This window comes from Gorilla gorilla, chromosome 4, assembly GCF_029281585.2.
Source record: "Gorilla gorilla gorilla isolate KB3781 chromosome 4, NHGRI_mGorGor1-v2.1_pri, whole genome shotgun sequence".
NCBI lineage: Eukaryota > Metazoa > Chordata > Mammalia > Primates > Hominidae > Gorilla > Gorilla gorilla.
The window spans coordinates 47,157,894-47,298,518 of record NC_073228.2 but is presented as its reverse complement, the minus strand read 5'-3'; the positions used below and the strand labels follow the sequence as shown (position 1 = coordinate 47,298,518).

The window sequence follows — 140,625 nt, the reverse complement described above, 5'->3', positions numbered from 1 at the left end:
GAGCCCAGATTCAGCTCTGCCTCCCTAAAGAAATTCTGGAAGCCTCTCTACAGGCAGGAAGCCAGGAAGGAAAAGCGCAGTGCTCAGGGTGGCCCCTGGTTCTGAAGTCATAGGAGATACAAGCTTCTCTCTTTTGTTCCCATCCATTGTCTGGTCCTGCCATTTTTTTCTCTGCTTATTTAAATGTCCTGGTCCACCTCTGAGCTGGCTTTCCCCTACACTTGACCTTTTATATTCTCCCTTGTGGTATCTCCTCACCTTGCAGACCAAGGTTCACCATCTTCTCCCCCTGCATCAGGTTGGTCTGCACCAGCGTAGGCCCTACTGAAGCACTCCCTCCCAGCCAACACATTTGGGGACCAAAGTCATCAGCTGGGCTCCCAGCCCACCTTTAACACAGTATTCGTTGGGGTGTGTGATTGTATGTTATGAATGTTCCCCCTGCATAGGCCATGAGGTCTTGGAGGGCAAGTGGACTGAACTCCTACAAAGCCTCAAATCTGGCTCCTAGTAGGGGCTCAAAACTAACAAGCGGGATGGCTAGTGAGATCAAATGAGTCTCTTGGGCAATTTGGAAGAAGTCATAAAGGACATGGGAGAGGGGGCTACGGGCCCCACTATTTCTCCTGGTTTTCTTTTCTTTTCGTTTTTATCTTTTCTTTTCTTTTTGAGACAGAGTCTCACTCTGTTGCCCAGGCTAGAGTACAGTGGCAAGATCTCACCTCATTGCAACCTCTGCCTCCTGGGTTCAAGTTATTCTCTTGCCTCAGCCTCCCGACTAACTGGGATTACAGGCATGCACCATCACGCCCAGCTAATGTTTGTATTTTTTTTTTTTTTTTTTTTTGAGACGGAGTCTCGCTCTGTCACCCAGGCTGTAGTGCAGTGGCGCGATCTCAGCTCACTGCAAGCTCCACCTCCCGGGTTCACGCCATTCTCCCGCCTTAGCCTCCCAAGTAGCTGGGACTACAGGTGCCCGCCACCACGCCCGGCTAATTTTTTGTATTTTTAGTGGAGATGGGGTTTCACCATGTTAGCCAGGATGGTCTTGATCTCCTGACCTCGTGATCCGCCCACAGCCTCCCAAAGTGCTGGGATTACAGGCGTGAGCCACCGTGCCTGGCCTAATGTTTGTATTTTTAATAGAGACGGTGTTTCGCTGTGTTGGCCAGGATGGTCTCAAACCCCTGACCTCAGTTGATCCATCTGCCTCAGCCTCCCAAAGTGCTGGGATTACAGACGTGAGCCACCAGGCCCAGCCTCTCCTGGTTTTCTTTTGAGGGGGCTGGTCTGAATAACTATTAAAGTGCTAGGCCTTTGAAACCCCTAGTTAAAGCCACCTCCTTTTTTCCTACTAGCCTGTGGTCCCATCTCCGGTGAGCACCCCTTCGTCAGACTCTGTCAACACCCTGCCCCTGCTGGAGGGAAAAGGAGCTTTTGAGATGGTTTTACCTCCCAGTGACTGAAGCAAGTTCCCCATTCTAAGCACATAGCATCTCCGGGGCCTCTTCTTGCCTCATCTCTGGGGACCTGCTGGGACTGCCTGAGGTGGTGCAGGGTCTAGGGCCAACCTGTGGCCCAATGGCTGCCTCCCTATCTAGGCAAGCTGCCAATCCCCTGAAACCTCAGCTCTGTGTCAGCCCAAACTTCTTTGGGAAAGGAAGACATTCCATTGATGAAGGTGACATTGCTGCATCTCTTATTGGTGATTAATAGGGGGAATCATGGGGCTGTCTGCAGAATGAGCCTTTGCTGGATACTGGGGCCTCCCATCTGGTCAGGAACCAAGGACAAAGAGGAGAGACACGGGGATGTCTGATAGACACACATGGGAAAGAGAGACATACAAGGAATAGAGAAGAGTGGGGTTAGATCCGGGGAGGAGAGGCCAGAAACCCAGGGAGAGATGGAAAAGGCAGACACAGGAGAGAGATGGACAAGAAACAGCAAAATAGAAGAAAGAGGCAGGGGAGAGGCAGAAACCAGAGAAAAGGTGTTGGCGGGGCAGCAGCCAGGCAGAGGAAAGAGAAGGGCTGGCTTATAAGCACCTGGCAGGCTATCTGCTCACTTTCCCTGCCTGCCCTTGTCTCTGCCCCTAAGACTTGCAGACCCGCAGGCTGGCAGAGCCTCAGGGCAGTGCTGCTGTGGGAAGGGTTCCAACAAGGTCTTGTATCTTAATCGTGAGAGATTCCTTCTCAACTTCCACTAGCTCAGTTTTAGTTCTGACCAGTGGTCCCCTTCTTCGAAGAGAATGCTCAGCCTGACCACACCCCCAGGTCACAGGCCACCACGAGTGAGAGCACTGGGAAGGGAGGTGGTATCAAGAGAGCTGGCTAAAATTGTCACCCCAGGGCGGGGCTGGGTGGAGGTTGGTCCTGGGGTCGGCATTCCAAGGAGAGCTACACGCACATGCGAGTCCCGGTACCAGAGTCCCCGACACACTCAGTGCTTTCCAGCTGCAGCGTCTGAGATGGGGACGGAGAATGGAGAGGACCCCACACACTCCAGAGTCAGGAGGGGCTGGAGCTGGGAGACCAAGAGGAGGGGGAGTTTCCATCTCTTCCACCCCCCCCACCCCCCACCCCCTCCCCGCCTCAGGAGGAAAAACTCCCCCGGCCCCCAGACTGCCTTCTTTTTGGGGAAGCTCTGCTACAGTGGGAAACAGCTCCCCAACTCCCGGATTTTGCAAAGGGTGTCAGATTCGCCCAGTGGTCCCTTCTCGAGGGCAGGGGAGGCACTGCAGCCAGGGCTGTAAGCACCGGGCTCCCTTTGCCTTTGTGCCCCAAACATTTCCTGCAGCCAGCCTTCTCCGCTCGCGCCCATGGCCACGCGCCTAGGCGCCCGCGGGCGCGGATGCTGCTTCTCCCTGTTCCATACGCCAGAGCCTATCCTTGCCCTCCCCTTATCGCCCGCTGGTGTCGGCCCGAATCCACTTCCCAAGGGGCAAGCCCCCAAGGGCAAGTCCGTGCACCTGGGAGCCCTGCGCTCTGACTAGTTGGGTTCATTTCCCGCATTTCCAGTAGCGTTCCAGACGGTGCCCAGCAGCGTCTGTCTTGGAGCGGGAACCCAGGAACTGAGGATCGGAGATGTCCGCTGGCTCCGACCATCCCCACACGTGATGACCAAGCGGGGCCGCTGTGGGGTGGGATCTCCACCTGCGTCCGCCTGGCGCCCCCGCCAACTCCGATCAGGTACCCATTTGCCCCGGGCTCCCTGGGTGCCCTGGGCCCAGCCCAGCCCCATGCCCCCGCCTGGCCCACCTGGCCATTCTTGCAGAGGTCTGCCCACATACTGGTGCCGTCGCCGCCGCGCATGAGGACATGGTAGGTGAAAAAGTAGGTGCCGGGAATGTTGCACGTAAACTTGCCGCTGGCCGCGTCGTAGTTGTTGCCTAGGTTGGTGACCACGTCGTCAAACTTGAGTACCTCGTAACCCTCGTGGGGGTTCTTGAGGCCGGCGTAGAAGGCCACGCGCGGCACCGTGGTGTAGGTGGCAGTGCTGATGGCGCCGCTGCCCCCCGCGCCCGGCAGCCCCGGAGGGCCCGGCTTGCCTGGCTCACCCTTCTCCCCCGGCGGCCCCACAGGGCCGGGAGGACCCGGGTCCCCGGGAGGCCCCGGAGGGCCGGGCTTGCCGGTGCGGCCCGGCTTCCCCTGGGGGCCCTGCACCAGCGTGGAAGGCGGGGGCGCGCCGCTCTGCTCGCTCAGGGCGTCGCCGCCGTCGGTCCGCGCGCCGGCGCCGGGGCCCCGCGCGGGGTAGGGGTCGCACACCATGCGGCAGGTGCCCAGCATCTCATAGTGGCCGTCCGGGCCGCCCGAGCTCACCAGCACGGGGATGAGCACCACGAGCACCAGCAGCATCACCACACCCGCGGCGGCCGCTAGCAGCGTCTTTCGGCCCGCGCGGAGCCTGGGGAGCGCCGGGCCGCCCGGCCGCGCCGTCGGGGCAATGGTGCCGGCGGGCGGGGGGCGCGGGCTAGGCGCCCGCGCTCAAGGACGGTCCGGCGGGGCTGCGGGCATGGGGCCGGGCCCGGGGCGCCGCGCTGCGCTGGCTGCGCTGCGGAGCCCAGCCGCCGGCTCCTGCCTCGCGCCTCCCTCCTGCTGCGCTGCCGGACTGAGCGCCGCGGCCGCCGCCTCCCGCCTCCCGCCTCCCGCCTGCAGCTTCCCGCCTGACTCCTCCCGCCTCCTCGCGCCGGGGCCACCGCCCCCTCGGCCGGGCCCCGCCCCACCAGCTCCGCGCGGCCCTGGGCTCACTAGGGGTGGGGCTGCGGGCGGGGCCGGCGCCTAATTGGGCCGCGGGCGCCTCGATGTGGGCGGGGCATAAGGGGGCGGGGCCGCGGAGACCCCGGGCGGGAGCAGGGAGAGGAAAGACGAGACTGAGTACGCGGAGACCGAGATTCGGAAATGGGGTGGGGGCCGGGGTCCGAGAGACCCGAGAGGCGCTCCAAGGGAAGGGGAGAGTAGGGACCAAAATGCGAAAGGGAGAGAGGGCCACAGGGAGAGCTAGAGAGCTCCGAGGGGATCGGGAGAGGAGAGGCTTCGAGGGTCGGTCACCAGGAAAACAGAGGGACTGGGGTCGCGACGGGCCAAGACCCGCAGGGGGCGGAAGCGAGGGGATAGCGCCCAGGTCTGCAGGGGACAAAGAGCGATTGAGGGGAGGACGGAGCGGGGAGCTGGAAGGTAGGATGAGAAAGGGGGTTATGAAGCGAAGAAGAGGATACGGAGGGGACCATTTGGCACTCAGGCCTCGCAGACCACCCGTCTGGGAGATCCAGAGATCGGATGAATGCCTGTCCGGGGGCCCAGCGGAGCCAGACGGCAGCCGCCTCCTCCTTTCCGGCTCTGACTGTTCCGGGACCCGTCTCCCCCGAGGTGGGGCAGGAGCTTCCAACCCCTCCTCGCCTCTGCCCCTTCCTCACCAAACTGTGGCCAGGCTGCTTTTTCCTGGGCCCTTTTCTTCCATCTCCCTCTGCTCAATCCCTTTATCTCTGCCTCTAGACCAGGGAGAAAAGGGGATCCTAAAAAGGTGGGCACCCCCACGTTATTTCTCCATGCAGACAGATGCAAATACGTCCCTGAGGGGTAACCCCCTTTCCCAGCCTCCAGGATGAGGGGTGGATCTCATCCAGCCCCTCAGCTCCTCCTCCCTCACTCCCCAGACTCCTCCGCCGCCCCCTAACTCTACTCCCCATCAGGCTGTGGGAGGCTCTCTTCTTCCTCAAGTGCAGCAAAGTGTTTAGGTTGCATAAACCGAAACGTGTCTGCTTCCATCAAAATATTTGTCACATTATCTGAGGCCCAGGTCGGGCTGCTCCACCGCTCCTCCTTCGCCCTCCTTTATCCGGCCCACCGGGGAGGATTCAGCCATTCGGAGGCGACTGGCCGGCTGCTAAAGAATGACATCCCAGCCTCTCCTCTCCCGAGAGGTCCCCCCCGCCGGCTCACACTCTCCCTGTTGACCCTTCACCATGGGCAAAATGATTCCCTGGCCTTCCCTACCCAAGGTTGAGGTCGCTCACCTCATCCGGGGCTGGGAGTAGAAGGACACAGGGACATCCAACGAGGGGGCTGTGAAAGAGGACCCTCCAAGCACTAATGGCTGAGGTCAGGTTGGAGTGACCCCACCACCACCAAGGAGGGAGCTAAAAAATTTTCTATAAGTAGCATTTATTCAGGGTTTACTCTGTGCTAGGCCCTGTATTGAATGTTTTACATACATGATCACCCTTGATCTTCACATCAGTCCAAAGAAGTAAAGTCCAAGATTATTTTAATTTTACAGATGGAGAACTGAGGCTCTGGGAAGTTAAGAGATTTGCTTAAAGTCACACAACTAATAAGTGGGAGAGCCGGGACTCAAACTCGTAGCCTGGCTCCAGGCTCTTCCAACCTCAGCGCGATAGAGTCTCTAGGTACCGTTTACTGCCCAAAGCCCAGGGGTAGGGGGCTCAGGGCAGCCAGACCTCCCTAGGCTCAGGAAGAGTAGTCTTCAGCGCTTGGCTGTCAGGCAATCCGGCTCCCCGGTTCCCCACGGCGGTCTCCTCGGTGTGCCCCACCAAGAGCGACAGGGCTGGTGACCCGAGGGGCGCGTGCGCGGTCGTCAGCCTGGGATTTGCACGGACCCCCTTCTCCCTAGTACGCTCGCACGGGGGCCCCTCCTCTGCTACGCCGCTGGGGCTCGCCCGCCACCCACAGCCCTCGCAGAGCCCTCCGGGCACACCGCGGCTGGCCGCCCTTGGCCAAGGATGGGGCGGGAGCGCCCACCCACCCCCGCGCCGGCCGGGGCATCCAAGAGGCGCGCTCGCAGCCACACGGCGCCCCGCCTCCCGCTCCGAAAAAGCTCCTGCTCCCCTGGCGCGGTGTGGCGTCTCCGTCAGCCCAGCCGGATTCTCCCCGCTTCGCTGGAGTGGAAAATAACGGCTTCAAACTTTGCAGAGAGGAGCTGGTGCCAGCACTTTAATTAACAGCCATCTTGGCTTGTGAGCTGGGGCCACCGCCTTGGCGCCTCCCCTGGGCTCGCCAAGCCCCGCCCTGGCTCCGCCCAGGCCCCCAAAGAAGCACCCCTTAACCACCTACCCGACCCTCCACCCCCATCCCCTGCTCTCAGCGCCCCTCTTTCCGGGAGATGAGGGCTTGGCTGATTGGGGAGCGAGTGCTGCCTTGAGGGGCATCTCCCAGCTTAACACCTGAAGACAGTCACAACCCCCCCATCCGCCATACTGCCCCCCAACATTGTTTAAAGCTGGACTGTTGAAGATTCTGAAATTAAAGACCTGAGTGCCAGCCGGGCGCGGTGGCTCACGTCTGTAATCCCAGCACTTTGGGAGGTTGAGGCCCGAGGATCGCTTGAGCTCAGGAGTTCCGAACAAGCCTGGGCAGCATAGGGAGATCCTGGCGTGGTGGCTTTTACCTGTAGTCCCAGCTACTCAGGAGGCTGAGGCGGCAGGATCGGTTGAGCCTGGGAGGTCGAGGCTGCAATAAGCTGAGATCGCGCCACTGCACTCCAGCCTGGGCGACAGAGCAAGACTCTGTCTCATTAAGAACAAAAACTAAAACGGCTTGCGTGCCAATCCTACCCGGCGATTTTAGGTAAATAGCCTACCCAGCAGCCCCTGGCATCCTTTGGTAAAAGGGTGGTTGTGAGGATTAAATGATGTATTATGTATGTAAAGTCCTGGGCTCAGTATCTGACCCTTATTACGCACCTCGTAAGTGGTAGCTAATATCACTATTTCACCTCAAGGCCAAGAAAGCCCTCTCAGGAGACCCCCGGGCCTTGGGTCTACTTGGTCCTGCCAGCTTCCTACCAATTGCTGTCCTTGACACTAGGAGAGGGGGACAATGGACCTAGGCTCCCAGGTTCAGAGATGGAACTGGATGAGTGAGGGAAGAACCCTGAAGTTCCGGCTTCTAGGCCTCTTCTTCAACCACCTGCTAAGAACAAGGACTCAGGTTTTCTTTTTTTCTTTCTTTCCTTTTTTTTTTTTGAGACTGAGTTTCGCCCTTGTTGCCCAAGCTGGAGTGCAACGGTGCGATCTCGGCTCACCCCAACTCCGCCTCCCAGGTTCCAGCCATTCTTCTGCCTCAGCCTCCCGAAGAGCTGGGATTACAGGCACGTGCCACCATGCCCAGCTAATTTTTGTATTTTTAGTACAGACATGGTTTCACCATGTTGGCCAGGCTGGTCTCAAACTCCTGAACTCAGGTGATCTGCCTGCCTGGGCTTCCTGCTGGGATTACAGGCTTGAGCCAGCTTGCCCAGCCCGGGCCAGGACTCAGGTTTTCAGAAGCGAAAAGGGAGGGAGGGTTTCAAGGTAAGGAGGGCGGCTGCACTCTCTGTAGCTGGGATGCTGTCAGTGGGGGGCTGAAGGTCTAACTTTGCTTCCCGAACTTCTATGAGTGTGAGGGGTCACTCCCACAGCCCCCATCTGGAATGACCCTACCACAGGAACTCCTACAGGAGGGGGTGGTGCCGACAGCCCCGGTCATTCCAGGCATTGAGATAGATTGTGGAGGGTACAGGGAAGAGCGTAGGTAAGGCTTTTTACCCAGGCATGACTGGCGCTGACTTTAGGAACTGGGTGACTGTTCTGTGGTATTTTGGGGTTCTTTGAATGAATGTGAGTGGGTGTGAATGTGTAAGCGGCTGTTGATGTTGCTGTGTGTCTGGGTTTGGGAGTGAGGAAGGGGGGTGCTGTGCCCTGACTCATCAGCTGCTGGATCTGCATTGAGTTGTTTTTACATTTACTGAAAACAGCTAGCTAGGTCCTGCCTGGGTGAAAACACCTAGCTAGGCGGTGATGGTGTGTCCCAAGATGAGTAGGACCGGAAGGCTGAGCGGTGCCCCTGAGGAGTTCACTGTTTGGTGGCGGACACGCGCAGAAAGATAGGATACTTTGCCACAATAATTACCGTAGCTAACAGTTTTTGAGCACTTACAAAGTGCAAGATCCTGTTCTTTTTTTTTTTAGATGGAGTCTCTCTCTGTCGCCCAGGCTGGAGTGCAGTGGTGCGATCTCGGCTGACCGCAAGCTCTGCCTCCTGGGTTCACGCCATTCTCCTGCCTCGGCCTCCGGAGTAGCTGGGACTACAGGTGCCTGCCACTATGCCTGGGTAAGTTTTTTGTATTTTTAGTGGAAACGGGGTTTCACTATGTTAGCCAGGATGGTCTCGATCTCCTGACCTTGTGATCCACCCCCAATAGGCCTTCCAAAGTGCTAAGATTACAGGCATGAGCCACCGCGCCTGGCCAAGATCCTGTTCTTAAGCACTTTTATGGATTATCTCATTTACACTTAACCTATTATCATGGATTTAAAACTATTACATGGCTTATGTCACATACTAGTATTAACCTCATGAGGTAGGTACTATCATTTTCCCCATTTTATGGCTGAGGAATCTAAGGCTTGGGTAGAAATTTGTAGGAGGTGTTACGAAGTCCAAATGACGCATAGATGAAGAATGTCCTGCCCAGGCTGGACACAGTGGCTCACTCCTACAATCCTAGCACTTTGGGATGCCAAAAGGTGGGAGGATGGCTTGAGTCCAGGAGTTTGAGACCAGCCTGGGCAACATAGTGAGACCCCTATCTCTACAAAAAGTAAAAAATTAGTCAGGCCTGTAGTCTCTGCAACTTGGGAGGCTGAGGTGCGAGGATCGCTTGAGTTCAGGAGATTGAGACTGCAGTGAGCCATGTTTGTGCCACTGTACTTCAGCCTGGGCAACAGAGCGAGACCCTGTCTCAAAAATAAAAAATTAAAAATAATCCCCTGCTGGGTGCAGTGGCTCACGCCTATAGTCCCAGCACTTTGGGAGGCTGAGGAGGGTGGATCACTTGAGGCCAGGAGTTCAAGACCAGCCTGGCCAACATGATGAAACCCCATCTCTGCTAAAAATACAAAAATTAGCCGGGTGTGGTGACATGCACCTGTAGTCCCAGCTACTTGGGAGGCTGAGGCAGGAAAATCACTTGAACCCAGGAGGCGGAGGTTGCAGTGAGCTGAGATCGTGCCACTGCACTTCAGCCTGGGTGATAGAGCGAGACTCCATTTCAATAATAATAATAATAATAATAATAATAATAATAATAATAATGCCCTGCCCAGAGGAGTCCAAGAAGACTTTACAGAGGAGGTGTCATTTTTTTCCATTTATCCATCCATCCATTCATCCATCCTCCATCCATTCTATAAACCATATTAGCTGACTGCCCACCATATCTTTTGTTATCACGGAACACAAAGATGAGCAAAAAAGACTTCTGTTTGGCGGGTAAGGTTGGGGAAAAAAAGAGAAAAGGCTCCCGACCTCATGTAGTTTACCATGTATTGCTGAAACCTGGACAATTAAACAAGCAACTGCTATCTAGCCTGACAAGGTCACTTAGAATGTGGAGTACTTTGGGAACACTCGGCAGTGTCACTTAAATTCATCTGGGGGCAGGGAATAATGGGAAACTTTCTAAAGGAGATGATATTTAAGGTAAGCCCTGAAAGGAGTCATCAAGGTGAAGAATATGGCCACTGGAGGTGGAGGAGGGAGAGAAAGAAAAGGATTACGGGTAGAGAGAACAGCATGTGCTAAGGACCATGCTTGCAGAGCCTCGTGGGCTGTGACTAGGAGTTTATAATTTGTCCTAAGGGTAATTAGAGATTACTGGAGGGCCTGGGCATGGTGGTTCATGCCTATAATCACCAGCGCTTTGGGAGGCCGTGATGGGTGGATCACCTGAGGTCAGGAGTTCGAGACTAGCCTGGCCAACATGGTGAAACCCCGTCTCTACTAAAAATAAAAAAAAATTAACCAGGTGTGGTCGTGGGCGCCTATAATCCCAGCTACTTGGGAGGCTGAGGCAGGAGAATCGCTTGAACTCAGGAGGCGGAGGTTGGATTGAGCCAAGATGGCACCACTGCACTCCAGCCTGGACAACAGAGCGAGACTGTCTCCACAAAAAAAAAAAAAAAAAAAAAATTACTGGAGGGTGTTAAGTGAATGAGTAATATAATCAGATTTTTCAGATTAGAATGAGCACTCTGGCTACTGTGAGGACAAAGGATTAAAATAGAGTAAGAGTGCTGGTAGGGAGACTTAGTACCAGGCAGTTGCAGTGGTTCAGGTGACAGCTGATGATGGCCTGACTTGGGAAGGTAGGAGGTGGAATTGGCTGACTTATTGACAGATTAGTTGGGGATGGGGATGGGGTAGGGGGCAAGAGACTTCCAGGCTTCTGGAAGGATCTTGAGATGTTTATTGAATGAAGGATGGATGGATGCTATTGCTGTTGCCTGGGTACTGATATGTGCCAGGTGCTTCACATACTCTATTTCATTTACCCCTCACCAAAAGTCTAAGGAATATGCATGATCTCCACATTGGAGATAAGGATGCTGAGACTTAGAGAGGTTCAGTGACTGGCCCAGGATTATACAGCTGGTAAGAGGGAGAGCAGGATTGGAACTCAGGTCTGTTTGACCCCAGGTGGGGGCTCTTTACACTCCCACTCTACCTAGCCCAGCAGGCACACACCTGGTGGGGAAGACAAGGAAAGGTACTTTAGGGTCAAGACCCAGGAGTATAAAAGGCATATTTTTGTTTTCTGGTTGAAGCCACCAGTCTACAGCCCTGGCTAGGGCAGGATGAGGAGCTGGGCACCAGGAGGCAGAGACCATCTCTCAAGGCCCAGTGAGGATACCAGTTTGCCATGTGTGTTTGGGGATGTCTCCTCACGCCCATCCATTTCTTTCTCTGGGCTGGGTAATTTTCTGGCTCTGAGAGGCTGTATTTCTTACATTAAAGACAGCCCAACACTGGCATCCATTTATATATTTTTTTAGATGGAGTCTTGCTCTGTTGCCAGGCTGGAGCACAGTGGCACAATCTTGGCTCACTGCAACCTCTGCCTCCTGGGTTCAAGTGATTCCCCTGCCTCAGTCTCCCAAGTAGCTGGGACTGCAGGTGCGGGCCACCATGCCTGGCTAATTTTTTGTATTTTAGTAAAGATGGGGTTTCACCATGTTGGCCAGGATGGTCTCGGTCTCCTGACCTTGTGATCCACCCGCCTTGGCCTCCCAAAGTGCTGGGATTACAGGCATGAGCAACCATGCCCAGCCCATTTTAAACCCCAAGACGACTTTTGAATTCAGACATTTCCAGATCCTTCTTGTGAAAACCCTCCATAATTTCAGCATCCTTTTGGAGAGGGGGACTTTGGCCAGAAAGTATGGGAGAATGGAAGTTGAGTTGCAATTTGGGGTGGGGGTTAGGGTATGCCTCAGTGGGCTGAACTAGGCTGTGTCTCAGAACTCCTGAGTCCGGATCAGGCCTCAGAGGTTGATGAGGGGAGTTTGTTCAGGGGCCTCTCTTCCCAGCTCCATCTCCTGAGGAGGAGAGAGTGGGATTCAGCTGGCAGAGCCCAAGTACCCAGGTCACAGGCAGATTTTCTTATGCCTCTCTCACCAGAGAACCCTGAGCCTTGTGTCTGGGGGTTCCAGGGACCTGCCCGGTCCTGGGGGTCCTCCCTACCCATTCTGATCGGCAGCTGCCTGCTGCCCATTCCAAATTCAGTTCCAGGGACACAGCTCCGAAAAGGCCCCACGGGAGGGAGGGAGAGACCTAAGGGGAGGGGCCATCTCCCCTCAGCCCAGCCTGCGGCTCCCAGCTGCATGTATAAGTGATGAGGCTCCACAGCCCCAACAGGAACCAATATAATGGTGGGTGCGCCGGGTCAGCTGGAGAGACAGATAGCAGGACGCAGGAGTGACAGGCGGTGCAATTATGCTGAGCCTCCTGCAAAGGCGGCAGAGAAGGCCCCGCCTGGCCAGCATGGCCCGCAGCCTCCCCACTCCCTCCCACAGGCCTTCCAGCCCCACCAGCCCCCAGCCCCACTCCAAGGTAAGATGCAAGGAGGCAGAGGATCCAGGGCTAGTTGGGAGCAGCTGGTCTTCCTGATTTCTGGGTCTGAGGAGGGGGGTATCAGGGAGAAAGCCTCCTACTCCCCAGAAAGCTTCCTCTTTGGAAGCCCTGTCCCTTCTAGGGAAAATGTCCCTTCTTCTTCCCACCTCAGGAGATCATAGGACTTAAGGTCTGGAGAGGTCTTAGAGACCCCACCTTTGACAGACAGGGAAACTGAGGCCCTGAGACGGAAATAGCTTGCCTAAGGTCATAGAGCCAATCTGAGGCGGAGCCAAACGGGAATCCCAGGGACTTTTTCCAGGATGGATGAGAGACCCCAGGGTGAGGGGAGGAGGGCCAATTGCTGGCCTCTGTGCTTTGGGGAGCAGGGGGGTTCCTCACAGAGCCTCTGAGGGTGGACATGGAGGGTGAGGCTCAGGGAGGTGTAACAGCTGGGTGTGTGGTTGGAACTATGGCTGCAGCGGTATCCTTGCAGGGCCCCAATCAGCCAGGGTTGGGGGTGGCCCAGCCCCCTTCCATGTTCAGAGAGGGGTCTTTGAGTACCTTATCTCCATACATTTGAGGACAGGGTCAGAGAGGGGGTCTCTGGTGTGGCAGAGCCAGAAGAGCTGAGCAGTAGGTGCTTAGTAAATGTTCATCAAACTGAACCCCTACACAGGGCCGGCTTCATAGATGTGCCACCTGTTGGTGGCAAGGGCCCCGCACACAAAAGGGACCTGAACTTGGTTTAATGCTCTGCTATCACCACCTTGAGATTCTTAACGATTTTTGAACAACAGACTCATATTTTCAGTTCCCACCGGGTCCCACAAGTTATGTAGCTGGTCCTGCCCCTGAAACAGAGATGTGGTTTGTTCTTTGGAAGGGCTCCCCTGCCTCATCCCTGCCCCAACCTCATCCCAAGATGCCCCAAGCAGAAGGGGACACAGAGCTAGGAAAAGCTGATGTTTGCTGAGCTTCTTGGAGGTCTCCCCGAGTCAGGGCTGACCAAGCATGTGTCGGGGCGGGAGAACTTGGCTGCTTTGTCCTGGCAGCCTTGCTCCCATGCACAGGCCTGCACCTTGCCTGTCTGTCCATCTGTGTACCCCTATCCCTGACCCTGGCCAGGGCGGGGATGGAGGGCTGCTGGGCCACAGGGCTCCTGGTCCCAGGGGGGATTCCCTGTTGTTTGGGGAGACTTGGCCCCTCTGCTCACTCCTACCCCTGCCCCCACTAGGATGGGAGGGGTTGGTGGAGGGGGTGGTGGAGGGGGTGGTGGAGGAGGTGGGAGGCTTAATTAGCAGCCGGAGCCAGGCAGCAGGCAGGGGAGGTGGGGGGGGGCGCAGATCGGGCTGACTTTTCCCACTATAGATCTGCTCTCTGGGAGAGGCACTAGCTGGCTGGCTTAGGCTCTGGCTTGGCTATTTTAGGAATATTCTTAACCCTTCCCATGCCACTGCCATCATCAGACTTCTCTTCCAGAGCACAGAACATCAGGCTGTCCTCTCTCCCTGTTCCCTCCTCCCCAGTCCCTGCTGTTCCTCCCTGGCAGCTGAGAAGGTCGGAGTTTTCTCAGTGGTGGGGCCAGTTGACTTTTGCCAAGGAAAACTCGCAGCCCCTGAGCCCCCTTCTTTGTTCCACCCTGAGCCTTCTCCCTCTCCACTTCATCACAGCTCTGGACTCAGAAAAGTGGCAGACTGAGCATAGCCTCAGCTCTTCTTCTCATTTTATAAAATTGGGAGGGTTAGACTCCCCCACCCAGGGGAAAACAGCTGACCTGGATCCCAAGAGTAAGATAGGAAGCACAGTCCTGGCTTCCAGCCTCTGGCAGAGCAGCAGCCCCTGTCTGCCTGACTTTGATGCCCACTAGGGGTGAGTTTCCAGGGGGTGTCCCACACAGCAGCCAGAGCCCCTCAGTGTCATGAGATTCCCTTTGCCTGATTTATCTCCCACTCTAGGTCCTTCCCAGGGTCTCACTTCTTGGGAAAACCTAGGCTAGGATATAGGCACCGCTTGGGCAATGCGAAGGGGAGTCCCACTGGGAACCAGGAGGGCTCAACATTGATAAATCTGAAATTCCAGCCAAGACGGGAAAGAGATCTCGGCTCTCACTGTCAGGAGTTCCTGCATCCGAGATGGGCTAGACTGAGCTGGGAGGCCCAGGACATCTGGGTGCTGTGGTGCCATCCCTCAGACACATGACTTCTGGGACTAGAAGTTGGAGTTTGCCACAAAGTGCTATTGGGAAAGCTTGCTTTGGAAATTGAGGCATATGGCTGATGATGCCACATAAATGCCCAAGGGCCTGGGGTGTGCCTGGCACTGTGCTGGGCACTGGGGATAGAGGATTGATAATCAAGAATCATTCTCTGCCTGAGAAAGGAAGCTCTCAGGGGCTGGTTCTCCAGGTGTCTGACCACCAGCCTGGGCCAAGTATTGACGGGCTCAGGGGAGTGAGTCCTCCCTACAGGTGCCACATAACTCTCCCTCCTCCAGATTGTCACAACCAGCCCAGCTCCAGAAGTGACAGGGCTGGCTGGGGGTAGGGGTGAGGCCAGAAAAAATGCTTTAGTTCCTATCGGGGGCTACAGAAGGGGCTCTTGTGATGGGGGTCACTGAGCTGCAGGTCTTCCAGCTTCCAATCTAGAAAGAGCCTGATGGATTGATCGTGGGTCCAGGGAAAGATTTTGAGTTCAAAGAGGTAATACCCTCCAGGGACTCCAGGAGAATTTTCTGTGTCATGTAAAAAGTAAGAAGAGGCTGAGTGTGGTGGCTCAGCCCTGTAATCCCAGTCCTTTGGGAGGCAGAGGCAGGAGGATTGCTTGAAGCCAGGAGTCGAGATCACAGGCTGGGCAACATGGCAAGACCTTGTCTCTACAGAAAAAAAAAAAAAAAGACAAGAAGATCCCTCTCTTTGCCCCTAATTGAGAGACATGACTAGAAGGCAGGAGGTTGGCTGTCAAGTGGGGAGTGCTTATCAGGTAGGGGTGGGGCAGGTTTCCCATGTTATCTCGGAAGGTATTTCTGGCTCTACAGTTCCTGATGAAGACATACTCGAGCACTTTAGGCCAACCATTGGTAAAACTAGGAGCAGAACTCAGGAGTCCTGGATGCCTGCCTCTCCAGTCTCCAGTGCAGTCCCACCTCTCCTCCCCGCTGCTCCTCGATCGCTAGCTCCCTCCCCGCCAGTTTCCAGGCTGGGAGCCCCAGCTGGCGGAGGATGTCTTGCTCCTCAGCAGCTGGGATTTGTAAATATTTATAGGAACATGGAACAGCTCAGTGGCTGACAGGCCCAGGGAGCGGGCAGGGCCCTGCCCGGAGCTCAGCAGCTTCACTCCCCCTTCCCACACCCTGGCCTGATTTGAGGGAGCCCAGGATGACAAAGAGGGGGTGATCAAGGAGGGTATGGGGCCGGCAGCCTCTATATCCAGGAACACGAGCTTGAAGGATGCGTTTGTCCATCTGCCCTGGGCTCCACTTTCACACCCAGTCACTCACATCCTTCCACCCTCACCACAGCTCACCTGCGTGCTCATGTAGCCAAGGCCACACTGACCCCCCACCCTCACTCTTTCAACACTTCACTGTCACACTCACACATGTACACACATGCTCTCCAACTCCCACGTCCACGTTGATACTCACTCTCATAGGCTCACACTTTTGCACACTCACCACCTCATGCTCACAGACCCACTGGGGGCCCAGATCCCAGCCACTCCCCATAGGTCTTAACACAGGTCCTGGGAGGGCAAGTCCTGTTTCCTATCTGAGGTGGGGTATGAGTGCGTGCGTGCGTGTGTGTGTGTGTGTGTGTGTGTGTGTGTGTGTATGCATGCTTGTAGGGAGCAGGAGGGAACAGGTCCTGAAGTCAGGAAGTGAGGAAGAGGGAGGAGAGAGGGAGAGAGGCATGGACCAAGGGCCATTCAGAGCTGATAGAAGCCTGGTGTGGAAGCAAGGCAGAGACAAGGGCAAGGCAAAGAAATAGAGACTGACAAGGGTCGAGCCAGAGGGGGAAGGGGGTGGGGACCGAGGCCCCCCCACCCAGATGAGAAGCTGTCACATTGCTCCTCCGGTGGCCATGAGACCAGCACCACCCCCAGCTGGAGCCTTTCCCCTCTGGATCTTGTCACTGTGGCTTTGCTGCTTGGGCAGCCAGGAGTGGTGACAAGCAGGGAAGACAGTCCCCAGGGCAGCTGGCCATGCCACTCCAGCCTGGCTGCCAGCTCACCCATCACTGCCCATCTCATCACCCACAGGGGCCCAGATGAAACCAGGGATAGGCCTGGCTGCCCTTGCCTCCCGGTGTCACAGTAGAGAGCAGGGGAGCCACTGGCCCCCTCCCCAAAAGGTGGGCAGTGTTAACCACACCTTGCCCAGGTCCCTGGACCTTGAAGCTGGACTTGGGGAGAATGGGCCAACTCTCTGCTCCCAGGCACCCAGGACCTGCTAGACAGGGAAGGAACTTGTGAATGAGACAGGGTGCTTGAGGAGGGGGTTGGGGAATGAAGCCACTATGAAGAACCCAGTGTGTTTTGGGCATAAACTTTATTTCGTCTGCTTTACCATGCACAAGAATGATGACCCCACATCCCATGCCCCTGGGTGCTGTGTTAAATAATCGTCCTTCTCGCCTCGGGTCTGTCTCACGGTATTAGTTCCGGGGCATCAATCAGCCAGTTTGTGCTCTGCAATCTGAGAACAATCATTTCTATAAAATCAGTAAGGCAAAAAAGGAATCATAATACAAAGCAGGGAAAGTTGCACTGACTGCTGTTTTCCTGTTTTTTTAATCAGCGGTGCAGCTTTCCGTCCAGGTTTTGACGTCCTGATTGATTCATGCTTTCACGGGTTCATTCATGTATTTACTCAACAACCATTGCTCATCCGAGTGCCAGGTCCTGAGCCGCGTCCTGGGAGCCAGTGAGAAAGCCAGACAAGGTTCTTGCTTACATAGTGTTTAGAGTTGATCAAAACCAAACAAACGCACAACAAAATGTGATTCCCCCAAGGGGCCAGAGAGCAGTGTCAGAGTGCCCAGCCTGGGGACCCAGACATTGGGCTCTTCCAGTGGAACACTTGGAAATCACCCAGAATTCTTCTCTCGTTCCAGGATCAACATCTTCCCATCCCTCTCCTGCCTTGGCAGTTTGGCTTTTCCTAACAATCAGGCCATCTGGTAATGGGGGGATGTACGAATGTGAAACTGAATCTCAGCTTGGACACTCGCTGGCCAGGTGACCTTAGGCAAATTGCTTCATCTCTGAGTCACAGTTTATTTACTTTTCTGTGAAATGCAGTAAGTAATACCCATCACCAGGGTACCATTGACTTTTTAAGTATATACGTCACCAAAGAAGGTGCCTGGTACACAGTAGGGCCTCGACCAGTGCTAGTACCTTTCCCTGCCCCTTTGCCAGTGATATATGCTGCATCTCTCCTCACAGGCAAGGAAAGGAAGCTTAGTGGGTATGGGGAGTGCAGGAGGACCCAGCATTCCATGTGCCATTAATCTATGTTTTATGCTGTCTTCCCAGGCATCTGATTCTGTTCTGCTCTATGGGAAGCCTCTTATTTAAGGGGAAGAGGGTGAAGAGGCCTGGCTTTGCCACCTGAACCACCTGAACACTCCAGAGAAACAGCCCCTTTCTTCACTGTTTCTTCTTTCTCTGGCTTTCAAGTTTATAAAAGCATATTGTGGGTCTGGTGGTTATGGAATGGTGGTGGTAACAGTGGTGTGATGGAAGTGGTGGTGGTGGTAATGATATTGGTGGTGGTGATGGAGGAGGTGGTGGTGGTGATGGAGGAGGTGGTGGTGGTGGTAGTGATGGAGGTGCTATTGGTAATGATGGTATTGGTGGTGATGATGCAGGTGACGGTGGAGGTAGATAATAGAGGTGGTAATTGTGGTGGTGGTGGTAGAGATGGTGGTAGCGATGGAGGTGATGGAGGTAGTAGAGCTGGTGGTAGTGATGGAGGTGATGGAGGTGGTGGTGATGGTGGTGGTGATGGAGGTAGTAGAGCTGGTGGTAGTGATGGAGGTGATGGAGATGGTTGTGGTGGTGGTGGTGATAGTGATGGAGGTGATGTTGGTAATGATGGTATTGGTGGTGATGATGGAGGTGATGGTGGAGGTAGATAATGGAGGTGGTAATTGTGATGGTGGTGGCGATGGAGGTGGTAGTGGTGGTGATGATAATGATGGTAGCCATGGAGGTGATGGTGGTGGTAGAGATGGTGGAGGTGGTGATGGTGTTGGGAGTTTATCTCAAAATCCCATGCTCAGATTTTAAGAGCTAGAAGAGGGCTCCATTTCAGTGAATCTCTGAGGGCCAGCTATGTGCCAGGCCCATGGTGCTCACCTCCTTTTCACAGCAATGCCCTGAGTTTACTATCTCCTTTTGCAGATAAGGACACTAAGACCAAATATCAAATGAACTGGTCAGAGGCATGGAGAGGTTTTTTTCTGTTTTTTTTTGTTTGTTTTTTTTTTTTTTTGAGAGAGAGAGTCTTACTCTGTCACCCAGGCTGGAATACAATGGAACGATCTCAGCTCAGCTCACTGCAACCTCCACCTTCTGGGTTCAAGTGATTCTCCTGCCTCAGCCTCCAGAGTAGCTTGGATTACAGGTGCCTGCCACCATGCCTGGCTAATTTTTGTATTTTTAGTAGAGACGAGGTTTCACCATGTTGGCCAGGGTGGTCCCGAACTCCTGACTTCAAGTGATCCACCCACCTCGGCCTCCCAAAATGCTGGGATTACAGATGTGAGCCACCTCGCCTGGCCTATGGAGATGTATTTAAAACCTGGGTCCTTTAACTTCTAGTCCACCTTTCTTCTCTGTGCCATCATGATGCCACCCACATTTCACGGTAGGGGAAATGGAGATCCAGAGAGGTCAGGTAATTTGCCTAAGGTCATGCAGCAGTTAGAAGCAGAGCCTGGCCATTTCATCTGCACTCCTAGGTCTCAGCAGCCTTCTCATCACCAAGGGCTGGGGGTCTCACTGAGAAGGTTAGAAGGACCACCAGCGCATTGCAGAGGCTCACAGCCATGACAGAGGCCCAGAGCCAGACCTCCTCAGGTTCCTGGGGCAGGCTCTCAATCTGCTGTCCTTCTGCCCCTGCACACTGTCAACTCCAATCTCCCCTCCAGCCTCAGAGTGAGAGTGACAGACAGGCCAGCCCTGGCCAGCCCATTAAACCTGACACCTCCTCTCCCAGATTTGGCTGTGGGCCTCCCTTAGCCTGAGCACCATGCTGCGGCAGCTCTGACTGGCACTGAGGTGGGGTGGCGGGGCTGGCATTCCTCTACTATCTCCTCCCCATCTGAGCTCTGAGGTGGTGAGCTTGGGGATCCAGTCATCTTGCTCTCCTTGTCCTTTACCAGTCTCAGACCTTAGTTTCCTGCCAAAAAAAAAAAAAAAAAAAAGAGTAGCTCTACCTTAACCCACTAGCAGTTAGTGAAAAAGGGAAGAGAGAGTAAGAATTGTGCCCAGGCTCTGTATTGTCCACAGGCCCCCTCCCCGAAGAAACCTTCTGGGACTCATCCCACCCCGTTCCACTCCCTCTGAATCCTCTGCACCATTTCTCCTATCTCAAAGCTATGTGTCTGGCTCTAATCTGAGTCATGATGATGATGGTGGTGGTGGTGGTGGTGGTGGTGGTATTGGCAGTGGCAATGGAGGTGGTGGTATTGGTTGTGGCGATGGGGGTGGTCGTATTGGTTGTGGCGATGGGGGTGGTCGTATTGGTTGTGGCGGTGGTGGTGGTATTGGTTGTGGTGGTGGTGGTGGTGGTATTGGTTGTGGTGGTGGTGGTGGTGGTATTGGTTGTGGCGATGGAGGTGGTGGTATTGGTTGTGGCGGTGGAGGTGGTGGTACTGGTTGTGGTGGTGGTGGTGGTAATGGCTGTGGCAACGGAGGTGGTATTGGTTGTGGCAATGGAGGTGGTGGTATTGGTTGTGGTGATGGAGGTGGTGGTATTGGTTGTGGTGATGGTGGTGGTGGTGGTAGTGGTGATAGTAGTAATGGTAGAGGTGGTAGTGGTACTGATACAGAAGGAAAGTGCTGGGAAGGGAAGAGCATGGTCCCTTTAAATGATACGGAGGCGGGTAAGGAAAGTGCTGGGTAGAGGAGGGCATGGTTCCTGACTAGGGCTCCACCCCCATGGATCTAGGTGAGGATAGGCATTCCTGTCCAAATGTTGCATTTCCCAAGACCACCCTGGCCTGCCATGCCCCATCCTCTGCCTATAAAATCCCCGAAATTCTAGCAGGCACCCACAAATGGCTGGACATCAAGAGGAGCATGTCAGAGGAGGAGCACGCGGGCGGCTGGATGTTGAGAGGAATGTACCGATAGTCCCTGGCATGATGGCAGGCCATCGACCAGCTGAACTAGCAGAGTTTGGCTGAGGCAGAATTTGGCTGGGAAGTCAGAGGAAAGTGGCACAACCGCGGGGGAAAACCATCCCCCTTCTGGCTCCCCCATCTGCTGAGGGCTACTTCCACTCAATAAAACCTTGCACTCATTCTCCAAACCCATGCATGATCTGATTCTTCTGGTACACCAAGGCAAGAACCCCAGGATACAGAAAGCCCTCTGTCCTTGTGACAAGGTAGAGGGTCTAATTGAGCTGGTTAACACAAGTTGTCTATAGACGGCAAAACTAAAAGAGCACATGGTAACACATGCCCACTAGGGCTTCAGGAACTGTAAGCATTCACCCCTAGACACTGCCATGGGGTCTAAGCCCATCTGTATGTTCCCCTAGAGGTTTGAGTAGCGGTGCGGGGCACTGCCAATCCCCCTGTCACTCCTTGTGAGGGAGACAAGGGAACTTTTCTTGTTTCAGTACTCTGGGATGGTCAGAGTTGGATAGGAACTCCTGGATGGAGGGGAGGTTGACTGGTTACTACCTTCCTCTATGTCTCCCCACCAACTCCTTTTTTTTTTTTTTTTTTTAGAGACAGGGTCTCGCTCTGTCACCCAGGCTGGAGTGCAGTGGCATGATGATAGCTCACTGTAGCCTTGAACTCTTGGGCTCAGGTGATCAATCCACCTCAACATCCCAAGTAGCTAGGACTGTAGGCACACACCACCATGCCTAGCTAATGTTTTAAGTTTTTGTAGAGATGGGGTCTTGCTGGTTACTCAGGCTGGTATCAAACTCCTGGGCTCAAGCGATCTTCCCACCTCAGCCTCCCAAATTGCTGGGATTACAGGTGTAAGTTACCATGCCTGTCTCCTGCCCCCAACTCTTTAATAAAAGATATTTATTGAGCATCACCCATAAAATAGGTACATGCTAAGCACCTTCCATGTAATAAATCATTTAATCCTTCCAACAATCATGAGGTAGGTACTAATATTTTAGAGATGAGATAGCAGAATCACGGAGAGGTTGAATAATGTGCCCAAGGTCATACAGCTCACAAAATAGCAGAGCCTTGGCCAGGCACTGTGGCTCACACCTGTAATCCCAGCACTTTGGGAGGCTGAGGTGGGAAGATTGCTTGAGCCCGGGAGTTTGAGATCAGCCTGGCCAACATAGCAAGAACACATCTCTATTTTAAAAAATTAAAAATTGGCCGGGCACGGTGGCTCAGCCTGTAATCCCAGCACTTTGGGAGGCTGAGATGGGTGGATCACGAGGTCCTGGCCAACATGGTGAAACCCCGTGTCTACTAAAAATACAAAAATTAACTAGGTGTGGTGGCACGCGCCTATAATCCCAGCTACTCGGGAGGCTAAGGCAGGAGAATCGCTTGAATCTGGGAGGCAGAGATTGCAGTGAGCCAAGATCGCGCCGCTGCACTCCAGCCTGGTGACAGAGCAAGACTCCGTCTCAAAAAAAAAAAAAAAAAAAAAAAAAAAATTAGGAGAGCCTAGACTCAGCCACAGCCCCACATCAGAGTCTCAGCTCCACCCCTGCTCTCTCTTCCTGTCTCCTGAGCAGAGCTCTCTCCATGGGGCAGAGCTGGTGGGTAAGTTGAGCTGGAGACTTCTAGGGGCTCCACTGTCTTGGGGTTTCCAGGGCTTGGCAGAGCCATTCTATCTTCCTGCCTCCACACAGGCCTCCATCCCTTAGGAGCTCTGACAGGGGAGGTGGGATGGTGGATTGAGGGGGATGTTAGGCTCCTAGTGGCGCTGGTAGCAGTGGGGCGGGGCTCTGTCTGGCCCGGTGGGGCAGCTCACTCCACCTCCTGGCTGGGGCTCCCGCCCTTGGGAGCTCCATCCTGCCGGCCTCTCTCCCTCCCAGGATCTCATTATATCCCTAAGAGAAACTGACAGCCTCAATATCTTACTTTGCAAATATAGTTTATTCCTTCAATAAAGCCGCCTGCGCAGGGGAATGTTTAAGACTCGCTCTCCCCCGAGAGCCTCATTTGAATTTCTAAAGTCTTCAGTCGGCTTCTCCAATGGGGCAGCTGGGTGAGGAGAACGCAGCAGCCGCTTAGAGGGGATTCATTTCCTGTCTGGGTCTCCGCCGCCGCCGCCGCGGTAGATGGGGGAGCTGAACTGACGGAAAGGACTGCTGGCTGCCTGGATGCTGGGAGGCAGAGGACAGGGAGGCCCTGGCCTGCGTCTGTCCTCTGGTTGGGTGGGGCGGGAGGGGGTGCATGCCTGGCTCATGCTCACGTGGGTGAATCTGTGCATTCACTCGGGGGCCTCCAGCCTCCATCCTTGTAGCCCAGGTTCTTCCTCGAGGGCCCAGCTCAGGGGCCCCTCCAAGGGACCTCTCAGCCCGGGAGCTACTCTGTGGGATCCCCCTGCCTAGGGACCCCTCCGCTGGGTCTCTACGCCCAGGGGCCCCCAAACAGTATCTCTCAGAGGCCCAGGCCACCGATCCCTGGGGATGGGGCCTCCTCCCTGGCTGGACCCCCTCACTCCAGGGCAGCCCCCATCCCAGGCCCCCGTGGGAGTCTCTAATTAAAGGGCCGGCACGCCCCTTGGGGACTCATTAGGCCCGCTGTGCAGAGAACATTTAATCATTGCTCAGAGCATCGATTGGAAAATCAATTTCTTTGTCTTCTCCGCACGCGGCGCTGGAGAAGTGGGGGAAGCGCTGACCTCCTTCTGCTGCCATGTAAAGTGCTGCACATTTAATCAGAGAACAGAAATCAATTAGCCACTTACGAGGCTGGCTTTAGTTACCGAGTCGGCAGGGCCTGCGCTGCAGTTTGACGCTGACAGAAGCGAATCTCAACGCGCTGGGCTGGTCAGCGCCGGCCCGTCCCCACAGCTGTCCAGGGCCCTCGGCTTCTCTTTCCCACGCACTGGCACCTGCCATCTAGAAAGGCCCCCTAGACCCGCCCCACAGAACCCCTGGGAAGGCTCCCAACCCCCCAGCCTCCCTCACTAACCTCCTTTCCTGTGCTCAGTTCTGCCAACCCTGAGAAGCCACCTGGAGACTCAGATGCAAATCTCAGCTGTGCTGCAGAACGCGGAGACGGGTGCCTGTAGTCCCAGCACTTTAGGAGGCCAAGCCTGGCGGATTGCTTGAGGTTAGGAGTTCGAGACCAGCCTTGCCAACATGGTGAAACCCCGTCTCTACAAAAAATAAATACAAAAATTAGCCGAGTGTGGTGATGCACACGTGTAATCTCAGCGACTCGGGAAGCTGAGGCACGAGAATCGCTTGAACACAGGAAGTGAGGTTGCAGTGAGCCGGGATCGCGCCATTGCATTCCAGCCTGGGCAACAGAGCAAGACTCTGTCTCAAAAAAAAAAAAAAATTATATGGACATGGTGTTGCACACTTGTAGTCCCAGATACTGGGGGAAGAGGGATTGCTGAGCCCAGGAGGTCCAGACTGCAGTGAGCCATCATTGAGCCACTGCACTCCAGTCTAGGCAGCAAAGCAAAACCCTGTCTCAAAAATTAATTAAATTACACAAAATAAACACAGACCTCAACTTTGCTTCCTACTGGCTTCCATGATATCAGTGAAGTTTTGAACTGGACTCTCAAGCACAGTTTGCTCATCAAATGGGAATAGTAATAGTTACCTACCTTACCAGTGTGTTCTGGAAATTCAATGTGATCATCTTCATGAAGCTACTACCAAATCGAGCTCAACTGAAGAGAACTTTGAACTCACATCAGTGGGACCGTGCCCTTGCCACCCCACAGTCAGCCAGGGCAGATGAGGGGACAGTGTGTGGGAGTGGGAAGGGGGACCTCTGGCCACTGCTCTCCTTCAGGACAAGGACAGGTGGGCCCAGTGTCCCCCTTTGCCCACTCTCATTTCCCCACTGCCTCTTGGGGGTTGGGCCGGAAGCCCCTTTGCACCTACTCTCCACCTCCTATTTGTGCACCCCCTATAGCCACGCATGCTGGCTGCTCCCTCACCTGTGACTGTGCACCCCCCCCCCCCCAGGCTTTCCAGTGATGTCTCACGCACCCAGAGTTACATACACCCAATTACACAGAGTTGGACGCGGTCTGCACGGCCCATTGCACACAGTTTCGCAGTTTCTCCCACAGTCACAGTCCCAGCTTCCTGGTGCTCATACGCAGCTTCACACACAAGCACCCTCACCCAGTGCCACCCGCATGGGCTCACCCGTGGGCCCCCACCCCACAGAGTCGCACATTGGTGGCACACACGCACGCACACACACACGCACTCACACTGGTTCCGTAATAATATTAGACATGCCATTTCTTTTGCATGACAGTTCCAGTGGAGATGCTCAGAGCTGTCACTTGGATGAAAAATAATGCATAATCCTCATCTTCCTTCCTTCCCTTCCTTTTCTTTCTTCCCTGTTTAATGAGCTCCTAAAAATATTCCTTGCCGTCTCGCCGAGGCTGTGGGCTAAGTATGAGTCGGGCCTTCCCCCCCAACTGTCACCATCCTCGTTGCCTCCCTCAGCACCCTGAGTGGGATGGGGGGTGAAGCGGTACAGTGAGTCCTGGTGGTTGGCCCAGTGGAGGTCAGGCCAAGGGGCTCTCACCCAGGCCTCCCGAAGATCTCAGAGTCCCACTTGTCCCCTCTCTTGGCTAGCCCACTTGAGCAGGGGATGAGAGAAACAGAGAGACATGGGGGAAGAAAGATAGGCAGGAACCTCCTTTCGGTACCTGACCACTCTAAGCTACCCCCTCTGCAGCGCCTGAGCAACTGCACAAGACCAAACTTACCTATCACCCCTTCTACCCCAAGAAGAAAAGGTCCCTCTCCACCCCCTTGCACACCTGGTTCATCCTCCCTCCCAGAACTCAAAGTGAAGGGGAATGGGAGAGACAGTCAGAGCCCCCTCTGACCCCCAGCTTCTCCCAGCACCTTATCTTGGCTCTGTTGGGAAAACTGCAATGCTCAGTTTCCTCCAGTTCATCCTTTAAGCCCCAGATCAAAGTCAACTCCTCCCTGAAGCCTTCCTGATTCACACAGAAGGAGATATTTGTTCACTGCAGATATCAACACACTTTAATAATAATAAATTTACCAGCCAGGCACGGTGGCTCATGCCTGTAATCCCAGAACTTTGGGAGGCCAAGAAGGGCGGATCACCTGAGGTCAGGAGGTCAAGACCAGCCTGGCCAACATGGTGAAACCCCGTCTCTATGAAAAATACAAAAGTAGCCAGGAGTGGTGGTGCACCCCTGTAGTCCCAGCTACTCGGGAGGGGGAGGTGGAGGTGGAGGCAGGAAAGTCGCTTGAACCCCAGAGGCAGAGGTTGCGGTGAGCCAAGATAGTGCCAGTGCACTCCAGCCTGGGCGACAGAGCAAGACTCCATCTCAAAATAAATAAATACATAAATAAATAAATTTCCCGAGGAAAGCTATTGTGTGTGGTAGCTGGTGGGAACTCCTGTGTGTCGTTTCCTTATTTCCGTGAGTCACTCTCACCGGATCTGAGTTCCTCCCAGCTGGGGACCTCACTAGGCCACCCAGCTCTGGCTAAGTGAGAGCTCATATTCCCCGAGCGGTTGGAGGGACAGATGGATGGATTCATGGATAGATGGATGGGAGATGGTGTAGGGGGAGGAGTTCAGGGTCCCGAGTCAGGGGCCTGAATGTTCACCCAGTTCCCGCCAACATTCACTGAGACTTGGGAAAGGCAAAGCTCTCTCTAGGCCTTGGTTTCTCCATCTGTAAAATGAGAGAGCTGGGTCAGGTGGTGTCTGAGAGCTCGGAGGTCTCTTGCAGCTCAGGTAATCTTCATTCTGTGATTCTCTACAGTGTCAAGCAGAGTAAGCCTTTCTAATGCTTTTCACATCCCACCTTACTGGGTGCAAGGGGCTGGGTGGTATGACGAACAGGACAAGGAGCTCTCTGCACAGCTATCTGGAGCTGTGTTTTCCCAGCCTGTCCTCTGTCTCCCACTTCTTCCATTTTTTTGTTCTAGTCTCCTTAATTCCACTTTTATGACTTCCTTTCATTCTGTTCCTTTTCTTGCTTTTTCTGGGCCCGCATCCTACCCATTAGTAGCTCATAGTGAGCAGCCCCCTCCACCTCCTTTCCTCTGCCTCCCTCCCCCAGCTCCACCTGCTTCAGAAGCCCCCTCCCTGTGGCCTCCCCATCTCATCCCAGCAGCTCCAGTCCCGAAAGGTTAAGCTAATAGCAACTCCTTCCCCATCAGCTGCTCTTGTTTGCTCTACATAATTGCAGGAGAGGGGGGCTGAGATGGGAGGGCCCTCTCAGTGGTTACGAGGTATAGGGATGGGGCTGTGCAGCCTTGTCCCTGGGAAGCGGGGCTGGGGGAAGGTGGTACTTACAGAAATGCAGTGGTAGGCTGTGTGGGAGCTGATCCAATGGGACAAGAATTGGGCAGAAGGCCAGCTGCAGCATAGATGCCTAGAGAAGGGGGAGTGGAGTCCAGAGAGGGGCTACAAAGGAGGAAAATAATCATGACAGAGGCCATAAGTGGCATTTATCAAGCACGTACTATTTGCCAGGCACTGTATCAAGCACTTTACTGGCGTTGTCTCACTGAATCTTCCCAACAGTCCCAGGAGGCAGGTTCAGCTCTTGTGAACATTATTTTTTTTTTCTTGTGCCCATTTTACAGGAAACTGAAGCTCCAGGAGGCTAAATCATTGTCTGAAGTCACGTGTTGCTAAATGGCAGAGCCTCAAGCAGAGACTGCTGTCAATCACTCCTGCTCAGAGACGGTCAGGGCTTGCAGGGACCTGGGAGGCCATTGGGTCCAACCCATTCATTGTCCAGAGGGACAGAGGGAGATAGACTTGTCTAAATTCACACAGCAAGTTGTTGACACAACTACGCAGAGAATCCAGGCCTGATACAGAAGGAGTTGTTCATCTTCTGGGCCTAAGTCCCCCTGGAGACTTCCTGTGGATGGGTGCTTGGGTGAAGGGTGGTGATGTAGACAAGGCCAGCCCCAGCTGGAGAAGGCCATGGTGTGCGTGGTGTGTGCACAGTAGAGGGGAGGCCCACCTGGAGAGCTCCACCTGTCTGCCAGGGAGCAGCAGCCCTGGCCTTTTGCTGGGTTGAGTATCTCCAGTAATTTAACAGGAGCCTAGGGGAGCCCAGAGCAGCACACATGGAAGGTGGGGCAGGCTGTGTCACAGTCAGTGGGAGTGAATTTAGGTCAGCCCTGGGAAGTTGGATCAGGAAGTCAGTAGGCCTGGGTCTCAGTCCATCACAGCTGCAGACTTGGGGCTGTGCTGGCCTCCACATTCCTGCCTCTCATCTCAGGTCCTGTCTCACTGGCACATCTGCTCCAATCAGGACAGCTTACCTCTTGTTTTCCTCCAAGCAATGGACACTCTCAAGGCAGGTACTTCCTCCCACTTTAGATTTGAGGGCTTCCCAAAGCGAGGACTCTTATCACACTGGAGCTTCAAGGACAGGGATTGAGTCTCCTCCATCAGAGTGGACATTCACCTAAGGCTGAGATTGTGTCTCCCCCATCAGAGGCCCCCTCCAGCCTCTACCCCTGTGATCTAATGGTCACAGCAGCTCCAGCATTGGCTCCATCCTGAAACATCCACCCCACTCCCACCCCATCCCCATCTCACAGCAATGAGTTACCCTGTCCCTTCCCAGCTCCTGCCTGGGGACCCATGAGACTTTCCTTGCAGTGATGTGCTATCAGATGGGTTCAGCTCTGACCAAGTGGCCCCCTTCCCTCTGCCTGGACCCTTAGCAATGGTCGTCAGAGCAGCTACCCTCTGTCACTTCGTGGTGAGCATCCATAAGCCCTTGGCAGGGTATGACCCTTTCCCACCACTCACACCACCAATGGGACCCTCACAACAATATAGTGGCAGGGCTGGGGGAGAGGGGTGCCTCAAAGGCCATCTTTCTTGAGAGGGGGGATCTTCTAGGCTCTGCTGGGACACACTGCCTCTTGAAGTAGGGAAGCTCTCTCTTATGGAGAATGACCTGCTTTTGGAGAAACTATCCTCAGAGGAAGCCAAAATCCATCTCCCTGTGACTGTCCCATGGAAACCCAATGCTCCCGCTCATCTGCCTGCAACTCTGCTGCTTGCCCAGTGCTGGGTTACTCCCATATCTGCAGCTCACCGCATGCCCGGGTGCAGGCCCCCAGCTCCCACCAGCACTGCAGGGGGCAGCTGTGAAGGGCCTGGCGGATGAGCAGGCAATCTCATTTGTATTCTGAGTGGCCAGGCTGTGCCATGGCTTTCTCCAAGAGAACCCTATCCTCTCCCTCAGCTCCGTCTTTCAAAACTTCTCCAAGCAGCATCAATAATGGGAATCGATTAATCAATGAGCATCCTGGCCTCTCAGGCCCCATCCCCACTGCGGAGCTTTGCTGCATCCCTAAGTACTTCAGCTTCTTGCCCACTCCATCCCCCATGTCCCATGTAGCACTTCTAGCGACCTGGCCCTGCCTTCCAGCCTGCCAGGATCCCAGGAGACCAAGCCTCCACCTCTGCCTCCGGACAGCTTTACTTTGGCTGAGCAAGGAGGATAGCCTGGGCCTAGAGGAAGACATGAGGGCAGGGAACCTGGGGCTGAGCTCAGAGCTGCTTGAGCCCTTCAGGCCCCATTCAGAGTGGGAGAGGGGGTGTCATGCCTTAGAGATGTGGGGACTGACCCCCTTATCCCAGCCTCCAAACACTGACGACCCAAAATCAACCTCTTAACACTGCCTAGCCAAGACTGATCATCCACCAAAGTACTGACCACCCACTGACCCAACCCAGCCTCCTAACACTGATGGCCCAGGCCCAGCCAACTGTCTAATGTCTCCCCAACCATCCACTGATCAGCTTGATGGCCCAACAGTACTATGGATGCACAACCAGAACCAACTGCCTGTCATGACCACCCATCACCGAGATCGCTACAATCAACATCCAATAATGACCTTCACTACAGACCTACCCTAATGGACCACCCCAAATTACCTGTCCGTAACCACTCTCCACTGCCCATCTATCCAACAAGGATCCCCCAATCACTGATCATCATGTCACTTCCTGCTGGACCCTTGTGTGTCACCAGCAACTCTTCAGATGGCTGCTGGCTACAGCTAGATTTCCCTGGCACTGGCTGGAACTAATCTGAACTTCCTCCAGCTCCTAGGACTTGTCCAGTTGGCCAGTGGTGAAGCTGCTGGGTGTCTAGACCTGTCCCTCTCCTTCTCACCAGGCCCTGTTGACTCCTAACAGCCAGTACTGCCCAGCTGCACTAGAGTTGGGATGGGAAGAATTTTCTTCACTGCAGAGGAAGGAGGAGAGAGGGGAGGCAGAGGAGGCCCAGAAGGGCAGAGGCTGGGAGCAAGGGGAGGAGGGAACAAGGAGTTAAGAAATGGCCAGGGCAGGTCAGGCACAGTGGCTCATGCCTGTAATCCCAGCACTTTGGGAGGCCGAAGTGGGAGGATCACTTGAGGTCAGGAGTTTGAGACCAGCCTGGCCAACGTGGTAAAACCCTGTCTCTACTAAAAACACAAAAATTAGCTGGGTGTGGTGGCGTATGCCTGTAATCTCAGCTACTCAGGAGGCTGAGGCTGGAGAATTGCTTGAACCTGGGAGGTGGAGGTTGCAGTGATCTGAGATCGTGCCATTGCACTCCAGCCTGGGGGACAAGAGCAAAACTCCATCTCAAAAAGAAAGAAAGGAAGGAAGGAAGGAAGGAAGGAAGGAAGGAAGGAAGGAAGGAAGGAAGGAAGGAATGGCCAGGGCAGAAAGGAGGCTGAGAGGCGGGAAGGGGGTGCAGTTCTCAGCATGTCGGCCCTGCCTGCTGCCTCGGCCCCTCCTGACCCCTCCTGGCTGCCCTTGCTTGATGGAAAGCTCCACAGAGACTTGGAGACTCAAGCAGAGCAACAGCTCCTGATCCCCCTTCATCAGGGACTGAGGACCAGGGCCATTCATTAGACGAAGGAGCAGCTGCTCTGGGCCCAGGGACCGAGTGGCAGGAAATCACTCTGTCTCTGGAAGCTGTGGCCTGGCCCCGGCCTCCCGGGTTAGGAGGCTGTCTGTCCACCCTTGTGCTCTGTGGGGCCCACCCGGGGATCTGCATGTGCTAACTGTAATCCCTGCCTGCTGCCAACCTTGGAGCCAGGCCCAGGAGATTCCATATGCCCAAGGAGAAATCGGCTCCTGGACTGACTCTGACTTGCCATGGTCAAGTCATGTCCCTTCCCCAGGCCTCAGTTTCCCCATCATTCAATGAGGAGACTCAGTTCTTTATCTGAGGAAGGAAGCTGTCTCTGGCTGCCCTGAGGGGGGATCTCTGGGCTCTCTTCGTCCTCTCGTGGGCACCACCATAGGCCCCCTGGACTTGTCTGGAGCTGAAACAAGGCTGAGCCCAGTGGCAATGACTTCTGGATTCTGGGTCCTTTATCTGCTCTCTAGCCCCACTTTGGGAACCCAGGGAGAGTCACCGTCTGCTCGGGTGCTGGACTCACATCACCGGCTGAAGCCGGCGGGGCTCAGGAGCTGGAAGGCTGCTCAGGGCTGCTGGCTCAAGACAGAGGGCGAATGTGGGAAGCACAAAGGGCTTGGGGAGCTGAGTAAGTTGGAGATGGGGGAGATGGAAGGCAGGCCAAACGTCAAGATACCCACCCCGCTTCCACTGGCCACCTCCAGACGATACGGTGGAAACTCGTAGAGTGATGCAAGGACTGTCCTCTGTCATGAGAACGTTCTGAGTTGGTGGGAAGGAGACAAGATGTCCCAGTGGTTCCTCCCGGCTGCCGGCGTCTCTGAGGCTCGGAGTCTAATGCTGACCAGGCAGCAGCTGCCTGCTCTGCTGTTTCCTGCAGGGGTGGTGACAAGGGAGATGGATAAGATGTGGCTCCTGATGGATGGGTCCTTTCTACCCAGTGGAGGAGATGGGACTGTTGTCCAAGAAATCACAGGAGTGCAGCATTCATTGAGCCTCTACGTGTAGATACACACACACACACACACACGCTCAAAGATAGCAGGAGTGAGGTTGCTTGGTATAAACCACAGGAGTTTAAGGAAGGAAGAACTCAGGAGGCTTCAGACAGCTTGGAAGCCTTCAGCAGGAGGCAGGAGTTAGTCTGGGTCTTCAGGACTCCTGGGACACGGCTTCATGGAGAAGAGGGAAGTCATTCCAGGCAGAGGGAACAGCCCGTGCAAAGGCACAGAGAGGGGATGGTGGGAACACGGGCAACAGAACCAACTCGCAGGAGCCAAGGGAGCAGGCAGGATATGGAAGAAGCTGAGGAGGAGTGGTGGTTAGGGGACCTCTCAAATGCCCTTTTATTTTATTTTTACGTTTTATTGTTTTGAGATGGAGTCTCCCTTCGTCGCCCAGGCTAGAGTGCAGTGGCGCAATCTTGGCTCACTGCAGCCTCCGCCTCCTGGGTTCAGGAGATTCTCCTGCCTCAGCCTCCTGAGTAGCTGGGACTAAGCATGCACCACCATGCCTGGTTAATTTTACATTTCTAGTAGTGACGGGGTTTCACGATGTTAGTCAGGCTGGTCTCGAACTGCTGACCTCAAATGATCCACCTGCCTCAGCCTCCCAAAGTGCTGGGATTACATGCGTGAGTCATCGCGCCTGGCCTCAAATGCTCTTTTAAGGCATGAAGATTCTTTTCTGATCCCCACATATGAGCATATGGTATGATTGGTTGTGTATGCTTAAGGGAGAGATAGGGCAAGATGTTTGAAATATGGGCCATTTTAGAAAAGCAGGCAATTTTGGCAGTGGAACCTTTTACTTTTGCATTTTCCCAGCCCTTCCTAACTTGCAGGTCATACCAGGTGGAGCTGGGGGCCATCTTCCAGGAATGTGCATCCCCAGAGGTGGATAGAGGAGGGGTACCATTTCCACAGGACACAGCCAAGGACCTCGTACCTACGTGAGGCGCAGGGCCCTGGGTATCCTGCTTCCTGACTTTGCCTGCCTGCCCTAAACTAAGCTGCCCTTCCCACTTTAGTTCAAAACCAATCCTGTTCTTGCTGGTCCCAGGCCTCCTCTGAACAGGATGGAAATCAATGAACAATTTGCTGCTATTTGTAGATCTCATTTCCCTGCTGGTCCCCCAACCCTGGATGATCCTGACCAAGTTCAGTCCTGCCCACGCTACTCAGTCAGATGCACTGGCACTGTACCCATCCACTCGGAGCCCAGTGCTCAGTACTGGGGCTGGCCCAGGGGAGCCGCAGCCCAGAGGTCCCTGCAGGGGGCAGGGCTTATCCTTTAGCTGGGACTACAGGGTATGGATCCCTGAGAGCCTAGAGGAGATAAGGACAAAGCACAGACTCAGGAATCTGAACTGTTAAGAAAACCCTCCAAGGGATTCAAGGGAAGCTGGTGCAAGAATTGCTGGGAAATGAACAGCACTGGCTACTGTCAGCTTCCCTTCCACCTGCCAGCTGTGTGACTTTACTTACCTTCTCTGTGCCTCAGCATCCTCACCTGTGAAATGATGGCACGAAGAGCTCTGACCTCGTTGAGCCTCTGCCTGGAGGGTTAACAGAGGAAACATAGGCATAGGGCTTAACTCAAAGCCGAGCACTTAACAGGCATTCATCAATGATTGACAGCAGCAAGTGAGACCAAGGGCCAGGAGCACCAGCACACTGGCCTTCTGCCTGGCCAGCCAGCCCCTCCTGGACACCCTTAGGGTCCCTGGGTGGGTAAGCTTGGTAACCTGTCCTAGAGCAGTGTGCCCATGCTGCACTCAAGGCCCATATTAGTCCCCTGGGTGATGAGCGGGAGAGGCTCCCAGGAGGATGAGCAAGGGTAGGCTTGGCCTCGTGGAGGGAAACAAAACTTTGACTCCCTAGGAGTTCCTGATCTGCCAGTCAGGATGATGCTGTTGAGGAAGCTGTAAGGCGTCGCCTTTAGGAGGGGTCAGGGAGGTGTCCCAGCAGGAGGCTAGACACTTCCAGGGGTGGTCAGTCCCTCAGGTTAGAGGGAAAGCCATACAGAGCCTGGGGTGGTGGGGGCCAGTAAGGCAGAGGGGAGCTGGATGCTTCCTTCCCACTGGGGGTGGGTAGTCAATTCCAAAGAACCACAACCCTTTCTCTTCTTTGACATCTCTCTCTCTCTTTGTTGCCTTGCCTGTATGTATGGTAAAGCTTTCTCTTCTTCAAAGGGGCCCCAGGTGCCCAAGACTCCCTTCCCACTACCTTGAGACACACAGGGCGTAACAGTTACAAATGTGGAGTTCAGCTCAGCTTGCTTGGTTTCTTTTTTCAACTTTATTGAAGTATAATTTACATACAATAAAGTGTACACATTTTAAGTGTTCAGTTTGATGAGTTTTGACAAATGTATAGACACATATAACTACCACTACAATGAAGATATAGGGCATTTGCATCATCCCAAAAAGCTCCCCCGTGCCTCTTCCCCGTAGTTCCCCACCCTTCCCCCAGCCCCCGGCAACCACTGATCCACTTTCTGTCACTATAGATTAGATTTGTCTTTTCTGGATTTTCATATAAATGGAATTATGTAATATGTACTCTTGGTTTCTGGCTGCTTTAACTGAGCAGAATGTTGATGAGATTCATCCTTGTTTTTATGGTGGTACTTTATTCTTTTTGTTGCTCAGAAGTATCCCATTGTTTGCACATACAACAATCTGGCCACTTGCTGATGGACATTTGTCTTGTTTCCAGGGTTTCAGTTGCTGTGAATGAAGCTACCATGAGCATGTGTGTACACACAAGTCTTTCAGTAAACATATATTTTCACTTTTCTTGGTTAAACACCTGAGAGTAGGATAACCGAATCTTGTGGTTATTGTATACTTAACTTTTCAAGAAACTGACAAACTGTTTTCTGAAGTAGTTGCACCATTGTACATTTCCATTATCAGCATGTGAGAGTTCCAGTTGCTCCACAAGCTCATCAACACTTACCATGGTCAGTCTTCCAATGGCTGTGCAGTGTATGTAATTGTGGTTTTAATTTGCATTTCCCTGATAACGAATAATACTGAATTTTTTTCATGCACATATTGGCCATTCTATCCTTCTTTTGACCCTTTTACAAGGGGTTGTTTGTCTTCTTCCTATTGAATTGTAAGAGTTTGCTGGATACAAGTTCTTTGTCAGATATATGTATTGCAAATATTTTCTCCCAGGATATGGCTTGCCTTATTTTCTTAGTTATTTATATCTTGATTCTAGGCTGGGCACGGTGGCTCATGTCTGTAATCCCAGCAATTTAGGAGGCCAAAGTGGGTGGATCACCTGAGGTCAGGAGTTCGAGACCAGCCTGGCCCAACATGGTGAAACCCCGTCTCTACTAAAAATACAAAAGTTAGCTGGGCATGGTGGCGCATGCCTGTAATCCCAGCTACTCAGGAGGCTGAGGAGTAGAATTACTTGAGCCCGGGAGGTAGAGTTAGCAGTGAGCCAAGATTGCACCACTGCACTCCAGCCTGGGTAACAAGAGTGAGACTGTCTCAAAAAAAAAAAAAAAAAGAAAGAAAAAAAAAATCTTGATTCTATTAGTTCCATGTTGTGCACTCTTGAACAAGTTACTTAGTCTTTCTGACCCTTCATTTCCTTATCAATAAAATGGGTCTGAAAGTACCTAGCATATAGAAGTGTTGTGACATTTAACTCAATTAATACATGTAAAATACCTAAACCCAGAGGAGGTCCTCAACTCGTAGTGGTCATAACTGCTATTATTAGGCTGGTGCAAAAGTAATTTGCTATTAGTTTCAATGACAAAAACTGCAATAACTTTTGCACCAACCTAATATTTTCAGGCAGTTAATGGCTTCTCTTTCCCCTCTCCTGGATCTGGCCCTGATAGGTTGATATTTCTTTTCTGTCCATCTAGCTCCTGAGGATCCCATGGGCAGGCAAGGCAGGGACAGGATGGAAATAGGATGATGACTTAAGTCATCCTGTGCCCATCCTGCCCAGACACACAAATTTGGGAACCACAAGGTACTGAGCCCAGAGGCCCACCATCCTGGAGCCTCAGAGAGAAGGAAAAAGTCTCTGGGACCCCATAGCTCCTACTTGTGGACCCATGCACATTCACAATTCCTGAGTCACAAAGTCTACACAAACATATGTATGCCACCCCATCACACTCTGCCTGGCACCTGCACAAACTCAGACACTTACACGGGAAGAGAAATGCAGCCATCACTCTACTCCCCAACCCCCACTGCCACTGGTCAGGAAGAGCCAGCTTACTGGCCAGACCATGCATAATTCAGAGGTTTGGCCCAAAATAGTTCTGTCAGGCCCAGCTTCTCCAGTGGGGACTAGGGGAGGAGCAGGAGCAGCAAAGGGAGTGGGGAGAGACATCTCAACTTGGAGAAGACCCTAGAGTCTGCCTCCCGCCCTAGGTGCCTGGGCAGAGCCTGGGGGCCAGGGGAACTTCAGAGCAGCCTGAAGCACTCACTTCCCAAGTTCCCTCTCCCCCAACACATCCCCAAATCCTCCCACCCTGGGGAGACAGGGTCACCCGCAGGCAGCTGGGAGTGCCAACACCTGGCCATTCACACCTGCTGGGGCCTGGAGTCCCCACCTGTGTGTGTCAGGCTCCCCAGCACCTCCCCAGGGCCCAGGCTGAGAGGGACACTGCTGAGTTCTCAGGCATCTTTGTCCCAGGTCTCCTGTCTTCACTTCGCCAATCAATCAGTTGATAAGTCCACAAATATTTACTGAGCACACGCCTGGGCAAAGCTGGGTCCTAGGACTTCAGAGGGCACCTGGCTGTGCATGGAGAGGCTCAGAACTTGCTGAGGAGGCAGGAAATCCACAGAAAGGACAAAGACTGGGTCAGAGAGGGACAGGCCATGGAGCTAGGGATGCAGGCAGGGAAAAGCTTCCAGCTGAAAGCCTGACTTGAGCTGGGCCTCCCCAGGTGAAGGCCTGGATTCAGAGAGATGGAAAGGCAGGTGGGAGGGACAGGGTCGGCTGGATGTGGGCAGAGGGTCCGAGGCTATCTGGATGTTAGTAAGAAGATTGGCTGATGGAACTGGAGTCATGTGAGGAAGTCATGGGGCAGAACTGGCATGGCCTTCAACCTTTGGTAGTTCAACAAGGATGGGGACTGCACCATATACAACTCCCGGGGGTTTCCCAAGATTCTCCAACGTGATGTTAAGTGCTTTGCTTTGGAGTCAGCCTACTGGGATTCAAATCCCAAAATCACTATGTCATTGCCCCATGACTTTGGGCAAGTGACTTAAGGTGTGTTTCCTTATGTGTTAAATGGGGGTAATAACAGTTTGTACCAGCTGGGTGCAGTGGCTTACACCTGTAATCCCAGCACTTTGGGAGGCTGAGGTGGGTGGATCACTTGAGGTCAGAAGTTCAAGACCAGCCTGGCCAACATGGTGAAACCCTGTCTCACCAAAAATTAGCCGCTTGTGGTGGCACACGCCTGTAATCCCAGCTACTCGGGAGGCTGAGAGGCTGAGGCAAGAGAATCACTTGAACCGGGGAGGTGGAGGTTGTAGTGAGCCGAGATCGGGCCACTACACGCCAGCCTGGGTGACAAAGCTACACTCCGTCTCAAAAAAAAAAAAAAAAAAAAAAAAAAGTCTGTACCTCTTAGCCCTGTCGAAGAGATTAAATAAGAAGTGGACATATATTGGGAGGCTGAGGTGGGCAGATCACCTGAGATCAAGAGTTCGAGCCAACATGGAGAAACCCCATCTCTACTAAAAATACAAAAAAATTAGCCAGGCCTGGTGGCAGATGCCTGTAATCTCAGCTACTCAGGAGGCCAAGGCAGGAGAATTGCTTGAACCCGGGAGATGGAGGTTGCGGTGAGTTGAGATCGTGCCACTACACTCTGGCCTGGGCAAAAGAGTGAGAGGCCGTCTCAAAAAAATTAATAAATAAAAAGAAGTGCACAAATAGTGTTCGGCTTGCCTCCCACGTTCTTCCCACCTGCGTGGAGACAGACGCAGCAGCACAGAGTGTCTTCAGGACCTGGGTGGCTGACCAGGAGAGAGTCTCACTGCCCAACAGTGAAAAGATGGTGTTGGTGGGCCGGGTGCGGTGGCTCATGCCTGTAATCCCAGCACTTAGGGAAGCTGAGGCGGCGGGTGGATCATTTGAGGCCAGGAGTTTGAGACCAGCCTGGCCAACATGGCGAAACCGCTTCTCTACCTAAGAATACAAAAATTAGCTGAGTTTGGTGGCGCGCACCTGTAGTCCCAGCTACTCAGGAGGCTGAGACACAGGAATCGCTTGATCCCGTGAGGCGGAGGTTGCAGTGAGCTGAGACCACGCCACTGCCCTCCAGCCTGGGCGACAGAATGAGACTCCATCTCAAAAAAAAAAAAGAGAGAGAGAGAGATGGTGCTGGTGGACAGAAAGCAAGAGAGCCTTCTGACGGAGGAGGTCTTTGAGCTGTGATTTGAGACAAGGTGCCTGATCCAGAACTAGAGGCAATGTGAACTGGTGGGCCCAGTGATATGGGGGCCATGTAATCTGTGGAACACCACACTTTCCATGACACCCTGGGAGTCACAGGAGGGTTTTGGTTTTGCTTTCCTGTGTTTTTTCCCTGCACAGAGTCTGCATGAGGGTTGCTTTGGCTCTACGTTCTGAAAGGCTCCTTTCCTCCTCTCCAGCTCGGGCTCCATCCATCTCTTTGGGCCTCTGGCTCAGTCTCTCCATCACTCTGCCTCCACCTCTTTTGGTCTTACTAATTTTGTCTTTCCCTGAGCCCCTTTCTCCCTCTCTTCCTGGTTCCAAGCCTCTCACAGGCTCTGATTCCATCTTCCCCACCTCTCCTTTGCGCGCGCTCTCTCTCTCTCTCTGTCTCTCTCTCTCTCTCTGTCGTCTCTCCAGGGACCTTTGTAAAACTCTGCACTCTCTTCCTGGAGACTGGGGGCAGCTGGGGAGTGGGGATCGGAGTCCCTGCCTCTAGGGGGCCCATGCCCCAGGCCCAGCTCTGTTGATTAGGGCTTTTTCAGAGGACTGGAGACATCAATGACTGTTACAAGCTTCACCAATGCTGCTAATATTAGCCCAGGAAGGCAGCTCACTGATGGATTAGGAGAAATTAAGAATTCAAATTCTGTAATTCGAATTGGAGGGCTGCTGCTTGCTGACAGCTAATACTTCCCCAGAAATTAATGAGTGAAGGAGGGATGGCAGCACTGGTTTTCTTCTTTGACAATACAATTTTCCCCCGTGATCCACACCTTTGAAACCCCCATCTCCAGGCAGGCACTCGCCTGAAGGGCCGGGGTCCTGTTTGTCTCAGATCTTATTTGTGGATCCCAGAAATTCTCGGGAACTGGCCTTCTCATTCCCAGCTGAGCCCTCTGCATCTGCCTGCTGGTGCCTCAGCATGAGGCCGGCTGGCTCTGGGAGAGGCAAGGTGAAGCTGGAGAAAGGACAGGGTTAGGGCACCGGCAGAGCTTGCTTTCAGTCCCCTCCTGGCTGCGTGTGACCCTGACAAAGGTCTGAACCTGTCTGTAAAATGGAAATTATAATTTCCCGCATTAGGGGATGTTGGAGGCACAGAGGCAAGCATCTCACAGCTACCTTCCTTCCTCTCTCACCGCTTCCCTTTCTCCCTGGGCATTTCTGCTGTTTGGTCCTTCAGAATACCCACCAACCTCCTCTCAGCCAAACCACACTGAGACCTCCTTGAAACTGCCTCCTCCAGGAAGTCTGCCTGGGCTTCGTTCTATTGAGATTGACTGGCTCCTGAGTGCTCACGGCCTCATTTCTGAACCATCTCTCCTGCTGTCTCAGAGTTTTAGATGATTTCTAAGAAGAGAGTGTCCTGTCTCCCAAACCAGATTGTTATTCTCCTGGAGGTGGCACTGGCCCTGTGCCTCAAACCCAATAGGTGCTCAATACCTGGCAAATGAATTGAACCAACACCTTCTGTCCTCTTTGCGCCTGCCTCACTGTCCCTTCACCCATGCCCAGTGATGCTTGTTGATGGCGGGTGGGTGCTGGGGCTGGGGTCTGGCCAGTCTTCCCTGCAGTCCCAGTGCCCATGTCTTGGGTGGGGGGGAGGGGTGGTGGGGGAGACACATTCCTGCTGTGAGTAGTACATTCTCCAAAATGGCACCTTTAAGGCATTTTATATATATATATATATATATTCTCAGTCTGTTGCCCATGCTGGAGTGTAGTGGTGCCATCACAGCTCATTGCAGCCTTGACCTCCCAGGCTCAAGCAATTCTCCTACTTTAGCCTCCTGAGTAGCTGAGACTATAGGCATGGCTGTACCCAGCTAAATTTTTTTTTCGTTTTTTTTTTTTTTTGAGATGGAGTCTTGCTCTGTCACCTAGGATGGAGTGCAGTGGTGAGATCTCGGCTCACTGCAACCTTTGCCTCCTGGGTTCAAGCAATTCTCCTGCCTCAGCCTCCTGAGTAGCTGGGACTACAGGCACGCGCCACCACACCCGGCTAATTTTTGTATTTTTAGTAGAGACGGGGTTTCACCATATTGGCCAGGCTGGTCTCGAACTCCTGACCTCGTGATCTGCCTGCCTCGGCCTCCCAAGGTGCTGGGATCACAAGCATGAGCCACCGCGCCCAGCCACCCAGCTAAATTTTTAAATGTTTTAACTTTTTGTAGAGACTAGGTCTCCTAACACTGCCCAAGCTGGTCTCAAACTCCTGGGAACAAGTGATCCATCAGCCTCAGCCTCCCAAAGTGCTGAGATTACAGGCATGAGCCACCTAAGCGATTTTTTTAAAAAAGTGTTGACTGAGGCAGGAGGATCACTTACGCCCAGGAGTTTGAAGTTACAGTGAGCAATGACTGGGCTCCTGCACTCCAGCCTGGGTGACAGAGCAAGACCCTATCTCTAAAAAAATAAGAAATATTTAAAAAGCATTGGCTGGGCACTGTGGCTTATACTTGTAATCCCAGCATTTTGGAAGGCTAAGGTGGGAGGATCACTTGAGCTCAGGAGGTCAAGACTAGCCTGGGCAACATAGTAAGACCCCATTTCTACAAAAAATTTAAAATATTAGCCAGGCATGGTGCTGTGCACCTGTAGTTTCAGCTTCTCAGGAGGCTGAGGCAGGAGAATTGCTTGAACCCAGGAGGTAGAGGCTGCAGTGCACCCGAGCCTGGGTAACAGAGCAAGACCTCATTTCTAAACAAAATAAACAATTTTTTAAGAAGTGTTGACATGGCGTTTGTTAAGGTGTGGAGAAAAGGAGTTACAGAGAGCCCTGAGAAAGCCAGACCTCAAGACCATGAAGATGCGTCCTTCCTCCTGGCCCCTCAACCTTTCAGCACACCCCTCCCCTCTCCTCCTGCCCCAATCCCAGGCCCACTCTCGCTCCTGGCACCTGGCTGAGCTCTGGCTTGGGGTGAGGAGGGACATCCTTAGCTGCCAGGCAGATGGGCTCTACAAGGCTCAGCGCCTACAAGCCCCTGCAGAATTGGCCACCAAAGAGTTGGTGCTGGACTTCTCTAGCCTCATGGAGAGCCAGAGCACAGGGAGAACCAGTGCAAATGGCTTCCTTCGTTCCTGGGAGGGGTCTTGGGGGTCACCTAGGACCCTCTCTTTGACAGATGGGAAAACCAAAGCTCAGAAAGGTTAGCATATGTTCAAACACCAGTCATCTGTCTAGCAGGGAGAAAGGGTGATCCCAGGAGCAGATAAATCCAAATCCCTTTCAAAGGCCCTCCTGGATCCTGGAAAATCAAATGTTCTTTCCAACTCTGCTTCCTTGGGCTAGTGTTTGAGCAAAAGTCTATTCCAGGTGGGCTGGGACTGGGGGCAGAGGAGGGAAGGAAATTGGCAGGAAAGTAGTTTTCTAAGTGGCTAAAGGCTGCTTTGGGCAGGCTGCTAGGAACCTGTTCCCTCCAACCCCCTCCAACCCCCTCCACAACCCACTTGCCTGGGAAGCCTTTCCCCCCACACCCATTTTCTCTTTCCAGCTGAGGCTTACCCTCCATCTACGATGAACGTGGGGGGCCTGGGGAGAGGTAGGGGGCTGGGAAGCAGTCCTGTCTGCCTTTCGAACCTCATGGGCAGGTGGGGCTCCCCTGCCTGACATTCCTATGCTGCTCCCGCCCCCGCGTGGCTCCTCTGATGCCCAAATCACCTTTTCCCAGATCCAATTAAAACAGCGTTTGGAGCAAGGTTGAAATAATCACATAATAATTTTCTCCAGTAAAGTTACTGGCTGGAGCCCGATTTGAAAGCTGAGCTGGTAATTGAATCTGAGGGGCAGCGACAGAAGAGGAGCTGGGGGGAGTGGTGGAGACTCCTTGTGGGGCCCAGAGGCTCCCGGCTGTGATTACCCCTCCCACCGCTGGTAATAGGTGTTGCAACCCCCTCCTACTGTCCATCTCCATTTCACTCCCTCCCTCTAGTAACAGATGTCTCTTGGGGCTACAGAACTCCCAGACTTCAATAGGAGAACAGGCCCAGAGCCCATGCCATCAGACTTTCTCGGTTCACAGGCCAGACTGGGGAGGCCACATGCCCACAGTCACCCAGACAGGTCAAGCAAAGCCAGGACTCCAACCCAGGTCTCAGACTCTCCAGCCACTGTTTTTTTTTGTTTTTTTTTTTGACAGAATTTTGCTCTGTCGCCCAGGATGGAGTGCAGTGGCACAATCTCAGCTCACTGCAACCTCTGCTTCCCGGGTTCAAGCGATTCTCCTGCCTCAGCCTCCCAAGTAGTTGGAATTACAGGCGCATGCCACCACACCCAGCTAATTTTTGTATTTTTAGTAGAGACGGGGTTCCACCATGTTGACCAGGCTTGTCTCAAACTCCTGATCTCAGGTGATCCACCTGCCTCAGCCTCCCAAAGTGCTGGGATCACAGGTGTGAGCCACTGTGCCTGACCCAGCCACTGCTTTAATCTCCACTTCAGGTTTCCTGACTCCCAGGCCCTCCCCACTCTCTCCTGCTCTGCCCATCTTCCTCCACCATCTCCCAGGATTTCCTGGTCCCACCCTAACCTCTCTGCAGCGGGGAGGGGAAGTGACTACCTGCATGATCTCTGGGCCAGCGGGCTGTGCAGCAGGGGCTCCCTGCACATCAACAGCTGACTTGCCCAGACTGGGCAGCCCTGCTTGGTCCTCCACCATGTCCTTCCTCTCAGCATTTGACTGGGGGCTCAGACTATCTGCCATGTGTGGCTCATTCATTTCTTCCCTCCTCCCTTTCTTTCCTCCACTCTAAATATTCTTTATGTCCCTACTGCCTGTGAGGCCCTGAGCAGGATCCTCCCGCAATCGGGAGGTATAGACGGAGCAGCAGCTGTGCTCACAGGCCCGTGGCAGAGGTGAGCAAGTTAACACAACAAGAGGGGGCCCTCACCTGCAGCTGGGGGACGGGGCATCCTGGCTGAAGTGACCTCTAAGCTGACGTCTCAAAGCTGAAGAGAAGTGCGTGACTCAAGACAAATGCAAAGGCTGGGAAGCAGGAAACGCCCGGGTGTGATCTTGGGCAAGTTGAGGTCTCAGTTTCCTCATCTCTAGAATGAACTCCTGGCTCAGTTTGCCTCGTGAGATTCTGGGGAAGAACGAACATGGAGGTGTCTGTAAGATGGAAAATCCCACTTAACTGATGATCGCTTTTTGTTTTTTTTTTGAGACAAGATTCTACCCTTGTCAAGGCTGGAGTGCAGTGGTGTAATCACAGCTCACTGCAGCCTCGAACTCCTGGGCTCAAGCAATCCTCCTCCCTCAGCTTCCCCAGTAGCTGGGATTACAAACGTGAGCAACCTTACCTGGCTAATTTTCTTTCTTAAAATTTTGTGTAGAGACAGGGGTCTTGCTATGTTGCCTGGGCTGGTCTCAAACTACTGGCCTCAAGTGATCCTCCCACCTCAGCCTCCCAAGGTTGAGGATTAAGGCGTGATTAAGTGCTGGAATTACAGGAGTGACCCATTGTGCCCAGCCAATGATTGTTGCTAATGGAGGGCATTTGTCCCCTATCCCAGACAAGGGACAGAGTCTGGGGGCGGGGTGGGTCGGTGGTCGGGGTGGTGAGGGAGGCCGGAGGTGGGAGGAATGGGAATCGAGGACTTGCTCTGCAGAGTCCTTGTGGCTATTCGAGATTGGAAGCCAGCAGCTGGATGGAGGCGTTTTCTCACCACATGGCTGGGAGTTGTGGGGATGGAAGAAACCATAGGGTTTGGCCGGGTGCAGTGGTTCACACCTGTAATCCTAGCACTTTGGGAGGCTGAGGCAGGTGGATCACCTGAGGTCATGAGTTCGAGACCAGCCTGGCCAACATGGTGAAACCCCGTCTCTACTAAAAATAAAAACCAGCTGGGCATGGTGGTGCGTGCCTGTAATCCCAGCTACTCGGGAGGCTGAGGCAGGAGGATCGCTTGAACCTGGGAGATGGAGGTTGCAGTAAGCCAAGATTGCAGCATTGCACTCCAGCCTGGGCGACAGAGCAAAGAAACCACAGGGTTGGTGGCTGCTGGCAGGGCTAAGTCTGGTTCCTCTGGCCAGTGCCCAGCTTCCCCACGCTCACTATCCTCTGGGCCTGGGGCACGCTAAGCCCCAGGAGTCAAGGTGGGACTCTGAAGGGATCTACTCCCCTCCCTGCACCTCTCAGCCAATCAATATCTGCTCTGCCCTCCCTGACTTCAGCAGAGTTGGTGCCAGATCCTGGAACTCACTGATTGGTTGAGGGAGCAACCCCTCTGCCCACCCCTCACCATGGAGGCTCTTGGAGAGACCTAGCCATGGGCAAGCTTTGTGCCCTGCAAATGGCTCAGTGGCACCAACCACTGAGCTGCCTGCCCCTGGGCCCTCATAAGACCACGTCTGCAGCCTCAGTGGCCTTCTGGGCACGGCTGGCCTCCTGGTCAGCAGCTGTAGGGGTGAGTCACGGCTCTCATTAGAGCTTAATTAATCAATTGAGCTAATCAGACAGCTGTGATGTGCTGTGGTTGCAGATGGGGGGGAGAGGGAGAGAGTTGGAGCGTGAGGGACTGGTAAGGTGAGCTGGGGCTGGCAGGGCCTGGAGTGGCGGCAGGGCCTGGAGTGGCAACAGAGCCTGGTGGGTTGGCAAGGGAGGAGGGCGCTGGAAAGGAGGATGAATGATCCTGACAAAGGCCTGTGATGGGTTGCTCTGAAAGGTGACCTTGGCAAGGTGCCAGAGACCGAGGCTGGGGGAGGAGGAAGCAGGACCTCTCCCATCTCCAGCTTCCTCTCTCATTTTTTATCTTGTTAAGTGTGTCTCCAAAGCTTTTTGAAATCCTCCACTGAATGGGATGGGAAAAGGAGACAAAGACAAAAAAAGGTAGGTCCTCACATTCTCAGTGATCCCAGTCTGATGGGGGAGGCCAGAGGTCTACTGGCAGCACAGACAGAGACCCAGATTAAGAGATGGAGACAGAGACACAGTGTCTCTCCAGGTGAGCTGCTCAGGCTTGGACGTCTGGACTGGGTGGATGGGGAGGAGCCAGAGGGACCAGAGCCAAGGGTAGGTGGGAGTCCAGTAAGAATATTGGGAGGAGGGGAGCGCCTGAGCGGGGTTTTACAATGTGATGTGCAAAATCTTGTTTCATCTATTTTTTTCTCACATCCGACCTTGGTGTTACCTTGGGGTGGGGAGCGAGCAGGGCAGGAAGTGCAATGGTGGGAAATGGATTCCGAGAGGACTCATGGACAGCCGGGATAGCTCTGCCCTCCAGGGGCTTCCATTTCCAGAGGCTTACCGGGAGTCTGAGGCTGTGAGAGAGAAAGATCCAGGGCCTGGGACATGCAAGGGGCTACGGGAGATGGATCAGAGGAGGGCAAGCATTTCTGATGAGGCTACCTGGCAAGGATTCCTCCCAGAAGAGGTGGCATTTGAGCCAGGTCTTTCAGAATGGATGGATTTCAATCAGCAGAATTGGGTGTGGAGAGGAAGAAGGATGTTGCAGGAGGAGAAACGGCCCAGGCAAAGGCAGAGAGGCTGGACAGCCTTAGGCAGGGCCAGTTGGCACAGCAAGTTGGGCCAGAAACAAGGTTACTGTTTGTGTCAGGTGGAAAGAGCTTGATGGTGAAGGGCTCTTGGAATCCCAAACCAAGGAGTTTGAAAGGGAATTTGGTAGACACTAGGAATCACTGTAAGTCTCTAACTGGGAAGAATAGGCTGAAAGTAGCTGTACAGAGAGGATGTCTATGGAAACAGTTCTTTGTAGGATGGAACCAAGAAGGAAGAAACCTGAAACAAGAAGAAAGAAATGGCAGGTGTGGTGACTCACACCTGTCATCCCAGCACTTTGGGAGGCTGAGGCAGGCAGATCACGAGGTCAGGAGTTCAAGACCAGCCTGGCCAACATAGCAAAACCCTGTCTCTACTAAAAATACAAAAATTAGCCGTGCATGGTGGCACATGCCTGTAGTCCCAGCTACTCGGGAGGCCGAGGCAGGAGAATCGCTTGAACCTGGGAGGTGGAGGTTGTGGTGAGCCAAGATTATGCCACTGCACTCTAGCCTGGGCAACAGAGTAAGACTCTATCTCAAAAAAAAAAAAAAAAAAAAAAAAGAAGAAGAAGAAAGAAAGAAAGGCCGGGCGCGGTGGTTCATGCCTGTAATCCCAGCATTTTGGGAGGCCAAGGCAGGCGGATCACTTGAGGTTGGGAGTTCGAGACCAGCCTGACCAACATGGAGAAACCCTGTCTCTACTAAAAAATACAAAAGTAGGCAAGCATGGTGGTGCATGCCTGTAATCCCAGCTACTCAGGAGGCTGAGGCAGGAGGATCGCTTGAACCTGGGAGGGGGGAGGTTGTAGTGAGCCGAGATTGTGCCATTGCACTCCAGCCTGGGCAACAAGAGCAAAACTCCGTTTCAAAAAAAAAAGAAAGGCCAAGTGCAGTGGTTCACACCTGTCATCACAACACTTTGGGAGGCAGAGGTGGGAGAATTACTTGAGGCCAGGAGTCCAAGGTCAGCCTGGGCAACATTGAGAAGCCCCATCTGCACAAAAAAAGAAAAAAAATTAGCTCGCTGTGCTAATGCACTACATGTGCATGCACCTGTAGTCCTAGTTACTTGCGAGGCTGAGGAGGGAGGATCACTTGAGTCCAGCAGTTGTAGACTGCAGTGAGCTATGACCATGCCACTGTACTCCATTCTGGGTGACAGAGCAAGACCCTGTGTAAAAATAAATACATAAATAAGTAAAAGAAGAGGCTGGGACAGGTGGCTCACACCTATAATCCCAGCACTTTGGGAGGCCGATGCAGGCAGATCATTTGAGCCCAGGAGTTTGAGACCAGCCTGGGTAACGTGGCAAAATCTGGTCTCTACCAAAAATACAAAAAATTAGCTGGATGTGGTGTTGCGTGCCTAGGGTCCCAGCTACTTGGGAGGCTGAGGTGGAAGGATCTCTTGAGCCCAGGATGTTGAGGCTGCCATGAGCCATGTTTGTGCCACTGCACTCCAGCCTGGGTGACTGAGGGAGATCCTGTCTAAAATAAATAAATAAATAAAGTTAAATCCCAGATCTATCCCTTAGTTGCAGCCTGCAAAAGAAATAACTGAGGGGCTGGGCACCTCAAAGTGTAATCCTAGCACTTTGGGAGGCTGAGGCAGGTTGATCACCTGAGGTCAGGAGTTCAAGACCAGCCTGGCCAACATGGCAAAACCCCGTCTCTACTAAAAATACAAAAATTAGCCGGGTATGGTGGTTTGACTATAATCCAGCTTCTCCGGAGGCTGAGGCAGGAGAATCGCTTGAATTCGGGGGGCGGAGGTTGCAGTGAGCCAAGATTGTGCCACTTCACTCCAGACTGGAAAGAGTGAAACTCAAAAAAAAAAAAAGATATAACTGAGGGCTCACTGTGGCTCTCGGGACCTGGCAGGTGGGCTGGGGTCTTGGTCCTGGGGTAGCCTGGTGCTTCTCTCCACACTCCTCCCCAGGCAGGGCAATTGTGCAGCTAGGACAGGGAAGACCAGTGGGAAGTAGGGGCTGGGACCACTTGGGCACAAGATCAGCTGGCCCAGGTGTGAGATTCAGGTTTCCAGGTCCCCTTCCCTGGCTCCCAGCATCAGCAGAAAATGTCAGACTAGACCAACGAGGGCCTCCCAGCCAGCACTCGGCTGCCTTTGCATTGCCCTGAAATAGCCCTGTCCACTCCTTCCCACAAACCCTCGTGCCTAGAGCAGCTGAGAAGGAGGGCCTGGGTATCCTGGCCCCACCCCAGCGTGTCCAGCTCACCCACTGCTGGATGTGCTGTGTGGCTCTCAGAAAATCACACCCTTTCTGGGCCGCCCGTCCTACCCTCTTTCTCCAGCCTCCTACTGAAGTTGGAGGGCCCCTGCAGACTCTGGGAGCACAGCCAGCAATAGCCAACCAAGGGAGGGGTGGCCTCAAAAGGGGCTCCCTCCCTCCCTCCTCACTTTCTCTTTTCCTCGCGCACGTTCATGGCTTACAAGCATACTGTCTTTGTATAAGAAACCTTTTTACAGCCTTTAAAGCAGGGTTGATCACAGCTATTCCCATTTGAGTGATGGTGCAGCTCCAAGAGGGGCCTTACCTTAGATACTACAGCCAGAAGACTAGGCACTGACTGGGAATGAGAAGTTCCCAAGCCCAGCTGTCAGGCTCTTCCCTCCAAACCAGCTGATCTAGTTGCCAGGGGACTCTGGAAAGGAGAGCTCAGTGTCTGCCCCAGCCCGGCCCCTATCCTGGCAAAGTGGCCATTAGTCTGCCTCCCCCAGAGAGCCCCTGCTGGGGCACCATAATGCCTCAGAGGCCAGAAAGTTGCTCCCACCCCCAGCAAAAGGGGGGCTCTGCCTTGTATTTCTCAGGGGCTCACTTCACCTTCTGCCTCCAGAGGTCCCTCCTCACTATCACGGAGAGGGGGCAGGGGTCGGGGCAGAAGCTCCTATCCTGTGGGCTTCTCATTCCAGATCTGTGCTGGCCCAGTGCGGTAGCTCCCGCCACATGTGGCTTCAGGGCACCTGGAATGTGGCTAGTGCCACATGCTGAAATGATATTTTAGATATATTGGGTTAAGTTTAAAAATATTATTTGAGGCCGGGCACAGTGGCTCACACCTGTAATCTCAGCATTTTGGGAGGCCGAGGTGGGTGGATCACCTGAGGTCAGGAGTTTGAGACCAGCCTGACCAACATGAAGAAACCCCATCTCTACTAAAAATAGAAAATTAGCCAGGCGTGGTGGTGCATGCCTGTAATCCCAGCTACTCGGGAAGCTGAGGCAGGAGAATCACTTGAACCTGGGAGGCGGAGGTTCCAGTGAGCCGAAATTGCGCCGTTGCACTCCAGCCTGGGCAACAAGAGCGAAACTCCGTCAACAACAACAACAACAACAACAAAAGAACATTTAACAGTACATATATGGGCTGGGTGCAGGGGCTCATTCCTGTAATCTCAACACTTTGGGAGACTGAGGTGGGAGGATCACTTGAGGCCAGGAATTTGAAACCAGTCCGGGCAACATAGTGAGAGCCACATCTCTACAAAAAATACAAACAAATAAACAAGCAAAAAATCCCCCCAAACTAGCCAGGTGCTCAGGAGGCTAAGGTGAGAGGATTGTTTGAGCCCAGGAGGTTGAGGCTGTAATAAGCTATGATTGTGCCACTGCACTGCAGCCTGGGCCACAGAGGGAGACCTTGTCTCTTAAACAAATTAGTTTAAAAAAAATTTTTTAAGTGTATATGTGGCTTACAGTATATTTCTAGTGGGCAGGGCTCCCCAGATAGCAGTAGCCCCTCAGCCCTGTCCAGTGTTTTGTATAATCTCTTTTAAAAACTCTGAGACCAGTGGGGTGGGGGCCACCTGCCTCTATTTTACAGACAGGGAAGGTGAGACTCTATGAGGTCAGATGACTTGGTCAAGGTCATATAGCCAGGAAGGGGTGGAGGCCCAGGTTTTCCTGACTCTAGATCTGAGACAATCCAGAGAGATGTCCCTGCTTCCCCATGGGCATTGACCCACACTGGATCACTCACTACCCCCAGCCCCTCCTGCAGCCACTGCCCCCTCCCCACACTCCAGGAATCTTCCACTAGAAACAGCCCCCTGACAAATCCCATTAAGACAAATGCCTCTTGGGCCTCTGTTGAAGCCGAAGTCTGATTTGAGTTAGACTCTGGCCTACGATTCCCCGTCAAAGCTGCTGCCTTCACCCTGCAACTAAAGCCATGGCTCCTTTGTACCTGCTGCCACTCACACACATCAGGGTAGAAGAAGCAATGGCCACTGCTCCCTGGGACATGCCCATTTCTCTCCCACCCATACTCCTCCACCTGGATTCCGCCTTATCTAGCTACTCCTTGAAGATGGGCATATTCAGTGATTCTAGGGGACTGTTTCTTTAATTTCCCCCCCGTCTGTCCCTGGAACGTGATAAAAATACCCAGCATTGATCTTTTTTTCTTCCCTTTCTGCCAGGATAATGTTTACCCAGGTGTCAATCAGGAGAAGAATTTGGCTTCCTAATTTCTCTTCTCCTCCCTGGGGGCCGCACATCTCCCCGCCTCGCATGGACACTGAGCTGGAATCAAGGTTACTAATAATCCCCCAGCACACACAGACACCGAAAGCACATATATTAAAGTCACATATTGATTTATATTTTCGGGTCCCTCTGCCTTTCTGCCCAGCCTCAGCCTTTCTCTTTGCCAAGGAGAAAAAAGAATTACATAGCTATATTTTTCGCCAAGATGTTTAGTGTAAAGAGCATTGTGTCTGAAGGTAATTCCTGCTCTCCCACACTCTTTGCGGGTATTTTTAAAAAATAGTGTGGCATTGCCTATCCATACGCATTTATCTTTTTGCTGTTCGTTCTTTCAATTTTCCCTGAGGGTACCAAAGAGAGATTTAAGGTAGACTGTCAGAAGGTCTTCCTGGCTTGACAAATGGTGGGCTGCCATCTCCAAAGAGGCTGGTTGTTTCGCCAGCAGAGATAATCCTATTGCAGGTAGGGGTGGAGTGGGTAAGAGTGAGTGTAGAAGGCAGGGCAATGGATTCAGCAGCCTCTAGAGGTCACCCCAGGCTGGGTGTGGTGACTCATGCCTGTAATCCCAGCATTTTGGGAGGCCGAGGCGGGAGCATCACTTGAGGCCAGGAGTTTGAAACCAGCCTGGGCAACATGGTAAGACCCTGTCTCTAAAAAAAAAAAAAAGAAAAAAATTAGCCACGCATGGTGGTGCACATCTGTAATCCTAGCTATTCGGGAGAGTCACCTGGGCCTAGAAGTTCAAGGTTACAGTGAGCTATGATGGCTCTGCTGCACTCTCGTTTGGGCTAGAGTGAAACCCTGTCTCTAAAAAAATAAAAAAAATAATAAAAGGCCGGGCACAGTGGCTCACATCTGTAATCCCAGCATTTTGGGAGGTCGAGGCGGGCAGATCACGAGGTCAGGAGATCAAGACTATCTTGGCCAACATGGTGAAACCCTGTTTCTACTAAAATACAAAAAATTAGCCGGGCGTGGTGGCGCACACCTGTAGTCCCAGCTATTCTGGAGGCTGAGGCAGGGGAATCGCTTGAACCCAGGAGGCAGAGGTTGCAGTGAGCCGAGATCGCACCACTGCACTCCAGCCTGGTGACAGGGCAAGACTCTGCCTCAAAATAAATACATACATAAATAAATAATAATAAAAGAGATTACCCACCAGTTCAAATAGCACCTCATAATTACTGGCTGTGGTCCCATTTCACAGGTGGGAAAATCAAGGAGTGAGTTTGCTTCCCATTGGCAGGGAACTGAGGCTCTGGATTCCATATCAACCTTGCCTTTCCACCTGGATTCAGGATTTGATGGGAAAATAACTTTCCTCCAGGTGGGGCTGACTCCTGCACTGAGACCCTGGGGGTGGGACAGCTGGGGGGTAGTGCTGGCAGAGGAGGAGCCTCATTCTTTAAAAAGGGCTCTCAAAGCACTAAGCCTGAGGCTCACAGTCTTCCCCTAACCTCTCCTCCCACCCAGAGGCCCTGTCACTCTGGCAGAGCAGACATTTAAAAATGCCAGGCTAGGCATTTGACTCCAGTTCCCTCGGGGGCTCTTGGGATGGGAGCAGTGTTGAGCATGGGAAAGGAGACTCCCACACAAACTTGGCCCCATCTTCTTCATGCTGGTTGTGAGTTTCCTCCCCTCTCCCATACTTCATTTGCTCCTCACAAATGCTCTCGGGAGGTAGAGGGTGTCAGCCGCATTTTACACATGGGAAAACTGAAGTTAAGTACTTGACTAGCAACATGTAGCCAGGAGAAGGCAAAGCCTCAACTACAGCCCAGCTGTCCTGATTCCCCCCTGCCACAAGGCTGGCCTCCTGGTACTCAGCTTGGCAAGGGTCAGGAGCCCTTGGTGACCTTTTTCAGATCCCTCCAGCCTCCTTGCCTGGCTGCGGCCTTGGGATCATGGCTCTCTCACTCTCCACCCCTGGTACTGGAAAAGCGGCTTCTCTTTTGGTTGTGCCCAGATGCACTTGGGCTGGGGGTCAGGACTTTCCCTGATGGAGCTTGACCAGGGTCCTGGGGCCTGTCCAGGCCCTGCCAGAGACTCTGGGGATGCTGGCTGTCTGCTGCTTTCCCTTTGGTATTTTTCAGTGGCTTGGTTGAGTCGCCTCGAACTCACTGTCTCTCATTTCATTCTAGAGCCTATTTTAACCCCTAGCAGGGTGAGAACTAATATCTGTGGAAAGTCACTGTGTGCCAGCCCTGGGCAGGGTGCTGTCCCTCCATGCTGTTGACCCCACAAGGTGAAGGTTGAGCCCCCATGTTATGGGGGACTCCGAGGCTCAGGGAGCATAAGTAACTTCCCCAAGGTCACCCAGCGGGTAAGGGGAGTTCCTACGACGGGGCCTGGTCTTCCTGACCCCAAGTCCTTGCTTTGAGCTCGCTCCACCCATCTGCTGTCTCCGTCAGACAAGCCAGGTGGGGGCAGGGGCCAGACAGCGCAGGGCGCGGCGGGAATCAGCAACAAGGACCCTCCCGGGGAACTTTTCCCATTGAAAATCTGTTCCCTCGCGGCCACGGGTGATGTATGGCTGGAGCTGATGAAAAACGTGCAGTGGAATGGAGGAGGGCGGCGAGGGCGGCGAGGGCGGCGAGGGCGGCGCGGGCGGCCCGGGCGGGGGCAGCGTGGCGTTGAGATTCTGCGGGGCGCGGGGGGCGGAGCGGGTCCTGACACTAGCCGGGTAATTGATCTGGAGGTGCCAATTTGCAGCAACTAAATATTTGGTTTCTGCCTTTGCCCGCTCCGCGCTCTGCTCAAACAAACTTCAATTAAAAGCGAAAAGCGAGGGGTGGGGAGGCGGCTCGCCCGGGTCCCTGCGGCCCGATCGATGGCGCGGAGCCCGCGGGCTGGCGAGCGCGGCGCGCCGGGCGGGGACACGGCGGACGTGGGCCGGGCGGGCGCCCTCTTCCGGATCGCCGAGCACCGGGCGCCCGGCCCGCGGGAGGCAGCGCCCGAGGGTGGGATGGCAGAGGCGGCGCTAGGAGCCCGGGAGCCGCGGCTTTAATTCAGCTCAGCTGAGCGGAGGGGTGGCCACCGTGTGCCAAGCGGGGGTCACACACAGGGCCAACCCCAACACCTCCACCTCGGAGTGCGAGCCTGTGTACTAGGCTAGAGAACCCGGGGAAGGAGGCGTCGCGGGGCGCTGACCCTGTTCTCCCTATGCACCTCTCCAAACAAACTTTGAAGATGACCTTGTTGTTCGGTGCAATCACTCAGGTCTTTCCTGAGCGCCACTGGGTGCTGGGTGCACTGGGCTCCAAAGCCAGTCTCCTCTTCCATGTCTGTCCACCCCTTTACTCTTGGGTTGGCAAAAGAGCTGCCAGTGAATCCATCCCAGGACCCAACCTTGGAGGGGTCTGAAGGGGAGGGCTTGGAATTGGGAGAAGAGCAGTGAGATCCTGGGGGGTTGGACAGGGGTCCTGGGAGGTGGCCACAGCTTGGAGCAGAGGAGGAGATCATTGGGTCACAGTTGCCTTTTTTGGGGTTCAAGACAAACAGCAACAATAGTCATTCACTGGGTGAAGTTAGCCCACAGGGAAGTTTCTCTTCCTCAAGAATCTTCCAGTCCTTTGAGGGTAGAGGGGAAGGGCTGGGAAGAAGAGCTCACCACTGTGCGACAGGCAGAGCATCTCTGGTCAGCCGGGTAGGGCAGCCTGGGGCACAGGAACAGTTCTGGGAGAGATGTGATGGGAGGAGGTGGGGCTGGCAAAGAGGCATCCAGGTCGGCATAGAAGGCAGAGGTAGATTCAGATCCAAGGAAAGAGGAGGGGAGCCGGGGTCCTTTCATCTGAGTGAAATTTTCTTGAGGGCCAGAGGCAGGAGCTGAGGCAGAGGAGCTGGGAAGGTGAGGGAGGGGGCCCTTGGCCTTTCCCACATTTCTGTGCCCCACCTTCCGGGGTGGAAGACTTACTCCTTCACCAGATGAGGCTGCTGCTAGTTCACTCAGCTGTGGGCTGTGGCCCCTTTCCTCCCCCCTCCCTGTCAACCCCTTCCCCTGTCCTCCTAGGTACCCCTTGGCCCACAGCGGGCTGTTAGAGCACACATCTTGCTTGTGTGGACCCTAGCCTCCAGGCCCTCAGATGCCCACTCCTTGGTGCATAGGGCTCTGGGAGAGGGTGGTCCTGCTATCTCGGCTTCTATCCCTTATGACACTAAGATGCCTCGCTTTCCGGACTCTCAACCACACTCAACTCCCAGCTCTGTCTCTCTTAGCGGCTTGGGGCACCAATCTCCCCATCACACAGAAGTTGGATCCAGAGCTCCGCATGAGGCAGAGGATGAGCCTAGGGCTGGCCTGCCCCCAGGAGCCTCCTCACCCCCCACCCCTGAGGGGTGGGGGGCTGCAGCACTCCCAGCCTTCTGCCTGAAGCCCGTTCCCAGCCTGCAAGCTGGGCGCCTGCTCCCTTGAATTCCCTCCCTCCCTCTCCCTTCCTGAGCGCTGAGCTGTGGAGCAGAATGATTTCCTGTAATTGGCCAGCAATCCGGCCGCCCGACTTGTTCTATCGACATGCTGGTTAGCTGGAAATTGTATTGGAATCTAAGTGACTGGGAGCGGAGGGGAAGGTGGGGAGCAAAGAGAGGCGGTTTGGGTCCCAGCTGGGTGCAGCCTCAGCTCTGCAGGTGGGATGAGGAACCACCAGCCATGTCTCTCCTGGAAGGAGCAGGAAAGCAACCTATAGCACCACATCACCTCCTTCCTTTTGCTCCTTCTCTCCCACCATGTCCGGGGGTCTCCCTGCCCACTCCTATATGCCCCCATGGCCTGAAGTCATCACTGCCATCGCATTCCCCCTCCTGCTCTGAGACTGTTTCCTTCTGACCTAAAGTGCCTTGGTGAGAACTAGGGGCGCTCAGCAGCGCGCCTATCCTGCTCCCATTCAATTTCTAGCCATGGAGGCTCATCATGGAAGGTCCTAAACTTTTCCCTGCCTCTGCCCTGCCCCCCATGAGGAGAGAGAGAGAATGAACATTTGAAGAAGAGTTGTCAATTACTAAAGAGCCAAAGTGTATAATGGGGACAGTGCAGATAGCCGGAGGAGCACTGTACTGGGAGTCAAGAAGCTTGGTGGTTATACCTGTTGGCTACTTAGGCCCCTTGGCTCAACCTCTGAGCCTCTGTAAAATTCTGGACCTGTCTCCCTCACACAGCTGGGAGATTTCAAGGGGATAACTGGAACGTGCTTTGTAAACTGTGAAACTGCGAATGACCCTCGGGCCAGTCGGGCCTGGGGGTGGGGGTGTTTTAGAGGCCTGCCTGCGCCCTTCGTCCCCCGCCCAGAAGGCGTGTGCGTCTTCACCCTCGCTGGTGTCTTATTGCTCCGCGCCGGGTGCTAAGGCCCAAAGTGAGGGAACGGAACGCGGAGGCTGCAGGGTCCCGTCGCCGTCGCGGTGGGTGGGCAGGGGACACGCCCTTTGGCACCCAGGGCCCGCAGCCCAGGCTCAGAGGACGTGGGCGAACAACGCACCTTTTGAGTTAGCGCTCAGGGTCAGGCAGAGCCTCCGCGCCCACCTGGCCCGCGCTCCCGCGGCAGCTGCTCGGCAGGAGTCTGAGACCGCCCGCGGCCTGGGAGGAGGAAGATTAGGCCGCTCGGCGAGCGCCCGCCGCGGAGGCCCGGCCCAGCCCGGGAGGGTGCTGCCACCTGCCGGCCGAACGGCAGGCCGCCGGCTCGGGCGCGGGCCTGGGTCCCGGAGGCCCGACCTCTGCAGTTGCTGAGCGGCCTCAACTTCAAGTCCCCTTCGGAGAAAGTAGTCCTTCTTTTAAGGCCGCCTTGGACCCCCAAGGCCGGGAAGGGGATCCTGGGGCAGGGAGGCAAGAGGAGCTGGAGAGGGAGCTTTGGCGAGGCCCGGGCAGGGCAGGGCTGAATTCGAGGTTTCTCCACACCTGCCATGCTCTGACATTCCTGCTTCAAACCCAGCTCACTGGGTCAGGGAAGAAGTTAATTCTCTGGAACTTTACAGTTTGCTAAGGGTTTTCAGTGTCCTCCACTATGAAGCCTAACGATGTATGAGTAGAAACTAAAGGCAGGAGGTCACATGGCAAGCGGAGCCAGAATGCGAGCCCAAGGCCCAACCCAACCCCAGGCTCCAGCTCCTCCTGACGAGAGGCTCAGGGCACAGGAGAGAGTTCAGAAGCCTGGCTCTGCAACCTGGACCAAATCCATCTTTCTGAGCCTGGGATGGAAATAATCAGTGTTATGTTAACTATAGGGTCTTACACATCCAGCAGTGCCTGGCATGCTGCCGATACTAGGAAGTGCCATTTCCTCAATTATTGGGGTGATAGGGCACTGTGGGGGTCCATACCTTCCCTCTCCTTTCCCCGTCCTGGCGGATCGCACCAAACCGAGGAAGTGGCAGGCTCCTGCTACCCTCATCCTGCCTGGCCACCCACCCGGCAGCCCACCACTGCCTTACCCGGCCCTTCTTTGCCCCTTAGGGGTTTGCAGCAAGTTAATGAGCTAGACTCAGCACAAGCGGCTCTGGGAAAGGGGGCACTAAGTATGGCCACCACAGCATTTGCATCCGTCACACTCATTTCTAGCCTTAATAGGCTTCTGGCTGCAGGATCAACACATCAGCAAGTCTGCAGGCCCTGGCAGGGAAGGCTTATGTCTGCGCTGGTCTAATTGGGTTGGGGAAGGCAGATGGGGAGGCGGGGCAAGAAGGTGTGACGCTGCCTCAGCCCTCTACCCACCTCCCACAAAGGTGCCTCGGGCCTGGCTGCAGTCCTCCTGGGACCCAGGGAGAAGCCTGATGGCAAGTGTACCTTCTGGGGCCCTCACCTCCCCCTGAGCTCCGGGAGGACTCCAGCCCAGTGTGGGAAGAAGCCAAGTCTGGGAATCTTGGTTGGTCTGGGGCATTTCAGATCAACACACTTTATTAAACACCAACAGCGGGCCAGGCTCTGCACTAAGAACACAGAGATGAATAAGACACTGTCCCTGTCCCTAGAGGGCTTACAGTCTAGTAGGAAAAACCAGGCAAGTTTCGGCTAATTACTGTACTGTTGGATTAAGGTAAAATGTTGAGGGGGAGTTGGTATCCTAGACCACCTAACCCAGCCTGGGGCTTTAGACAGTGCCTGAACTGAGAGCTAGTTGTAGGTTAAAAAAAAAAAAAAAAAAAAAGGAAGAAGAAATAAAGAAAATAAAAGGTATCCCAGGCCAGGAGCAGCAGGTTGAAGGCACAGAGGCAAGAAACAGCAAGGATGGTGTACACGGAATACCAAGAGGTCCAGGCGAGAAGTAGGGGTGGCAGGCAATAAGCAGGATGTGGGAGCACTACACAAACCCTACGTGGTGAGAGGGGTCTCCCAGAAGAGGCTGGTCCTGCCTGGCTACAGCGTTACCCACGAGAGAATCCTTGCTGCTTGCTGGCAGCAAGCCATACTGGGGGGCCTGGGCCTTCAGTATCAAAAATATCTCAACCTAGGGGAGGGCCTTGTTGACTCTGTTTGAACATGGAAACCCTTGGTCCAACATGATTTCCCGTGGTCCACTGAGGAGGTTTAGGCCATAATGGGGTAGGTGCTTAGAGAGGATTCAAGCCCAGTGAACCCTTGGCCTCCCAGCTCTGAGGAGGGCCACAGAGCCAGTATTCCCTACCCCCACCCACAGAAATGTATAGCAGTCTCTGACTGTTGCTTTCACACACCATCACGGTTGCTGTTCTGTAGGTGCTGCTCGGGGAAGGTGGGAAGGACAGCAGGCTATTTCTTGACCTCAAATAGGATACACTCCAAAGACGGGATGGCCTGGCACAGAGGCCCAGCCCTGATTCGGAGAGTCCGTGTGTGTGTGTGTGTGTGTGTGTGTGTGTGTGTGTGTGTGTGTGTGTGTGTGTGTGTGTGTGTGTGGAGGGGGCTGAGAGGAAACAGGATGTGTTACCTGGCTTCAGCCTCCAAGGAGATAGATGGAGGCCTGGGGCTCCCTGCCTTGAGTGCCCCACTAGGCGTAAGGCAGAAGGTAGCGGGTGAGCAGGTAGAGGAGGCTGGCAATGGCAGCGAGCCCTGTGAGGACCCCAAGCCTCAGCGGCAGGTACTCCAGGGAGCGCTCCAGCTCGGCGTGCAAGAGGATGACCTGGCGTTTGGTGACACTCCACTCGCCCGAGTTGTCTAGGACATGGCGGGCCATGCGGGCCTTGTCTGTCAGGGGCAGCTGGGCATTGATGCGGGCCTCTGCGTCCTTGCGGTTCAGGCTGTTCCGCCGCATCAGCCGTGCCAGCTGTGTGTCCCGGTCACTAAGGATAGGGCAAAAGGGCACTGTAGGTCCTGCCTCCCTCTCACCCCAAGTTACAGGGATAGGCAGCCCTGCCAGGCCCAGCCTGAAACAGAGAGCATGGGGACTGGATCTTCCCTCCAACCCTACCCTGCTCTGGGCTACTTAGGGTCCCACAGCCAGGGAGGGAGGCTTGGAAGCTCACTGGCTGCCTCCCACCCCACTCCACTCACTGTGAGGAACCCAGAGCTCTATGGGCTACGGAAGTCCCTTAATACAAACAAGGGGGGAACTTTGGCCACAGCTCTTTTTTTTTTTTTTTTTTTTTTTGCCATCTGGGGTCTCTTTGCTTTGCTACTAGACCTGACATTCCCCAGTCATAAGGTGGGAAGATTTCATCACCTGGAACCAGCTACATCCTGGATCCCTGGATGGGTGACCTTTACTGAAAGGCCTATGCCTATGAGCTAGACGCTTCCTGCAGTTCCCCTGGGGGCCTGGGCCTTCAGTATCAAAAATATCTCCTTGGGCCATCACAGAGACCCCCTCTCCTTGCTGCTACACCCCTCCCCTGAACATTTAGAGTAAAAGGATTGTGCTAAGATGGTATCTCTTGTGCTTAATGCCACTGATGATGTGGGACAGACAAGCCCAAGGTGCTTCAAAGAGGATCAAGGACATGAGAATTGGTCCCCCTTAGTTGTGGGACAGGATTCAGCACTGCAGATTAGGTCGGACAATATCAAGTCTCCCAACTCCAAGAGAAATTCAAAGAATACCTCCTTCACCCACCCTGAGGTCACCATCTGGGTCCTTCCTCAGGAAACTCCCTCTCTTGCCTTGGGCTACAGTCAGTCCTCTGGAGCGGGGTTACCTCTAACACCCCTCTAGCTCTAAGAGCTACTTCAGACCCTCAGTGAGGACAAGAGCACAAGGGGTTGCAGCAGCTGTTTTCTACCATTTGGGGTCTTTCTGCCTTGTCACGAGGCCTGAGTTTTCCCAGTTATAAAATGGAAGGGTTTGATCACTACATTTTGGTTCCTTCTTTTTTTTTTTTTTTTTTTTCCTGAGACAGTCTCGCTCTGTCGCCCAGGCTGGAGTGCAGTGGCGTGATCTTGGCTCACTGCAACCTCTACCCTCCAGGTTCAAATGATTCTCCTGCCTCAGCCTCCTGAGTAGCTGGGATTACCGGCGTGCGCCACCAAGCTCAGCTAATTTTTGTATTTTTTTTTTTTTTTTGAGACGGAGTCTCGCTTGCCCAGGCTGGAGTGCAGTGGCACAATCTCTGCTCACTGTAGCCTCTGCCTCTTGGGATCAAGAGGTCTTCCTGCCTGAGCCTCCCAAGTAGTTGGGATTACAGGCGTGCAACACCATGCCCAGCTAATTTTTGTATTTTTAGTAGAGACGGGATTTCACCATGTTGGCCAGGCTGGTCTTGAACTCCTGACCTCAGGTGATCCACCCACCTTGGCCTCCCAAAGTGCTGGGATTACAGGCATAAGCCACCGCGCCTGGACTTTTTTTTTTTCTTTTTTTCTTTTTTTGAGATGGAGTCTTGCTCTTTCACCTAGGCTGGAGCGCAGTGGTGCGATCTCGGCTCACTGCAACCTCCGCCTCCCAGGTTCACGCCATTCTCCTGCCTCAGCCTCCCGAGTAACTGGGACTATAGGCGCCCGCCACCACACCTGGCTAATTTTTTGATTTTTAGTAGAGATGGGGTTTCACCATGTTAGCCAGGATGGTCTTGATCTCCTGACCTTGTGATCTGCCCGCCTCGGCCTCCCAAAGTGCTGGATTACAGGTGTGAGCCACCGCGCCTGGCTTTTTTATTTTTAAATAAATATAGAGACGAGGTCTTGCTATGTTGCCTACACTGGTCTCAAACTCCTGGGCTTAAGTGATCCTCCCACCTTGGAAGTTTGGTCCCTTCTTAGGGATTCTGGGAAGCAGACCAAGTGAGGCCAAAAACAAACGCAGCCACTTGCCATGAAAATGAATTATACGAGCTATAGATGTCCTCTGTTACGGGGTCAGTGTACTGTGGCCATTGTGGGGCCAATACCCACCTCGCTGAGAACAAGGACTAAATCCAGCCTTCATCAGGGAGATCACATATCTGTGGGTGGGAGAATCTAGTGTGAGAATAGAGATGGCCTGGGGCTCCCAGTAGGTGCACATCCTCCTGAAGGTGTGGCCCAGACCACAGAGCCTCCTGGATGTGGGGCAGCACCTCCGACAGCCCTTCTTGGGGCTCAGAAATGGTCCCATTCTAGTTAGTCTAAGACTTGGTACAATTTGTGGTAATAGGATTTTTACCCACTTATTCCACAATTGACAAATTTTTCAAAAACATGAAATTGGCTGGGCACAGTGGCTCATGCCTATAATCCCAGCACTTTGGTAGGCTGAGGAGGAGGATCATTGAGCCCAGGAGCTTGAGACCAGCCTGGGCCACACAGCAAGACCCAATCTCTACAAAAAATAAAAAAAGTAGTCAGATGTGATGCTGCATGCCTGCAATCCCAGCTACTCAAGAGGCTGAGGTGGGAAGACTGCTTGAGCCCAGGAGTTTGAGGCTATAGTAAGCTGTGATTGTGCCACTGCACTCTAGCCTGAATGACAAAGTGACACCCTGTCTCAAAAAAAAGAAACCAGCATGAAATCATGTTTTGGTATAATCACACTTCAGGAGATGTCCTAAGTAATTTCAAATGCACCAGGGGTAGTCTTTCAGTTAAAGAAATCCACAAGGGAGTCCTTATTTTTGTAAAGCTTAGATCCCTTTGGTGAAAAGCATCACCACCTCTCTGGCATCTCTCAAGAGTTATACACCCACACCCACTGAAAGCAGGGCATGAGTGGCACCCAGGACTCTGGCAAAGGCTCCTCTGGCCGGTGAGTGGGGCTGAAGGTCTCCTGGAGAGCACACACAGTCAACAAAGCCCCACTCACCCACCAAAACCCATGGCCACCTCTGCTCTCGGCAAACAGACCAACCTCAAAGAACAGCACAGGAAGGGCCAGGCGCAGTGGCTCATGCCTGTAATCCCAGCACTTTGGGAGGCCGAGACAGGTAGATCACGAGGTCAGGAGTTCAAGACCAGCCTGACCAACATGGTGAAACCCTGTCTCTACTAAAAATACAAAACTTAGCCGGGCATGGTGGCGTGCGCCTGTAATCCCAGCTAATCAGGAGGCTGAGGCAGGAGAATCACTTGAACCTGGGAGGCAGAGGTTGCAGTGAGCTGAGATCGCGCCACTGTACTCCACCTTGGGTGACAGAGTGAGACTCCATCTCAATTAAAAAAAAAAAAAAAAAAGCAAAGCACAGGAAGGACAAATGGCCAGAGGTGGGCGCAGGGTCATCTGGCGAATGCACATGCAGGTGTCGGCCCCTGCTGTCTTCTCATCTACACTCTAAGATCCTTTTTTTTTTTTGAGATGGAGTCTCGCTCTGTCGCCCAGGCTGGAGTGCAGTGGTGCGATCTCAGCTCACTCCAAGCTCCGCCTCCCAGGTTCACACCATTCTCCTGTCTCAGCCTCCCGAGTAGCTGGGACTACAGGCACCCACCATCATGCCCAGCTAATTTTTTTTGTATTTTTAGTAGAGACAGGGTTTAACCGTGTTAGCCAGGATGGTCGCGATCTTCTGACCTCATGATCCGCCCACCTCGGCCTCTCAAAGTGCTGGGATTACAGGCATGAGCCACCATGCCCGGCCTTTTTTTTTTTTTTGAGACGGAGTTTCATTCTTGTTGCCCAGGCTGGAGTGCAATGGTACGATCTTGGCTCATTGCAACCTCTGCCTCCTGGGTTCAAGCGATTCTCCTGCCTCAGCCTCCCAAGTAGCTGGGATTACAGGCATGCACCACCATGCCTGGCTAATTTTTGTATTTTTAGTAGAGATGGGGTTTCTCCATGTTGGTCACGCCGCTCTCGAACTCCTGACCTCAGGTGATCCACCTGCCTCGGCCTTCCAAAGTGCTGGGATTATAGGCACGAGCCACTGCACCCACCCTTTTTTTTGAGATGGAGTTTTGCTCACTCTTGTCACCCAGGCTGGAGTGCAATGGTGCAATCTCTGCTCACTGCAACTTCCACCTCCTGGGTTCAAGCGATTCTCTGGCCTCAGCCTCCCAAGCAGCTGAGATTACAGGTGCCCGCCACAACACCCGGCTAGTTTTTATATTTTTAGTAGAGATGGGGTTTCACCATGTTGGCCAGGCTGGTCTCGAACTCCTGACCTCAGGTAATCCACCCACCTCGGCCTCCCAAAGTGCTGGGATTACAGGCGTGAGCCACTGCACCTGGCCTCTAAGATCCTTTAAAAAAAATGTTTTTATCCCTAAGTACAAAGCTCCAATCGTGCTACTAAGGCAAAGAGAATTCCAGGTCTTTGTGGGGTTTGCCTGACCTTAGTTAACAGCCTCACAAACAGGGAATGAAGAACCCAAAGAGGCTGCAGGTTTACTCACATAAGGCAGCACGGCCCAGTGCGGGAGCTGAGAGGATGCCTGCGTCCCTGCATTGGGCTCAAGGGATTCAGACTGGGCTTTCAACGACAGCCCATGGGGACCCAGGGGGAAAGGCAGGGGGATTTTCAGGGCACTGAGCACTCCAGGCTCCGCCTCCAGCGTGCTGGGAGCCTCCAATGCCTTAGGCCCTTGAGGGCCAACCTATGCCCAAAATACCAGCAGAGCCAAGTGCCCACCTATGTGTCTGCTGTACTTGTGGGTGGCATCCGGGAAGCTTCTGGGTAGCAGAGATACCCTGCGGACTCATCTACTCTCACCCCACTGGGACAGGGACTCATTTTCCCCCACAGGTTGATCCTCCTGTTTGTCAAACCTGGATTCTGGTTGGCTCCATGTCCTGGGGAATTCTGAGAACAAAGCGCCTTCCTTAGCTGGGCTGACAGTCCCTTCCACGAAACCTTCTGTTCGTAACAGGTGTTGCCAAAGGGTGACCCTGGACACATTCTGTAACTGCCCCCTCTTTAATTTTATCTTCAGTAATAGGAATATCAACACTTGTCCTGACCACCTCCCACTGAGAGGTAAACTGTGCAAAGTAATAAAGGTGCTACAGGAGGAAGAAGGAGCCACTGAGTAACAGTGGCCCATGGCGAGGCCAGGCATCTGGGCTGAAGTGCCTGCAATGGTCAGCAGGGGGAGCGCTCCCCAAACACTAGAGAAGCCCGCGGGCTGTCCCTTCCCACACCTGCCCCCAGGACTATCCGCGTCAGGCACAAAGGTTGGTTTCTACAGACCCTGAGCACTGCTGCCCAAACCCCCATGCCTCTTGGCCGCCCCGTGGGGAAAGGGCAAAGTGCAAAATGATGTGGGCTGTTTCCCAGATACCCCCATGGTCCTCCCTTCCAGCCAGGGCATGCTACACACTCACCAGTATACTACCACGGTGTGCTTCATGTACTTGAGCAACTTCTTGGTCTCAAACAGCAGGGGGATATCCAGAATCACGTAGCGGTATCCTGGGGAGAGGTTGGAAATCCCCCAAGTTCAATTCTGCAAGCACACACCGAGGACTGATGATATGCTGGGCCCCACCGTCCAGAGCGCCCAGCAGAGGGGCAGGCCTTCCAAGGACACACATACCCTGCACACTGGCCGGTTCCAATGCTGTGCAGAACAGAAGGCTGCAGAAAATCATTTCTGGATAGCTGATCAGGGAAGACCTTGTAGAAGGGCTGGCACTTGTGCTGGCCTTGAAAAGTGGGGGGCAGGTCTTTTGATACTTGAAAATGAGAAGGTGAAGGTGAGGATTCCACGAATGAGAACCACCACAGCACAGGGAGAGGGAGGCTCTACTGTGCGGGCTGAAGCAGAGGCCTCAGGCCGTGTGAGGCAAGGAGGTGATCAGGGCAGGCACTAAGGGTTTAGTTCACCTTGATCTTAAATCTCAAGTTGTTATTTCTCAGAAACAAACAAACAAACAAAACACCCAAAAGATAGGTTCTTCCCAAAGAGCCATGTGCAGGCCCAGCCCTGCTGACAACAGCCAAGGTGGGCTGTCTCTACCAACTCTCCGTGAGAGGCTCACGTGGGGGCCGCAGCAGCAGAAAGAAGCTGCTTCTCCCATCAGAGGCAGACCTACAGCCAGGGTAAGGCCTGGATCTGGAGGCAGAGGGGGCAGTTATGCCTAAAACTGTATTACACTCCTGCAGTGTAAAAGGCACTGGCTGGACCTCCCACCACAAGCCAAGGCCAGTCAAGGGCAGCACCCCCACCCACTGTGAGTGAGCACATCCGTAGGCTGCTGTGGGCTACACGCTCCTCGTTCTTTTTAGGTCAGTGACCCCTGTGCATGTGTACAAAACTGGGAGGGCTCCAGGAGAGCAAGAAGGGTAAGAGACAGGAAAATGCTTCTCTGCCCAGAGACCCCTGGCCTGGCTGGGGCAGGAGACTGTACCCCTGGAGCATCCCACTCAAAACACTTCCAAGCACAGAACCAGACACACATCACACCAATTCCAGGGGTGTCACGGGAAACTTGCACTCAAAGTGATGCAGGGACAATGGCGGTGGGGGGGTGGCAATCTCAGCTGCTTGGTTTCCTGTTCCCCAAGACCTGCTGCTCAGGAAGCCCAAGAGAAGCCCACAATTGAACAAGGGGGTTAAAACCATGGGCTCTGATGACACACCTTGGTTGGTAGCCCCCCCACTTCCCCACCATGTGACCTTGGGCCCCCTTTTGTGTAAACCTCATCTGTATAAATGAGTAAAAAGAATACCTACTTCACAGGATGATGGTAAAGATGAAATGAGCCTTGAATATATGTGAACCATGCAGTACTATTCCTTCACCAGTCCCTCGCTAGGTGCCCCAAAATGATAGTTACTGTTGCAGGGGGAGGCCAACAGTGTGGTGTGCCTCCCTAACTTGGAGCAGAAGCCAAGACTAGATCCTCTCCGGGCCTCTTATCTCCCTTTCCTGTTCAGCTCCCATCACTTCCTCTCCCCTTGCTGTCCTTTCTCCGGCCCCTCTGGGGAGTACGTGGTCAGCTATTTGGTTCACCAGCAAAGGGCTATTCAGCTGTCACATCCCTCCTGTCTGATAAGCTCTGCAAACCATCCTGACTCTATTAAGACATCCATCTGCCTACACAGACAAGTCCCCAACAGCTGGTGATCTTATCTGACGTTTGATTATACCAACTTTGACAGTTGTATTTGTTATACTCATCAGGGAAAAACTGGGACTGTGGAAGCCACAGCTGTCGTCCCCATTTTTCACCTTATCGAGCTCAAAAGGGCTCTCTGGCTTTTATTTAAGTGGTGGTGGTTGGGGAGGCGGGAGGCTGGGTGGATGACACAGTGAAAGAGCTTTGGAGCTGGTGACATTATCCGATGTTTAATTTCAGAAGGGGAGAGCCACTGCCGCCTCGAAGCCCTGCAGATACACCGGTAACTGGCATGGGAGAGAATGCAGAAAGGGCAGGAATGAAAGGCAAATGACTTCACTCTGGGTGGGGGACGGGAAGGACACTGGCACAACATAGGAGGCAGCATAAAGAGTCCAGAGGGAGGACTCTTCTTGAGGGAGGCAGGGAGGAGGCCTGTGGCGTGGTGCTGAGACGGAGTGCACACGCTGGTTCAGCAGGGAAGATGCGGGAGCCAGCTCCAGCCCGGACAGGAGGGGGTTGGGGTCAGCATCATGGATGTCTGTAGAGTCATCTCTCTTTTGGAGGGAGGTATTGGCCACAGGGGGATGAGGGTGGGGGGAGGTTGCTCACTCAAGGCATGACAGAATAAGGGGCTTGGCCATGGTCACAGTGTAAAAGGCTCCCCCAGCCAGGCACAGTGGCTCACGCTTGTAATCCCAGCATTTTGGGAGGGCGAGGCAGGCATATCATGAGGTCGGGAGTTTGAGACCAGCCTGGCCAATATAGTGAAACCTGATCTCTACTAAAAATACAAAAGTTAGCCAGGTTTGGTGGCATGTTCCTGTAGTCCCAGCTACTCGGGAGGCTGAGGGCAGAAGAATCGCTTGAACCTGGGAAGGGAGGTTGCAGTGAGCCGAGATCACTCCACTGCACTCCAGCCTGGGTGACAGAGCGAGACTCCATCTCAAAAAAAAAAAGGCTCCCCTATACCCTCGTGGAAGGAGAGTCTCAGTGTAGTGACTGAGAGTGGGGTGACAGGCAACCAGGCCTTCAACTCGGAGGCCCAGGCTGGAGGCCACATGTGCCAAAGGCTGGCATGCAAATCTCCAGCAGCCCTAGGCCAGCCTCTTGCCAGATCCCAAGCCACCGCCCTCTGTTCTCCCTCCCACTTCTGGTGACTGACCCCAACCTGGAAAGTAAGCATCAGGCCACCCCTGTGCAATGCTGTCCTGAAGAACATGGCTTAGGCCAGGTGTGGCAGCTCATGCCTGTAATCCCAGCACTTTGGGAGGACAAGGTGGGAGGAATGCTTGAGGCCAGGAGTTTGAGACCACTTTGGCCAGCATAGTGAGACCCCATCTCTAAAAATAAAATAAAATAAAATAAAAAAGAACAGGGCTTGAACCATGGCATATAGCTTGGAAGAAGGTTCTTGCCAACTGGCCCCAGGCCCCTGATTTCAAATACTCCCCTTCCCCTACCCACCCTGGCCATCTTGGTCCCTTCCCAATTTCCAGTCTACAAACTTGCTTTCCCAAATGGCTCAGCCAGAACCAAACCTGCCCCTGACTGCAGTTTACATGTGTGATTAACTGACAGTCACTGACCTGGACCCTCAGTCTTCCTAACATGCTCACGTTGGATTTTTTCTTTTTTTTGAGACGGAGTCTTGCTCTGTTGCCTAGACAGTCTGAGTATAGGGTGCAATCTCAGTTCACTGCAACCTCCACCTCCCAGGTTAAAGCGATTCTCCCGCCTCAACCTCCCGAGTAGCTGGGATTACAGGTGCACACCACCATGCCCAGCTAAATTTTGTATTTTTAGTAGGGACGGGGTTTCACCATGTTGGCCAGGCTGGTCTCAAACTCCTGACCTCAAGTGATCTGCCTGCCTCGGCCTCCCAAAGTGCTGGGATTACAGGCATGAGCCACTGTGCCCAGCCTCATGTTGGATTATTATCCCCGCTGCACAGATGAAAAAATGAGCTGAGGGTGAGATCACTCAATGAAGTCACACAGCTAGAAAGTCAGGGTTGGGATTTGAACTCAGATTTATGGCTCCATTATTCACCAGCTCTTATTACTCCCATCCCTACTAGAAAAACCAACTTACTTCCTGGGCTCATGGCTCGAAAGCCTCATGTGTCTCTTCTCATTAAACTGTCAGCCTCCTTAAGAGCTGAGGGAACGTGCTTCTTTCCTCTGGGGCTGGTACGGGGCTTTGCGTGGAGCGGATGCCAGTAAGCAGTATGAACTCATCAGCTGGGATAACCAGCTCCCCTACCCTGGCCAAACTTTCTGCAGAGAAGGGCCCTGGCCCTGGAAGGAGAGGGTGTTGCCCCCAACCCTGCCCCAGGCCCCGGCACTTACCCCGGAGGAAGTACTTGAACGTCTCCTTCATCATCTGCTTGCGGATCTCGGGGTGGGTGATGGCGTTGAGCAGCTGCCGCCGGTCAGGCTGGTTAAAGATCAGGTCCCCCAGGACCTTGCGATTTATGTCGCCGTTCTCCAGCAAGACCTCAGTGCCGAAGACCTCTACGATGCGCCGGTGGGCAGGGTATCCTGGCTGCACGACTGTGGCAGGAGGAAGAAGCTGGGTCACTCCCTGAAGCCTCAGGGCCAGTCAGAGGACCTCAGTGACCAGGGGCAAAATGATGGGGGAACTCGGGTGCTTCTTTCAGGTGGAGCAAAAGCAAAATGAGGGTAGAGAAAGCAGTGAAGGAAAAGAGCAGAGTGTACAGGATCCCTTGTGCTGGTAATGGGGTACAGCTGGGGGGTTTCTAAAAAGAGAAAATAAAAGAGCAGAGAAGGCAAGCATGGGGCAGAGACAGAAGTCAGACCAGGGTCAACAGGAGCCTTCCCCTCCTCTGAGACTTATAAAAAAAGGAGGCATGGCAGAAGGCCGGAAGCACAGGGAGCTGCTGTGCACGGCCCCCCAACCTGCCCCTCCAACTCACCGTGCCGGGCCATCACGTCCACGTCAATCACCGCACAGCCCAGCTGCTGGAACACCTGGATCACTGAGCTCTTGCCTGAGGCAATGCCCCCTGTCAGGCCCACCAGAAACATCTTCCCAGGAAAGAGAGCTGTCCGCGAGACTACGGAGCCAGGAGCCACAGAATCACTGGAGAGCAGGGCAAGTGTGGCCGATGGGGGCGGTCCACCAGAGGAGTGCCAGAAGGACCTGCCTGGGAGAGGCCAGCGGGACTGATCAGTTTGGGCCAAAATAATTGGGAGAGAGGAGGCAAAGGAAGTAAAGGGAGACAGCTTGGCTGGGGAGGGACATGCCCTGAGCTTGGGGTGCTCTGGGGCCATCTGGAGAGGAGAAACCCTCCAGGAAAGGCCTCCAGTATTTTAAAAACACTCGCAAAGAAGGCAAATGTGGCCAGAAGTGGTGGCTCACACCTGTAATCCCAGCACTTTGGGAGGCCAAGGTGGGTGGATCACCTGAGGTCAGGAGTTTGAGACCAGCCTGGCCAACATGGTGAAACCCCATCTCTACTAAAAATACAAAAATTAGCTGGGCGTGGTGGCGTGCACCTAGAATTCCAGTTACTCAGAAGGCTGTGGCAGGAGGATCGCTTGAACCTGGGAGGTGGAGGTTGCAGTAAGCTGAGATTCCACCACTGCACTCCAGCCTGGGTGACAGAGCCAGATTCCTTCTAAAAAAAAAAAAAAAAAAAAGCAAACAAACACTGTAAATTCAGCAATCAAAAGCTGAACAGGCAGGGCAAGGTCAGGTGCTGTTAGGCAGCATGCTTCCTGGACGAGGCAGGATCCCCTCGGAGGCCAACTTCCTAGAGGAAGGAGACACCTGTCTCTCTGTGGTGGACTCACAGCACTCTTCAGATGCCCACTGGTCCCCCTGGCCTTTACTTTCTAGTCTAGGAGACTGAGGCTCAAAGGAAAGAAATGGCCTGCCTGCAGCCATCCACGGAAGTTGCAAGAGAGACTACAAATAGAGTCCAGGTGCCTGGGCCCTCTTTTGCCCCAAGGCCTCCTCCCCACAGAAGGTCCCATGGATCACTTCCCCTTGAACACCAGCACTAGGACTGCCTGGGTAGCTGATATAGATGGAGACGCACAATCCTCTTGGCCCAGATGGGGAACTGAGCCGCAAGCAGTGGCTCGGCAGCCACTAAGCCCGAGGTTTAGAAAAGTACCACTCTTGCCACGAAGGAATGTGAGGGAAAGGCCAGGAGGCTGGGCGATGCTGGTGGTGTGACTTTGAGCTGGCGTCATGGTTTGTGGCGTCCTCAGACCAAGCAGCGGCAGCACGGCACAAAGGTTGGGGCATGGCTTCTTCACACCCAGCTCCTCCATTCACATGTGCTGCAACCCCGGGCAAGCCACTTGCCTCCCTGAACCTCAGTTTTCTCATCCATAAAATGAGGTTTAGGATCATAGGACTGCCTTGGCTGGGCGTAGTGGCTCACGCTTGTAATCCCAGCACTTTGGGAGGCCGAGGCAGGCAGATCATGAGGTCAGGAGATCGAGACCATCCTGGCTAACACGGTAAAACCTCGTCTCTACTAAAAATACAAAAAATTAGCCAGGCCTGGTGGCGGGCACCTGCAGTCCCAGCTACTCGGGAGGCTGAGGCAGGAGAATCGCTTGAACCCAGGAGGCGGAGGTTGCAGTGAGTGGAGATTGCGCCCCTGCACCCCAGCCTGGGTGACAGAGCGAGACTCCGTCTCAGAGAAAAAAAAAAAAAAGAAAAAGAAAATGCATCTGCAGTCCATGGTATGTTGCTTGATAAATGGTAAATATCCCAAAAATGGAAGTGAGGATAGTGATGCAGGGTGAAAAGTAGGAGTTACAGTTCCACTGCAAGGCATAGAAAGGAAAAAAAAAAAAGACTTTCATGAAATCATGTCCCTATTCCTCCAACCTCAGACTATCACACCATAAACTTTTAAAGAGTCATGGTGCATTTTCTGGAGTAAATGAGGTTACCATGTCTTGGACTTTGTTCCCAGGCTGGAAGCAATTAAATCAAAGGCCAGGTCTCTCCCACCCTTCCTTCAGCCTCAAATCACTTCTCCAGGACTGTAAAATCTGCCATAGGACTTTCTTTGTTGCTGTTAAGCAGCAGATTTACTGTCCTAATTACACTTTGCTTGAGCTTCCACTGAAATGAGTTTGCCTCCCGTGAGGACACACCAAATGACAGGGGAGGCAGCTGCTTGGATGTGGCTGAGTTGGCGCCTGGCTTGGGGCAGCAGGGGACCAACCTAGAAATTGAAATCTGCCACTGCTCATTCTCACCCCGGAAAGCCAGAGGTGGAGAGAGGAAACTATCCACCACGGAGTCATCATCCAAATGGAGAGACCTAGCTACATTATTCAACTATTTAACAATCATTTCTAGGCCACGCACGGTGTTCACGCCTGTAATCCCAGTGCTTTGGGAGGTTGAGGCAGGAGGATTGCTTGAGACCAGGAGTTCGAGGCCAGCCTGGGCAATACAGCAAGGCTCTCTCTCTATTAAAAAAATAATAATTTCTCCTCAATCTCTCTGAGGCTGGTGATTTCCCTCTGGGTCACAAAAAGGACAGGGTTCAGTTGTAAAAACAAACAAACAAAACAAACAAACAAAATGTCAGCCACTCAGCTGAAGCTTTGAAATAGAAAATCTAGAAAGAACTTTTTTTTTTTTTTGAGATGGAATTTCACTCTTGTCGTTGCCCAGGCTGGAGTGCAATGGCGCATCTCAGCTCACTGCAACCTCCGCCTCTCAGGTTCAAGCGATTCTCCTGCCTCAGACTCCCAAGTAGTTGGGATTACATGCAGCCGTCACCATGCCCAGCTAATTTTTGTATTTTTAGTAGACATGGGGTTTCGCCAGGTTGGCCATGGCTGGTCTCGAACTCCTGACCTCAGGTGATCCACCCACCTCAGCCTCCCAAAGTACTGGGATTATAGGCGTGAACCACCACGCCAAGCTTCAAGAGCTTTTTTTTTTTTTTTGAGACAGAGTCTCACTCTGTTGCCCAGGCTGGAGTGCAGTGGTGTGATCTCGGCTCACTGCAAGCTCTGCCTCCCGGGTTCACACCATTCTGCTGCCTCAGCCTCCCAAGCAGGTGAGGCTACAGGCGCCTGCCATCATGCCCAGCTAATTTTTTGTATTTTTAGTAGAGACGGGGTTTCACCATGTTAGCCAGGATGGTCTCAATCTCCTGACCTCGTGATCTGCCTGCCTCAGCCTCCCAAAGTGCTGGGATTACAGGCGTGAGCCACTGTGCCCAGCCACATGCGGGCTCTTTTCGACCCCAAAGCCTCTGTGCTAGTGTTCTCTCTGCCAGACTCACCTCAGGGCTAACTACCCTTCAGTCACCCTGTACTGACTGTGTCAACCAATCAGACACCAGGCACGAGAAGGGGTGGTGGGGGGAGCAGGAGAGGGGTAAAACAATAAACTCACAGTACCAGTAAGTGTGGTGGTGGTAAGTGGGTAAGGGTATCAAGAGCAATGGGGGGCCGTGCATGGTGGCTCACGCCTGCAATCGCAGCACTTTGGGAGGCCAAGGTGGGAGGATCACTTGAGCCCAGGAGTTAGAGGCCAGCCTGAGGCAACAAAGCGAGATCCTGTCTCTTAAAAAAAAAAAAAATAGCTGGGCATGATGGCATATGTCTGTAGTCTCAGCTACTTGAGAGGCTGAGATGGGAGGACTGCTTGAGCCCAGGAGTTGGAGGCTGCAGTGAGCCATGACTGTACCATTGCACTCCAGCCTGGGTGCAGAACAAGACCTGACTTAAAAAAAAAAGAGTGACAGGCACATCATTGTCTGACCCAGGACCTGAAGCAGCATGGGAGCAAGTCACATCCCCTTGGAGGAGCCTCATCCAATCCCCCAACCCAAATGATGCCCCTGCCATCTCTCACCACTCCCTTTACTTTCCCTCCTTTGGACTCGTCATGCTTTCGACTTTTATTTCTGTTCATGTGACTTTTTTTTTCTTCTTTGAGACAGGGTCTCACTCTGTCACCTTCTTCCCTTGGGAGAGCTCAGGACTTATGTTGGAGGCAAATTCTGTTCCTTCTCATCTCCCATTCAACAGCCCCGCCCCTGTGTGTGCCAGGCCAGGACCTGGCTCCCTCGGCTTGCAGCCCCTGTCCTCCTCCCCTTGCCGCCTCTCAGGATTTCACACTGGGGCCGCCTGACTAGCCAGACAGAATTGCTTTCCTAAGGGGGTGTATCTGTTTTGCACCAATGATCAATATAATCATTCATGAAAACGACTCATTTCCTGCCTTGGGACCCAATTATTTCTCGAGGAACCAGTGGTTGCAAAAATATAGTTTTCCAGTTAACTATTAAGTGCTATTTTTATATACGGCTTCCCCACTCCTAATCTTTCATTATTGGTGAGAGGTTGCTGTTTAAACCTTCAAGTCCAAGTTCTCTTCGTGGGCTAGGCCCATTAAGCCGCCACCTCCTCCAGGCTGCCAGTTACCTGGAGAGAGCCACAAGGAAAGGGGCTGGCGTCTGCCTCCCTCTGCCTCCTCCCTGCTCCCTTTGCCAACACCAAGGGCAGGGAGGGGACAGGTCTCTCTTCTCTACTTGAGCACTCTCCAAGCACAAACCATCACTCCAGCTTTCATGAATGAGCAGGGAGGCTGTTTGGACTGGACTACTTTGTTGCCATTTATGCAAAAAAAGGATCACAGGGACTGCACATTCTCAGAGGGCTCAGAGTCAAAGGGACCTTGGTTGGGATTAGCTCTGTCCCTTAACTAGCTGTATGGCTGTAGGCAATTTAATTCAGCATCCTGAGCTTCTCTTTCCTTGAGTATAAAATAGGATTTGCGCTTGAACCTGGGAGGCAGAGGTTGCAGTGAGCTGAGATCGCACCACTGCACTCCAGCCTGGGTGACAGAGTGAGACTCTGTCTCCAAAAAAAAAAAAAAAAGATTTGTAATGACTACTCATGGGGTCGTGTCAGGATTAAATGAGGTGACAACATAGGTCACAGTCACCTCATCTTCCCCAATTCAGTGTGTGACATGTCACAGCCACTGCAGTCTACTCCATTTGTAGTGTGATGGGTTACTTACGGGTGTATGTATGTCCGCCATTTGAACCCTGCAGGCTGGGCGGTAAGCCAAGGCCATGGTGCCCAGCTGAGGAGCACGTGTCCCTGAGAACCCAAACATCCTAGGGCATAGCTGGGCACATACCAAGGAAAATAGTCTCATCACACACACAGGAGGCAAAGAGCCAGAAAATTAGCTTAAAGGCAGCCTGGAGACGGGAGGCGGCACGGATGCCCAGAGCTGTCCTGCTGCCACCGAGGAGTGCCCTCCATTTAAGTCCTAATACGCTCACCTACTCACCAAGCTGGACTTGTTCGAATCATTCTTTGGTCTCTCAGCTCCCTCCGGATTTGGGGGAATGTTTTTCTATACAATTCTGGGTTTTTCTCATAACTCCATTTCCCTAAACAGTACCTCCCTCCTCCCTCCTTCCACTTGTATAGGCCAAAAGCCTCGGAGTCCTCCTGGCCTCTCTCACACCCTTCATCCAACCCGCAGTGCCCGGCCAGCGCTACCTCCCACCTGCACAGCCCACAAGGAGCGCCCGGTGCATGAGCGCCACCATGTCGCTGCTGAACCCCTGCAGCAGCCTCTGAGCCATTTCCTGCTGCACCTTTGCTCCAAAGTTAGGAACAAACTTTGTTTGCTCCTAACAAAGCAGCTAGTGTGATCCTTTGAAATGCAAGTCAGATCATGTCAGGCCTCTGCTTATAGCCGTCTAACAGTTCCCATCTCAGTGGATACAAGCCAAGTCCATGGAGAGTCCTACAGAAGCCTCATGAAAGAGGCCATCTATGTCCTCCCAGCATCTCCAACCACTCCCCCCTACATCACTGCCCTCAGGCCTGTGTCCCAATGTCCCCACAGTCCCAGACAAGGCTCTTCCCCAGAGGGCTGCCCCATTCACTCCCTTCTCTGCCCAATCGTCCCCCCATCAGAGACTGTCAGGTCCTGTCCCGCTGAACCCAACCCCCGTCTGGAACTGGCTGGAATCACCTTAAAAGCTGTGGCAAGCGGCTGGGTGCGGTGGCTGACGCCTGTAATCCCAACACTTTCAGAGGCTGAGGCAGGCGGGTCACCTGAGGTCAGGAGTTCGGGACCAGCCTGGCCAACACAGTAAAATCCTGTCTCTACTAAAAATACAAAAATTAGCCAGGTGTGGTGGCACGTGCCTGTAGTCCCAGCTACTCAGGAGGCTGAGGCAGGACAATCACTTGAACCTAGAAGGCAGAGGTTGCAGTGAGCCGAGATCGCGCCATTGCACTCTAGCCTGGGAGACAGAGAGAGACTCCATCAATAAATAAATAAATAAATAAATAAAAGCTGTGGCAGAAGAGTTCCCACAAGGGAATGCCCTAAACTGTCCCAAGACAAGGCCGGTTGGAATTCTAAAGAAAGAACCACTAAACGCAAGGGTGATCAGTCCAAAGCATTTATAAACATTCATTAGGGGAACTTCCTTACAGAGTGGGCTGCACCACTACTCTCAATGGACAGCGAGAGAAATGAGGTGTTCTACCTAGGTATGTCGACAGCAAGAGGGTCAGGGCATGGAGTTTATATGAAGGTTTAAGGAATTTGGCTCAGGGCCAGGGCCAGTTTCTTTCAGTATTTTGGGCAACAACATAGATACCTTTATCTAGGTATCTAGATATCTATAGGCACCTTTATCTAGGTATCTAGATATCTATAGGCACCTTTATCTAGGTATCTAGATATCTACAGGCACTTTTATCTAGGTATCTAGGTGCCTGGGAATGTTCAAGGACCCAGTTTGGATTCAACCCTGCAGCTAGCTGGATCACAGCCTGGTCAGGACATGGAGAGAAAGCAGGGGAACTGGGGACCTTACAGAGAAACTGTCCCCAAATATATAAAACAGCACCCCTGCTTTATCCTGTAGCCTCCTTTTCTTCACAGCGCTGACCAACGTGTCACCACCCAACACATTACTTGGCTTTGTGTTGATATCTTGCAGTGTCACCACCCAACACATTACTTGGCTTTGTGTTGATATCTTGCAATCTGCCTCTCTCCAAATCTGGGTAATGCTGTATCCAAGGTGCCCAAAACAGGGCCTGACAAGTAGGCCCTTAAAAGATACTTGTTAGCCAGGCACAGTGGCTCACATCTGTAATCCCAGTACTTTGGGAGGCCGAGGCAGATGGATCACTTGAGGTCAGGAGTTCAAGACCATCCTGGCCAATATGGTGAAACCCTGTCTCTATTAAAAATACAAAAGTTAGCCGGGCGTGGTGGCGTGTGCCTGTAGTCCCAGCTACTTGGGAAGCTGAGGAAGGAGAATCACTTGAACCCGGGAGGGGGAGGTTGCAGTGAGCAGAGATCGCACCACTGCGCTCCAGCCTGAGCAACAGAGCAAGACTCTGTCTCAAAAAAAAAAAAAAAAGATACTTGTTGAATTAATACATAAACCATGCAGCAAAATATTCAGCTCATGGGCAAGCTGGAACTCAACATTAACTTTTTTTGTTTTTGTTTTTGTTTTTGAGACGGAGCCTTGCTCTGTTGCCCAGGCTGGAATGCAATGGTGCGGCTTTGGCTTACTGCAACCTCTACCTCCTGGGTTAAAGCGATTCTCCTGCCTCAGCCTCCCGAGTAGCTGGATTACAGGTGCCTGCCACCACGCCCAGCTAATTTTTTTTGTATTTTTAGTAGAGACGGGATTTCACCACGTTGGCCAGGCTGGTTTCAAACTCCCGACCTCAAGTGGATCCGCTTGCCTCGGCCTCCCAAAGTGCTAGGATTACAGGCGTGAGCCACTGTGCCTGTCAACATCAACTATTTTAAAATGAGAATCACAAAACCTTTCCACATTACTTCCCACCTCCACATTCCTGGACTGACAATATATTGGGCTAAAAGATGAGGAAAATGTGGGAGAGAGTGCCTAGGAAGGTGAGTTTCCCAGCAGGCGGAACTAGAGTGTAAGAGCAGCACTTTCTCAAAGTGAGGAAATGGAAGTTAAAAGAAGTTCTGGCTGGGCACGGTGGCTCACGCCTGCCTGTAATCCCAGCACTTTGGGAGGCCAAGCAGGGCTGATCACGAGGTCAGGAATTTGAGACCAGCCTGGCCAATATGGTGAAACCCCATCTCTACTAAAAATACAAAAATTAGCCAGGCGTGGTGGTGCATGCCTGTAGTCCCAGCTACTCGGGAGGCTGAGGAAGAAGAATCGCTTAAACCTGGGAGGTGGAGGTTGCAGTGAGCCGAGATCGTGCCATTGCATTCCAGCCTGGGCGACAGAGTGAGATTCCATCACAAAAAAAAAAAAATAAAAAAATAAAAAAGGCAGCTCTATGTTTGCCCACGGTAGTGCCAGGTGGCCTACACACAGGAGAATGAGAACACTTAGGTGATGCATGAAGATTTTCTGAGAGGCACAAAGGTAGAGTTTCAGGGTCATAAATTTCCAACTCAATTCCCACTGGCTCTCCTACCCAGGTCCTCCTTCACACTCACCCATCTCCCATGTTTCAGAGAAAGGCATAACCATCCACCCATGTTAATCATACTGAGGTGAGGTGCATGGTCCCACAGGGTGAAAATCCCCTGGGCACCAGAAAGGGCAATTCAAAAGGTCAGTATTCATGCTAAGAAAGTGACTGCCTACAGTGACTAAGGAACAAATCCTTGCATGAGTCAGGTGGTTTCTAAACCTTGGCCTTCAAGAAAGTTAAAGGAGGACCTAAAACAACTGTGGACTCACAGATTATTAATAATTGAATGTGATTTTTCGGCCCATAATTCAGAAGGTGTTCAAAGAACTGAGTGATATTGCTGAAAAAAAAAAAAGCCTTCAACTCCTGTGTATTTAATTTACATGAAGAAACTTTTTCAATGGTTACAGCCAAAGAAAAAAAAAGCACTCTGCTCACTCTAATAAATATACAAATAAACATGGATAGATACATGAGGTTTAAAAAGCTCCACCCAGCTTATTTTTTTCAAGGCAGAGTCTCACTCCGTTGTCTAGGCTGGAATGCAGTGGTGTGATCACAGCTCAGTGAAGTTTCAACCCTCCTGGGCTCAGGTGATCCTGCCACTTCAGCCTCCCAAGTAGCTGGGACTACAGGCATGCACCAACATGCCCGGCTAATTTTTAAAAATTTTTTGTAGAGATGAGGTTTTGCTGTGTTGCCCTGGCTAGTCTCTTTTTTTTTTTTTTTGAGATGGAGTCTCACCCTGTTGCCCAGGCTGGAATGCAGTGGCACGATCTTGGCTCACTGCAACCTCCGGCTCCCGGTTCAAAGATTCTCCTGCCTCAGCCTCCCCAGTAGCTGGGATTACAGGTGCACGCCACCACACCCAGCTAATTTTTGTATCTTTAGTACAGACGGGGTTTCGCCATGTTGGTCAGGCTGGTCTTGAACTCGTGACCTTGTGATCCACCCACCTTGGCCTCCCAAAGTGCTGGGATTACAGGCGTGAGCCACCGCGCCTGGCCCCTGGCTAGTCTCAAACACCTGAGCTCAAGTAATCTGCCTGCTTTGGCCTCCCAAAATGTTGAGACTACAAGCATAAGCCACCACGCCCGGCCCAATTAGCTTATTAAGAGAAATACTCAAATAAAACTTTGTTAACGTTGTTTTTATCAATTGTGTATTTTATAATTGTGACAACTCAATCCAAAAGAAACATTTAATACTCATGATAACACAATTTTTAAAAAGTTTTAATTTTGTATGTATTTTTGTTGCAGAGAAATATGATGATAAACCAAAGGCTTTCAGGCATAAAATGTATTACTACATGGTCAGGCACAGTGTCTCATGGGTATAATCCCAGCACCTTGGGAAATCAAGGCAGGAGGATCACTTGAGCCCAGGAGTTCAAGACCAGCCTGGGCAACACAGTGAGACTCTGTCTCTACAAAAAAATGAAAAAAAAAAAAAATTAGCTGGAATCCCAGCACTCTGGGAGGCAGATCACTTGAGGCCAGGAGTTTGAGACCAGCCTGCCTGGCCAATATGGCGAAAGCCCATCTCTACTAATAATACAAAAATTAGGCCAGGTGTGGTGGCTCATGCCAGTAATCCCAGCACTTTGGGAGGCCGAGGAGGGCGGATCACGAGGTCAGGAGTTTGAGACCTGCCTGGCCAATATGGTGAAACCCCGTCTCTACTAAAAATACAAAAATAGCCAGGCATGGTGGTACATGCCCATAGTCCCAGCTATTCAGGAGGCTGAGGCAGAAGAATCGCTTGAAACCGGGAGGCAGAGGTTGCAGTAAGCCGAGATCGTGCCACTGCACTCCAGCCTGGGTGACAGAGACTCCATCTCAAAGAAAAACAAAACAAAAATTAGCCAGGCGTGGTGGCATGCACCTGTAATCCCAGCTACTCAGGAGGCTGAGGCTTGAGAAGCATTTGAACCTAGGAGGTAGAGGCTGCAGTGAGCCAAGACTGCGCCACTGCACTCCAGCCTGGGTGACAGAGTGAGACAGACTCTGTCTCAAAAACAAAGAAAGAACCATAAAAATAGCCAACCAGCAGCCCTCAGGGCTGTTCTGCCTATGGTGTAGCCATTCTTTATTCCATTATTTTCCTAATAATCTTGCTTTCATTTGGAAAAAAAAAATTGGCTGAGCATGGTGGCGAAAGCCTGCAGTCCCAGCTACTGGGGAAGCTAAGGTGGGAGTATTGCTTGAGCCCAAGAGGTCAAGGCTGCAGTGAGCTGTGATCCCGCCACTGCACTACAGCCTGGGTGACAGAGACCCTGTCTCAAAAAAAAAAAACTATTACATTAGAAAAAACTTCTGTGAGGAAACAAAGTGGAAATATGAGTTCAAGAAGGAAAAAGGGCCAAGCATGGTGGCTCACATCTCTAATCCCAGCACTTTTGGAGGCTGAGATGCCAGGATCACTTGAGACCAGGAGTCAGCCAGGGCAACATAGCAAGACCTCGTCTCTACTAAAAAGAAAAAGAAAAATCAGCCATATGTGGTGACAGACACCTGTACTCTTAGTTACTTTGGTGGCTAAGGTGGGAGGATTGAGCTCAGCAGGTCAAGGGTGCAGTAACCAGTGACTGCCACTGCACTCCAGCTTGAGCAACAGAGCAAGATCCCATCTCGGAAAAAAAAAAAGGAAAAAAAGAACGATTTGAAATTTTGACGGTTAAATAAAAAGTGGTTCTTTTTTTTTTTTTCAAAAGATGAGGGAAATCAAATCAAATGGTACATATTTAGACTTCACTGCAGGTTTAAATGAGGATTTTAACAGCTTTATTTTAAAATATCAACATTCACAATTAACCAGAACTTTTATCCTCTGTAATCTTCAAAATAAAAATGTGAAAGTTTCAATCTAAAGCTATCAATCTAAAACTGTGCCAGCAGGTAATTTTCTTTTCCTTTTCCATTTTTTTTTTTTTTTTGAAACAGAGTCTTGCTCTTGTCACCCAGGCTGGAGTGCAGTGGCACGATCTCAGCTCACTGCAACCTCTGCTTCCTGAGTTGAAGTGATTCTCCTGCCTCGACCTCCTGAGTAGCTGGGATTGCAGGCACCCGCCACCACACCCAGCTAATTTTTTTGTATTTTTATTAGAGATGGAGTTTCACCATGTTGACCACGCTGGTCTCAAACTCCTGACCTCAGGTGATCTGCCTGCCTCAGCCTCCCAAAATACTAGGATTACCAGGCGTGAGCCACCGCGCTCGGCCTCCCAGCAGGTAATTTTTTCTTTCTTTCTTTCTTTTTTTCGAGAAGGAGTCTCACTCTGTTGCCCAGGCTGCAGTGCAGTGGCACGATCTCGGCTCACTGCAACCTCAGCCTCCCGGGTTCAAGCGATTTTTCTGCCTCAGCCTCCCGAGTAGCTGGGACTACAGGCATGCACCACCATGTCCGGCTAATTTTTTTGCATTTTTAGTTGACACGGGGGTTTCACCATGTTGACCAGGCTGGTCTCGAACTCCTAACCTCGGGTGATCCACCCTCCTCAACCTACCAAAGCGCTGGGATTACAGGCGTGAGCCACCGTGCCCGGCCCAGCGGGTAATTTTCAAAACAAAGCTAAGCTCGTGGCTTGCCTGCCTTCAGCTATCAGCCCTCTTCTTCTCTCCTTAAGGTACAGGCACCAAGAGGGGCTCGGAGACCCTTTAAAGGTTATTTACCAAGGGGACAGATTCAGACCTTGGTGAAGACAGACAGAAGAGGATTTGGTGGGAATTTAGGGCCCTGCTGAGACAAAAACCACCCGAACCCGTCTGTCCACTTTCTATCCATCTACCAGATCTCTAGCATTTCACCTCTTTCCCCAGGCCTATGCCAGCACTGTGCCACACCAACTCAATCTTGATTTATTCAGGTAAAATGAGCACTCTCCCTCCTGCAAAAACAAACACGTTTAACACATAAAACATATTCAAAGGCTTCCATTTCCTCACCGTTAGAATTGAGACTTAATGTCAAAGTTCACTCGGGTAGTTTGAATCATTTCCCCACAACTAAGGGAGAGTGAAAAATCTTTGAAAACTCTGTAAGCAAACACCTGAAATGCCAACGCCTCCTTTGCGGAGCTGGGGAAGGAAGAGACAGGTGGCCGGATGGCCTCCCTCACTAGTTGATGGGCGTGAGATCCACGCCGCCCCAGTCCCGGGGGCCTTCACTAAAACCTTAACTGTCTGGCCTCCCAGGGGAGAGGGAAGCGGAGGAGAGGGGTCTGAAAATCGGAGATGATCACTCAGCTCAACAGTAAAGCACTTTATACCCACCCTATGGGACAGATACTGTAGCTTTATTCCCATTTTTCAGATGAGCAAACTTGGGATCGGAAAGATACCCCAGGGTCACACAACTGAAGTGGCAGAAGCTAGATTCAAGAATCAATCGGCCCGCAAAGTTCTAAAGGGCAGTGGCTTTGGTCTGATCCTGAGTTTGAATCCACAATCTCCAGTCCTTTCTAGCTGTAAACCTTCCTGCGCGTCCTCAGCCGTAAAACAGAGGAAATAACACCTTGCTTGGTAGGGTTGCTGTCAAGACAATGGGCCGTGGATATAAAAGCACTTGCCTTAGTGCTGGCCGCATACGACGCGCTCAATACATCGTAACTCAGGCTTTGAAAAGAGGCCCGTACGTCCCACTAGGCCGCGAAATTGGGGCGCCCGGGGCGGTGGCAGCCCCGCGTAGCAGCCGCGGCCAGGGCCCGCCCCCTCCCCGGGGCCCGGCCGGCTCCCACCGGCCCGCGCGGCGCGCTACGTACCCAGCGCCTCCGACCTGGCCCAGGCCTCCGCCTCTAGCCCAATCTCCGCAGCGCTTACAGGCCGGCTCAGCAGGCGAGGCGGGACCTTGGGAGCGCGCGCCTGCGGACCGGACGTCCGGCCAGCAGGCGGGGCCGGGAGAGGTTGGGCGGGCGGGGCCGGGAGAGGTTGGGCGGGCGGGCGGGCGGGGCCGGGAGAGGTTGGGCGGGCGGGCGGGCGGGGCCGGGAGAGGTTGGGCGGGCGGGGCCGGGAGAGGTTGGGCGGGCGGGGCCGGGAGAGGTTGGGCGGGCGGGGCCGGGAGAGGTTGGGCGGGCGGGGCCGGGAGAGGTTGGGCGGGCGGGCGGACGCGGGAGAGGTTGGGCGGGCGGGCGGACGCGGGAGAGGTTGGGCGGGCGGACGCGGGAGAGGTTGGGTGGGCGGACGCGGGAGAGGCGGGCAGGGAGAGCTCGGCCCCGAAGCACGGCACAGAGGTCCCCCCCAACCCCCGACCCGGAGCCATAACTTTTCCTTTCCCCGGAGCCGGGAAGGAGAGGGAGAGAGAGGGGCAAAACTGCAGGGTCCAAACTTCGGATATAAAGCTCGGCCACTCACTACTTGTGCAGCCTTGGCAGTGGTGATCATGAGCACTTTCCACCTGCCAGGTCCTAAGAGCACTTTGTGGGATTATCTCTGCCCGCACAGTCCGCAGGTTGGATACTATCATCATCCCCATTTTACACAACAGGAAACTATGTTTAGCGGTTAATCCATTTGCCCTCTCATACAAAGTCATGTGATTGCAGAGCCCGCATCCTGTCCATACAAGCCTAGCAAGCCACTCAGCCTCTCATCCTGTCTCCTCTCAAAGTGGGGATAATCGCAGCCGTGCAGCGTTGTTGAAAGAATACATAAAAGCCGGGCACGGTGGCTCACACCTGTAATCTCAGCACTTTGGGAGGATCACTTGAGCCCAGGAGTTAGAGACCAGCCTAAACAAGAGTGAGACTAACCCCCGATCTCTACAAAAAAAACAAAACAAACAAACAAAAAAAACTAGCCAGGCATGGTGACACTGTGGTCTCAGCTACTCGGGAGGCTGAGGCAGGAGGATGGCTTGAGCCCAGGAGGTCAAGGCTGCAGAGAGCCATGATGGTACCACTGCACTCCAGCCTGGGCAACAAAACGAGACCTTGCCTCAAAAAAAATAAAGCATCTAGGCCGGGCGCTGTGGCTCACGCCTGTAATCCCAGCACTTTGGGAGGCCAAGGCGGGTGGATCACCTGAGGTCAGGAGTTTGAGACCAGCCTGGCCAACATGGCAAAATCCCGTCTCTACTAAAAATACAAAATTAGCCGGGCGTGGTGGTGAATGCCTGTAATCCCAGCTACACGGGAGGCTGAGGCAGGAGAATTGCTTGAACCCGGGAGGTGGAGGTTGCAGTGAGCCCAAGATCCGGTCACTGCACTCCAGCCTGGGAGACTACAGCAAGACTCTGTCTCCAGTTAAAAAAAAAAAAAAAATCTAGTTATCTAGTTATGCCTCACATATAGCAGGAAGTTGTTTTTGTTTTTGTTTTTTTTTTGTTTGGTTGGTTTTTTGTTTGTTTGTTTGTTTTTTGAGACAGAGTTTCGCTCTATTGCCCAGGCTGGGGTGCAGTGGTGGGATCTTGGCTCACTGCAGCCTCTGCCTCCCAGGTTCAAGCGATTCTCCTGCCACAGCTTCCCAAGTAGCTGGGACTAGAGGTGTGCACCACCACATCCAGCTAATTTGTTTTGCTTTTGAGATGGAGTTTTGCTCTTGTTACCCAGGCTGGAGTGCAGTGGCATGATCTCGGCTCATCGCAACCTCTACCTCCCGGGTTCAAGCGATTCTCCTGCCTCAGCCTCCCAAGTAGCTAGGATTACAGGCATGTACCACCACACTCGGCTAATTTTGTATTTTTAGTAGAGATGGGGTTTCACCACGTTGGCCAGGCTGGTCTGGAACTCCTGACCTAGGTGATCCACCCACCTTGGCCTCCCAAAGTGCTAGGATTACAGGCGTCAGCCACCATGCCCAGCACATCTGGCTAATTTTTGTATTTTTAGTAGAGATGGGGTTTGGCATGTTAGCCAGGCTGGTCTCGAACTCCTGACCTCAGGTGATCCGCCCACCTCGGCCTCCCAAAGTGCTGGGATTATAGACATGAGCCACCGTGCCTCACCAGCAGAAGTTTTTAATTAACACCTACCCTGTCTCCCTTCCCTTTCCTTAAACTGTATCTCTATTCTCTACTTCCTTTAAGGTAGGAATCTTGCTTATCTACTACTACAATACCCAGTGCCCTGCACAGTAGGGATTCAGTATATTGAGGAATTAAGTAATTTAACATCTTTCTCAGATCACCTGAGTCCCTGAAAGCTTTCTTCCTGACTTCAACAGTCAAGGAGACCTACTGCTATCACCCAATAAATAGGATTCCATCTTGTGTCCAAAAGGGCCATTTGGTCCAAACACCCTGCCAGTATTTGAATCTCTTCCACATTATCTCTGCCATGTATACACGTACATGTCCCATGTTGGGGAACTCACTGCCACTCAAGACAGTTTTATTTATTTATTTTTTTTGAGACAGAGTCTGGCTCTGTTACCTAGGCTGGAGTACAATGGCGTGACCTCAGCTCACTGCAACCTCCGCCTCCCGGGTTCAAGTGATTCTCCTGCCTCAGCTTCCCTAGTAGCTGGGATTACAGGTGCCTGCCACCATGCCCGGCTAATTTTTACATTTTTAGTAGAGATGGGGTTTCACCATGCTGGCCATGCTGGTCTCGAACTCCCGACCTCAGGCGATTTGCCTGCCTCAGCCTCCCAAAGTGCTGGGATTACAGGTGTGAGCCACCACACCTGGCTGACAGTTGTTATTTTTTCAAGTCCAGTCTTGGCAGTTAGAAAGTTCTTTCTTAGGCAGTATCTCTCCTAGTTTTAAACCGTGGGGCCATACAGAACAAATCTAATTCTATTTTATAGAGCCAGATTTAATGGCTCAATTCCCTTCCTTGATCAAACAATGTATAGCTAACCTAATCCCGTGGTTCTCACCCTTTTCCCTACTCCTGACACATCCAAGGGATACCCAGACTCCCACCAGTAATCATGGCTGGCCAAGACAGGGATAGGAACAGGCCTGGCCTGTCCCCCCGAATTATCTGGATCTTCCTGGGACACAGTGTTAGGAAACCCTCCAGATGACCCTACTTTTCTCAGATACTGCCTTACAGTATTATAACTATTCATGTACAAGTGAGAGCCTTGTCTTCCAAGGAGGTATCCTTGTGGTCCAATTTGCCAAAAGCAGCTGCACTTCTGCCCCAGGAAGATCCCATAGGAAAGGGTGAAGGGCTGCTACAGGGCCTTCAACCCAGGCACCTCCTCCATAATGAAACTTGGGCTTTGGAGTTTCCATGTGATGCCATCAAGGGCTTTTTCAGCTCAAATATATGTCTTTCATGATTCAGGATGGCAATAAGAAACTTTGAGCTGGATGTAGCTACTTACACAATCTCATTTCATCCTGGGAGTGGTCTGCATCTCAGTCACCTCTGTGTCCTTAGCATTTAGCATGATGCCTGGAATACAGTTCTGCTTCTCATTTTGTTTGATGAACAACCCTGAGTCCATCAGAGATGACTCCTTTGGCTCCTGGTTTTAAATTTATTTTCTGTACGTTTATTTATTTATTTATTTATTTATTTTTGAGACAGGGTCTCACTCTGTTACCCAGGTTAGTGCAGTGGCATGATCTTGGCTCACTGCGACCTCTGCCTCCCAGGCTCAAGTGATCCTCCCATCTCAGCCTCCCACTGAATAGCTGCAACCACAGGCACACACTCCTCACTTTCTAAGCTCCAGTCCTAAGTCATATCATTCTCATTGCCATACCTCAAAAGCACCCAAGTCTCAGGCACCTGGACTTTCTACCTAGAAGATCCACCCCAGTTTGTTTACTGTCCTGATGAACATTCAGCTAAGCCATCATGTCCCCCCAGGATCTCCTGCCCCGGGTTAAGGCTCCTGCCTCTGGACAGCCTGTGCTCCCCACTTTCTTAGGCACTGTGCTAGAACTGTTCTACCCCTGAGTCTCCAGTTCCTGCCATAGAGGCTGACAAGTCATCAGTGTTCCCGAGGTTGGAATAAATGAATCACAATCTATCTCATGGCTTCGTAGGTCCACCAGAAGAAAGGTTATCTCTGGCCGGGCACAGTGGCTCACACCTGTACTCCCAGCACTTTGGGAGGCCAAGGTGGGGGATCACCTGAGGTCAGGAGTTTGAGACTAGCCTGGCCAACATGGTGAAACCCCTTCTCTACTAAAAATACAAAAAATTAGCCAGGCATGGTGGCTCGCACCTGTAATCCCAGCTACTCAGGAGGCTGAGGCAGGAGAATCGCTTGAACTCAGGAGGCAGAGGTTGCAGTGAGGAGAGATCGCACCATTGCACTCCAGCCTAGGCAACAAGAGCAAAGCTCCGTCTCAAAAAAAAAAAAAAAAGAAGGTTATCTCTGACATGCTGGAAGTACAGCAAAGGCCTTGATCTGTGATGGACATCATGAAGAAAGCTTTTCTTTGGTTATCATAGTAGTAATGCTGACTTCCTGGGAAGGGAAATAATAATTAAGTGGGTATTAATTCTGTCCTAGACACTTTTAGGGCTCTCTGTGTAAGTCTTATTTTACAGATAATGACATCAAAGCTCAGAGGTTAAGTGACTTGCCTAAGGTCATTCATTAAGTCAGAGGCAGAGCCAGGATTTAGAACCCAGGGAGTCACACTCTGCCTGCACTCTTTTTTTTTTTTTTTTTTTTTTGAGACGGAGTCTGGCTCTGTCGCCCAGGCTGGAGTGCAATGGTGCGATCTCGGCTCACGGCAACCTCCACTTCCCGGGTTCAAGCAATTCTCCCTGCCTCAGCCTCCCGAGTAGCTGGGATTACAGGCGTCCACCACTGTGACCAGCTAAATGTTGTATTTTTAGTAGAGATGGGGTTTCACCATGTTGGCCAGGCTGGTCTCAAACTCCTGACCTCAGGTGATCCGCCTGCCTTGGCCTCCCAAAGTGCTGGGATTATAGGCATGAGCCACCGTGCCTGGCCCTTTTTCCTTTGAGACAGAGCCTCGCTCTGTCGCCCAGGCTGGAGTGCGGTGGGGTGATCTCCGCTCACTGCAAGCTCCGCCTCCCTGGTTTACACCGTTCTCCTGCCTCAGCCTACCAAGTAGCTGGGACTACAGACGCCCGCCACCACGTCTGGCTAATTTTTTGTATTTTCAGTAGACAGGGTTTCACCATGTTAGCCAGGATGGTCTCGATCCCCTGACCTCATGATCTGCCCGCCTTGGCCTCCCAAAGTGCTGGGATTACAGGCGTGAGCCACTGCGCCTGGCCCTTTTTTCCTTTTTATATAGAGACGGGGCCTTGCCATGTTGTCCGGGCTGGAGTGCAGTGGCATGATCCTGGGTTCCAGCGATCCTCCCACCTCAGCCTCCCAAGTAGCTAGAACCATAGGTGCATGCCACAATGCCACGCTAATTTTTGTATTTTTTTTAGAGACGGGGTCTCTCTATGTTGCCCAGGCGGGTCTCACACTCCTGGGCTCAAGTGATCCACCCATCTCAGCCTCCCAAAGTGTTGGGATTACAGGCATGAGCCACCTCACCCTGCTATATTTCTGCATAACTCCATAAGGCAGAACCAGGCCAGCTTTTCACAAACCAAAATTGTTTCAAAGTGGAAAGCTCTCGGCTGGGCGCAGTGGCTCATGCCTGTAATCCCAGCACTTTGGGCGGCCGAGGCAGGTGGATTGCCTGAGCTCAGGAGTTGGAGACCAGCCTGGGCAACACGGTGAAACCCCGTCTCTACTAAAATACAAAAAATTAGCTGGGCATGGCAGTATGTGCCTGTAATCCCAGCTACTCGGGAGGTTGAGGCAGGAGAACTCCTTGAATCCAGGAGGCAGAGGTTGCAGTGAGCCGAGATAGTGCCACTGCACTCCAGCCTGGGCAACAGAGTGCGACTCCATCTCAAAAAAATAAAAAATAAAAAAATAATTCAGGCCAGGTGCAGTGTCTCACACCTGTAATCTCAGCACTTTGGGAGAGCGAGGTGGGCGGATCACCTGAGGTCAGGAGTTCGAGACCAGCCTGGCCAACATGGTGAAACCCTGTCTCTACTAAAAGTACAAAAATTAGCTGGGCGTGGTGGCAGGCACCTGTAATCCCAGCTACTTGGGAGGCTGAGGCAGGACAATCGCTTAAACCTGGAAGGCAGAGGTTGCAATGAGTCGAGATTGTGCCACTGCACTCCAACTTGGGTGACAGTGAGATTCTGTCTCAAAAAAAAAAAAAAAAAAAAAAAGGCTGGGCATGGTGGCTCACACCTGTAATTCCAGCACTTTGGGAGGCCAAGGCAGGTGGATTACCTGAGGTCAGGAGTTTAAGACCAGCCTGGCCAACGTGGTGAAACCCCATCTCTACTGTAAGTACAAAAATTAGCCAGGCATGGGGGTGCGCACCTGTAGTCCCAGCTACCAGGGAGGCTAAGGTGGCAGGATCACTTGAATCCAGGAGGCAGAGGTTGCAGCAAGCTGAGATTGCGCCACTGCACTCCAGCGTAGGCAACAGAGCGAGACTCAATCTAAAAAATAATAATAAATAAAAATAACACACACAGTATCTTTTTATCTTTTATTTTATTATTGTAATCCCAAAGTGCTGGGATTACAGGCATGAGCCACCACGCCCAGCCTACTTTTTATTTTTTTTGAGACAGAGTCCCACTTTGTCACCCAGGCTGGAGTGCAGTGGCAGAACCTTGGCTTACTGCAACCTCCGCCTCCCAGGTTCAAAAGATTCTCGCGTCTCAGCCTCCCAAGTAGCTGGGATTATAGGCGCCCACCACTAAGCCCAGCTAATTTTTTTGTATTTTCAGTAGAGACGGGGTTTCGCCACGTTGGCCAGGCTGGTCTCGAACTCCTGACCTCAGGTGATCCACCCACCTCGGCTTCCCAAAGTGCTGGGATTACTGGCATGAGCCCCAGCGCCTGGCCTGGCTTTATTATTCTTCTTCTTACCTCTGACCCCCACTTCCCTGCAGCTGCAAATAGGGCAATCGCGTTGAACAGCAGTCTTAGACCCCGGAGAGCTGAGTGTGGTGACAGCTCTCAGACTGAGTGGTCATCTTTGACTGCCTTCCAAAGTCAAATATAAATGACTGAGGATTATCTGCTGCTTTGGATCATAATTACTTATGCTTATGCCACTGATATAAAAACAGAGTTGAGTCGGCCAGGCGCGGTGGCTCACGCCTGTAATCCCAGCATTTTGGGAGGCCGAGGCGGGCAGATCACGAGGTCAGGAGATCGAGACCATCCTGGCTAACACGGTGAAACCCCCTCTCTACTAAAAATACAAAAAATTAGCCAGGTGAGGTGGCGGGCACCTGTAGTCCCAGCTACTTGGAAGGCTGAGGTAGGAGAATGGCGTGAACCCGGGAGGCAGAGCTTGCAGTGAGCCAAAATCGCGCCACTGCACTCCAGCCTGGGTGACAGAGCAAGAGAGCGAGACTCCGTCTCAGAAAAAAAAAGAAAGAAACAGAGTTGACTATATTTAGTTCTGTGTTTTATTTGTGTTTTCTTTCCCTGAGTCAGATGGGAACTGTTTCTTCCCGCCCTGCCATTCTTCCCATGTTGAGATCTTTCCCAAAGGCAAAGATCATTTCCCTTTTTGGCCATGGAGCACTCTGATGGTAAGAATTAGTCCTCTCATCACCCACCACACTCAACCCGAATAGGAAATTTCCAAGAATGGGAACCATGTCTTTGGGCGCTTAGGTGAGATTACTCAATCAAAAGAGTGAGACTCAGGGACTGAAACATTCAATCAAGGTTAAAAACAGATTAAAATGTGGCAGTTACCTTTTTTCCCCTGATATAGAATATGCACTGGAGTCACAGTTACCTTTTAGTAACTGATTTCCTTGAGTGAATAGTGTATCAGAAAATGGGACTTTTATGGTGGCAAAGAATTCAGAGGGCCTGGGGCACACAGATCTGGATTTGTATACCGATTTGCCACTTAACCAGCTATGTGACTGTGCAATTTACCAACCTCTCAGGGCCACAGTTTTTCATCTGTCAAAAAGGTCAATATGGCCAGGTACGGTGGCTCACACCTCTAATCCCAGCACTTTGGGAGGCCGAAATGGGCAGATCACGAGGTCAGGAGTTCGAGACCAGCCTGACCAACATGGTGAAACCCCGTCTCTACTAAAAATACAAAAATTAGCCAGGTGTGGTGGCGTGCGCCTTTAATCCCAGCTACTCAGGAGGCCGAGGCAAGAGAATCGCTTGAACCCGGGAGGCGAAGGTTGCAGTGAGCCGAGATCGCACCACTGCACTCCAGCCTGGGAGTCAGAGAGAGACTCCGTCTCAAAACAAAACAAAACAAAACAAAACAAAGGTTGAATAATAATAATAGGACCTATATTGTAGACTTGTTGAGAGGATTAAATGAGATAATGTACGAAAGGCCTTACTACAGAGTCTGGCACTTACTAAAGAAAGAGTTGATGTGGGCTGGGTGCCGTGGCTCACGTCTGTAATCCCAGCATTTTGCGGGGTTGGGGTAGGAAGATCCTTAGAGGCCAGGAGTTCGAGGCCAGCCTGGGCAACAAGGCGAGACCCTCGTCTCTACAAAAAATATAAAAATTAGCCGGGTGTGGTGGCTCATGCCTGTAGTCCTAGGTACTTGGGAGGCTGAGGTGGGAGGATACCTTGATTGCAGTGAGCTGTGATCTTGAGCCATTGCGCTCCAACCTGGGCGACAGAAGGCGGCCGTATTTAAAAAAAAAAAAAAAAGAAAGAAAGAAAAGAAAAGAAAAAAAGGGTCGTTGTGGAAAATTCTTGTGGGGAATTAAAGGGACCACGTGTGCGCGAAAGAGCTTGGCGAAGATAAGTACCTGGAGGCCAAGATGAGGCGGCGAGCCCTGCCTCCCTAGCAGTGTGGTCTCCTGGCTTAGGGTCAGTGCTTCGCACAAAAAAATCCACTGCCTCTCATGAGACCTTGAACTGCCAATGACCGCAGGTTGCCCAGACTCCCGAGTGAGGAAGGCGGCCAGGAGTCAACTCGGCTTCTTGCGGAAAAGCCCACTCCAAGAAGGCCTGGGGCATTCCGGCTCCAGGCAGGTAGCACCCGCGGGCCTCAGGCCCTTTCACTTACCCGGGAAAAGTAACGGTCCTTAACGGCAGCCAATAACGGCTCCCAGCGGCCCAGGCACTGTCAAGGGCAGACTGAAATCAAACCTCGGATTTTAGAACTTCCACGCCTGAAACCCTAAACCAGCATCGAACTACAACTCCCAGCATGCCAGGAGGCCGCCCGGTTCCCAAGGGTCGGTCCCACCAACCTTGAGCCCCTTCTTTCCTCAAAGCGTGGCCGAATGCCTAGGCTTCCGGGTATTAGTGGCCCCGCCTCTTAATCCGACCGGAGCCGTCCCTCGTGATTCCCGGGTATTGTAGTCAGTTTCCTGGGAAAGAGTCGCTCCTAGTGGCAGCTCGCTTCGCCAGAAAAACTACAAAACCCAGAATGCAGCGCAAATTCCCCTTGTCCAATAGGAACCCCCCATGTAGCGGGGCGCGGAGCCCTGCTCTCGCAACTCAAGATGGCGGACGAGAGTGAGACAGCAGTGAAGCCGCCGGCACCTCCGCTGCCGCAGATGATGGAAGGGAACGGGAACGGCCATGAGCACTGCAGCGATTGCGAGAATGAGGAGGACAACAGCTACAACCGGGGGTAACGAAATCCTCGGAGTCCAATTCCCGTCCAGCCTCCCACAACCTGGGTCTCTGGGGTGCGGGGAAGTCACCGGGAGCTTAGTCTAGCCCCACCCTCATGTTCTTATTGGCTAAGTCACTAGGATCCTGCCTGGCGATTGGTTATTGCCTTTGTCATTTACCAAGGGTGGGTGCTCTGGATATTAAGGGCCGGAGACGTTCAGTACTTTTATTATATAAAAGTTCTATGCAATGTTCCACTCGTGTGCTTCAGGCCATTCCTGGGAAAAGAGCATGTTGGACGATGGTTTTCGATGGTACAACACAGGACAGTCTAGTAACAGCACAGTTCAAAGGGAACGTTACTTATAGACGTGTTGTTTGAACAACGTGACTAGCAATAAACGAATCATAAAACATTTCGCAGCAGTTCACCCTCAGTGAGGAAACTCATCAGACTATACAAACTGTATATATAATTATATTGTAAAATATCACTACCAGAGAATCCCAAAATATAAACTCACCTTATAAACCAATGTAATTAACGGTATGGTAATGCTTTGATTTACATAGTTTCCATTGCTCCAGATAATCCATAAGTATCCTGAACAATATATTAATATAATTAAGTCTTCGAACATCTTTGCCTTGTTACCTTTGCAGAGCAGCCCCAGGCTTCAAGAAATGAGCGATGTTGTTTCTTGGAGGGTATTTGGAATCCTCGGGCTCCATACTGCCTATCCTGTACTTTAGGGTCTTGCCATTAGTTACTAATTGTTCCTAGGAATGAAGAAACGTACCAGGCATTTGAATGTTGAATTCTTTTCCCAAATTAGTTTTTACTTCTGTAAGCCACAGCTTATTCATCTTTCTTCACATGGTTAGTGCCTGGCACTGGCACTCACGCTGTCTCTCCCCATCTTCCTGTCTATATTTGTAGATATATTTTTAAACTGAAAGTCGTGAGAGATTTTTGGGTGTATAACTTGCTGAGTCTGAGGTAGTCTGATTTTCATAGCCAGCTTGTTATTCGCAGTATTGGTGGTAGTGCAGATATAAAGGTATAAAGACCAAGGACTGCGTAGAAGAGATGGTCCCACGAGATTATAGTACATATTTTTATTGTATCCTTTCTATGTTTAGGTATGCTTAGATACACAAATACTTACCATTGTATTATAGTTGCCTGCAGTACTCAGTAACATGCAGCAGCCTATTGCTCCTAGGCTACAAACCTGTATAGCATGTTACTGTAATGTACACCGTATAGCCTAGGCATTTAGTAGGCTATACCATCTAGGTTTGTGTAAGTACACCCTATAATGTCGGCAAGACAAAAATCACCTAACCATGCATTTCCCAGCACATATCCCTGACGTTCAGTGAAGCATGACTGTATTTAAGTGGTTTATAATCTGCTTGTGGTAAATCTTAGGTTAAAAGATCTAGCTTTTATGTTCTTCAGCCGGCATTAAAAATCACAGGAAGGGCCGGGCATGGTGGCTCACGCCTGTAATCCCAGTACTTTGGGAGGCAGATCACGAGGTCAGGAGATCGAGACCATCCTGGCTAACACTGTGAAATCCCGTCTCTACTAAAAATACAAAAAATTTAGCCGGGCGTGGTGGCGGGCGCCTGTAGTCCCAACTACTCGGGAGGTTGAGGCAAGAGAATGGCATGAACCCAGGAGGCAGAGCTTGCAGTGAGCTGAGATCACGCCACTGCACTCCAGCCTGGGCGACAGAGCAAGACTCCGACTCAAAAAAAAAAAAAAAAAAAAAAAATCACAGGAAGAAAGTAGAGGAATAGGAAGCTTGCCAAATTTAGTTTTTATAAGACTGTTCTGTTGCTGTAACTCACAACAGATCTAATGTAATAAAAGTCTTGTTTTGAAGTTTGATATTCCTAAAAATGGAAGAGCTGAGAAAGAGGAAGTAGGAACAGGAAGAAGGGAAAGTGAAGCTCTCCTGAGTAGAGATCTGAATCACAAATGAGAGTTGGTGAATGTGAAAGTCATTCCAGAAGTGAAAGTGTGGCATTTTCTTTGCTCTTTTTGTAGTTGCTTTTATTTTTATCTTCTTAACTGTTGTCCTGACCAATGTCCTTAGGTTTGTGCCCTATAATCTGTGAATCACTTTTCAAAACTGTGTGCCAGAAAGTTATTTTATTGGCCTGGCGTGGTAGCTCACACCTGTAATCCCAGCACTTTGGGAGGCCGAGGCAGGTGGATCACTTGAGGTCAGGAGTTCGAGAACAGCCTGGCCAACATGGTGAAACCCCGTCTCCACTAAAAATACAAAATTTAGCTGGGCATGGTGGCATACGCCTATAGTCCCAGCTACTCCGGAGACTGAGGCAGGAGAATCACTTGAACCTGGGAGGTGGAGGCTGCAGTGAGTTGAGATTGCACCACTGCACTCCAGCCTGGGCAATAGAGCAAAACCCTGTCTCAGAAAAAAAAGTGGCACACAGTGGCTCATGCCTGTAATCCCATCACTCTGGGAGGCCGAGGCGGGTGGATCACGAGGTCAAGAGATTGAGACCATCCTGGCTAACATGGTGAAACCCTGTCTCTATTAAAAATAGAAAAATTAGCTGGGCATGGTGGTGCATACCTGTAGTCCCAGCTACTCGGGAGGCTGAGGCAGGAGAATCGCTCGAACCCGGGAGGCGGAGGTTGCAGTGAGCTGAGATCGCGCCACTGCACACCAGCTTGGCAACAGAGCGAGACTCCATCTCAAAAAAATAAATAAATACAATTATTTTATTTGTAGTAGAAGTAAGTGATAACCTTAAAAACTTTGACAGTTTGCAGTGGTGTTTCTGTGCATGGTTATGGTCTGGGTGAAAAAATTATATTTTTTAGCATCCCAAATCTAAAGATCTGTGAAAATGAGTTTGGAGGTAGCAGGTGAAAAACCAAGCGCCTAGTCTGGAGGAGAGAGTCTAATTCTGGCACTAAGAATCTGGGGTAGAGTCAACATTTTTCCATGAACTTTAAGAGGAAATGGTTTTGGGGAGAAGCAGCAATGTGGGAAAATGCAGCACGGCACAGTAGAAAAGCATGGACTTTGGAATAATTTAAATCTGGTCTGAGGCCAGGCGCGGTGGCGCACATCTGTAATCCCAGCACTTTGGGAGGCTGAGGTGGGCGGATCGCTTGTGGTCAGGAGTTTGAGACCAGCCTGGCCAGCATAGTGAAACCTCATCTCTACTAAAAATACAAAAATTAGCTGGGCATGATGGCAGGCGCCTGTAATCCTAGCTACTCGGGAGGCTGAGGCAGGAGAATCACTTGAAAACAGGAGGCAGAGGTTGCACTGAGCTGAGATCTCTCCAGTGCACTCCAGCCTGGGCGAGAGAGCAAGCCTGTGATCTCAAAATCTCATCTCAAAGCTTGGCTCTGACACTTAACAGTCCTGTGACCTTGGGAAAGGTACTTAACTCAGAGTTGTAGGGATTAATGAGATAACATCTGGAATGCACTCCTTTTCCTCCCTCCTCCTCTTTCTTCAGATCGTCCCTAACCTCCCAGCTTGCCCCTCTGCTCTTATCACATACTGTATTGTATCTTTTATCGTAACAATAGTTATAATAACAATAAATATAACTACATGTTTAGTAATTTTTCTTAATGTGTCTGGTACCTGTCTCATCTGACAGTAAGGTGCATGTAAACAGGATTGTGTCTTCGAAATGCCTAGCACTTAGTGGGCATTAATGAGTATTTGCTGTATGAATGAATGGCAGATATTAAAGTGCCTAGCCCAGTATTAGTGGAGTTTCATCTCCCCTCACCAAGTGAGAGGATGTCAGATTTTTCTTACATACACATTTTCTCTCCCCAAATAATTCTCATTGTAAGCCTCACTACAGTTTTTATGAAATACCTACAGAGGCAGGGCATGGTGGCTCACACCTGTAATCCCAGCACTTTGGGAGGCTAAGGCGGGTGGGATCATGAGGTCAGGAGATCGAGACCATCCTGGCTAACACAGTGAAACCCCATCTCTAATAAAAATACAAAAAATTAGCTGGGTGTGGTGGCGCGTGCCTGTAGTGCCAGCTACTCGGGAGGCTGAGGCAAGAGAATGGTGTGACCCTGTGAGGCGGAGCTTGCAGTGAGCTGAGATTGCGCCATTGCACTCCAGCCTGAGCGACAGAGCCAGACTCTGTCTCAAAAAAAAAAAGAAAAGAAAAGAAATACCTACAGAAACCAGGAAGCTCCAATTTGCTGTGGAGCTTTCCACTGTTGTGTGCTTTCCACTGTGTTTTGCTTCTTGAAATGTTTTTTGTCTTAATATTATTTAAAATGTTCTCAAAAATCATGTAAAAATTGACAGAGAAGTTTTCCTTTCAATGCTAGAGAGTCTAAAATGTGTAATATATAATAAAGGTGAATGATAGTTCAAGCTAACCCTTATTCTCCTGGGCCTTTTTTTTTTTTTTAAAGAGACTGTGTCTCGCTATGTTGCCCAGACTAGTCTCAAACTCCTGGGTTCAAGTGATCCTCCTGCCTTAGCCTCCCAAAGTGCTGGGATTGTAAGCATGAGCCACCACACCCAGCCTCCTGCCCCTTTTTTTCAGGAACTAAAGTCCTGAAAGTATTAGCATAGTACTCTATGCTAATAAAATGAGCTAAATTCATGTACTGGATTCTTTTGCCCGGGCTGGAGTGCTGTGGCGCGATCTTGGCTCACTGCAACCTCTGCCTCCCGGGTTCAAGAAATTCTCCTGCCTCAGCCTCCTGAGTAGCTGGGACTACAGGAGCACACTGCCACACCCGGCTAATTTTTCATATTTTAGTAGAGACGGGGTTTCACCATGTTGCACAGGCTGGTCTTGAACTCCTGAGCTCAGGCAATCCACCTGCCTTGGCCTCCGAAAGTGCTAGGATTACAGGTGTGAGCCACCACGCCCGGCCAGTTGTATTAGTTACTTATGTCTCTTTGTATATGAATTTAGTTCTTGACTTTTCTGGTCTTGTGTTTCCTCCGTAATTAAATCAGCATAAACATTTGGTGAATATAAAACTTCATGTGGTTGTGTGTAGTGGCTCATGCCTGTAATCTCAGCACTTTGGGAGGCTGAGGCAGAAAAATCACTTGAGCTCAGGAGTTCGAGACCAGCCTGGGCAACATGGTGAGACCCCATCTCTATAAATAAAAAGAAAAAAACCCAAACCCTTCATGTATACATATAGGTATGCATGCATACATATGCAGTGTGTATGGGTGCGTCTCTTCAGTTTTTCTATTTAAAAATTTTTTAATTTAATTTTAAAATTATTGTTATTACTTTGGAAACAGGGCCTCGCTCTGTCGTCCAGGCTATAGTACAGTGGTGTGATCATGGCTTACTGCAGCCTTTGACCTGGGCTCAAGCGATCCTCCCACCTCAGCCTCCCAAGTAGCTAGGACTGTAGACATGCACCATCATCCCTGGCTAATTTTCTTTTTAAAAAGTTTCTGTAGAGATGGGGTCTCACTATTTAGCTCAGGCTGGTCTCAAACTGCTGGCCTCAAGTGATGCTGCCACCTTGGCCTCCCAAACTGCTGGGATTGTGGGCATAAGCTCCTGCATCCAGCTGGTTTTGTTTGTTTTTTTACTGCACTCAATTTCCCCCAGTTACGTGCCTAGAGTAATTATCCTGAACAATTGAGAGGAGAGTCAGATAAGATAACCTTTACGCAGCATCCCCCTGTAGTTCGTGAGTCATCTATATGGTTTAATTTGATTTTTTTTTTTTTTAAATGAGAGTCTTTCCAAGAAGTATTGCCAAAGAATAAATCTTATCAGTTGGCAGATTTTAATTTGGGGGTAATAAGTGAAGTTTGTCTGAGTGTTTTGGAGCAAAAAAGAACTTTTAGACTATTGTGTTCTAGGAATCTTTCAGAATTTATTTTGCAGTGTCTTCAGTGTCATTGAGATCCTGGTAAGCATGGGTTAAGAGCCCTCTGACAAGAGGTGTCTCATCTCCATCCTGCTCTCTTACTCCTTGGGACAGGTTAACATGGATTCTTTATAAGTTCTCCTCATTTCCTGGTTGTGAGATACTATCCCTTATGAAAACTTAGGAGGAGAGAAAAGTCTTTCTGAAAATAAATTCCATAAAGCTAGCCTTACTTGTTTTTGTTTTTTTCTTCAGCTTCTCCAAGAGTCGTTCTTTCCCTGTTTATTTGATGGCTTATAGCTGCAGCTAGCTCTTGGAAATAAGAAATCTTTTTAGTTCCTTTTTAATTTCTCCCTTCAACTTTTGGTTTTTCAAAACTAGATCAAAGCAGAATGGAAAGAGAAACCTCATCACTGATATCAAATAAGTGTTCTAATTTTGTTTCCCAATTAAATGGCAATTAAAAAGAAACTAATCAAGAGCTGCTTCAAAGAGAAGAGACTGGAAAGCAGAAGAAATGGAAAGTAAATGAGAGCCTATTTCAGGGACTCGCTGCTCATGGCAAAGCAGTTTTGCTGATTTTTCACATTGTTCAACTAATATGCTCACGCTAAAATTCCCCAGCTTTACTAAGTTGGCAGTTAACCCTTTCCCTATAGAGCCCATAGATTTATGAGCCATACATTTAGTAACTTCAGGAGGATGCTTCTTTAACTCTTTCTCTTCACCTTTTTATCTGAAATCTCTACCCTTCAGGCCTCTCTTCCAGTTCCTCAAAGAAGATGTCCTTGTGATTGTTACATTTAAGGGACAAAAATATGGTGTTCTCTATTGAGAGCGCCAAAAATACTAAACCGGAATTCCTCCATAGGCTCAGTATTTGCCTCAAAAATGTCCCAGCACTTTGAGAGGCTGAAGTGGGCAGATCATTTGAGGTCAGGAGTTCGAGACCAGCCGGGCCAACATGGCAAAACCCCATCTCTACTAAAAATACAAAAATTAGCTGGGCGTGGTGGCACACACCTGTAGTCCCAGCTACATGGGAGGCTGAGACAAGAGAATCACTTGAACCCGGGAGGCAGAGGTTGCAGTGAGCCCAGATGGTGCCATTGCACTTCAGTCTGGGAGACGGAGAGAGCCTCCATCTCAAAAAATAAACAGAACAACAACTTTCTAGAGCTGCTCTCTTGAGAGACAACTGAGGAGTCACTATGGTTAAGTGTTTAGTAAATGTTCCTATTATTACTACGTAGTGGGCATTGTGCTAAGCCCTTTACGTGGATTATATCCTCCATGATTTCACTTATGAAGACTTTAGCGATTTTTGTTTGTTTCTTTTTTTGAGACAGAGTCTCACTCTGTCGCCCAGGCTGGAGTACAGTGGCACGATCTTAGCTCACTACAACCTCTGCCTTACAGGTTCAAGCAATTCTTGTGTCTTAACCTCCCAAATAGCTGGGATCACAGGTGTGCACCACCATTCCCGGCTAATTTCTGTATTTTTAATAGAGACACGGTTTTGCCATGTTGGTCAGGCTGGTCTCGAACTCCTGGCCTCAAGCAATCCACCTGCCTTGGCCTCCCAAAGTGCTGGGATTATTACAGGTGTGAGCCACCATGCCTGGACTTTAGTTTTTTGTTTTTTTGGGTTTTTTTGAGACAGAGTCTCACTCTGTCGCCCAGGCTAGAGTGCAGTGGCGTGATCTCGGCTCACTGCAACCGCTGCCACCCAGGTTCAAGCGACTCTCCTGTGTCAGCCTCCTAAGTAGCTGGGATTGCAGGTGCCTGCCACCGTGCCTAACTAACTTTTGTAGTTTTAGTAGAGACGGGGTTTCACCATCTTGGCCAGGCTGGTCTTGAACTCCTGACCTCGTGATCCATCCGCCTTGTCCTCCCAAAGTGCTGGGATTACAGGCGTGAGCCACCATGCCTGGCCAGACTTTATTTTTTATTATTTATTTATTTATTTATTTATTTTTGAGACAGAGTCTCGCTCTGTTGCCCAGGCTGGAGTGCAGTGGCGTGATCTTGGCTCACCACAACCTCCACCTCCCAGGTTCCAGTGATTCTCCTGCCTCAGCCTCCTGGATAGCTGGGACTACAGGCACATGCCACCATGCCCAGCTGATTTTTGTATTTTTAGTTGAGATGGGGTTTCACCATCTTGGCCAGGCTGGTCTTGGAACTCCTAATCTCGTGATCTGCCCACCTCAGCCTCCCAAAGTGCTGGGATTACAGGCATGAGCCACCACTGCGCCCAGCCAGACTTTAGTTTTTATAGTGAGGCTTGAGATTTGCATCTCCACTGGTCTCTTTGACATCTCAGAGGATCCATTCTGAACTTGCTAGATTTCTTTCCCCTGCTGAATTGAGTTCTGCATCTTGAGTCTGCAGCAGTGTGAATCCTATCTTTGGCTCCATTTAACAGCCTATGGATGTTCCCAAACTTGGGACCCAGTTTGTCTCTCCATGATAGACAAATATTTTTTTCAGAAGTCATTCTAATCGCACCACTGCACTCCAGCCTGGCAACAGTGAGACTCCATCTCAAAAAAAAAAAAAAAGTCATTCTAGTGGGTGAGATTTCTGCCAGCTGAGCCACTGCTCAACATATTCTTGATAATGGTCTCTGAACAGCATTTGATTTTACCTTGGAGTTGCAAAGTCAAAGTCTAACTCGCCAAACAAACTCAGTGTGGAATATACACATTTGTTTCATTCCGGTTTTAAGGAGTTTAGTATACCAGAGCTTTTGTGACCTCTAAAAAGCACTTATCATCCATGACAAGAATTGGCTTGTTCACCCTCAGTACTCTGGCTTACTATCCCAGGAAGGGCCGAGGGTGGCAGCAAAAGTGGTCTTTTGTAATCCCTTTTTATAACCTGCTGTTCTCTTCACAGACCTCCCAGGGTACTTTTTTTTATTTTTATTTATTTATTTATTTTTTTTGTGAGATGGAGTCTCGCTCTTTCACCCAGGCTGGAGTGCAGTGGCGTAATCTCGGCTCACTGCAACCTCTGCCTCCTGGGTTCAAACGATTCTCTTGCCTCAGCCTCTCAAGTAGCTGGGATTACAGGCACCTGCCACCATGCCCAGCTAATTTTTATTTTTTATTTTTGAGACAGAGTCTCACTCTGTCGCCCAGGCTGGAGTACAGTGGCGCGGTCTTGGCTCACTGCAGGCTCCGTCTCCCGGGCTCACGCCATTCTCCTGCCTCAGCCTCCTGGGTAGCTGGGACTATAGTCGCCCGTCACCACGCCCGGCTAATTTTTTGTATTTTTAGTAGAGACGGGGTTTCACCATATTAGCCAGGATGATCTCGATCTCCTGACCTCATGATCCGCCCGCCTCGGCCTCCCTAAGAGCTGGAATTACAGGCGTGAGCCACCGCGCCTGGCCAATTTTTGTATTTTTTAGTAGAGAAGGGTTTTGCTATGTTGGCCAGGCTTGTCTCGAGCTCCAGACCTTAGGTGATCTGCCCGCCTTGGCCTCCCAAAGTGCTGGGATTACAGGCATGAGCCACTGTGCCCAGCCCCAGGGTACCCTGATGGCAGTACTAAAGTGATCATTTGGGATTCACAAGCAGTTTTTGATATAACTAATTGGTGGGAACATGCGGAGTTGGGGGTATTGCACTGAGTGATCCTTAGCCACAGAAGTACAGAGACTAGACAGCTGATACTGATTCATGCCATGTCATTTCCTTCTAGGCATCTTTGCCATTTCATTCACCTCTCTTTGGTCTTTCTGAGTACTAATAGGATTATTAGTGAACTTACCATACTTCAAGAGTTAATTGATTTGCAAAAGGATTTCCTGATGTCTAAAAGTAGAATCAAAAGGATATTAGAGGTTAGAGTTTATTTTAATAAGTTTCTCTGGAAAATTTGAATTTCTGCCCAAAAAATTCATTTTTTATTTGAGACAAGGTTTCACTCTGTCACCCAGATCGTAGTGCCATGGTGCAGTCCTCCTACTTCAGCCTCCCGAGTGACTGGGACTACAGGCTAATTTTTTTGTCTGTGTGTGTAGAGACAAGATCTCACTATGTTGCCCAGGCTGATCTCTAACTCCTGTCTTTTTTTTTCAGAGGTAGAAAACAAGTGGTGGCTGGTCCAAGTGCAGTGGTGTTCACGACTAATTTGTCATAACCAGTTATAGATTTCTTTGTTCCTTTTCCACTCCCATTGCTTCACTTGACTAGCCTTTGAAAAATAAAAGTAAAAAGCAAGTGGCCATGAGATCTGAGAGCTACAGTGAAAAAGAAAAGTGGCCAAATTTGTGAATTTTATTTCCCAAACTTTTTTTTTCTTATGTTGTAAACCTGTGGTCTGTGTTTAAGACATTGAAACCATTAGAAGTAGTTACAGTAGAGCTTTTTTGTTTGTGCTTTATTTACTTGTTAGAGATGGGGTCTCACTTTGTCACCCAGGATGGAGTACAGTGGCTATTCACAAGCGTGGTCGTGGGGCACTACTACATCGTGAGACTCCTGGGCTCAAAAGATCCTCCCGCCTCAGCTTCCGGAGTAGCTGGGACTACAAGTTCACACCACCACACCTCGCTGGACCTGTTTTAACTTCTCAAGGAGTAGGACAGAGCCTAAGGAGAGAGAAGACAATGAATAAGAAAATTAGGGCTGGACGTGGTAGCTCACATCTGTAATCCTAGCATTTTGGGAAGTTGAGGCAGGTGGATAGCTTGAGTCCAGGAATTCAAGACCAGCCTGGGCAACATAGAGAAACTCTGTCTCTACAAAACATATAAAAATTAGCCAGGTATGGTGGCATACGCCTGTAGTCCCAGCTACTCAGGAGGCTGAGGTGAGATAATCACTTGAACCTGGGAGGTTGAGGCTGCAGTGAGCCATGATTGTGCCACTGCACTCCAGCCTGGGTAACAGAGTAAGAAACTGTCTTAAAAAAAAAAAAAAAAACTCAGTATTTTTTTATTTGAGATGGAATCTCACTCAGGCTGGAGTGCAGTGGTGTGATCTCAGCTCACTGCAACTTCCCCCTCCCGGGTTCAAGCGATTCTTCTGCCTCAGCCTCCCAAGTAGCTGGGATTACAGGCGTGTACCACCACCACACCTGGCTAATTTTTCTATTTTTTTAGTAGAGATGGGGTTTCGCCATGTTGGCCAGGCTGATCTGAAACTCCTGACCTCAGCTGATCCACCCACCTTGGTCTCCCAAAGTGCTGGGATTACAGGTGTGAGCCACCGCACCTGGCCTATTTTTTTTTTTTTTTTTTTTTTTTTGAGACAGAGTCTCTCTCTGTTGCCCAGGCTGGAGTGCAGTGGCGCGATCTCAGCTCACTGCAAGCTCCGCCTCCCGGGTTCACTCCATTCTCCTGCCTCAGCCTCCCGAGTAGCTGGGACTACAGGCGCCCGCCACGATGCCTGGCTAATTTTTTGCATTTTTAGTAGAGACGGGGTTTCACCATGTTAGCCAGGATGGTCTCGATCTCCTGACCTCGTGATCCACCCGCCTCGGCCTCCCAAAGTGCTGGGATTACAGGCGTGAGCCACCGCGCCTGGCCTATTTTTTTTAATAAAAAAAAGTTGATAATTTAAAATCCCAATCAGTAGCTCAAGAGCACAGCATTTCCATTGCTCTCATAGAATATCAACACAGCTGTCCTGTGCAAACAGAACTGAAGATGTTTTGCTGACCCTCTTTTGGGCTCTAGCTTTTCAAGGTCTTATTTTAGTCTATTATGCCTGTAAAGCATCAGTCAAGCATATAATTGTTGAACTGTTAACTGTGTGCTCAGCACAACTAGAGGCACTGTGGGAAACAGCTGTATAAGATGTAGTCTGGCCGGGGGCGGTGGCTCACACCCGTAATCCCAGCACTGTAGGAGGCTGAGGCAGATCACTTGAGGCCAGGAGTTCGAGACCAGCCTGGCCAACATGGTGAAACCCTGTCTCTACTAAAAATACAAAAATTAGCCGGGCATGGTGGCACATGCCTGAAATCCCAGCTTCTCAGGAGGCTGAGGAAGAGAATCGCTTGAACCCAGGAGGCGGAGGTTGCAGTGAGCCAAGATCACGCCACTGCACTCCAGCCTGGGCAACAGAGCAAGACTCTGTCTCAAAAAAAAAAGATGTAGTCCCTATTCTTAGGAAATTGTTAATGTCATTGGGAAGCCAAGAAAGCAATATATTATTATATATTAAGTGTTTTAGGAGATTATAGTTTTAAAACAGGCAGACATCAGAGAACTAGAATAGTCAGAGCTGACTTTCTGGATAAAACATGGCTCACTTTCCTCATTACTTCTAATGCTTGCTCCTCTCAAACACCAAAGCTGTGTTCTATAGCCCAGTGTGAGGAAACAATATTCTCTTGGCTTTGGAGGATTCTCAAATCAATTCTTATAGGGAACGAAGCCATAGCCTTTGGGGGGAAATGGCCCCAAGCCAAGTCTTTAGAGATTGATGGCTCCTCCCTAGATGCTAGTTGGTTGGTTGATAACCAATTTGCCTCACATCTCTGGGCCTTAGTTTCCTCATCTGTAAACAACAAGTTAAGCCAGATGGTTCTGAGATTCCAGTGTTGGAAGCTCAGCTTACCCTCCCCTACGATAGAGCTTTTTCTTCCCAGGCATGCAGTTTTGAGCGGATTGCATCATCCAGTAAGACTGAGAGGAGGCCCACATATGGACCCTCGCTGCTCCTGTTGTCTAGAAGTTCCTCTTCTCCTGCCGTTCATCTGCCAGCTTACCCTTACCTCCCACCCACTCACATACCCAGCATTGCGCTCTATTTCTAGAAATAAGTACTGAAGTTCGTTTTCCATCTCCTTCCCAAGGTCTGAATTTATACAGGAGCATCCTTAGGATGTCTTACATCTTTGAACTTGTAACATTTTGGTCTTCGTTAAAAGATGACTTTTCTTTTTTTTTGAGATAGTCTCGCTCAGTCGCCCAGGCCGGAGTGCAGTGGCTGGATCTCCGCTCACTGCAAGCTCCGCCTCCTGGGTTCACGCCATTCTCCTGCCTCAGCCTCCCGAGTAGCTGGGACTACAGGCGCCCACCACCACGCCCAGCTAATTTTTTTGTATTGTTTTTTAGTAGAGACGGGGTTTCACCATGTTAGCCAGGATGGTCGCGATCTCCTGACCTCGTGATCTGCCCACCTCGGCCTCCCAAAGTGCTGGTATTACAGGCGTGAGCCATCGCGCCCGGCCGAGATGACATTTCTTGATTGCTTTTCTGCTCTGTTCCTGGATCTTTTATTCTAATTCACCCTGTATTTGCTAGGTTGGTCATTGATGACTTCTTGAGTTGAACAACTTTAGAATGTAAGTCTCACAATTTTTGTATGAACTGCCATCTGCCTTCTGGGGGAGGAGGCACTTCTGTCGCTGCACCAAGGCAAACTTTACTTAATTCTCTACTCTTTATTTTGGAACCAAGTGAAACAAGTTGGACTTTGGTTTGCTGTATTCTAAGATTCTGGTTCTGGCCAATCTCAGTTTGAAATAAGGTGACTGGCAGCTTAGATCTGTGAGAGATTTCTGTTTCAGTGTGCCGAATCACAGCATGCCCTAGGATTCCCACCCAGTGGGTGTGGACTTCAAATCCCTTTAAAAAGGATGCCAGCCAGGCACGGTGGCTCATTCCCATAATCCCAGCACTTTGGGAGGCCAAGGCAGGAGGATTGCTTGAGCCCAGGAGTTTGAGCCCAGCCTAAAATTAGCCAGGCATGGTGGTGCACACCTGTAGCCCCAATTACTCAGGATGCTGAAGCAGGAGGATTGCTTGAGCCAGGAGTTGGAGGCTGCAGTGAGCCATGATCGTGCCACTGCACTCCAGCCTGGGTGACAGAGCAAGACCCTGTCTCAAAAATGAACAAACAGCCAGGTGCGGTGGCTCACGCCTGTAATCCTAGCACGTTGGGAGGCTGAGGTGAGTGGATCACTTGAGGTCAGGAGTCCAAGACCAGACTGGCCAACATGGTGAAACCCCGTCTCTACTAAAAATATAAAAATTAGCTGGGCCTGATGGTGGGCGCCTGTAATCCCAGCTACTCAGGAGGCCGAGGTGTGAGAATTTGCTTGAACCTGGGAGGTGGAGGTTGCAGTGAGCCGAGATCACACCACTGCACTAGAGGCTGGGCAACAGAGCGAGACTCTTGTCTTAAAAAAAAAAAAATGGCTGGGCGCGGTGGCTCACGCCTGTAATCCCAGCACTTTGGGAGGCCGAGGCTGGCAGATCATGAGGTCAGGAGTTTGAGACCAGCCTGGCCAACATGGTGAAACCCCGTCTCTACTAGAAGTACAAAAAATTAGCTGGGCATGGTGGTGGTCCCAGCTACTCAAGAGGCTGAGGCAGGAGAATTGCTGAACCCAGGAGGCGGAGGTTGCAGTGAGCTGAGAACACGGCACTGCACTCCAGGCTGGCAACAGAGCAAGACTCCGTCTCAAAACAAACAAACAAAAAAGAGGCCAGGCACGGCGGCTCACGCCTGTAATCCTAGCACTTTGAGCGGCCGAGGCAGGCAGATCACCTGAAGTCAGGAGTTCAAGACCAGCCTGACCAACATGGTGAGACCTCATCTCTACTAAAAATACAAAAATTAGCTGGGTATGGTGGTATGTGCCTGTATTCCCAGCTACCCAGGAGGCTGAGGCAGAAGAATCACTGGAACCTGCGATGACGAGGCTGCAGTGAGCCAAGATTGTGCCATTGCACTCCAGCCTGGGCGACAGAGCGAGACTCCATCTCAAAAACAAAAAACATGAATCAAGAAACAAACAAAAAATAATGCCAGATTCCTGGAGAAGGATTAGCCTGGCTTCTGTGGGGTCCTCTAGTTTTGTTTTCCCTTAGTCCAAGTTGAGGCCATTCTTCTGTGAAGTGGCGTTGGCTTGCTAGGATGCTTTTTGAAGTTCTACTCTCAAGGCCTCTGAGCTTGGTTCCCTATGAATAATTAAAATTATTATAATTACCATGAAAGCTGACTGGAGTGGGCTCCTTGGAAGTCTGGTTTTGCTGAATTGGTTGTCTTCTGTTTGGGGGTGTTGACTGTAAGACTATGTGTACTCATAATGTGTCCTCACGGATGGGGCTCAATACTTGGTAGCTCAGTGAAAATGACTCATTAAAGAAAAAAAAAAAAAAGTGGCCGGGCACGATGGCTCATGCCTGTAATCCTAGTACTTTGGGAAGCTGAGGCAGGTGAATCACCTGAGGTCAGGAGTTTGAGACCAGACTGACCAACTTGGTGAGACCCTGTCTCTACTAAAAATACAAAAATTAGCTGGGTGTGATGGCACGTGCTTATAATCCCAACTACTTGGGAGGCTGAGGCAGGAGAATCCCTTGAACCTAGGAGGCGGAGGCTGCAGTGAGCTGAGATCGTGCCATTGCACTCCAGCCTGGGCAACAAGAGTAAAACTCTGTCTCAAAAAAAAAAAAAAAGAAAAGAAAAAACAACTTCCCTGTGTTCTTCAGCCATGTGCTTGATGTACAAGTTGAAACAGGATTTTTGCTCAGTAACTGGCTGCTTGTACAAATTCAAGCCAATATAAAGAAAATGAAATTTGCTCTCTGATTTTAGTTTCGGTCTTGGAGATTTCTAGATACTTGTATTGGCAATGCATAAAGCAGAACAAGAGTTCAGCCCAAGATCCTTCCACAAAAATTGGGTTCATGAGGTGATAGCTACATGGAAGTATCTCCGCTAAATAGCAAGAACAAAGGCAGGAAGGTAGTTTTTACAGTGATTTTGCATATTTGTAAAGACTTTTAAAGTTGGAAGAAGTAATTATTTTCCCTGTGTGAAATTATGTTTAGTAAGTATCCAGTTGGTTAATCTACAGCAGTTCTTCACCTTACCTTTTTGATTCTTTCTTTTGTAGAATTATAAAAAGTTATTCTTACGGTAATTCATATTACCATAATTTGTTCCATAAGCTGTTATGAATAAGAATTTATATTATAAATTGTATCCAACAATGGGACACTGCTTTGTCTCCTAATATCAGCCAGGTCTTGTTTGTTTGTTTTTTGAGATGGAGTTTTGCTCTTCTTGCCCAGGCTGTAGTACAGTGGTGCAATCTTGGCTTACCACAATCTTCACCTCCCAGGTTCAAGTGATTCTCCTGCCTCAGCCTCCCGAGTAGCTGGGATTACAGGCATGTGCCACCACGCCCGGCTAATTTTGTATTTTTAGTAGAGACAGGGTTTCTCCTTATTGGTCAGGCTGGTCTCGAACTCCCGACCTCAGGTGATCCACCTGCCTTGACCTCCCAAAGTGCTGGGATTACAGGCGTGAGCCACCGCACCCGGCCTATGAGCCAGTTTTTAAATCTTATAATGCTTCACATAATCCTGAGACTGAAGTGAAAATATCTGGAGTAGGAAAACCACAGAGTTGTCCTAGGCTGCAGATGGTCCTGTGTGCAATAACAAAATTGAGTTACTAAGAAGAAGAAGTTATCTTTAGGCCATAAATGACTTTATGGTTTCTGTTCTTTGCCATGGCCTTGGGGGTTTTGCTGAGCATCTGGTTTTAAGGAAGTTACCTTATTTCCCCTTTGAATGTTCTCAGTCTTCCTTCCAAGTTAATGCCTTCTGGGTCTCATTAATATCATACCAAGTAGGTGTACTTGCATCTAGACTTCATGACCTTATGCTTGGACTAAAGGAACCTTCAGACTTAACTGGATCTCTCCCTGTCATAGTCTTTCTGCATCAGGGGCACTGAGAGGCCCGGCCAGATGGAAGCTGTGGGAGGCAAGAGTGGACAGCGTAAGTGGGAAATGAGGGTGATAGGCCTAGGGAAAAATTGGGCTTGATAGCTTCCAAGTTAAGAAGCCGCTGTTACTCTAGGATTTCAAGCATGGCGGGGACACATGGAAAGCCATTTTCACAGAGGTGAGTCCCACAGCTATATAGAGTTCAGGTGATGCAGAAAGATTGTGAAGGCAAAGAGATCCAGAAAAGGCTGGAGGTAACTTAAGTCCAAGGGTAAGGTCATGAAGTCTGGATGTGAGCGTTCCTCCCAGGAACAGGAAGAGATAGGAGAATCTGAAGACATTCTGTGAAGAGAATTGGCAGCATGTGATTTCAGATCACTTTCTCCCTGTATATATATATATACACAGTATCTGTCTGTGAGATGATAGTAATATTCATAATAACTCCAAGGCATTTTGAGACCCTGAAGTCTTTCTGAATTATAAATTGTATTTAACATAATGTTAATGGAAAATTGTATTTTATATTGTTTTAATTCTTGGGGGTTTTGGTGTTTGTTTGTTTGTTTGTTTGTTTGTTTGTTTGTTTTGAGACAGTGTCTGGCTGTATTGCCCAGGCTGGAGTATAGTTGTGCGATTTTAGCTCACTGCAGGCTCCTCCTCCCAGGCTTCAAGCCAACCTCTCAACTCAGCCTCCCAAGTAGTTGGGACTACAAGTGTGCACTACCACACCTGGCTAATTTTTGGATTTGTGTTAGAGACGGGGTTTCGCCATGTTGCCCAGGCTGGTCTCAAACTCCTGAGCTCAAGTGATCCGCCTGCCTCGGCCTCCCAAAGTGTTGGGATTACAGGCATGACCCACCATGCCGGACCTTTCAATTATTTGAAAATTGATTATCTAAAATATACAGTTAAAATTACCTCTGCGTTTAGCTGATTCTACAGATTAGGATTCACTGTACTCAGGTTGGACTCCTAATTTTGACTTTTCTTTTTTTCTTTTCTTTTCTTTTTCTTTTTTTTTTTCCCCCCCAAGATGGAGTCTTGCTCTGTCGCCCAGAGCTGGAGTGCAATGGCATGATATTGGCTCACTGCAACCACTACCTCCCGGGTTCAAGCAATTCTCCTGCCTCAGCCTCCCAAGTAGCTGGGATTACAGGCGCATGCCTCCACGCCTGGCTAATTTTGTATTTTTAGTAGAGACGGGGTTTCACCATGTGGGTCAGGCTGGTCTCGAACTCCTGACCTCACGATCTGTCCGCCGCGGCTTCCCAAAGTGCTGGGATTACAGGCATAAGCCACCGCGCCCAGCCAATTTTGACTTTTCAGTGTGGCTAAGAGGCCGAGCATGGTGGCTCACACCTGTAATCCCAGCACTTTGGGAGTTCAAGGCAGCAGGATCACTCAAACCTAGAGTTTGAGACCAGCCTGGGTAACATAGGGAGACCCCGTCTCTATTTTTTAATTTAATAAAACATTAATGAGGCTAAGAAACTTTTTGCTTCATTCATTGGGTGTGTCATGTAGGGGAAAGCAGCACAAGGAAGTCCCCTTGATCACATGCACACATGCACACGTGCATACACACAGACATGTTTCTTTTTTTTTTTTATTTTTTATTTTTTGAGACGGAGTCTCGCTCTGTCGCCCAGGCTGGAGTGCAGTGGCGCAATCTCGGCTCACTGGAAGCTCCGCCTCCCAGGTTCACGCCATTCTCCTACCTCAGCCTCCCAAGTAGCTGGGACTATAGGCGCCTGCCACCACGCCTGGCTAATTTTTTGTATTTTTAGTAGAGACGGTGTTTTACCATTTAGCCAGAATGGTCTCAATCTCCTGAACTAGTGATCCGCCCGCCTCGGCCTCCCAAAGTACTGGGATTACAGGTGTGAGCCACTGCACCCGGCCACATGTTTCTTGTAATCTCTCCATGGCAGGAGTAACTGGGTGCTGTTGTTGTTTTAGTTTCCCAAGATTCCTAATGCTGGGTTTTGCCAGTGGTGATCCCTCAGTCTGAGCTTGCCGACAGTTGTCCTCAATCCTGCAGATCTGATTTAGGCATTTCTTTTTTTTTTTCCCTTTTTTTTTTTGAGACGGAGTTTCGCTCTTGTTTCCCAGGCTGGAGTGCCGTGGCACGATCTCGGCTCACAACAACCTCCGCCTCCTGGGTTCAAGCGATTCTCCTGCCTTAGCCTCCCAAGTAGCTGGGATTATAGGCATGCGCCACCATGCCCAGCTTATTTTGTATTTTTAATGGAGACGGGCTTTCTCCATGTTGGTCAGGCTGGTCTCGAACTCTGCACCTCAGGTGATCCGCCTGCCTTGGCCTCCCAAAGTGCTGAGATTACAGGTGTGAGCCACCACGCCCAGCCTTTTCCTTTTTTTTTTTTGAGACAGAGTCTCGCTTTGCCACCCAGGTTGAAATGCAGTGGCATGATCTCGGGTCACTGCAAGCTCCACCTCCCAGGTTCACACCATTCTCCTGCCTCAGCCTACCGAGTAGCTGGGACTACAGGTGCCCGCCACCATGCCCGGCTAATTTTTTTGTATTTTTAGTAGAGATGGGGTTTCAACATGTTAGCCAGGATGGTCTTGATCTCCTGACCTCATGATCTGCCCGCCTCGGCCTCCCAAAGTGCTGAGATTACAGGTGTGAGCCACCGCGCATAGCTGCCTTTTCCTTTTTTTGAGACAAGGTCTGTCTCTGTCATACAGGCTGGAGTGCAATGACGTGATCTCAACTCACTGCAACCTCCACCTCCCGGGTTCAAGCAGTTCTCCTGCCTCGTCCTCCTGAGTAGCTGGGACTACAGGCATGTGCCACCAGGCCCCAGCTAATGTTTATATATTTAGTAGAAACAGGGTTTTGCCATGTTGGCCAGTCTGGCCTTAAACTCCTGACCTCAAGTGATCCACCTGCCTTGGCCTCCCAAAGTGTTGGGATTACAGGTGTGAGCTACCACGCCTGGCTGATTTGGGCATTTCTCATGATTGACCATTTTGGACACAGATTGTGGCAATGTTAATGTGCCTTTTTCCTCATCCCTCACTCCCTTTTCGTACTGTCTTGTGCTCCAGATCCAGCTGGGGAAAATCATGAAACCTAATACATTTGGGAGGTGGAGGAAGGAAGGGCAAAGCATTCCAGAAAGCCCACCACTGCATTTTGGCTGTCATCCTTTTACATTCAGAGTTCAAGGAAGTATTGTGGTATGAATGCCTTGTTAACAATTATCATTCGTCTTTGGTGCCATTACCCTGGCAATATAAAGAAAATAAGCAACATAAAAGCAAGAACGGAAAAGGCCCTTTCACACAAATAGGACATCCCTTGCCCAGCACTCCCTCCCTGAAAGCCGAGGGGGCGTGAGTCAGGAGGAGTGCTGGTGTCCTCCAAATGCCCTTTCTGGACCTGGGTTCTTCAGCCTGCTTCTGAAGCCAACAGGCTTGATTAAGGAAGGTCTGGCTCCACAGAAAGCTCTTTGTCAGGGGTAGCACAAAACAGATTTTTTTTAAACCCTGCATTAGTATTTACTTTTTGTTACAGTGGTTTGAGTCCAGCCAATGACACTGGAGCCAAAAAGAAGAAAAAGAAACAAAAAAAGAAGAAAGAAAAAGGCAGTGAGACAGATTCAGCCCAGGATCAGCCTGTGAAGGTAACAAGGAGGTTCTGTTTTTTGTGACTGAGTCACTTTTTCACATGAGAGAGTTTTGAGGTGAATGTATAGGATCAACTTGGATTGACATTCTCCACTGGTATTACTTCAAGATGGAAGAGTTGGATCCCAGTGCTGTCCTCTGCTGCCCTAGACCTAGGTGATGAAACTGCTCTTAGTACCCTAAAAGACACAGCAGGTCAGACACTGACTCCCAAGCATGGTGCCCATCAGAATGGACAGGTGCATACTGCATGTGCTGCTGTGCCAGTGCCCTGGGGAGCTATGTGTGACAGCCCCTGGCGCCTAGAGCAGTGGTTCTCTGTCTTAAGTCCCCACCGCTCTGACAATGAAAGGCCCCCCCTTTCTTTTTGAGACAGAGTCTTACTCTGTTGCCCAGGCTAGAGTGTAGTTCATGATTATAGCTCACTGCAGCCTCCACTCCTGGGCTCAAGTGATCCTCCCACCTCAGCCTCCCAAGTAGCTGGGACTGCAGGTGCATGCCACCACACTTGTCCAGTTTTTTTTTTTTTTTTTTTAATTTTTTGTAAAGATGGAGTCTCACTATGTTACCCAAGCTGGGTCTTGAACTCCTGGGCTCAAGCAATCCTCCTGTCCTAGCCTCCCAAAGTGCTGGGATTACAAGCGTGAGCCACTGCATTCAGCCAAAGACTTCTTCTTAAGACCTTTATATATTTGCAAACATTCTCTTAATGCCATAGTCATTATAATGAAAGCCATGAGTCCCACAGAGTCTTTCTGAGTTCTACTCCATGAGAACCACTGGCCTAAGGCTTACAACCTGAGAGTGATGCACTGGCATGAAACCCAGAGATATGGGTAAGGATTGTTTTGTTTCTTAAATAAAACAACATTACAAAATAAAACAATTGCAGGTAAGTGTTGTCTTCTTCAAAGTAGGCTGACAGAGGCAGGGGGACAACTCAAACATATTCATAATTCACCTTTTAAAACTGCCTCTGAGACCAGGGGCGGTGGTTTATGCCTGTAATCCCAGCACTTTGGGAGGCCAAGGCAGGTGGATCACCTGAGGTCAGGAGTTCAAGACCACCCTGGCCAACATGGTAAAACCCTGTCTCTGCTAAAAATATAAAAAATTAGTTGGGCATGGTGGCAGGCGCCTGTAATCCCAGCTACTTGGGAGGACAAGGCAGGAGAATCGCTTGAACCCAGGAGGCAGAGGTTGAAGTGAGCTGAGATCACGCCACTGCACTCCAGCCTGGGCAACAGAGTGAGACTCTGTCTCAAAAAATAAAAATTAAGTGGCCAGGCATGGTGGCTCACGCTTGTAATCTCAGCACTTTGGGAGGCCAAGGCGGGTGGATCACGAGGTCAGGAATTTGAGACCAGCCTGGCCAACATGGTGAAACCCTGCCTCTACTGAAGATACAAAAAAAAATTAGCCGGGCGTGGTGGCACGCACCTGTAATCTCAGCTACTCCGGACGCTGAGACAGGAGAATCACTTGAACCCAGGCGGCAGAGGTTGCAGTGAGCCGAGATCACGCCATTGCACTTCAGCCTGGGCGACAGGGTGAGACTTTGTCTCAAAAAAAAAAAAAAAAAAAAATTTTAAAAAAATTTAAAAAAAGGAACTGCCTCTGAAACAGTTTATAAGCCTCGCAAAAATCCATACTCATTCCAATATACCCACACTTTGCTGTATGCCTCAAATGTTATGCCTCAGCTTGAATCTGCTACCTTATTGAGATATGACTTCAAGTAATTTTTTTACTATTTCCAATATAAAACCCGCTATGAAAAAAATACCATCATTATTTAATACCATGTTGCACTTCATTTAAATTAGCTCCAAACCATCACCATCCCTACAAGGTAGGTGGGGGTCTTCCCTTTTTATTCATTTAATTTATTTTTGAGACTCTGTCATTCAGGTTGGAGTGCAGAAGTACGAACATGGCTGACCGCAGCCTCAACCTCCTGGGCTCAAGCAATCTTCCCACCTCAGCCTCCCGAGTAGCCGGGACTACAGGTGTGCACCACGACACCCAGCTAATTTTTTTATTATTTGTAGACATGGGGTCTCCCTGCATTACTCAGGTTGATCTCTAACTCAGGCTCAAGAGATCTGCCTGCCATGGCCTCCTAAATTGCTGAGATTACAGGAGTGAGCCATCACACATGGCCGAGAATTTATTTAATAAACTGCAAGGGGAAGAAAATTAAAATGCCACCTCCCAGGCCTAAGCAATATGAACATATTGGTTTATATTCTTTCTTTCCTTTATAATCTAAGTGAAAAACAGAAAACTAAATAAAAATATTAGAAGAAAATGTATGTAGTTTTATTAACCTAAGTCTGACATAGGACCCAGAAGCCATAAAACAGAAATTGACAAATTTAAAACTTTGTAGAAGTCAAAAGATAAACAATAATCTGGGAAAATATTTGCAACATATGTATTAGTTTAAAATAATTGAATGAATAGGCAGTTCAGAAAGAAAAAATGTTTAATCAGTAAATAATAAGATGGTTAAAGTCATAATGGAAGAAATGACCATTAAAGCGATAATTTTTTCTCTTAGATTGGCATAGATTAAGGCTTGGTAAACTTTTTTTTTTTTTGCGAGACAGAGTCTCGCTCTGTCGCCCAGGCTAGAGTGCAGTGGCGCAGTCTCGGCTCACTGCCAGCTCCGCCTCCTGGGTTCACGCCATTCTCCTGCCTCAGCCTCCCGAGTAGCTGGGACTACAGGCGCCCGTGACCACACCGGCTAATTTTTTGTATTTTTAGTAGGGATGGGGTTTCACTGTGTTAGCCAGGATGGTCTCGATCTCCTGACCTCGTGATCCACCCGCCTCAACCTCCCAAAGTGCTAGGATTACAGGCGTGAGCCACCGCGCCCGGCCACTTTTTTTTTTTTTAATAGGGACAGGGGTCTCACTATATTGCCCAGGCTGGCCTTGAACTCCTGGGCTTAAGCAGTCCTCCCGCCTCAGCCTCCCAAAGTGCTGGGATTACAGGTGTGAGCCACCAAGCTCAGCTGAGGCTTGGTAAATCTAATGGTGAGGGTCAGGAGCTACTCTCATACACTGTTCGTTGGATTACTGATAGTCTCTTTTTAGAGAGCAAATTGATGATAAATCATTTCAAAAGTGCATACCTTTTGACCCAGCAGGCCTCTTTCTTAACTTCATCCTACAGAAATATATATCCCAGTGGGTAAAAATAGATGCATAAGAAAATTTATGCTGGGTGTGGTGGCCTGTAATCCCAGCATTTTGGGAGGCTGAGTTGGGCAGGTCACTTGAGCCCAGGAGTTCGAGGCCAGCCCAGGCAACAGAGTGAGACCCCGTCTCGACAAAAAAAAAACAAAAAAATTACCTGGGCCTGGTGGCACACGCCTATAGTCCCAGCTACTCAAGAGGCTGAAGTGGGAGAATCCCTTCAGCCCATGAGGTTGAAGCCGCAGTAAGCCATGATTGTGCCACTGCACTCCAGCCTGGGCAACAGAGCGAGACCCTGTCTCAAAAAAAAAAAGAAATTCACTGCAACATTGTTGTATTACTGAAGAACAAAATCACCAAAATGCCCATGAGTAGGGGGCTGGCTAAATATACTGTGGTCCATACATACAGTGGACTTAGTTGGTAGAATGGGTAGGTCCATGTGTTTTCACCTGGAAAGGTCTCTAAGACAGTCTTTAAAGAGCAGTTTGTACGATAATATTATATGATCCAATTTTAGTTTTTGAAAAGTGTGTGTGCATTTGGAACTTGCATGCAAAAAAGTCTGGAATTACATTTGCCTCTTCTCACCTTCCCAAGTGAAGACTATTGATCACAAAGATTATATTTGGGGGATGGGATTGTTGGGTGTTTACTTTCTATGTGTCTTACACATTTCTGCATTGTTTGAAATTTACATTGAGCATGTATTACTTTTGCCATCAAACAACATAAGACTAATAAGGGGAGAAACCCTGCGGGCAGCACCCACCCATCATATAGCTCATTGTCAACCACTTTTTCTCTGGTTGTAATGACCTCTGGGATTAGGACAGAGGAACCAAACCCCTTCTTTGAATTGTGCCCTTTAACTCTTTTTTTTTTTTTTTTTTTTTGAGATGGATTCTTGCTGTGTCACCCAGGCTGGAGTGCAGTGGTGTGATCTTAGCTTACTGCAACATCTGCCTCCCAGGTTCAAGCAATTCTTGTGTCTCAGCCTCCTGAGTAGCTGGGATTACAGGGACACGCCGCCATGCCTGGCTAATTTTTTGTATTTTAGTAGAGACAGGGTTTCACCGTGTTGCCCAGGCTGGTCTTGAACTCCTGAGCTCAGGCAATCCACCTCCCTCGGCCTCCCAAAGTGCTGGGATTACAGGCATGAGCCACTGCGCCCAGCACTCTTTTTTTTTTTTTTTTTTTTTTAGACGGAGTCTAGCTTTGTCGCCCGGGCTGGAGTGCAATGGCGCCATCTTGGTTCACTGCATCCTCCGCCTCCCAGGTTCAAGTGATTCTCCTGCCTCAGCCTCCCAAAATAGCTGGGATTACAGGTGCCCGCCACCACACCTGGCTAATTTTTGTATTTTTAGTAGAGACAGGGTTTCACCATGTTGGTCAGGTGGGTCTCAAACTCCTGACCTCAAGTGATCCGCCCGCCTTGGCCTCCCAAAGTGTTGGGATTACAGGCATGAGCCACTGCACCGAGCTCCCCTTAACTCTTGAACTCATAATTAATCAAAAGTCTTACTAACATAATGGGCCTTTTCTCTCCCCAACTTTGTCTTGTCCAGATGAACTCTTTGCCAGCAGAGAGGATCCAGGAAATACAGAAGGCCATTGAGCTGTTCTCAGTGGGTCAGGGACCTGCCAAAACCATGGAGGAGGCTAGCAAGCGAAGCTACCAGTTCTGGGATACGCAGCCCGTCCCCAAGCTGGGTATGTACATGCTTGCTTTCTTTGCCAGGTCAGGGGCGAGGGATCTGCCTCAGCTGTGCCTTCATGAGGGTTTCATGCTGAATTACTGTAGGGAGGGCAGTAGAGTCCTGGAGTTCCTTGGTAGTTGTTTTCAGAGGGTGGTTTTTAAAAATGCAGCATAAAGACTATCATTCAGAGACCTTACCATTTTATAGCAGCACACCTTGAGAACAAATAATGATTCTTGCCAACAGCACTGGCTCACACCTATAATCTCAGCACTTTGGGAGGCCGAGGCGGGAGGATTGTTTGAGCCCAAAAGTTTGAGACCAGCCTGGGCAACATAGTGAGACCTTGTTTCCACAAAAAGTAAAAAAAAAAAAAAAAAAAAAAAAAGCCACGCATAGTGACATGCACCTGTAGTCCCAGCTACTCAGGAGGCTGAGGTGGGAAGATCACTTGAACCTGGGAGGTCAAGGCGGCAGTGAGCTGAGATCACGCCACCGCACTCCAGCCTATGCGACAGGAGTGAGACCCCCAACTCAAAAAACGAACAAACCAAAAAACCCAAAAAAAACCAAAAAACAAACTATTGGCACATGAAGAGTGGGAATGTCTGCCGAGAGGTCTTTTTTCCACTTAGGTTTATAGAGAGTTTGTCTTGTTTGTCTGGGCACATGTTTATTCCTGGAATGGGCAAGTCCCCAGCCTCTTCCCCTTTGTCGCCTAGCCAATGCATGCTTACTAAATGCAAAGTGGTTTGAGATTTTGCTTAGCAGTGATGGTTCAACAACAGGAATACCATATATAGATTTCATTAGCACCCCTTAAAAAAGTTATAATGAACTGCTAAAGGGGTGGAATAGGCAGAATATCTAAAAGGATTCTGGAAGGGACTGGATCCTGTTAGACGTGCCTGCCAAGACTGAGCCAAGCCAACCTTGATGGCTGACTTCAGGACTCAGCTGACAAAGTTTCTGAAGTGGTTGTAACATGATTCTGGACCCATTGGTGGCCTAGTTCCTGTTTTCTTTGTGACTGGGAAAGTAAGTATGTTGAAAAAAACATATTCCAACACCAAATGTAAATGACTTTCAGCTTGTCCACATTACTGCTCCCCTCCAGAAACACAATGAGACTTCACTAGTATGTTTGGTGCAGAGGAGGAGGGTGGGGCAGGGCCAGACAGGGTAGGGCCAAAGACTGGTGAGGGGAGGAAGGCAGCTGTGCCCAAGGAGATTTGTTTGCTGCAGAGGTTGGGAGCAGCTAATCCATGAGGCCTGCAGACCTGCAGGATGGGCATTGCCTAATTGCTAGTAGAAATGCATTTTGTCGGGCCCCACCCCAAAGCTGCAGAATCAGAACTGCCAGAGGATTTCTGTCCACTTTGAAAGTTTGAGAAGCTCTGCTCTAGAGCGGATACAGTTCTTAGAAGCTTGGTCACAATGGAAGCAAGCTGAGGAAGTGCATCCCCACAGGTGAGGGAGAGCAGAGCACTGCCCAGGTGGACAAGAGGGGTGCTGATTCCCCCATCACTGTGTGTGTTTGGCTGCCCTCATCGGCCAGGTCCCAGGCCCACTGCCTAAGCCCTCCAGCAAGGCTTTGGGCCACAGGGTAGGGTCCCAGTGACCAGTTTCTCGCTGAGGAGCAGGAAAGATGCAGAGAGCCACACATCTCACCTCTGAATGAAATCCCTGATGAGGTGTTGTGTGGTGGCTGCCATGTATCTTGGCTCTGTTTTCAGATGGCATTTTGGAGTTTTGGTTTGATTTTATTTTTCCTGAGGAATTTGCAAATGAGTAACCTTGCTACATTCTTCACAGATAGTGGCACTTGGGAAAGAGGCAGATTGAGGCTGGGCGCAGTGGCTCACGCCTGTAATCCCAGCACTTTGGGAGGCCGAGGCAGGCGGATGACCTGAGGTTAGGAGTTCGAGACCAGCCTGGCCAACATGGTAAAACCTCGTCTCTATTAAAAATACAAAAACTAGCTGGGCTGGTGGCACGAGCCTGTGATCCCAGCTACTTGAGAGTCTGAGGTGGGAGAATCACTTGAACCTAGGAGACAGAGGTTGCAGTGAGCTGAGATCGCACCACTGCACTCCAGCCTGGGCAGCAGAGCAAGAATGCATCTCAAAAATGAATTAAAAAAAAAAAAGAGGCAGCTTGGGATTAATTTGCTTCTGTTCCTCTTCAGCCCAGCAATACTTTGTTTTCCTTTCACCTGTAAATGTAGAAAGTGCTTCAGTTTAGTTCTCAGAAAGCTCAAGAGAAAACCACACAGTTGCTCATACGGGCCCTGACACTTTGAGGAAGGAGGAACAAGGTCTGGTTTTATTTCTTCTGGCTTTGCCTTCTGTGCAGTGTGTGGTGTCGGACTCCATGGAAGAGCAGTCACCCTGAGCATCTGACTAGTCTGCCTTTGAGGTCCAGGGTCAGTCAAGCCCCAGTTAGATTCCTTTGTTTGTGTCAGCCTGTAAAAAGTGCCACCTTGGCAGGCATGTTAGCCTGCATGGCTGAGGCGTCACCCTAGTTCTGAGTTTTCTCAGGGGTGGTGGTACCTACAGCTTCTTGCCCTAATTTTTTTTTCACTTAATTGGAGGACTAATGATTATAAATCTCGTGCATATCAGCTGCACTGTGTTTTTACAGTACTCTCCACCTTCTTGGGAGAGTTTTAATTAGTTGGTATTCCACTAAAGAAACCTACACGTCTCTCTTATTTATTTATCTATTTATGAGACAGAGTCTCACTCTGTCGCCCAGGCTGGAGTGCAGTGGCATGATCTCGGCTCACTGCAACCTCTGCCTCCCAGGTTCAAGCAATTCTCTGCCTCAGCCTCCCGAGTAGTTGGGATTACAGGCGCCCACCACCACGCCCGGCTAATTTTTGTATTTTTAGTAGAGACAGGGTTTCACCATCTTGGCCAGGCTGGTCTTGAACTCCTGACCTCGTGATCCACGTGCCTTGGCCTCCCAAAGTGCTAGGATTACAGGCATGAGCTACCGCACCTGGCCCTCTCTTTTATTTTCTTGAGACAGGATCTCGCTCTGCTGCCCAGGCTGGAGTGCAGTGGTATGATCATGGCTCACTGCAGCCTTGATCTTCTGGGCTCAAGCAATCCTCCCACCTTAGCCTCCTGAGTAGCTGGGACTACAGGTGCCTGCCACATGCCTGGCTAATTTTTAAATTTTTTGTGGAGACATGGTTTCACTATGTTGACCAGGCTGGTCTCAAACTCCTAGGCTCAAGCTGTCCTCCTGTCTTAGCCTCCCAAAGTGCTGGGATTATAGGCGTGAGCCACTGCACCTGACTGAGACCTGCAATTCTTTAGAAGCTTAAAATTATCCTAGGTTTACCATGGAAAGGCCCTCTTAGGCCGGGTGTGGTGGCTCAATGCCTGTAATCCCAGCACTTTGGGAGGCCAAGGCAGGAGGATTGCTTGAGCCCAGCAGCTCAAGACCAGCCTGGACAACAGGGAAAGACCTCGTCTCTACAAAAAAATTTAAAAATTAGCCAGACATGGTAGCACATGCCTGTGGTCCCAGTTTCTCAGGAGACTGAGGTGGGAGGATTGTTTGAGTCCTGGAGGTCGAGGCTGTAGTGAGCCATGATCATGCCACTGCACTCTAGCCTGGGTGACAAAGCGAGTCCCTGTCTCAAAGATTAAAAAATAAATAAATAAAAATGAAAGGCCTTCTTAGCAGAAGTGTTTTCGTCTGTATAACAACTGTAAGAGCTGCAGATGAACTTTTGATCCCCCACTTCAGATCATATCATTCTTCTTTTTAAAGTCACCCCTTTCCCACTTATGTCAATGGAAGCAGTATCCTTTTCTGTCTTTGGTCAGTGGAATGCAGTGTGGCCACTCTGTTTTAAAAAGTCACTATCAAAGGGAGGATGTGCACTCACCTGGTTTCCATGGGTCCCAGAGAGAAGCTTCCCCTCTCTTTTTCCTCTCCTTGGCCTTTGTTTGGTTTAATGTTTTCCGCATCTCAGACATTCTCATTTCTCCGAAGTCCTTCACAGTTGCACCGCATTGCTTAGTTTTGGGTCTTTGATGTTTGATGTCATGGAGAGAATTTTGAGGGAAGAGTGTGCAGAAAGAAACCCATTGAAAGCTCAGGGTTTTCTTTAAACTTCCAGATTCTTTTAAAGCAAGTTCGAAGTGTCATCCTTAGTCATTTATTGGTTCATATTGGCCTTGAGAGAATCAGCTGCATTCTTGCTGTGCTCTGCAGAGCAGCCTTCCACCCCTGCTCAGCAGGAGGTACTCAAAGGCCATTGTAAGGGAGAAGGCAGGCTGCTCCCCACAGAGCAGGACAAGCAGAGGCCATGATGCTGGCACCACACCAAGGACAGCACAGGAGCCTTGGGCTGCTTCTTGGCATCGAGGGCACTCCACAGTGGGAGTCTAGTAAAAGTGGCTGCTCCCTTTTCAGTGTTTCCTGTAGCTCTACTTTTTCACACCCACCCTGCCCCACATAGTCCACCTGCAGCCTGGCTGATTCCTAATTATCCTTGAGGTCTTGTCGTTAGATATTTCCTCTGAGAGGTCTTTACACACACACACACACACACACACACACACACACACACACACACACACGTACGTCCCATAGCACCCTGTACTTCATTCTTACTGGCCCTCACCATGCCGGGTGGCATGTGCATCCTTGCTCATCTCTTTGGTGTCCATGATGGTGAGAACCTGTGTCTGTTTCATTCGCCAGCCCCTGCCACAGAACTGGCACATTCTAGGATTCAGTGAACACTTGGTGAAGGAGTGAGTGAATGGAAGTGCCTGTTGCGTGTAGGACCTAGTAGCCAGCCTAAATGAGAAGATTTAGCCTTGAGGTTATTTTAGTACAGTAGGGAAGACAATCAGTATTCTTGGCCATGGAAATAATTCAGGGGGAAAAAAAGAAGGTTCTGAAGTGTATAGGAAAAGGTATAAATTCAATACAAGTTGGGAAATTAGCACCTAGATAAGACTAGAGGGTCTGGCCCTTAGTTTTTTAGGCTCAAAAATGTTTTTTTAATATACATAGCTGTCAGTTGGAAGCGGATTGACTTAAACAAATTCACAAGAGCTACTTTATGAATAATCAAATGGTGGGTTTTGGCTGGGCGCCGTGGCTCATGCTATAATCCCAGCATTTTGGGAGGCCAAGGCAGGAGGATCACTTGAGTCTGGGAGTTTGAGACCAGCCTGGGCAACAGTGAGACCTCATCTCTATGAAAAATAAAATTAGCCAGGCGTAGTGGCGCATGCCTATAGTCCCAACCACTCGAGAGGCTGAGATGGGAGGATTGTTTGGGCCTAGGAGGTCGAGGCTGTAGTGAACCAAGGTTATGCCACTGCATTCCAGCCTGGGCAACAGAGCAAGACCCCATCTCACCGGTCATGAGTTTCCTAACTAGGGAAGAAAACTATGACCTCTCTCCCAAGCAAACCTGTTGGGAAGCCTGATTACCAACAGAGCAGGCTGCTTCCCTGGTGTGTGTCCCTGCACTTTCCAGATCCTGACCTGCAGCACGTGGATAATGACTCATTTATTTACTATTTCCCCAGAAGATGGTATGTCTCATGAGGACAGGGACTTGGTCCTTTTTCCTGCTGTACACTAGGGGCTGGCATGGTCACTGAGTCACTGGTGCACGGTTGGTGCTCAGTAATGTGTCTGATGGAAGAGGGTGAGATGATCAGTGCCAGCGGTGGTGTCGTGTGCTGCAGCCTGATGCAGCCCTTTCCACCACACTTGCCCCACAGATTATCATTCTGGGAAGGTCTAGAGCTTCCTGTTACATGTTAGAATGAAATGTTTGGACTTTGGGAGGCCAAGGCGGGTGGATCACTTGAGGCCAGGGGTTTGAAACCAGCCTGGCCAACATGGTGAAACTCCATCTCTACTAAAAAAAAAAAAAACACACACCAAAATTAGCCAGCGTGGTGGCGGACACCTGTAATTCCAGCCACTCAGGAGGCTGAGGCAGGAGAATTGCTTGAACCAGGGAGGTGAAGGTTGCAGTGAGCCAAGATCGCACCACTGTACTCCAACCTGGGTGACAGAATGAGACTGTCTCAAAAAAAAAAAAAAAAAAGAAAAGAAAAGAAAAAAAAAAGAAAATATTTGGGATCAGGAGTCTGAAAGTCAGTAAAAGCATGAATTGAGTGCCTAGTCTATACAGAGCCCTTTGCTAGGAACACTGTTACTGGGTTGGTCCCTTTTGAAGACTCCATTTTCCAAAATGCACTAAACATTGCATTCTTCCCAGTGTAAACATGAGTGAGCCCATTGTAGAACCGAAATCATCCCAAGGGCCAGAATTCAGTGGTGAATCTCTCAGCATTTATGAGTCCGATTGAGCTCTGGATAGGAATGAGGGCTGTGTCTTTGGAGCACTCCCCACATGCTCCCACAGAGGAGGGGCCTATCCTGCTCAGGGAGGGGATGTTGTGTCAGGGTGACTTCCCGGCAGCACTGTGTAGACTTGGTGATTCAGCCCAAAGGCACTTGCAGGACTCTAAACACTGAGGGCCTGAGTTGGCAGTAGCAGTTAACTGGCTCAGGCTGCTGAAAGCCAAGGCTGGCAGGGCCACGATTGAGCCTGGCGCCTAGAAGCCATCATCTGGTTCAGAAATGGGCCCAGTACATTGTTGTTGCTGTTGACACAAAAGCAGCCTTGTTGTGACTCCTTACAAACCCATCCAGACTAATGGGCCTGAGCCAGGGCCCTGACAGCACTCTTTACACCAACCAGGAGGCAGGAAGCCAAATTACTGAAGATAAATGTTTGTCATTCAGTGACCCAAGGGAGATTTAAATGGATTTCCAAAACACGAACCACCTTGGATCCCAGTGATTGTCCTGAGGTTTTGCCATGAATTGGCCCTCAGTTAGGGGCTAAGGGTAGCTGGAAAGATGGTTTGCAGTTGCCAAGCACAGAATGTTCTTCAGATAGAGGGCTCCTAGGGACAGGAGGAATTTGCTCTGGTTGAGTTTTGAACTGAGCCCTTTACTGCCCCGAGGGGGCAAAGGGTGAGGCTCACAGCTGTGCTCTTCTTTCAGGCGAAGTGGTGAACACCCATGGCCCCGTGGAGCCTGACAAGGACAATATCCGCCAGGAGCCCTACACCCTGCCCCAGGGCTTCACCTGGGATGCTTTGGACCTGGGCGATCGTGGTGTGGTGAGTGGGCCCTCAGAAGGTTACACCTGCGGGTAGGAGACACTTTCACAGTAAGCCCTGCAGTCTCACCTAGACCACGTTTACTCAAGCCCTAGAGAGCTGAGCCAAGGAGGTCTGAACAGACTCCCGTCTGTAACTTCCTGGGGCATGGCCAAGACTCCATATAAATAGCTCTTAGCTTTTCTGGCAGGTTGGAAGTTAACCTCTGTAGGTCCCTGATATGGATACCTGTTTTTCATTTATTCTTTTTTGTTCATTCATTTCCTTATTTTCTTTCTAGTCTGTCTCCTGACTGGAGCAGCTGGGGCTGCTAAATGAGGCCCTGTCCTCCCCTTTCCACCCCGACCACCCAGAGCCCCTCGTTTTGACCTGAGGGATTTATTTCCCTTATAAAGAATGATGAAAATGTCGCCGGGCGTGGTGGCTCACGCCTGTAATCCCACCGTTTTGGGAGGCTGAGGCAGGCGGATCATGAGGTCAGGAGTTCGAGACCAGTCTGACCAACATAATGAAACCCCATTTCTACTAAAAATACAAAAAATTAGCCAGGTGTGGTGGTGTACGCCTGTATCCCAGCTACTCGGGAGGCTGAGGCAGGAGAATCTCGTGAACCTGGGAGGGGGATGTTGTAGTGAACTGAGATCTCACCATTGCACTCCAGCCCAGGTGACAGTGAGAGACTCTTTGTCTCAAAAAAAAAAAAAAAAAAAAATGTCAACAGAATTTTTTTTTTTTTTGAGATGGAGTCTCGCTCTGTTGCCCAGGCTGGAGTGCAGTGACACCATCTCAGTTCACTGCAGTCTCTGCCTCCTGGGTTCAAGCGATTCTCCTGCCTCAGCCTCCCGAGTAACTGGGATTACAGGTGAGTGCCACCACACCCAGATAATTTTTATATTTTTAGAAGAGATGGTGTTTCACCATGTTGGCCAGGCTGGTTTCGAACTCCTGACCTCAGGTGATCCGCCCATCTTGGCCTCCCAAAGTGCTGGGATTACAGGCAATGAGCCACTAGGCCTGGCTTTTTTTTGAGACAGAGTCTGGTTCTGTTGCCCAGGCTGGAGTGCAGTGGCGCGATCTTGGCTTACCCCAACCTCCACCTTCCAGGTTCAAGTGATTCTCCTGCCTCAGCCTCCCAAGTAGCTGAGATTACAACCATCTGTCACCACGCGTGGATAATTTTTGTATTTTTAGTAGAGATGGGGTTTCACTGTGTTGGCCAGTCTGGTCTCGAACTCCTGACCTCATGATCCACCCGTCTCGGCCTCCCAAAGTGCTGGGATTACAGGCATGAGCCACTGCGCCCAGTCTTTTTTTTTTTTGAGATGGAGTCTTGCTCTGTTGCTCAGACTGGAGTGCAATGGCACAATCTCGGCTCACTGCAACCTCCACCTCCTGTGTTCAAGCAATTCTCCTGCCTCAGCCTCCCCAGTGGCTGGGATTACAGGTGTCTGTCACCACGCCAGGCTAATTTTTTTATTTTTTAGTAGAGACAGGGTTTCACCACATTGGCCAGGCTGGTCTTAAACTTCTGACCTCAGGTGATCTGCCCACCTCAGCCTCCCAAAGTGCTGGGAATACAGGCTTGAGCCACCACACCGGGCCAACAGAATTTTTTAATACCAAAGTTGGGCCAGCAGATGGAGATAGCTGAGAAGGCAGAAAAAGGCCTTTGTGGCTGGGTGTGGTGGCTCACACCTGTAGTTCCAACAATTTGGGAGTTCCAACAAGGTGGGAAGATCGATTGAGCCCAGGAGTTCAAAATCAATCAGTCGGGTCAATATAGTGAGACTGCCCCCACTACAAAAGAAAAAAATTTAATAATTAGCCGGACATGGTAGTATGCCCCAGTAGTCTCAGCTACCCAGGATGCTGAAGTAGGAGGATCGCTTGAAACCAGGAGTTGGAGGCTGCAGTGAGCCATGATCACACCAGTGCACTCCAGCCTGGGTAACAGAGTGAGACTCTATCTTGAAAAGAAAGGAAAAAAGGCCTTTGTTTGGGCCAGATGGTAAAAAATCAGACAAGGTGGGAAACAGCAGTGACTCTCCGTGGTAATTCCTTGACTAGCTTCGAGAGTCGTCCCTCTATAGCACTTCACAGAAGTTGAGACCAGTGGCTCTCCATTGTTGATGGCGCAGAGTGATGAAGTAGTTGGTTAGTTAGGTGGCATTCTCGGTCTGCCACTCTACCACATGATGGCTCAGTTTTCTACTATAACTAGGGTGTTTGCTCCAAGAGTTCCTACCATGCCAGGGGGCAGAAGGATTTGTGAGACTCCACGTCGTTTTTGGTAGTTTGCTTCATCCTTCTGAAAAGCCTACAGCCCCAGGGTATTGGAGTTGGTCTATTACCTGGCAGAATACCTTCAAGTGAGCTGCTTATTTCTTTACAGCTAAAAGAACTGTACACACTCCTGAATGAGAACTATGTGGAAGATGATGACAACATGTTCCGATTTGATTATTCCCCGGAGTTTCTTTTGTGGTAAGTTGTAGGGGCTTTCTTGAGGTTCTTGAGAGGAAGGCATAGAGCAGATCCACCAGAGGGCACCAGAGTTTTCATCCCTGCCAGGGGCCAACCTTTGAATGGCAAATTAGTGTGTCATTTTTGAGTTCCTGCATCTGAAGGACACTTGCTTTCATTAGCACTTAGAATTGCAGCCTTGTTTAAGACAACTGACTGGGTGAGGGAGACCTTCGTAGAGCTGGTACCCAGGGAAGAGGTATTCATTGTCTGGTGACTTTATATAAGAAAGGAAGGGGCATGAGACCTACTAAGACTGAAAGAAAAGAAGGCACATTTTCTATCTAGTTCCTGAGCATGCTCAGTTGTATAGCCTTGCCTGGCTGAGCCATCCACCTGCCCAGGCCATGTTTAATGTCCAGGAAGAGAGAGGCATGGGCCAAAATGGAGAGGGACTACCTGAAAGGGAAGGAAGAATTTGTACCAGAAAGAGGGAGACGGGATACCAGAGCTCCAGGGTTGCCACAATCAGCTCTCAACCATGGGACCCACTGGCCTCCGAACCAAAGATGCCAGTACCTTGGTTCAAGCTGTCAAAGTGAACACACAGAAATTGGATCAGGCATGAAATCCTCAGTATGATAACCTTGGGTTGGATGAGTAACTAGGCCAAATGGGATGAGCAGCCAGAAATGGTGATGGCTCGATTCTGTGTGTCCAGGAGGGCTTGGCCCTAAAGAGAATCCAGCTATTAACCCTCAGGGAGGTGGTAGCACCAGGTCCGAACCAAACTTGGCTGTGGAGCCCAAGCGGCTTGTCCAGCCTGCCGGCAAGCAGCACAACCACCCCAGCCTCTCTTTTCCAGGGCTCTCCGGCCACCCGGCTGGCTCCCCCAGTGGCACTGTGGGGTTCGAGTGGTCTCAAGTCGGAAATTGGTTGGGTTCATTAGCGCCATCCCAGCAAACATCCATATCTATGACACGTAAGCACCTGCACCTACCCCCACCCCCCACAACACCGCCATCCTGCTTGGTCTGGGAGGGAGGAGAAAAAGGCTGCACAATGTGCCCCATGAAAGGAAGAGGGAAGGTCTCAGGAAGGGAGGATGCCCAGGTGCGGGGACTGCAGATTCATCCTAGGAACTACCTGTTCTGCTCAGAGTCCCAGACAGCTCCCTTGTTTGTGGCCCAGGTTGGAAGGAGCCCACCCTGAGGCCTGGTGTGCCTGCTCAGCAGAGGCTTGTTTTTGTTTTTGTTTATTATTTTTTACATTTTATAGAGGCAAGGTCTTGCTATGTTGCCCACGCTAGTCTCAAACTCCTGAGCTCAAGTGATCCACTCACCTCTGCCTCCCAAGAGTGCTGGGATTATAGACATGAGCCATTGTGCCTGGCCAGAGGCTTTTTTTAGTCTCACTCTGTTGCCCGGGCTGGAGTGCAGTGGTGCGATCTTGGTTCACTGCAAGCTCCACCTCCAGGGTTCAAACGATTCTCCTGCCTCAGCCTCCCAAGTAGCTGGGATTACAGGCATGCACCACCACACCTGGCTAATCAGAGGCTCATTTTTGAACGCCTGTACCAGTCACACATGGAAGCACTTGAACAGCAGCAGAAATGGGCCAGAGCCAGTGTGACCCAGATTCAGATAGTCCTTGGGGCCTGTGATCTCTGCTCTTCATTTTCCCTGGAAGTGTTGAAACCGTCTGCCTGCCACAGTCTTCAGGGCTTACCAGCTGTGTTCTTGAGGGAATCAGAACCCTTGAAACCCTAGAATTGCCTTGACCTGCCCCGTGGGTTCCCTGTGCTGCTTCCCTGCATGCTAAAGGTGGGATTCCCCAGCCAACTCCTAGGGACTCATCAGGGAGATGCTGTTGGTGCCTTCAAATAAAGGTGTTTGCTTGGGTCCCACCTTCCTTTGGAAATAGATTCTGTTGAAGTGAGGCAGGCTCCTTGCCTGGTGGAGTGTGGTGGGGAGTCCCAGTACTGAGTGCAGGTGGCAGCTAAAAGTACACCCGTGCTGCAGACCTGGTCCTTCTAGGTGTGGCTGCACGTGCTTGATGGGATCACCATTCCCTTCCCTGTTAAAAACCTTGTCACCTGGATTTTTCCCCCTCTTAGAGAGAAGAAGATGGTAGAGATCAACTTCCTGTGTGTCCACAAGAAGCTGCGTTCCAAGAGGGTGGCTCCAGTCCTGATCCGAGAGATCACCAGGCGGGTTCACCTGGAGGGCATCTTCCAAGCAGTTTACACTGCCGGGGTGGTACTACCAAAGCCCGTTGGCACCTGCAGGTAAAACTGTCTTCCTGTAAGGCCCCAAAAATACGGGTGTCTGCACTGTAGTTGAGGAGCATGTGCCACTGTGAGTCACAGCTCTGCCCTTAGCATCCCACCTCTGGCGTATCTGGTAAGGCGGGCACTTGGTGCCTGCAGGAGCCAGATGGGGAGCATGGAGAGGGCGGGAGGGTTGTAGGGATGGCAGACTGGCAAGTCCCTGCCTTGTCTGGAGGGCTCTTGGTGTCTGCTGGCTGCTGCCATTTGGAGATGGTGGGGGGCGGTACTGGTGATTTGTTTTTGTTTTTAGGGATGAGCCCAAATCTGGATTTTTATGGGAAATGTCCTAAAGTTTTAAATGGTTGGCTCAAATTGTTTTCAATATTGTGTGCACCAAGTAGAGCAAGTCAGCTATGTGATCTAAGGGCAACCTCTGCCTTAGAAAGTTGTTTAAAACAATTGAATAATCTCTCCCTAGAGAACTTTAAAAGTAAAAACACCAGGTGTGAAAGCAGAAGGGGAGGAGGGAGGAGGGTGAGTGCCTCTGCCATCATCTTCTGGGCATGACTACAGTCCTTTTCCGTTGACTTGATTCTAGGAGTGAGGATTGGTCTCCCCAGACAACCGCTGTAGCAAAGGAATAGTTTTTGAAATTGAGCAAGAAAAATAGGGAGAAAGAAAATCCAGGAGGAGCTTTGGCAGCACTCACTGTGGGGAGGGGGAGGCTGGAGAGCAGGGTGACACCACTGACTCCGGAGGCACCTGATGTGTCTCTCACGCCACCTGCTGGCCAGCTGGGGTCTCCCTGCCATTGTCCTTGTAATAGGGATTGGCCAGAACCCTGAGGACAGGACATTTGTGTCCCCACAGGTATTGGCATCGGTCCCTAAACCCACGGAAGCTGATTGAAGTGAAGTTCTCCCACCTGAGCAGAAATATGACCATGCAGCGCACCATGAAGCTCTACCGACTGCCAGAGGCCAGTGCTGCCCCGGGTGGTGGGCAGGGGGCAGAGAGAGGGCAAGGAGAGCCTGGCTGACAGCAGGAGAGAAGGGCTCTGGGTGGAGAGGGAGCTTTCTCCTACCGGAAAAGCGAACCAGCCCATAGTCTTCAGATTTCCTGGACTTTCTATTTCTGTTATCTGAAGCAGGATTTTATTTTAGTTTAACTTTCTCAGTTCCTCTGAGTCTGTGCCTGGACTAGCTTCTCTGCCATCTGTTGAAAGGCTCAGAGAACACCTATTCTCTGTAATTTTAGCCTAAGTAAAGCATAAATAGAATGATGAATCCACTTAGTGAACCTTCATACACACGGCAGCGCGTTCCAAAGCCCAGCGCAGATGCACTACAGGGTCTGTGACACCCCTCTGCCGGGTCAGGTAAAGGGTGACCTGAGCTTGTGAGGGATCCCTGATTTCTAATCCCAATTTCCCCACCCAGATTTGGCTGAAGGACTGGGCAACCTTAAAGTGAGCTGCTTTTCTGTTCTGGGTCTCAGTTTTCCTAGTTTCCCAAAGAAACAAATGCTCCAACTGTGGCTGGCTTCAGGTAGGGATTCTTTTTTTTTTTTTGAGACAGGGTCTCATTCTGTTGCCCAGGCTGGAGTGCAGTGGCACAGTCACAGCTCACTGCAGCCTCGACCTCCCAGACTCAAGTGATTCTCCCACCTCAGCCTCCCAAGTAGCTGGGACTACAGGCGTGTGCCGCCATGCCCGGCCAATTTTTGTTTTTATAGAAACGGGGTTTTGCTGCCAGGCGCAGTGGCTCATGCCTGTAATCCCAGCACTTTGGGAGGCTGAGGTGGGCAGATCACGAGGTCAGGAGATCGAGACCATCCTGGCTAACACGGTGAAACCCCGTCTCTAGTAAAAATACAAAAAATTAGCCAGTCGTGGTGTGGCGGGCGCCTGTAGTCCCAGCTACTTGGGAGGCTGAGGCAGGAGAATGGCATGAACCCGGGAGGTGGAGCTTGCAGTGAGCCAAGATCACGCCATTGCACTCCAGCCTAGGCGACAGAGCAAGAATCCGTCTCAAAATAAAAAAAAGAAGGCCGGGCGTGGTGGCTCACGCCTGTAATCCCAGCACTTTGGGAGGCCAAGGCAGGCAGATCACGAGGTCACGAGATTGAGACCATCCTGGCCAACATGGTGAAACCCCATCTCTAGTAAAAATACAAAAAATTAGCTGGTCGTGGCATGGCGGGCACCTGTAGTCCCAGCTACTTGGGAGGCTGAGGCAGGAGAATGGCATGAACCTGGGAGGCGGAGCTTGCAGTGAGCCAAGATCGCACCACTGCACTCCAGCCTAGGCAACAGAGCAAGACTCCGTCTCAAAAAAAAAAAAAAAAAGAAGGCCGGGCGCGGTGGCTCACACACCTGTAATCCCAGCACTTTGGGAGGCCTAGGCAGGTGGATCACGAGGTCAGGAGATCGAGACCATCCTGGCTAACATGGTGAAACCCCGTCTCTACTAAAAATACAAAAAAAAATTAGCTGGGCGTGGTGGTGGGCACCTGTAGTCCCAGCTACTCGGGGGGCTGAGGCAGGAGAATGGCGTGAACCCAGGAGGCGGAGCTTGCAGTGAGCTGAGATAGCGCCATTGCACTCCAGCCTGGCCGACAGAGCGAGACTCCATCTCAAAAACAACAACAACAACAAAAAAAGGATTTTGCCATGTTGCCCAGGCTCATCTGAATTCCTGGGCTCAAGTGATCCACCCACCTCAGCCTCTCAGAGTGCTGGGATTACAGGCGTGAGCCACTGTGCCCATCCCAGTAGGGATTCTTAAAATCCCTTCTCAGGCCGGGTGGTGGCTCACGCCTGTAATCCCAGCACTTTGGCAGGACAAGGCGGGTGGATCACGAGGTCAAGAGATTGAGACCATCCTGCCAACATGGTGAAACCCCGTCTCTACTAAAAACACAAAAATTAGCTGGGTGTGGTATGTGCCTGTAATCCCAGCTACTTGGGAAGCTGAGGCAGGAGAGTCGCTTGAACCTGGGAGGCAGAGGTTGCAGCGAGCCGAGATCGCACCATTGGACTCCAGCCTGGCGACAGAGCAAGACTCCGTCTCAAAAAAAAAAAAAAAAAAAAGGAAAGAAAGAAAAAATCTCTTCTCTTTCCTCGGAGTGCTTCTTCCTATTGGCCATCAGTCCACACAGTTACTGCGTTCCTGCTGACATGAGGCTGCCTGCCTGGACTCCTCAGCCTCTAAACAGGATTGATCACTCTGAAATCAGGCTAATCCACCTAGTGACTGTGGTCATTAGTGTCCCATCTTGAGAGACTGCTGCAGTACCGTTAGACACTGCCAAAAGCACAGGCTTGGGGGACTGTGGTATGTGTCTTCTCCCTTCTGTTCTCATGACAGATCTGCCTTGCGTTCTAGGCCGGTGGGCAGGCAGGCAGAGAGCATTCTTAGAGTGCTGCAGCAGCAGAAGAATGTCTCACCCATGTCTGGGTGGAAACCCCAGCATGGCTATGTTTTCAGTCCAGGATTTGAGGTATCATTGTGGGAGCTGCCATGTAGAATGAGGTCATTGAGCGTTCCCCTAAAGAGACGAGGATTTAGCAAGGAATTTTAGAGGCTGGAGGTTCTAGAATTGAAGTTTTAAAAGCAATTCCTGCACTGGGAAGCATTGTGTCAGGCACTGACTGAGGCCTGTAAACTGTGACACCACCCTGTTTGCAGATTGCCCCAAGCCCACCTTTGTGTATCTGAGCCTCTGGGGATGTTCTACCAGCCCCGGTATTTGCTCCACAGGATCACATGGTTTCATTCCACTGAAGCATTTTTCTAGCAAAAGCAGCTGCCGGGTGGGACGCTGACTGGGGATAAAATCCTGGGAGTATGCTGCTTTTCTTCTGAATTTAACCCACAGCCGTGTCTCTCTGGGAAGTACTGGTGTAATGGTGTCTGGGTGGGCAGACCCTGGCTGGGCCCTGGGGTCTGTCCGCGAAGTGCTCTAAGTCTAGCAGAGAAAGAGCAGTGAGTGTGGGATGGCATCAGTCACAGTTCAGTGAGAAGCCTGTGAGGACTGCTGGGCTGCGTGGGCAGAAGGTACAGCTAGAAAGGCCAACCTGGCCCAAGGGTAGAAAGTCTTGTCCTCTGGGGTGGGGAGTTTGAAACAAGGGTGGAGCATGAAGTGTTGTGTTTTCTTAGGGAGTCAGCCTGGGGCCATGTAGATGGTTGATTGATGTAGCAGTCTGAGTCTGCCTGGACTAGGAGGGAAAGGGCCACAAGATATGGAAGAGGCAGGCCCTGTGCCTGAGGAGATATGCACGGGGGTGCAGGGAGCCGCCGAATGACCAGGGATTCTCTCTTGAGGGCCTGATCTGTCCTTGCCATGGATAGATCCAGGGTGATCAGCTCATCTCACTCCATCTCTTCTGTCTTGCCTCCAGACTCCCAAGACAGCTGGGCTGCGACCAATGGAAACAAAGGACATTCCAGTAGTGCACCAGCTCCTCACCAGGTACTTGAAGCAATTTCACCTTACGCCCGTCATGACCCAGGAGGAGGTGGAGCACTGGTTCTACCCCCAGGAGAATATCATCGACACTTTCGTGGTGGAGGTGAGTCAGGGAGTGGTGTTCCAGGTCTCTAATGCGTTCCCAGAGAGGCACCCCCCTGAGTGGCCGGGTTCCCAGGGCTCGAGTGTTGGCACCTTAGACTTCCTTGACCATCCGTGTTTGGTCTTCCCTAAAAACAGGGAGTTGGTGCTTGAATTTGCTGAAAAGATACCTCTGGATCTGGCTTGAGCCCTTCTCCCCCTCTGCCCCACTTTGATAACACAAAATAGAGAGAACTGAGCCCCGCTTAATCCTTCAGGAAAGCCTGCAATTCCCTGCCTGTCCCAGCTTAACCCAGTGCTGACCAGACATAGGAGACACAGTCTGGGGGCATGTGAGCTGCAAGAAGAGGTCCCTGGCGGTGCCCATGCTGGGAAAGAGGTCTGGCAGGTTCAGCCCACGATCACGGCTCTGTCCTCAAGTGCCCTGAGCCAATGTCCCTCCTCCTCCCCACATGTCCTGTTGCAGTTTCCACCCATTTATCTAGAGGGGCAGAGCTGCCTGAAGGTGGAGTGAGAGAAACATTTTGTTCCCGGGCCGCAGTGCCACTGTGCATGCTTGACATTGCCTCTTTATTGCCTTCCCTTCAGAATGCAAATGGAGAGGTGACAGATTTCCTGAGCTTTTATACGCTGCCCTCCACCATCATGAACCATCCAACCCACAAGAGTCTCAAAGCTGCTTATTCTTTCTACAACGTTCACACCCAGACCCCTCTTCTAGACCTCATGAGCGACGCCCTTGTCCTCGCCAAAATGGTGAGGAGCAGACCGGGGGTCTCTGGAGATGTGCGGGGAAGGGGCAGTGGAGCCATGGTGAGCACAGCTCCTGGGACGCAGCCTCCCATGGGCTGGAGGCTCTGAGTCCTCCTCATCTGTTCTGCTTAGGCAGGGTTCCCGCAGTTTTTAGCCAGAAACTCAAAACTTGGAGGGAACAAGGAGCATCCGAAGTGAAGGCATTGAACTCCTCCTGATTCATTTCAGTGAGTTTCGTTCTCACAGGAGGCGCCACCAAGGAGCCTGAATAGCCAGGCCTTCCCTGGGAGGACAGGGGTTCTCCTCACAGCTTTCCCAGCGTGGGAAAGGGGTGATTGCTGTCTGTCGTGGTGAGTCATTGGAGTGTCCAACTGCCAGCAGCGGGTGGCGAGCCCGTCTGTCAGTGCTTTGCTGTGGGTTCTGGTAACCTGTGCCCAGCCCAGCCCAGCTTGCTGTGGGCAATCTGGTCCCTGCCCTGTGAGAGCTTCTGCTCCAGTTGGTGAGGTTTAGGAAGCATCTTCACACTCTCCAAGCAACACAGCAGGTGTCATACAACATGAGGTGCACTGAGGGCCTGAGAGTTGAGGCATCCATGGAGTAAGGAAGCAACACAAACCCCACGTAGCTGACCAGAGCCAGCTTCTCAGAGGAACGGGCTCAGGGTTTGGACTCCAGAGAGGACTGTGGAAATTACTAGAGTTTCAGGGAGGCATAACCAGGAATAGCAAGAGCCCCGGCCTGGACACTGAGTACATATGTGTACACTCCGAGGGACACTGGGCAGAGGCCAGGCTGGAGGGGGCGCTCAGAGTGTCCTGAGAACCACCCGGAGAGCGGGGATTAACGTGGAAGCAGCGGAGCTTCTGAGGGAACCTTGTTCTTGTGGCTGCCCACAGGACAGCTTTGAAATGGCAGCAAAGGGGTAGGAAGGAGGCTGTCTCCACCTGTCCTCACCTGTTCTTGTTTGTCCCTGCTGCTTTGCAGAAAGGGTTTGATGTGTTCAATGCACTGGATCTCATGGAGAACAAAACCTTCCTGGAGAAGCTCAAGTTTGGCATAGGGGACGGCAACCTGCAGTATTACCTTTACAATTGGAAATGCCCCAGCATGGGGGCAGAGAAGGTAGGCGACGCACAGCCAGAGTCCAGGCCGCCCGGCCCAGGGTGTCCATGTCTCCAGCAGAAACCGGGCCATGGGTTGAGGAGACAGCCGCAGTCTGGGTCCTTGTTACCTCGAGTTGAACCTTTGAAAATGCCCTCCCTCTGCTGGCCAGACCAGCAGGTCAGCATTCCTCTCTCAGCAACTGGTGTGAGGATGGCAGAGGGGACAGAGCCACACAGTAGCACAAAAATCATCTCCAATGAGGCCTTCCCACTTGAGGGAACCATGGAAGTTGAGTTGCCCACGGTTTGCCAGGAGGGTAGGGCTGGGGGAACTCTGAGGAGGTTTCCTCTCCCGAGCTGCTGCCCTCTTCTGGCATGACACTTTCTTAGCTCTTCCTCCCCCAGTGCCACAGGGGACATAGGGGTGAGCTGGAGCGTGGGCCAGTTTTCCCTGGGAGGTCTGATGGACGTGTGAACCCTGGTGTGGAGGTTGAGTGTGGGGCCGGCTGGGTGTGAGTCTGCTCCCACAGCACAGGCGGTGGACCCGGGCCCAGCCACTCGGAACTTCAGGGATAGGGGGTGTGGGAGAGTCTTTGGGCCACTGTCAACTCAGCTCTGCCTCTCCCTGTTGGCTTTCCTAGGTTGGACTGGTGCTACAATAACCAGTCACCAGTGCGATTCTGGATAAAGCCACTGAAAATTCGAACCAGGAAACGGAACCCCACCACTGTTGGTCCAATTTTCACACACGTGAGAATCCCTGGTAAAGGGAGCAGAACTGAACCGGCTTTACCAAACCGCCAGCGAACTTGACAACTGTATTGCGATGGCGTGGGCTGCGTGACGTGGGCTGCGTGATGTCACCTCCGGTCGTGTCTCTGGTCTCCGTGTTTTCCAGTTAATTACATCCTCATGCAGCCGTGATCAAGGGAATGTAACTGCTGAAAACTAGCTCGTGATTGGCATATAATGGAGTTAACGGGTGAATAATAAAAGTATATATATATATTATATATATATAAATATTTTAAATATCTTTCATGTTCCAAATGTACAAGGATGTTTGGTCTTTAATGAAAAGCTGAATCCAGATCATTCCTCAGAATGAGGACCCGAGGACAGTGGCAGACAGACGCGTTGGCACAGTTCATGGTTTCCTCCAGAGGAGACATTGGCTTATCATGGGGAAAAAGAGGATCTGGAGAACCTCATCCAGCTCCCCTTCTGAATCAGCTGGGATGACTGGCTTTGAGAAGGAAGGGAAGATGGAACAGGCTCAGATCTCATGGGATGGCACGTGGAGCTCTTGGCTGGGGCTGACCCTGGGCAGGGACTTTCCTGCAGGGCCAGACCTGCCTGCATTCTGAGACAAAGCAATGGACGGTCCGCAGAAGCAGACCTCATTGAGTCCTTTCTTCCATCCCCTTGGCCTGCTCCCTGTAGGAAGTCATCCTGCCAACTGATTTAAAAGGGCTCTTTAGCCAGTTGTTGCCAACCTTATAGGGATGAGTCCCCTGTGAGATTTTGCTTTTCCACTGCCTGGGATGATGCAGTTTGAAGAGGCCCTTGGACCTCCTTGTAACATCAGGGACCTCTGGAGACCATTATCAGTGTAAGCCCTGCTTAGCTCATCTTAGAGCAAAGAGCCAGCACCCTGATGTCCCTGGGGTGGCTAGGCAGGAGTGGCTTGGGGCCAATACCCAGACCCTTTCAGCCACCAGCCCCTGGCCTGTGCCTTCCAACCCATTAGCCATTTCTTGTTGTACCCCTTTCCAAGATACAGCCTGCAAGTGGTAGCAAGAAGTGATTAGAGGCAGATCTGGACTTGGCAACAGAAGTGGTTTCCCATCTCCATTGTCTGAGTCTGATTTTCGCTGATGCTGTTTTGTGGATTTTTGTGGTAGTGATGGTTGTCAGTGCTGCCAGTTTCCCAAAACGTAATCAAGCCTCTGGTCACATGGCTGTCGATGTAGGCATTCTGGAGTGGTGTTCAGCCAAGTGACCGGGCAAAATTGGGCTGTGGAATTGTCAGGGACTCACTTCCAGGCTTGGATGTAATTTTTGCTCTAGAGAGAAGCAAGTGGTGGGAAGGAGGTAGCATGACGTGTGGTGTGCGGGGTTTCCTTGCTGCCGTCACCTCTCTGCTCATACAGGAATGAAGCCTTAGCCAGGAGGCCAGGCTCAGCCCTGTGCCACTCACCGAAGCCACTTTCTACAGGCCAGCAGGGGCTTGTTGCAGGCTGTGGGTTTTGGTGTGGTTTGTCAGAGGCTAATTCTGCAGTTTCCAAAACCAGAAGACATCGTATGCTTGGGATGGGGGCCGTGCCACCCGTGGGAATGCTGCCCGCTCTGCAGACTGCTGCTAGAGCCAGCAACTCCACTAAGGTGGATTTTCATCAGAGGCCTGCAGGGCCCTCCCTTTTCCCATTGTTCCTGCGCTGCAAATTGCAGGCCCCAGCAATCGTGACTGACGTTTGACTCGACTCCAAGAAACTGAGACCAAAGAAGCTGCTGTTCTTAGCAAGATGCGCACTGCATTCCACAGGTGGGAGGAGTCGGAGAGGCAGGGGCTTGCTTTGCAGCCCCACAGACAACAGTTGCACAGTGCCTCAAGCCCCAGAGTGGCTCACCCTGTCCAGACCTTTGAGGATATCAGAGGACAAAGTGCCCAAGTCTTTCCTACCTTGGGGGAACCTGGAACTTGGAAAGGCTCCCTGTCCTAGTCTTGATCTGTTCTGGGCCAGGTCCCAGCTTGAGCTGCCTCTGAGATTTGGGCTGTGTGGATCTCTGGAGTGAGCTCTGTTTCGGTTGACCCAGGTCATGGAATGGAAACGGTGAGGCCCCAGTGGCTGTTCTGGAAGAAACAGATCTCCTGGCAAAGGCCCCAGCATCTTCCTCACTGAAACCGGTGCCCGGCTCCTCGGACTCTGCTTTATGTCGCGGTGAGAACCCTGCCCAGGTGTGCAGGGTTTGGCTTGTGGGCTGCTTGCTGCTCGTCTGATTTTTGTCCCAGTAGTCCCTGCATTCTTCATTCAACCCCTTCTGGGACTTCAGCTCAGAGAGCACCATCCTGGGGGTCAGGGCCTCCCCACAGGAGCCCTGCAGTGTGGTAGCGCCATGGCTGCCTCAAACCAAGCAAAGGAAGGACCCTGAGGCCTTCACGCTAACCCTCCTCGAGCAACTGCTGTTGGAAGGCCTCCCTGGGCCTGGCCCCCACCCTCTGCCACCCAGTCCTCCCAGCTGCCATGTTTCAAAGACAACCTTTACCTCCTGCCTTTGGATTGACTCTGCATTTGACCACGGACTCCAGTCTGTGTGTAGGGAGAGAGCTGAGTAGGAGGCCTCCATTCCAGATCGAGGCCTGTATAGGGCTCGTTTCCCCACACATGCCTATTTCTGAAGAGGCTTCTGTCTTACTTGAAGGCCAGCCCACACCCAGCTACTTTAACACCAGGTTTATGGAAAATGTCAGGCCTTCCCCACAACTCCCGTCTAACTGCCGTCGCCCCCCTACTTGCTGGCTCTCAGAAGCCTAGGGGAGTCCCTGTGGTCCTGAATTCTTTCCCCAAAGACGACCAGCATTTAACCAACCTAAGGGCCCAAAGGCCTTGGACAACTGCATGGAGCTGCACTCTAGGAGAGGGAGGGGAACCAGATGTTAGGTCAGGGGAGGGAGCAGGAGTGTCCCTCCTGTCAGTGCCTACCCACCTGTGAGGCAACCTTCTGATGGCCTGGCCCACCTTCCCCAGAACCAGGGGAGGCCTGAGGCTTCAGTTTTACTCTGCTGCAAAATGAAGGCGGGCCCGCAAGCCGACTACACCTAGGGAGGCTGTTTAGGACAATTTCATTCCATTAAATTAAAAAATACTGACTGGCTGGCAGGCAGGTGCCATGTCTGGGAACAGGGACGGGGGAGCTTCACCTTTTTGTCTTGGCTTTTCTTTGGGCTGTTGGGGGGCATCCATTTCCAGGGTCGGGGAGGAAATACCAAATGCATTGTTGTTCTGCTCAATACATCTCACTTGTTTCTAATAAAGAAAGCAGCTGAACAAAACCTTCTGTCCTGGTATTCCTGGTCAGCAGGTGGCAGTGGAAGAAATGGAGTGCTGGAGCCTAGGCTGGAGCCAGGACGACAGGGCTTGGCCACAAAGTCCCTCAAGCCCACAGCACCAGGCCAGCTTCCAAAGGCCTTCCTTTAAGGCTGCCCTTCTTCCAGGGCAAACTTGGTGTTGTCAGACCCTTCCCACCCGCCAGAGATGAGCTGCTATTGACCCAGGTTCACTCCAAGTTAGAGCAGCAACTGGGCTCTCAGCCAGCACCTGAGCACCTCAGCACAGGAGCCGGCCCAGGCTTCCCTAGCTGGGCACAGAGCAGCCCCCTTGGTCCAGGTCAGCAGTGGCTCCTCTGGTGGAGGTGCAGGCCCCGTGCCTTCCCACTGTGCCCAGGTGCCACATCTCTCCTCCTGCACCACTGGCCGGGTGGTTCTTTGAGTCACTAGGGGTGCATTTTAACATGGCAAGTTGCTGGGCCCCAGTAGCTGTGTTTAAGACTTCCCATTCCCCCTCTTCTCATCCTCTGGAACTTACCCATTCCCTGACTCCCTGATCCTTTCAGGTCCATGACTAGTGCCTCCAAGCCCCTTTCCAGGGAAGCTGAGAGGACACAGGACCTGCTTGACCCCTCTAAAGCCCCCCAACCCTCCTGTCCCAAACCAAGTCACTCAGGCTCCTATGGCCCATGCCTTTTTCCTGCCCTTAGCTTTGGGCTGAGAGAACATAGCCCTATGTGTTGTTTCTACCCATGGGCCTCCGGGGTAAAAAGCTGTGATTTCAGGCTGGGCATGGTGGCTCACGCCTGTAATCCCAGCACTTTGGGAGGGCAAGGCGGGTGGATCATGAGGTCAGGAGATCAAGACCATCCTGGCTAACACTATGAAACCCCGTCTCTACTAAAAACAAAAAAATTAGCCGGGCGTGGTGGTGGGCGCCTGTAGTCCCAGCTACTTGGGAGGCTGAGGCAGGAGAATGGTGTGAACCCGGGAGGCGGAGCTTGCAGTGAGCCAAGGTCGTGCCACTGCACTCTAGCCTAGGCGACAGAGCGAGACTCCATCTCAAACAAACAAACAAACAAAAAAACCCTGTGATTTCTCCCTTGCTTCTGCTTCCCAGTTCACTTCCTTAAAGACTCTTGCCCTTTTGGCTGGGTGCAGTGGCTCACGCCTGTAATCCCAGCACTTTGGGAGGTCAAGGCGGGTGGATCACCTGAGGTCGGAGTTCGAGACCAGCCTGGCCAACATGGCGAAACCCCGTCTCTACTAAAAATACAAAAATTAGCTGGGTGTGGTGGCAGGTGCCTGTAATCCCAGCTACTCCGGAGGCTGAGGCAAGAGAATCGCTTGAACCCGGGAGGCAGAGGTTGCAGTGAGCCGAGATCACGCCATCGCACTCCATCCTGGGGGACGAGCAAGACTTTGTCTCAAAAAAAAAAAAAAAAAAAGACTCTTGCCCTTTCAAGGCAGCCTTCTCAGTATTGGGCCCTCATCCTAGCCTT

At 51.3% G+C, this 140,625-nt stretch overlaps 3 protein-coding genes across 19 annotated transcripts in view; 1 reads left to right on the top strand and 2 right to left on the bottom strand.

Moving 5' to 3' along the window:
* Positions 1-4,165, bottom strand: part of C1QL1 (complement C1q like 1) — an 8,341-nt gene extending 4,176 nt beyond the window's left edge. The window contains exon 1 of the mRNA XM_019026271.3: positions 3,261-4,165. Within this exon, the coding sequence (XP_018881816.3) occupies positions 3,261-3,857 (597 nt within the window). The 5' untranslated portion in view covers positions 3,858-4,165. The remainder of the gene's footprint in view (positions 1-3,260) is intronic.
* A 52,872-nt stretch (positions 4,166-57,037) lies between these two features.
* Positions 57,038-91,236, bottom strand: DCAKD (dephospho-CoA kinase domain containing). Of its 17 annotated transcripts, none has more exons than XM_063706335.1 (7): positions 81,788-81,882; positions 74,564-74,837; positions 69,693-70,356; positions 68,487-68,717; positions 67,900-68,103; positions 63,811-63,898; positions 57,038-58,429 (listed from the first exon to the last, which is right to left on the bottom strand). In XM_063706335.1, exons 3-7 carry the CDS (start codon positions 69,850-69,852, stop codon positions 58,138-58,140), a joined length of 975 nt encoding a protein of 324 aa, XP_063562405.1. In that variant the 5' UTR covers positions 69,853-70,356; positions 74,564-74,837; positions 81,788-81,882; the 3' UTR covers positions 57,038-58,137. The 17 variants fall into 17 exon arrangements, 15 of the variants coding, with proteins under 15 accessions (XP_063562405.1, XP_055243859.1, XP_055243858.1 ...); XR_010133801.1 differs by lacking the exons at positions 74,564-74,837; positions 81,788-81,882 and adding exons at positions 60,474-60,523; positions 64,023-64,161 and having other exon boundaries at positions 58,306-58,429; positions 69,615-74,547; XR_010133802.1 differs by lacking the exons at positions 74,564-74,837; positions 81,788-81,882 and adding exons at positions 60,474-60,523; positions 64,023-64,131 and having other exon boundaries at positions 58,306-58,429; positions 69,615-74,546.
* NMT1 (N-myristoyltransferase 1) lies at positions 91,064-136,088 on the top strand. The gene is made up of 13 exons (XM_055387864.2): positions 91,064-91,183; positions 91,407-91,584; positions 111,716-111,824; positions 116,600-116,744; positions 123,797-123,915; positions 126,308-126,399; positions 127,244-127,360; positions 128,495-128,665; positions 129,518-129,626; positions 133,050-133,220; positions 133,808-133,975; positions 134,957-135,094; positions 135,717-136,088. Exons 1-13 carry the CDS (start codon positions 91,156-91,158, stop codon positions 135,735-135,737), a joined length of 1,566 nt encoding a protein of 521 aa, XP_055243839.1. The 5' UTR covers positions 91,064-91,155; the 3' UTR covers positions 135,738-136,088.
* The last annotated feature ends 4,537 nt before the right edge of the window (positions 136,089-140,625 follow it).

Excerpts from the sequence above, each read along its gene's own strand:
- DCAKD (XM_055387883.2), bottom strand. The coding sequence starts at position 69,852 with ATGGAGGAGCTGGGTGTGAAGAAGCCATGCCCCAACCTTTGTGCCGTG. Across the intron at positions 63,899-67,899 it reads GTTCAAGTACTTCCTCCGGG|GATACCGCTACGTGATTCTG; the intron begins GTAAGTGCCGGG and ends ACCTCTCCCCAG. Across the intron at positions 58,430-63,810 it reads CACACCGTGGTAGTATACTG|TGACCGGGACACACAGCTGG; the intron begins GTGAGTGTGTAG and ends CCCTATCCTTAG.
- NMT1 (XM_055387864.2), top strand. The coding sequence starts at position 91,156 with ATGCCAGGAGGCCGCCCGGTTCCCAAGG. Across the intron at positions 111,825-116,599 it reads CCCAGGATCAGCCTGTGAAG|ATGAACTCTTTGCCAGCAGA; the intron begins GTAACAAGGAGG and ends TGTCTTGTCCAG. Across the intron at positions 128,666-129,517 it reads AAGCCCGTTGGCACCTGCAG|GTATTGGCATCGGTCCCTAA; the intron begins GTAAAACTGTCT and ends GTGTCCCCACAG.